The sequence below is a fragment of the Neodiprion lecontei genome, chromosome 5 (assembly GCF_021901455.1).
Source record: "Neodiprion lecontei isolate iyNeoLeco1 chromosome 5, iyNeoLeco1.1, whole genome shotgun sequence".
NCBI classification, from domain to species: Eukaryota; Metazoa; Arthropoda; class Insecta; order Hymenoptera; family Diprionidae; genus Neodiprion; species Neodiprion lecontei.
The window spans coordinates 8,121,331-8,246,018 of record NC_060264.1 but is presented as its reverse complement, the minus strand read 5'-3'; the positions used below and the strand labels follow the sequence as shown (position 1 = coordinate 8,246,018).

Below are 124,688 nucleotides of genomic sequence, written 5' to 3'. Positions count from 1 at the left end.
GAATAATTATAATCATCTATTTTCATGTAATCCGGTAATTAGAAGCTATGTTACTATTTGTGCATGGTGAGTAAAACAATTTTATAATATTTAATGTCAATTGTAATTATATTTTATCTGATATTTTTTAAACTTGTCGCGTTTGCAATAAATTATTTCAATTCATTTTTCTCGCAAGCCCAAATTCAGTAGCTATCAATGCGGTAATATAATTTCTATAATATTTTGTAATTTTATCATAATCTTCTCGGTAGAATGTGTCGATAAAAAAATTATATTGATCCTTGCATAATATTTTTGATGTGTTCTTACACTGAAAATGTTTATTACTATTTAAGGTATAACCCGAGGTGGTTAGCGGTGGTCGTTGGAGATGGTTGACGGTGGTTGGAGGTGGTCGGAGGTGGACGAGGAGGAGGTCGAGGAAGACGAGAACAAGGTGAACGAGGAGGACAAGGATTTGTGCTCGGTGAGTTTAACATTTTTGTAATATTTAATAGCAATTGTAATTATATTTTATCTCAAATTTATTGAGCTTGTCACGTTTACAATAAATTATTTCAATTCATTTTTCGCGCAAGCACAAATTCAGTAGCTATAATTGCGCTAAAAAAATTTATTCTATTATGGATTAATTAATTAATTATATTAATCCATACACAATATTTTTGAAGTGTTCTCATACTGAAAATGTGGATTAATATTCCAGGTATAACCGAAGGTGGTTAGCGGTGGTCGTTGGAGGTGTTCGGAGGTGGACGAAGAGGAGGACGAAGAAGACGAGGAGAACAAGGTGGACGAGGAGGACGAGGATTTGTTGTCGGTGAGTTAAACATATTTATTAATATTCAATGGCAATTGTAATTATATTTGATCCAAAATTTTTGACACTTGTCACGTTGACAATAAATTATTTCAATTCATTCTCCGCGCAAGTCCAAATTCAGGAGCTATGAATGCGCCAAACAAATTTGTTATATTATTAATTAATTAATTATTTATATTAATCCTTACAAAATATTTTTGATGTGTTCCTACACTGAAAATATTTGTTACTATTTAAGGTATAACTCGAGCTGGTTAGCGGTGGTCGTTGGAGGTGGTTGACGGTGGTTGGAGGTGGTCGGAGGTGGCTGGCGGTGATAGAAGGTGACTGAGAGAGGAGAAGGAAAAGGACTAGGCGGACGAATGTAAGGGAGGTGGTAGGCGGTAGTAGAAGGTGATAGGCGGGAGTAGAAATAGGACTAAGACTTTTAGCAGTAGTTAGGGGAGAAGTAGGAGTAGGAGTAGGAGTAGGAGTAGGAGTTGGAGTAGAAGTAGGAGAAGTAGGTGTGGGAGTAGGAGTATAGGAGTAGGAGTTACAGTAGAAGTAGGAGAAGTAGAAGTAAGAGTAGAAGTAGGATTGGAAGTAGGAGTAGGAGTAGGAGTGGGAGTAGAAGTGGGAGTAGGAGTAGGAGTAGAAGTAGGAGTAGGAGTAGTATCAGGTGTAGGATCAGGAATAGGATAAGAAGTAGGAGGGGTAGGATCAGGAGTAGGATCAGGATCAGGAGTAGGAGTAGGTGTAATAGTAGGAGTGTTAGGAGTCGCAGTAGGAGTTAGAGTGGGACTTGGAGTAGAATTAGGGTAGAATTAGGGTAGAATTAGGGTAGGGTAGGGTAGGGTAGGGTAGGGTAGGGTAGGGTAGGGTAGGGTAGGGTAGGGTAGGGTAGGGTATAGGGTAGAGTATAGGGTAGGGTAGGGCAGGGCAGGGCAGGGCAGGGCAGAGCAGGGTAGGGTCGAGACTAATTAAATTGTAAGAACACCAGAAATGAGTATCTCAAACGTCGCGGCAGTCATGTCGCGAAAATGGAGAAGAAACAATTAAAAAAAATTTCTTGTACATCACATGCTGTCAATCAATTTGTCCCTGTCTTTTATCGACCTCCTTGGCTCAGATACGCTCCTGATACCAGGAGTAATTTTTCGCTCAAATAGTTTCGATTTGCCTTACTCTAACTGGAGGTTTTGAGGGACCTCCTCGGTACAGATATTCTCCGGATACCAGGAGCAGTTACACGCTGAAATTCCTCCAATTCGCCTAATTCTGACTGAAAGTATAGGGATTCAATTGTTGATCAACGATACACCTCGTTCAGTACGGAGGTGTAAAGAAACTTATGGGTGATCATAACAACCATGCATAATATGTAATTCAAGTATTTTTATTGATACTCCAAAGCCTGATTCAAAAACTCCATGTCATAATGTATGTGGTTTATATATAATATATGAATTTATCCTAAACTATATTCAACTGTAATACGAATTTGTTTATAAACTATGCAGTAACACATACATATGTCATTGTTACAATTCTTATTATTGTTTTTACATTTTCTACATTCACGGATATCAAATGTGTACAGTATATCATAGTAAGAACTCGCAGTGAAATACTATTTATAAAAGTTGAATGAAATAAACAGGTGTTTGCCGACATAAATAAACCGACATTCCAATGACAACAGTCAGTATAACATTGATATTAGTAATATTATTAATACTGAAAATAATAACAATAATCATGTCACTGCAACCGCAATTAAATAAACGCAACTGACGTACGGTACAACGTAATTTTTGTATTTTTTTGCGATTTATTGGACTTGTAGGATCTCAGAACACACACGGGAAGGAGGAGAACCAACGCCAGAGAAGCAACGATGAGAATCTGTCGTTTTCAAGCTGTAACTTTTGGTCAGTTGCTCGCAGCGTATTGGGACTGCGCTCAACCGATTCCTCTCGCAAAATTACGTCGGAGTAGTGCATGAAAGAATTTCTTCCAGCACTTTTGACAATCGCGAAAAATTTCGCCAAAAATGCAAAGGGGTTAGCCTTACTTTTTCTTAATTTTTGGAGCCAATAGTTTTTGGTCTCAGATTCGATTTGAATGACCCTAACCTGACTAATTGGACCCTCAGTAACTCAGAAAACGAAGCGAAATGAGCGTAGAACCAACAGAAGAGAAATGGCGAGCAAAAAAACACCAGCTGAAAAACGTCGAAAACACAGGTTCTCGTTTTTTGGCTGTAACTTTTGATCCGTTGATCGCAGCCTATTGGGACTGCGCCCAAACGATTTCTGTCGCAAAATTACGTTGGACTAGTGCCAGAAAGAATTTATTCCAGCAGCTTTCAAAATCTCGAAAATTTTCGCCAAAAATACAAAGGGGTTAACCTTCCTTTTTTTTTGACCGAAAAATCTTCCGTCTCGGAATTGATTTGTATGACCCTGACCCGACCAATTGGACCCCCAGGAACTCAGAAAATGCAGCAAAAAGAGCGTGGGACCAACAGGAGAGAAATGGCGAGCGAAAAAGCACCAGCTGAAAAACGTCGAAAACTCAGGTTCTCGTTTTATGGCTGTAACTTTTGATCCGTTGATCGCAGCCTATTGGGACTGCGCCCGATCGATTTCTGTCGCAAAACTACGTCGGACCAGTGCCAGAAACAATTTATTCCAGCACCTTTCAAAATCGCGAAAATTTTCGCCAAAAATACAAAGGGGTTCCTTCCTTTTTTTTTGACCGAAAAATCTTCTGTCTCGGAATTGATTTGTATGACCCTTTCCCGACCAATTGGACCCCCAGGAACTCAGAAAATGCAGCAAAAAGAGCGTGGGACCAACAGGAGAGAAATGGCGAGCAAAAAAGCACCAGCTGAAAAACGTCGGAAACTCAGGTTCTCGTTTTTTGGCTGTAACTTTTGATCCGTTGATCGCAGCCTATTGGGACTGCACCCAAACGATTTCTCTCGCAAAATTACGTCGGACTAGTGCCAGAAAGAATTTATTCCAGCACTTTTCAAAATCGCGAAAATTGTCCCCAAAAATACAAAGGGGTTAACCTTCCTTTTTTTTTAACCGAAAAATCTTCCGTCTCGGAATTGATTTGTATGACCCTTACCCGACCAATTGGACCCCCAGGAACTCAGAAAATGCAGCGAAAAGAGCGTGGGACCAACAGGAGAGAAATAGCGAGCGAAAAAGCACCAGCTGAAAAACGTCGGAAACTCAGGTTCTCGTTTTATGGCTGTAACTTTTGATCCGTTGATCGCAGCCTATTGGGACTGCGCCCGATCGATTTCTGTCGCAAAACTACGTCGGACCAGTGCCAGAAACAATTTATTCCAGCACCTTTCAAAATCGCGAAAATTTTCGCCAAAAATACAAAGGGGTTCCTTCCTTTTTTTTTGACCGAAAAATCTTCCGTCTCGGAATTGATTTGTATGACCCTTTCCCGACCAATTGGACCCCCAGGAACTCAGAAAAAGCAGCGAAAAGAGCGTGGGACCAACAGGAGAGAAATGGCGAGCGAAAAAGCATCAGCTGAAAAACGTCGAAAACTCAGGTTCTCGTTTTTTGGCTGTAACTTTTGATCCGTTGATCGCAGTCTATTGGGACTGCGCCCAAACGATTTCTGTCGCAAAATTACGTCGGACTAGTGCCAGAAAGAATTTATTCCAGCACCTTTCAAAATCGCGAAAATTTTCGCCAAAAATACAAAGGGGTTAACCTTCCTTTTTTTTTGACCGAAAAATCTTCCGTCTCGGAATTGATTTGTATGACCCTTACCCGACCAATTAGACCCCCAGGAACTCAGAAAATGCAGCGAAAAGAGCGTGGGACCAACAGGAGAGAAATAGCGAGCGAAAAAGCACCAGCTGAAAAACGTCGGAAACTCAGGTTCTCGTTTTATGGCTGTAACTTTTGATCCGTTGATCGCAGCCTATTGGGACTGCGCCCGATCGATTTCTGTCGCAAAACTACGTCGGACCAGTGCCAGAAACAATTTATTCCAGCACCTTTCAAAATCGCGAAAATTTTCGCCAAAAATACAAAGGGGTTAACCTTCCTTTTTTTTTGACCGAAAAATCTTCCGTCTCGGAATTGATTTGTATGACCCTTACCCGACCAATTGGACCCCCAGGAACTCAGAAAATGCAGCAAAAAGAGCGTGGGACCAACAGGAGAGAAATGGCGAGCGAAAAAGCACCAGCTGAAAAACGTCGAAAACTCAGGTTCTCGTTTTTTGGCTGTAACTTTTGATCCGTTGATGGCAGTCTATTGGGGCTGCGCCCAAACGATTTCTGTCGCAAAATTACGTTGGACTAGTGCCAGAAAGAATTTATTCCAGCAGCTTTCAAAATCGCGAAAATTTTAGCCAAAAATACAAAGGGGTTAACCTTCCTTTTTTTTTGACCGAAAAATCTTCCGTCTCGGAATTGATTTGTATAACCCTTTCCCGACCAATTGGACCCCCAGGAACTCAGAAAATGCAGCGAAAAGAGCGTGGGACCAACAGAAGAGAAATGGCGAGTGAAAAAGCACCAGCTGAAAAACGTTGAAAACACAGGTTCCCGTTTTTTGGCTGTAACTTTTGATCCGTTGATCGCAGCCTATTGGGACTGCGCCCGATCGATTTCTGTCGCAAAACTACGTCGGACCAGTGCCAGAAACAATTTATTCCAGCACCTTTCAAAATCGCGAAAATTTTCGCCAAAAATACAAAGGGGTTAACCTTCCTTTTTTTTTGACCGAAAAATCTTTCGTCTTGGAATTGATTTGTATGACCCTTACCCGACCAATTGGACCCCCAGGAACTCAGAAAATGCAGCGAAAAGAGCGTGGGACCAACAGGAGAGAAATAGCGAGCGAAAAAGCACCAGCTGAAAAACGTCGGAAACTCAGGTTCTCGTTTTTTGGCTGTAACTTTTGATCCGTTGATCGCAGCCTATTGGGACTGCACCCAAACGATTTCTCTCGCAAAATTACGTCGGACTAGTGCCAGAAAGAATTTATTCCAGCACTTTTCAAAATCGCGAAAATTGTCCCCAAAAATACAAAGGGGTTAACCTTCCTTTTTTTTTAACCGAAAAATCTTCCGTCTCGGAATTGATTTGTATGACCCTTACCCGACCAATTGGACCCCCAGGAACTCAGAAAATGCAGCGAAAAGAGCGTGGGACCAACAGGAGAGAAATAGCGAGCGAAAAAGCACCAGCTGAAAAACGTCGGAAACTCAGGTTCTCGTTTTATGGCTGTAACTTTTGATCCGTTGATCGCAGCCTATTGGGACTGCGCCCGATCGATTTCTGTCGCAAAACTACGTCGGACCAGTGCCAGAAACAATTTATTCCAGCACCTTTCAAAATCGCGAAAATTTTCGCCAAAAATACAAAGGGGTTCCTTCCTTTTTTTTTGACCGAAAAATCTTCCGTCTCGGAATTGATTTGTATGACCCTTTCCCGACCAATTGGACCCCCAGGAACTCAGAAAAAGCAGCGAAAAGAGCGTGGGACCAACAGGAGAGAAATGGCGAGCGAAAAAGCATCAGCTGAAAAACGTCGAAAACTCAGGTTCTCGTTTTTTGGCTGTAACTTTTGATCCGTTGATCGCAGTCTATTGGGACTGCGCCCAAACGATTTCTGTCGCAAAATTACGTCGGACTAGTGCCAGAAAGAATTTATTCCAGCACCTTTCAAAATCGCGAAAATTTTCGCCAAAAATACAAAGGGGTTAACCTTCCTTTTTTTTTGACCGAAAAATCTTCCGTCTCGGAATTGATTTGTATGACCCTTACCCGACCAATTGGACCCCCAGGAACTCAGAAAATGCAGCGAAAAGAGCGTGGGACCAACAGGAGAGAAATAGCGAGCGAAAAAGCACCAGCTGAAAAACGTCGGAAACTCAGGTTCTCGTTTTATGGCTGTAACTTTTGATCCGTTGATCGCAGCCTATTGGGACTGCGCCCGATCGATTTCTGTCGCAAAACTACGTCGGACCAGTGCCAGAAACAATTTATTCCAGCACCTTTCAAAATCGCGAAAATTTTCGCCAAAAATACAAAGGGGTTAACCTTCCTTTTTTTTTGACCGAAAAATCTTCCGTCTCGGAATTGATTTGTATGACCCTTACCCGACCAATTGGACCCCCAGGAACTCAGAAAATGCAGCAAAAAGAGCGTGGGACCAACAGGAGAGAAATGGCGAGCGAAAAAGCACCAGCTGAAAAACGTCGAAAACTCAGGTTCTCGTTTTTTGGCTGTAACTTTTGATCCGTTGATGGCAGTCTATTGGGACTGCGCCCAAACGATTTCTGTCGCAAAATTACGTTGGACTAGTGCCAGAAAGAATTTATTCCAGCAGCTTTCAAAATCGCGAAAATTTTCGCCAAAAATACAAAGGGGTTAACCTTCCTTTTTTTTTGACCGAAAAATCTTCCGTCTCGGAATTGATTTGTATAACCCTTTCCCGACCAATTGGACCCCCAGGAACTCAGAAAATGCAGCGAAAAGAGCGTGGGACCAACAGAAGAGAAATGGCGAGTGAAAAAGCACCAGCTGAAAAACGTTGAAAACACAGGTTCCCGTTTTTTGGCTGTAACTTTTGATCCGTTGATCGCAGCCTATTGGGACTGCGCCCGATCGATTTCTGTCGCAAAACTACGTCGGACCAGTGCCAGAAACAATTTATTCCAGCACTTTTCAAAATCGCGAAAATTGTCCCCAAAAATACAAAGGGGTTAACCTTCCTTTTTTTTTGACCGAAAAATCTTCCGTCTCGGAATTGATTTGTATGACCCTTTCCCGACCAATTGGACCCCCAGGAACTCAGAAAATGCAGCGAAAAGAGCGTGGGACCAACAGGAGAGAAATAGCGAGCGAAAAAGCACCAGCTGAAAAACGTCGGAAACTCAGGTTCTCGTTTTATGGCTGTAACTTTTGATCCGTTGATCGCAGCCTATTGGGACTGCGCCCGATCGATTTCTGTCGCAAAACTACGTCGGACCAGTGCCAGAAACAATTTATTCCAGCACCTTTCAAAATCGCGAAAATTTTCGCCAAAAATACAAAGGGGTTAACCTTCCTTTTTTTTTGACCGAAAAATCTTCCGTCTCGGAATTGATTTGTATGACCCTTTCCCGACCAATTGGACCCCCAGGAACTCAGAAAATGCAGCGAAAAGAGCGTGGGACCAACAGGAGAGAAATGGCGAGCGAAAAAGCATCAGCTGAAAAACGTCGAAAACTCAGGTTCTCGTTTTTTGGCTGTAACTTTTGATCCGTTGATCGCAGTCTATTGGGACTGCGCCCAAACGATTTCTGTCGCAAAATTACGTCGGACTAGTGCCAGAAAGAATTTATTCCAGCACCTTTCAAAATCGCGAAAATTTTCGCCAAAAATACAAAGGGGTTAACCTTCCTTTTTTTTTGACCGAAAAATCTTCCGTCTCGGAATTGATTTGTATGACCCTTACCCGACCAATTGGATCCCCAGGAACTCAGAAAATGCAGCGAAAAGAGCGTGGGACCAACAGGAGAGAAATAGCGAGCGAAAAAGCACCAGCTGAAAAACGTCGGAAACTCAGGTTCTCGTTTTATGGCTGTAACTTTTGATCCGTTGATCGCAGCCTATTGGGACTGCGCCCGATCGATTTCTGTCGCAAAACTACGTCGGACCAGTGCCAGAAACAATTTATTCCAGCACCTTTCAAAATCGCGAAAATTTTCGCCAAAAATACAAAGGGGTTAACCTTCCTTTTTTTTTGACCGAAAAATCTTCCGTCTCGGAATTGATTTGTATGACCCTTTCCCGACCAATTGGACCCCCAGGAACTCAGAAAATGCAGCGAAAAGAGCGTGGGACCAACAGGAGAGAAATGGCGAGCGAAAAAGCATCAGCTGAAAAACGTCGAAAACTCAGGTTCTCGTTTTTTGGCTGTAACTTTTGATCCGTTGATCGCAGTCTATTGGGACTGCGCCCAAACGATTTCTGTCGCAAAATTACGTCGGACTAGTGCCAGAAAGAATTTATTCCAGCACCTTTCAAAATCGCGAAAATTTTCTCCAAAAATACAAAGGGGTTAACCTTCCTTTTTTTTTGACCGAAAAATCTTCCGTCTCGGAATTGATTTGTATGACCCTTACCCGACCAATTGGATCCCCAGGAACTCAGAAAATGCAGCGAAAAGAGCGTGGGACCAACAGGAGAGAAATAGCGAGCGAAAAAGCACCAGCTGAAAAACGTCGGAAACTCAGGTTCTCGTTTTATGGCTGTAACTTTTGATCCGTTGATCGCAGCCTATTGGGACTGCGCCCGATCGATTTCTGTCGCAAAACTACGTCGGACCAGTGCCAGAAACAATTTATTCCAGCACCTTTCAAAATCGCGAAAATTTTCGCCAAAAATACAAAGGGGTTAACCTTCCTTTTTTTTTGACCGAAAAATCTTCCGTCTCGGAATTGATTTGTATGACCCTTACCCGACCAATTGGACCCCCAGGAACTCGGATGATGCAGCGAAAAGAGCGTGGGACCAACAGGAGAGAAATAGCGAGCGAAAAAGCACCAGCTGAAAAACGTCGGAAACTCAGGTTCTCGTTTTATGGCTGTAACTTTTGATCCGTTGATCGCAGCCTATTGGGACTGCGCCCAAACGATTTCTGTCGCAAAATTACGTCCGACTAGTGCCAGAAGGAATTTATTCCAGCACTTTTCAAAATCGCGAAAATTTTCGCCAAAAATGCAAAGGGATTAACCTTCCTTTTTTTTTGACCGAAAAATCTTCCGTCTCGGAATTGATTTGTATGACCCTTACCCGACCAATTGGACCCCCAGGAACTCGGATGATGCAGCGAAAAGAGCGTGGGACCAACAGGAGAGAAACGGCGAGCGAAAAAGCACCAGCTGAAAAATGTCGAAACCACAGGTTCACGTTTTTCGGCTGTAACTCGTGATCCGTTAATCGCAGCTTATTGGGACTGCGCCCAATCGATTTCCCTTCCAAAATCACGTCGGACTAGCGCCAGAAACAATTTATTCCAGCACTTTTCAAAATCGCGAAAATTTTCGCCAAAAATACAAAGGGGTTAACCTTCCTTTTTTTTTGACCGAAAAATCTTCTGTCTCGGAATTGATTTGTATGACCCTTACCCGACCAATTGGACCATCAGGAACTCAGAAAGTGCAGTGAAAAGAGCGTGAGACCAACAGGAGAGAAATGGCGAGCGAAAAAGCACCAGCTGAAAAACGTCGAAAACTCAGGTTCTCGTTTGTAGGCTGTAACTCTTGATCCGTTAATCGCAGCTTATTGGGACTGCGCCCAAACGATTTCTGTCGCAAAATTACGTCGGACTAGTGCCAGAAAGAATTTATTCCAGCACCTTTCAAAATCGCGAAAATTTTCGCCAAAAATACAAAGGGGTTAACCTTCCTTTTTTTTTGACCGAAAAATCTTCCGTCTCGGAATTGATTTGTATGACCCTTACCCGACCAATTGGACCCCCAGGAACTCAGAAAACGCAGCGAAATCAGCGTGGGACCAACAGGAGAGAAATGGCGAGCGATATTTATGATTTATTTATGATCAATACATGATGCATACCATAAATTTTATAATTTTCTAGGAAACATACTAGATTATTTACAATAATCGGCTATAATATGACAATAAAAGAATTGTTCGTTTTGATATGGGATTTAATTTGACATGCAGTCTATATATTTCATAACATTAATATTCAGAATCAGGAATAGGAATAGGAGTGGGATCAGGAGTAGGAGTAGGAGTAGGATCAGAAGTAGGAGTAGGAGTAGGAGTTAGAGTAGGAGTAGCAGTAGATGAAGAAGTTGGAGTAGTGGGAGTTGGAGTAGGAGTTGGAGTTAACGTAGAAGTAGGAGCAGTAGAAGTAAGAGTAGTAGTAGTAGGAGTAGGGTAGGGTAGGGTAGGGTAGGGTAGGGTAGAGGGTAGGGGGTAGGGGGTAGGGTTGCCCCCATCACCACCCCACCACAGCTTTACCCCACCACCCCATCACTCCACTACCCCAACACCCCAACAACCCATGACCACACCACCCCAACACCTCATCACCATCGCACTACCTTCAATCACCTTTGACGACCTCCGTCCTTCTCGTCGCCCTCGATCAGCCTCAAACACTTCTTACCGCCTTCGACCACCTCCAGCGACCACCGCTGACCATCTCGGGTTATACCTTGAATAGTAATAAATGTTTTCAGTATAAGAACACGTCAAAAATATTGTGTGAGGATTTATATAATCATTTATCAAATTAATAAAATAATAAATTTTATCAGCGCATTCATAGCTACTGAATTTGTGCTTGAACGAAGAAAAATTTAAATGATTTATTGTAAACATGACAAGTTTAAAAAATTTCAGATAAAATATAATCAACCTTGCTACCAAATATTATAAAAATGTTATAAAAATAAAAAACTCACCATGCATAAATCCTCGTCCTTCTCCTCCTTGTCTTCCTCCTCGTCCCGCACGATCACCCGTAACCACCTCTAACCACCTCCGACCACCTCCAACTACCGCCAACCACCTCCAACGACCACCACTGACCACCTCGGGTTATACATCGAACACTAATTAATATTTTAACTATTAGAACACATCAAAAATATTGTGTAAGGATTATTATAACTTTTGTATTGACACATTTCACCAAGAAGATTATGAGAAAATTATAAAAACTTATAGGAATTTTACTATCGCAATGATAGCCACTGAAGTTGGACTCGCGCGAAAAATGAATTGAAATAATCTATTGTAAACGTGACAAGTTTAATAAATTTTAGATAAAATATAATTACAATTGCAATTAAATATTATAAACATGCTAAACTCAGCGAGCACAAATTCTTGTCCTTTTCGTCCACCTCTGACCACCTCCAACCACCGCCAACCACTTTGCATTATACCTTGAATAGTAATAAATATTTTCAGTATAAGAACACATAAAAACTTTGAATTGACGTATATTTTCATCACCGATGAACTAAATAACTCATAAAACAACTTTAAATCACATTCATTTTCGTTCAGAAATTTCTTGGTAAAAATCGTTACCTTTCACGTTTGAGCTCGACAAATAATAGGATATCACGGTTTTTTGGGTCATTTTGGTACATCGATAATATATAGAATGATACGCGAATTAAAAATAACTAGTTTTAAAACACTCGCTCTGTAAAGCTCGCTCGGGTTCGGATGCCTAGTGTAGCTGGTTTTGTGCTCGTGCGCTCGCTGACTCGTTGTCAGTGTTTTACCAAATGACATAATTGTAGGGGAGACTGGGGCACGATGATTTCCTAAAAATTCTGGTATTCGCTTCACAGTATACAGAATGAACACTGCCTTTGTACATGTGACGCAAGCCGCATCTGCCATTAAGATTTTTTCTATATGATGCTACAAATCACGTTTACACATGCATGTAAGTTTAACGTATTGTGATTTTATGACAATTAATTTCGTCAAAAAATACCACAGAACAATCAGCTAAGTGCTGACAGATTTGAAACACTAGGCACAGCAATTCTATCTCCAATTGAACGAAGTTATTGTCATGTATTCCTGTATGTATACAGTGCCAACCACTCACCAATTGCAATTTGTTGATCCTGGTCGTTCGTTTCTTTTTCCGATTCAAAATGTTATCTGAAGCATGCATATTGGGTTGCTAGCACAGAACACGACGTTTTCAATAATCAAACTTGTAAACTTGAAAATTAGTCCGGAGGGTCAAAATTTAAGTCACCGGATCAAGGACCTGGAAAACCAGAACTACGGAACGCTTGTTCTGGAAGTCGAGTTTCACCAGGTAGCGGACCTGGAGCATAGAAACTACAGAGCGCTTGTCCTGGAAGTCGAGTTTCACCAGGTAGTGGACGTCGAGCGCAGGAACCACGAAGCGCTTGTCCTGGAAGTCGAGCTCCACCAGGTAGTGGACCTTGAGCGCAGGAACCATGGAGTGGTCCGAAAAACTGGAGAACTACGGAGTGCTTGTCCTGGAAGTCGAGTTTCTCCCAGTAGTGGACCAGGAGCGCAGAAATCACGGAGCGTTTGTCCTGGAAGTCAAGTTTCACCAGGTAGCGAACCTGGAGCGCAGAAACTACGGAGCGCTTGTCCCTGACGTCGAGTTTCACCAGGTCGTGGACCTGGAGCACAGAAACTACGGATCGCCTGTTCTGGAACTCGAGTTTCTCCAGGTAGCGGACCTTGAGCGCAGGAACCACGGAGCGCTACGAAAAACTGGAGAACTACGGATAATTAGTCCTGAATGTCAAAAGTCACCAGGTCAAGGACCTGGACAGGCAGAACTACGGAGCGCTTGTCCTGGAAGTCGAGTATCACCAGGTAGCAGACCTGGAGCGCAGGAACCACGGAGCGCTTGTCCTGGAAGTCGAGTTTTACCAAGTAGCAGACCTAGAGCGCAGGAACCACGGAGTGTTTGTCCCGGAAGTCGAGTTTCACCAGGTAGCGGACCTGGAACATAGAAACTACGCAGCGTTTGTCCTGGAAGTCGAGTTTCACCAGGTAGTGGACCTGGAGCGCAGAAACCACGGAGCGTTTGTTCTGGAAGTCGAGTTTCACCAGGTAGCGGACCTGGAGCGCAGAAACTACGGAGCGTTCGTCCTGGAACTCGAGTTGCACCAGGAAGCCGACGCGGAGTGCAGGATCCAGGAGGTAGAGAACCCGGTACTCGAAATCTGCGGAGCGCGATTTTCATCCGTCCGCTCAACTGTGCGGTTATTTCCAAACTGAGGAATTCGGCTAGCTGATTACTGTAGATAGATAACGTCAAGAGAAAAAAAATCTTGAGTGACGTCACTTTCTGAACATCCCGCGAACATCCGAACATCCAAACTTTGGTTTCGATACTATGTATGGTGTATGATGATGTACGATGTATGATGTATGATGTTCGATGATGTACGTATTTTATCGGCATAGTAATATGCCTCACGAAATCGGACTTTAGTGGTGTTGCAGGGTATGAACTTCGTTGTGGTGTTGGATTTTCCGATAAATAATTGCTCCCTATCTCAGGTATCTGTTCCTCAGTTGTAGGAAAACTTGCACGTGTCCGTTTCCGAATGAGACTCACTGCAGATGAGATGTATGCTCTCCCGCAAAAAAAAATTATTTCTCCAATAACCGATCCAATTTACACCACACACGCTCTGATTAACGTGCAATCAGCATCTAGTTGCCTTTCGTCCATAGTTGTTCACCACGGTGCTGTTTAGATATAATTAATTATGCATCAATTCAGGTTATATACGAATCACATTGTAGTTTTTGCACTCGCGAGGAAATGACGACGAAGAACTATTGAATCGCCCGCATGTAAGAAGTCGAAGTATACGTGTGCTCTGGGTCTTTGAAACAGTCGCATTTTTAAAGTTTTCTAGGCTTTCAAAAAATCGAATAAAATTCAGGGTTACTTCTTAGGTGTCCACTACATGGCCTAAAAGTTGAAAGTCACACAAAATGAGTATTTATTGTAGGAAATACACAAATTATTAAATAATAATAATAATTAAGGACAATGACAAAATTTATGGTGCGCAGTTATGGCAAAAAATTACTGCCACCACCTAGAAAAGGTGCGAGACGCTAGAATAATATGTAAAAATTACCGAATTATACGCCAAAAATACAGGCAGCTTGAGGTCAAAAATTCTCCGTAGTTTTGCTGCCTCCACTGGTAAAATCGATACAGAAACATTTATTATAGCCATGAAGAATAAAAAATTGTGAAATTACAAAAAAAAAACTGCATTCACTTACCCTTGAAAACACCAATATAGTCTGTACATTCACCCCTAAGGAACGAACGGGACTTCCACCGACTGGCGTTTGTCGGTTGAATCCTAGGGTCGACTGCCGGACCCGAATGCCCCTTGGGCCTTTAGCCCCCCCCCCCCGGGCTGCCCGGATTGTTTTAGGGGTGGTAGCCAAACCCCACGGTCCTGAAATCTTAGAGCGAATAAGTAAAGCGGTAAATCTGTCCAATTTTCGGATTCAATCATTTTTTCCATCTTGTTAAGGGGAATGTTAAGGATACCTACAATACTTAGCGAAATCCACTTATATAATACAGACCGTAAAGTTCGTCACAGTTATGCTCAGAGTAACAGAATAAAATTATGAGAAAATATAATATATATTTACGAAATAATATTTTACAATATATATGTATAAAGGTAACTTATTGACTTCTAATTATTTTTAGCCTTCTCGAACTGAATGGACTCTTCTCACTTCGTTATGCACGAGATACTTGAACTCCAGTTATTGACATCGTTACCTTCACCTGTACTGTGTAAAAACCACAGATGTGAATATCATTTGCTAATCCTCCTACTTCTGCCTGTCATCGTTTTGAACAGGCTATACTTATGTACGAATATCGAATATTTGAAAGATTGCTATTAGACTGATTCCTGTATCGTTGCATCACTACAGATTGAATAATTTATTATACATTCTATTTCCAGTTTTTTTACAGTCCTTCAATGAAGTGCGGAACTTTCAAATTATTTCAGTACTGAACTCCAGCAATTCTGTCAAGCAGATTGCTCACTAGCAATTTTGTGACGCCAGTTTTGTTTTGCCACAAGAAAAAGTTGTACCACCTTTCTTACTCTCATAATAAGATTCATTCGTACAGATAAAAGTAATGAATTGTTATTAATAATATCATACATCATAAGTGATAAAAAATCAGAATAAATCTTACATTATAGATCTGCTACTATCTTTGACAAGCAGATCGAAATTACCACTCGCAAAGCAAGACTATTTTCACTGGGAGCGTACAAATTGTCAATAAAAATAGCATTATTTCGCAAGAATAGCAAATCTGTTTCTCACCACGCAATCCACAAAGTTAAGAGGGTCTAATATTAACGAGTATTATCCTATTAGTATAATAACATTTCGACTCTAAATTACCAATTGAAAAGTAAGAGAGTCAAACAATACGATAGAAGAATACGACTGAACATATCTCCGTATTTCTTCTCTCATTCCACGCTAGATATCAGTGAAGATTAATTGCACATTTTAACTTGCTTTCGTTGCCTAACACAGACTGATTCCGTTGAGCTTTGGCAAAGAAGTGATAACTTGATAATTTCAAATTGAAATATCATTGAGCTGTCAAGTAGTTCATATACTTGAGTAATTTGCTATTGCTATCGTGCTGCTTGGAAAGAATATTCAAACCCTCACCAATTACAAAAATGTTATCTAGTCGAAAAATGCTTCTACTAACGAGTAATTATCAACGATCATTAAGTGCACAATAGATACATAAAAGTGCGATTTTTGATTATGGGGGAATAGTACTGATGCACGTACATCATTACGGACGTTTCAAATACAGTCAACAGTGTTACCATTTCGTGACTGATCAGTCAACTTTTATCTTCTATCAGACATATTTTATCTACGGGTTTGTGTATAACGTAAATCATCTACATTTCTGAATACATCGCACACAAGCATATCCATTCTCAACTGATTCCCATTGTCTAACCTGTAATCTAACAATAAAACGGTAACAAACAGGTTGTAATCGGATGGGGAATCGTTTTAACAATTAATTTCACGTGTAACACTACACATATAGAAAATTATGTTTCACACACTAAGAGATGATGCACCCTGATTGAATATTATTGCTTTCCACTACATTAACGTTGTTAAGGCTTCCACGCAAATCAGCTTCCATAGTTAATGAGGAATCGTGGGATGTCTCCTCTTCTAGCGGTGCAGTTGTTGATGTATGACTAATTGAGGAATGTCTCGATCGTGAAATTGTTCCGCGGGGATTACTACCTGACGAAGGGGCAGGGCTTGGAGATGGACTTTCTGGAATTTGCTCCTGTTCCGGTTGCTGCTTTGTTGATATCAAGCGATTCAACATAGTCAGGTGTACTTGAATGCCAAGCATGAATGGTTTGTATCCCAAGCTAAAAAGACAATTATTGCATACGTCACGATTTTTTAGTTTGTTTAAATTGTTCAGACACTCTAATTTGCTTCAAATATTTTTTTTAAATGACCTAACCTAACCTGAGTAGACAAAAGTTTCTCATGTAACTAATTAATTTATATCAGCTCACCATTCAGTATTTGACCACCTTGTTAGTGCTATCAGCCCGTCACGTAAATTTATGACTGAATCTAAAGTCTGCGATGGAGCATTTGCAGCTCTAACAATTCTCGCCATAGCTGGTGAATCTCTGAGAACGGTAGCCAATACAGTAGCCCAGCCCAAACAGCCGCCTTCCAAAAAGAGCTGCAGAAGGTATCTCAACTGTACCTCTCCACGACTCGTAGAACCACAGGATGCAGAGACATGTATGTCAGTTGGTTCGACTGGCTCTGCCTCCCAGCAAACTGGACCAATACCATTTCCTACAATTGATTCAACGTCCTCCCTCCAAACTGTACTGGAATCGCTTAAAACACTGCTTTCATCTAAAAATGAGAAAGTAAATTCACCTGTTGATACTAGAAAAGTGATAAGCATCATCCGATGTTAACAAACTCTCATGTAAAAACCAATTAGTTACCTTGCAACATGTGCGGTGCAAGTTTGGCTTCGACGGCTGGAAACTGTGATTCCAAACTAGCAACAGGAGATATTAAACTTGTATATGGAGGCCTGCCTCCTGGTAAACTAGTGTATCCACTGTCAGGTAAATCAACAGCAAAGTTCGGTTTTAATTCATTTTCATCGGGATGTTCTATACTAATAGATCTCATCGATCTCAAAGAAGTGATACTAGCACGCCTGATTTTCTGTAACATTGGTAACGACAGCACAGGATAAGGGAATCCAAAATCTTCATGAACTGTCTTCAGGGCACTAATATAGTCATCAATTTTGGCAGCTCGGTCACGTTCGCGTGCAAACCAGGTAACTAGATGAAAATCAAGTCGTGCAGCAAATCTTCCTAGATCTGCAAGTCGTCTGGCAGTTAATAATCGCCTTGCATGTCGCTGCAGAATAACGTCAATAAAAAATTCTTCTGCTGATCCCTCTCTGTTAATTGAACAAAAGAACACAAGGATAATAATGCTCATAGATTTCACAAATATATGTTTACATCTCAATAGTTTTGTAGTTATAAGTAACTGTTACAGACTACTTACTTATTTTCAGTTTTCTCAGACTTGGCAGTTGGGACAGACTTCTTTCGCCTCATTACTACATTTCTGGTCTTCTCCAAAACGGAAGATGGGGCTACATCCTTAGTCGTTGTTTCAATCTGAACTTTAGGAGTTGTAGTAGTGCTGTAACTTCTACTCCTCGATACTTGCATAGTACCCAAGACAAATGACAGATCTTCTTCATGAGGAGATACAGAAGGAGTTTGCGGTGGTCCGCCAAGTTTGCCTGTCCCGCCCCATGATGTACGGGGCGATTCCACGTCGTTCGGATCTGGTTTTAATTTTACTCGTTAATTAAAGATAACAATTGCTATTACTTAATATCAAAGATTAATTAGATTACAGTGAATCTTGTCTTAAACTAAATTTACAGCTCATCACTCACCAATCGCTCTGAGGAATCGTACTAAATCTTTGGAGAGTTCCCACCTTCCCTGTTCTAAAGCAGCATCAAGTAAAAGAGTTGCATGTTGCCTGCTCACTGAGGAGGGTTCCAAATTTTGTAGAATTATCAAATAACTAGCAGCAGTATCAAGCTGTTGTCTTTGGAGACAGTCTTGAAGTAATTTCTTAGGTGGTCCAGCCACGGAGAACAGATACGGCCAAAGTGCTATTTCCGTTTTTCTGGCACATTGAACAACTGCACGAGCCCAGACACCAGGAAATTCACGTATAAATTCAACAATGGAGGGTAATTGAGCATCAGGAATTGGTTCCTTGCTGGTGGCTTCTTCTTCTAAAACCTCGTGTAACAGAAGTTCTAAAGAATGAGGAAAATATGGTAGAGCCGAACACGACCGCGCAATCTCCCATGCATGGTACCCCAAATTCCGACAAATTAATTGACGTAGTATCTGATGTAAGTAGACTTGACTCTAGAAAAAGACAGCACAGTTTAGAGATCAAAATTATAACAAGATAATGTTTCATGCGTATGGTAAATTAACTATAAAATCAACAATTACCGTTAACTCCAATACACTGAAAGGCAGAGAGAACGGTGAGTTTGTATCCGATGTGTATAAAACAGTATCATTTTCAGCCCCAAGTAAAATTGCATCTTCAAAAAGTATAGCCATTGGATATATTCTCAAATGAAAAAGCAACATTATTCTTTTACTCATAAATGTGTGTGCCTTCTCTTGGTGATTCCTTGGAAATAGAGGAAGCCAAACTCTCATACCATGAGCTCCACAGAACAGCCACAATGCTTCGGTCAAATGAGGTTTATCTCGTCGTGATCTCCAAGGAACCCAAACATTTTCAACACATGAAGCAAGTACTGTTGGCGCACTACAAGCATACAGCTGAAAATAAACTGAGTGAAATATTGAAACTAGACTCGATGACTGAACTTATTAGTGATTAAACAGCAAAATTAAATCTTAAACAGCAAATTTAAACCAGAACCACGAGGTAATATCCTAGTATTATAATAAGTTACTTTAGTCTTACCACTTCAGAATTATCATTGCAGTGATCGCGCTGAACCATCAGTAATCGTCCAGAGACATTTAGTAATAGACTTTCAGGATGCGGATGACTACCAGCTGTTTCCGCTCGAATCGTAGTTAACGTAGCGCTCACAACGCACGCTGGATGAACACATAGACCGCTAATATCTACAGTCTGTATTCTTGTAAGCTCTATACCACTTATACCTGTGAATAGAAATAAGTCAGTATTGTAAGTTTCATTCTCTTGATAAAATGAGTGGAGTTGCAGACTTGATAACTCACCTTCATCACCTTCTAGCACCATATCGTAAATACTGACTTGTCCATTGGCACAAAACGTGAGTAATCTTTCTTTTAATGTGTTCAGCAATAAAACCTGAGCAGGCATTTTGATATTTTTTGCATAACTATTATCTAATCGCGTGTCTCTGGGATAGATTCTGATCTCATCTTTATCCTCCAGCAATGAGTAACTTCCGGCAATTAGATGACCTCGATACCATAACAAGCCTCCAGTGACAATGAAATCACGCTCCTGTGTTTCGTTACCAAAAAGTTTCCACTTTCTGGGTGGTAAAGAATAATGTGCCAAGCCCGCACGACCGGCTACTGCTATACTAAGCCCTTTTTCATCTATGGCAGTATACTGGAAATCGTGAGACAGGAAGTAAACATTATGCCAAAACTTTGTAGAATTATTGAGGAGTTTCTGTTAAGATACACACCCGAATCGGCCAGTTCGAGCCACTGTACGCACTTGGTATGGGAACAACTAGCCACTGTTTACATCCGGCAAGTGCCTGATTTGAAATATCTAACGGTGATTCGTTTGAGGGATACAGTACACTGCTACTCGTCGATACCCCTCCGCCACCTAAATTTAAATACAAACGATCCTCACCTTGCAGATATAAATGCCCATGGTGACTCTGAAACACAACTGACACTGAATATTTTCTAAAATATTCCATGGAAAATAAATAAGGACGAGAAATATGAGAGCCATTTGCAGAAAACGAAAATTTATGGAATTACAAGTTAATCACTGAAATTTACTTTCATGGGTGAAGTTTTGGGTCATTCTACTTACCATGCATGGATTTACGGTTAAAGGACTCTTTACAAAATCCAACTGAACAAGGAACCGTTTTCGACTAAAATTTTGGTCACCAGTTTCCTCAGACAATGTTGGCTCAGGTGACTCTTGAAGCATCCATAATTGGTAACCTTCTGCCGACCATTCCTGAATATCAGTAATAAAGATTGATCACTTTTAAATAAAGAAGGCATGTGTACGAATAAATGCTATAAAACCGCAACTGAATTTGTTTGAGAAAAATGAAAATGAGTTTGTGTAACATCGTTACCACTGCATGGATGTGTAGTGGATTGTCTCTCATTAAGTCTACTCTCAATCCGTAATCCCATTTCAAAGTGCAAAGTAACAGCGCGCCGAATGTACTCCATATTGCTAATCCACCTCCTTCCCAAGCTAAAGCAATTGCACAACCATCTGGAGTCCATTTTAAACACTTGACAGATCCTGGTGTGCCGGGATAATCTTTAGACAAAAGGCTTAGAGTGTGGGAAACCTCCAAGCCACCAGTAGTTTCATCGACGTAGTACACCACACCTTGAGAACTACAAGTAAAAGATTAATTTAATAAAAATAGGTACTTGGGAGGAAGTTCATAAAATAAACTGGTAACTGCAGTCTTTCATTGAGAATAGGATATACTAACTTTTGTCTACCAACAGCAATAAGCCGATATTTATGATTAACAGCAGCACAAGTCGCGTCATCCAAATCTCTGGCCCATATGCCCTGTACTTGCTGGAATATTAACTTTATGTTATACATAAAAAGAAAGGAAGTTGTATCTTCTAAAAGGTTTACAGGGGGTTTCTAAGTGTGAAACGACTGCAAAGAATTATAACCAATCTTAGGAATATTTACAAAAATGCTGACTTACGTTGGGATCAAATTTCAACGACTGAGCAGTGAGAAATGCCGCTTTTCCATTGCTTAGTGTGACGGCGAAACCTCCGACTAAAGGCGAATATTCAATATCCGAAACATAAACATTATTTTCAGTAATGGGCACAGCTAACGTGGACACTTGTTGGTCGACACTAAATGGAATTCTACGCAAATCGAGAGAATAATCACGATTCACACTTCCATCCCACTTGTAGCGAATTACGTGACTCGTCTGTGTTGCTAACATTAATTCATCCCTGATGCAGACTAATGAACTGATTCCACCATCAACCCATACCGACTTTTCCTACAACACAATATATGTTTTGGATAGACAGTAAATTTTTGTACTTATTCAACAATCCAACAGTTGGCAGCAAGAAGATACGGAAATATGTGAGAAGATGATAATCAAATTAGACACAAAGTTTTGTTGCCAACATTAAAAAATATGACAAAGCAAAGGCTTTTTGCCCAAAGTTTCAAGTTGTTTTCCTTGCAATATATTCCTCACAGTTATGGTTTTTCATTTTAGATTGTACCTACCAGAGTCAAAACAATTGGTGGGATCACCTCCTTGATGAATAATTCGGCACTGTCGCGTCTTAAACTACTAACAGGTGAGTCTTTCTGCTCATAAAGTCCTCTTCCCTCGACTCTGTACTCTGTCAACCGATAAAATAAAAGGTAGCTGTCCGATGTCTGCAAAAAATAATGGTAGTAAATAAGTATCACAACTCTAAATCCAGATTATATTCTCATGTGGAATATTAACACACATCCTTCAACTCAAAAATACCGACAAAGTTTATCAAATAATTAACAATTTTTCCTACTACAGGTAAATAACTCACCCCGATGACCAGCATACTTGAATCTGGACGCCATTGGACTAATACATTCTCCCCGTATTTGATTATAGAATCTTGTGGACGCCTTACAAACACAATTGGCACACATGGCTGAAATGTTACAAACAAGGATTGCAATTTGCATATATTTTTATGATGGATCACAAAATGTTGTCAGACAACATTTGATCATATCGATATAACAATAATTAAGTACAACAATCAAATAATTTTTCGCGAGGCAAGTAGAAAGAGCATTGATGAATTGAGCAAATGTTTCAAGGCGCAAGCACTAGCATTGTCAATGATGATTTCCAACCACGGGAATTGACAACAACATTCGAAAATAAATGTCACAGATTAGAGTAAAGAGAATAGGGGTTGATAACAGAAGGTTATAACACTTGAAAATAGAATAACACGACAGTTGGTTCAACTGTTACAGCTAAGAGTTCGGATAAATTTTCAACAGGTAGATTTTGTTTCTAAATATGAAATTACATACCTTACAATACCAGATGGCAACCACGTCATCCGTTAGAATTGCGAACAATATTTTATCCCTGTTGCAAACGACAGCGCGTATTTTCTCGGTTTCAGGTATGTTCAATACCCTTGGCCATCCTATCGGAAAAAACATGATTTTCCGACTACCACCAACTTGCGTGCAGACCTCACATTTCACTCAACGTCAATCTAAACACTAGCATTTCACAGTGGAGCCGATATGTAAACACCATTTAACCTAAATATTAAAATTTCTTCGGTATAGTACGCCGCTGTCCGAAGTTGGCTTCCAATGCCGATCCACGTAGCTCGCGAACATAGCAGCTATCCCCATCTCGCTGTGAATATCGATTGGTAAACGCTACTGGCGCAAACCGATTTGACATGCTTCACAAACCCGACGCAGTCTGTCGCTATTAACTGATACAACCTATTTCTCAACTAGTAATTTGTTCCTTGCACATTTATTCATACATATGAATTATACATACGTTTAACCACCGTTCTTGTAATGCATTTGTCCAATATGTAATGTCAGCACCATTGCGCGTCGAGAAGAATTCGAAGCAAAAAATACTGATTATGCAGTGTTTGTACGTCAGGTTGCCTATTCTAGGGCGTTTTGTACTGCCACGTATTGTTGTTTCTTTTGGTATCCTACTTGCTCTACACATTTTATTTTTCATTCATAGCACGCAAGTCTATGAGATTTATTTGCATTATGAATTTATTTTCTGAAAATAATGCAAATGCAAGGAACAATTTATAACTACAACGTTTTCAGGTTCATCTGTGTGAAGTTGCTGCCGATGTATTCAACTGTAATAATTAACGGAAGGTCGACACTGTTAACTCGATTAGCTATGCTTCGACATCATAGTAAAGATTACCTCCAAGTATGGACACGAATTGGGTTATACCATTTCTTTGAAGTGTTCTTTGACAGTTACTAACTGCACGTAGACACTATAACTTGATTATCTGCCTAAGTTCAGATGAAAATCCACGATTCCAAAAGCCTTAGAGTTTCCAGCCAATCTAAAGAATAGCTAGCTACTGCAATTGGTAAACCAAATGAACAAATCAAGTTCCGACCAAAATGCAGGGAAAATATTATACGCAAAATGAAATGAGGGGACTATACCTATACATTGCGTAACTGCGCTTTTTACTAATCGGATTACTGAATGTAAGATACACGTAATATTTTCCCTGCATTGTGAACTACACGATAATAATCTGATTAACAAGAATATTAGTTCTGGAAGGGTATTGCATCGTTCCGAATTTGAAAGTACCAGGTGTATTTCTTCCTAATAATAGTTAGACGCAGGCAGTCGTAACCTACCCGAAATATGTACTAAAGTCACGGAGGCGGGCGATATGATATATATTGTACATTAAGACGTGACTCACCAGTGAAATAATTAAATACCGTATTAGAATAGCGGAATATTATTCAAACATCATTTTATTACCCATTTCCTTTTCACTAAAGAAACTATACGGGTATACAAATACACATGCAAATGCCACGCGTATATACTATGTACATAAACAGATCCTTACACAATTCGCTGAACCAAATATTACATTATTGCGCGAGAATAACATCACGAAAACAGCGTATCTGACTTATAGTACGATTATAATTAATTAATATCTAATATACATATTAAGTAACAAAAGAATAAATAAAAATAAATAAAAAATAAAAAAAAACGCAACAAAAAAAAGAAAATTTTGCTGAAATAATAAGAGCAAAATAAATTACACGATGCCGGTGTTAAACGTAGGTACTTACACGATAATACTAAACAGTAAATATGCGGTGAAAATCTACTGACTTCTTAAATTCTATTCTGACAATCGGGGTTCCACGTGATAAATTCTCTTTCAATTGTTGGGAACAACCTCTGCTATATGCGCAACAACAATATAAAATAACATGGATCGTGTAACGGGAATTAATGAAAAAAATTTAACACGGCCCGATGGGGGCTGCCATTAGGGGGGTCATGGGATTCATCATCATATTCATCCGCGGCGGTCTGCCAAAGCCTCGAGTGCCGTCGGGGCCGGAAGGCATTCTGGTAATATTATCGGGAAGATGGTTTACTCCGGCACCGCCACTATTGCTTCTGGATCTGCCGAAAGAGGCATCGGATCCGGAAGAGCAGGCTGACAGTCTTCGCGCTCCATTGTCAAAGCCAGAATCTCGGCTGCAGGCGGATAGCCTTCGCAAAAATGGCCCACAGTCGGAGGAACCTCTCCTGGAAGGGTTGAATCCGGTCGCACAGTCTGATCCCGAACCGGAACAGCAGGAGAAACGTCGATTTTGAGGAAAGTAACCGGCTGTCGCAGGCGCGTAAATCTGATGATGGTAGCCGGCTTCCGAACTGGATGAACAGCTCGAGTATCTTCGTCCAAAACTACTGCTGTCCGATCCTGAACCCGAACAGGAAGAGAGACGACGCAGGATGTAGCCGGTGTCTGAACCGGACATCGAACAAGCGGATAATCTTCTTGACAACCAAGACTCTGGCGAAGGAGGACCTGAAAAGCGATGAAGACAATTTTTATTCGTTCTTTAATATCACACGTTTCGACAATGTAACATCGGTAGTCAATTAATTTTTACACAACGTCAACAGTCGACAGTTCTGAGATCAACCCTTTAAAACTGTTATACCTATAACGTGCTTCTTTAATTCATCAAGTTTATAGCAATGATAAATAATCTAGTTACAGCTTCAGCTATTAAATATTAAAATTGTGTAAGTTTATTCCATTGTACAAAAGTCTAATTGTAATCAAAATTAAATAGTATTAGTTGAGATCATGTGCTTTTTATACAATTACAATAATATAATATGTGATCGCAGGAAACGGGGAATATTTGATTTTGTCTATAGGTCAGCTCTACTTTCTAGAATTGAAAACCGTGAAATGACATTTAATCCTCAGTAAACAAACGGTACCTTGGTACGGTTGCCCAGGATAAACAGCCATGGGATAAATTGGATGTCCATGAACCGGTCGTCTGTGTCTCGACCTGCCGTCTTCGGCCTCAGAGCCGCTCGCACAGCTTGAAGAATTGTAAATCTCTTCCCTAGAGATTCTCGTGACAGCGTTTTTCTTGCCAGGCTGTTGTTTCCGCTTCTTTTCCGCCGACTGCTGAAGTTCGTAAACTCTCATATCCCCGAGACTCATTTGCTGAGCAGTTCTGGCCGATGCCGAGTCCGTGAATTCGACCAACGCGCATTCCTCGCTCGTTGCCAACTCTTGCCTTTTGGAAATGGCCTGCCTGACTTCCGCGGGTGCCGGATGTCCCGGTCTGAGCACTCTGATCAACGCTATTTCCCCGCAGGAACCAAATATCTCAGCTACGCTTTCCACCGACAGTTTATCGACCGGTAATCTGGCCGCCAATATCGTCCTGGACGGTGTCGTCTGGTCGTAGACTGGCAGAGGGTCCAGCCTTCTCAGCTTGGTCCCAAGTTCATTGACCTCTAATTTTTTTGACCTGGCCAAAGCCGCGCCAACGACTCTCCAGTCTCTGCTAAGGTGTTTCACCCGCTTGAAGCTGGAGATGAGTTTCAGGGAAACGAATCCCTCCTTGTTTCGTTTAACGTGCTTCAGCAGGAAGGCGTCCTTCACTATATTCTCATCCGAGAAGTAAAACTCTACCTGAGCGCATATTTTGTCAGCCAAATCGTCGCTAGGTGGTGAGAAATCTTCTTCGGTATCTTTTGGACTGGGTTTAGACTTCGCGACTACCGGAACGTCCAACTCGCTGGGCACGACGTCTTCCAAACAATCTGCTCCTGAGTCCTGGTCACTGGTTTTTTGCTTCTTACTGCTCGTTGAAGTCTTCCGGTCGCAGTCGGAGCTTCCGCTGTCCGAAAAATCCGCCTCCTCTCCTTTCGATCCTCTCCGATCGAACGACAAACTGACGTCGCTGTCGATCGAGGAAATGCTGTCCTTGGTATCGGACTTCTTCATCGGTGGTGGAGAAAACGTCAAGCTGCCAACTTGGTCGTTTTTTTCAACTTGCACTTCGATTACTTCCTCCATTATAATAAATATTTTTATACCTCGAAATACTCAACGATGGTAACAAAACTCTTTCCGTTCGCCAATATTTACCTTTCGAATATATATTTGAGCTTTCTGTGCGTCAGTTAGCACCGCGTTCCGCACGACTTATCGTCTACAATAAGAACTAGAAAATTATTCCCATTTGTCTTGAGAAATGAATTTTCAAAATTTTCAAAGATTATAGATTCATCAGTCTCGGTTAAGCCCGCATCTATTGTTATCCTTATTGCGATAAAAAAATATTCATTTCTCACCGTTTGTAATATATTGGCGGTGAGATTAAATTTAATACTGGCAAGAAATTTCCTCTCCAATAAAAAAAAAAAAATATATATAATAAACGAAAGAAGAGCAAAACCAACCAACAACAAAAAAAAACAACGATTTTCTTAGTTAACGGCTAAGGTATATGGCACTTTTATGCACAGCCCAGACAGACGTGAAATGTGCGGCACTAAGTTCCACTGAAACTGAACAACTCGTGTAAATTCAATTGTTCGGTAATTGCTGCGGGGAGAGGATGATTTCCTAAAGAGCTTTTTAAGAGCCGATCTTGAAGCTCTCTGGATGCTCTTTCAGGCACCAGAGCGGACCACACTGAGCTTATGCCTGTTCACAAACTAGTAGCCTTCTGCAAGGCTCGCTCCCTCCTTTAAATACTTTCGCTTCTGTCGGACATGCAGCGTTGCTCGGTTTATGCGCCTGCGCGTGAGCGACATTCGTCAGCTATGAGTGATCGGCCTGCCGGCGAACCTTTAAAGACCTCGATGAGGTCGTGACCTTCTCGTATACCGGTCAAGTATTACCCCTTCCCGTGGTTGGCGATTTTTGCGGAAGCTATACACTCACACAGAAAGGAAATAAACGAAAGGACGTCCGGTTTATCCGGCGACCGATCTGCGGCACAATGCTTTAACTTGGCTCAACACTCTTCGGTCGCAGTCGCCGTTTTTATGGCTTAAGGCTTATCGTTTGAAAGGTACATACATAAACACCACAACCTCGTCTGCCGGTATTAAGAGTTATAACACATCCGGACGCTGAACGAATAATAAGATATGGGTCAAGTGCGGCCGGTACCAAGATCGGAGAAGGGGTTCTCTCGAGCATTCTCTGATCACGATCCAATAAAAATATTCCCACCGTTAGGCAGCGGCTGACTTTAATACTATGATAATTTTTAAGTTTTTCTAATACTTTCCCAAATATATTTCATTGTCGTGCAAACGACGTTTGAGAGCTGACAATGAGTTTATTTCAGTTCTGCAGGTTGTCCGGCTCACCGTCGAGAATTATCTGAACATTTGTTTCAGTTTGAGAATTATTTCACCATCGTCGTCGTATTATCACCTTCTGCGACAATTTAGTGGAAAATTTAATCACAGATAAATTATACGGGTCGTCCATGATCGTCCATAAATTATAAAAATTCAACCTAATTAGTGTGAGCGAAATTTTCCTTCTGTACTTTAGCCACGACTGATTAGAACTGCAGTTTGGAAAATGCCCGAGGCACGCGACATCATTAAGAGATCAGTGTTATCGCCTAATCCATTTCGAACTTTAGTGTGTCCCTCTCTGACGTGGAACTTGCATCTTTTTCACGCCACCCACACCCTGCAAGCCTCGATCACCTTACATTTTACTGCTGGAGGAAAACGAGCCGCCCTGCTGACAAATTGGTTTAACTTTTACGTAAACGTATTGAAGCACGAGGTGCGTGCGTTGCCTCGTTTTTATCTATGAGGGGCTTCGGTGTCAATTATGCAACGGGAACATGTCATCACAGTCTAGTTCGTAAATATTGGATATTGCGTCATCCCATTTACAGGTACACTGACCTACAATCGAAGTACAAAGTAATAGTTTTAAGGTATCTACCTTTTGTCAATAATCAAGTCTCACGCAACTTGTATTATTTAGAAATTGGTAACGACAAAACCTTTCGTGTTATCTTTTTTCTACAATTAAATATAAGCTAAATACGGAGAGACCCGCGTGTCTTGCAAAAGAGGCCAAAACCTCATCCCAGTCAAGGCGGCGATTATCAAGAAGTAATGTACTATAATAAACTTTGCATGAGAATCTCTATTAATTTATGAGTAGTTGTATACGAAGCCTATACACATACATGTATACGCCTATAGGACTTCCTGAGAAAAGATCTGACAATGAACGAGGTTAAAAAGATGTGTGTTTATAAAATCCATAACGGCGTATGCATATTTTTGGGTGTCTTTTCAATCAGGTTATTGTATAGATTAATGCACAATTTAGTACATAACAATGAAGTCTCGACGAGCTCTTCGTGAAAGTCTGACTTCTTGAGAAACCGCGTTACTGAAGAACAGTGCGAACGATATTTAATGAGAAGAAATCACGAAGACGAAGATTACCATTTGCACGTAACTCCGCGGGGTCTATTGAACAAGTAGATTGTGTAACCGTAAAATTAGGAGGCTCAACCTTGGAGGCTGCAATAGCTACAGAGGTAAATGTATCTTTGAGCGGAACACTGACATGTTCTCTGATGGCCCGATATCACAACACTACGATATACGCTGTAAATGAAATCACTGTTCCAAGAAAGTTGTTTTATGCACGAACAAACCACCTGCCGATGCTCGTATGCCCGTGCGATTCCGATGTGTTAACAATTTCTATAAAGGTAAACAATTACTCATGTCAGACTGTTCACTGTAACGATCCGCTCGTACGTTCTTGATCCGATTCGGAAGGGAAGAGTTGGCTTGTAGATACATTACAGGCATATACCACGCAATTAGTCACGAAAGGCACGCAAGCACGCACAAAATGTTCAAATAATACGCGTTTACACCGTAATTATCAAACCTTAATTAAACAGCTCCAGCTGCTTATGAAATTTATACCATATTTAGTATTCATACCAAACACGTAGATGAAGAATTATAATGTAAAAATCGTACTATTATTTACAAACTGGTGTCGAAAGAAAACGTGTCAGCGATCTTAAGAAGCGAACTATTATATCAGAAGTACAGCTGATGTGCAAGTAATAGACATAATTAATTACAAGCTGTTGCGTACCACCTTGGGGATTGATAATTGCAGCTTTCAATTTACAAACCAATGCTTTTTACTTAACGCAACGCAACAAGTATAATATAAAATAATCAACGTATACGTAATATGTTGATCTATAAATTAATGCTGTACCTCTATGGACAAACGTTACGGGTATAAACATCAACGAATACGGTATGCATGCAACTATATATCATTCTGGAGCAGTATATATTCTCGAAGGAAATAAATGCAAAATATTATCGTGGCCTAGGTATATTAGTAGGTACGTAATCAATTCGACATTGGTTAGGAATACCTAACAAGTAACTACAAACTATGGAACTGTTTTTGTTTTTTTGATTTTTTTTTTTAAATAAGACAACGTTTTGTTCTTTCGTTCCTTCGATATGTTACACGAGGTTCTATATTTTTTTTTTTCTTACCCCTATTAACGTAAACACTTGAAACAAGACATTTGATTCTGTTTACCGGGATTTTAGACAGCTGATGAAGTCAGAAGTTGTCGAGATCGAGATAGTTCCAAGGAATGTCAACGCTACCTGACCTCGCACTTAACCATCACGCATCGTTGGTTACAACTTCTGCAATACAGGCGGAAACACGCGAGCATACATTCGTATACGTGCCTATGATTGAGTGTAATTAGCGTAACATTACAACAAGGGAGCATTATTGTGGGATAACAAGCTGCAGATATCATCAATAAATTGTGCATAAGGTGTAATAACTCCACAGGTGGGTAGACTTTCGCTAGAACGCCATGCATCAGTTTCATAATAACGTGATCGTTGCACCGCAATTTTGCACCGCAATTGAGCGGGTCAGTGACGACGCTTAGCAGTCTTTATGAATACAATAATTATTACAAAATGGCTTGTGGATACACAATCACCGGCGAGATTTCTATCGGTTAATAATCGAAGAAGTCAAGGCTCAATGTGCTTATAAGCTAATAAATACAGGCAATTCCAACCGTTCTGCATTTTATTGTCCTTACCGTCGTTATTCCGCATATATGTTAACGTTAACACGGCTCTTGATATTGCGAGAAAAATATTTTTCTTTGTCCAAAACAATAAACTTATGGATATAGGAATAAAGATTTATAATATTGTTTTATAGCGAGGGATCTAATATCAAATAAAAATGTTTCCAATAATATATAATTCAATCGTGGAACATAAATGCAGAATGGTTTACTGTTTTGAGCATTCTTAAGTCGTTGTTTGCGATAACAAATTTATTTTATAGTTATATATTTAACCAATTTGTCAAACTTGTCTCTCCCACCGTTCTGTCTCCTTCATCGTTCAACAAACATCCTTCGAACGGGCCCAAAGCACCGGGTGTTATCAAAATTATAATCGGTGACGGGATTAGTTGAGAACAGTTCAATAAGCCAATGACACAGGTATATATACAACCTTCGCAAATTCGTCGTAAGGCTGGCTGGCCGCAGACTCTCATTCTTATTACTTATGTGTACTCAATGCGCACACTATACGCGTGTAGGAAGAACTTCTCAAGTTCTGACGCCTACGGTTGCAGCGTTCACAAAATGACTTTCAAGGCTCTCCGTCTACCGTGTAGCTCCAAACCATTTCTGACAGCGAGATGGACATTCACACGAACGAAACGAAGCCGAAATTAATATTGAAATTAAATCACGTCAAAGGTATAGATTGAAGGGTTGTTATCTGATCTCCAGCCCCGGGCTGAGTTCTACGCACACCAAAAATCTACGTACGTTATCGAAAACAAAAATGTCATTTGTCTACGCAAACACGTGCGTGTATGCTTGCCTTCTCGTATTGTGTAAAATGTGATAATTAAACGAGCATGCGATATGAGATATGATCTAAAGACTGGATTTCCATATGTCAGACTCTTGGAAATGACGGAAACATTCAATTGCTTTACGTGTGTCAATGACAACACCTCGATACATTAAATTGTTGCGCTTATTGCGAAAATTGAGAAATAACTGTATCGGTTGATATATTTTATGCGCGTTGCAAATTAATTTCTAGAAAATATTACGTGTTATGATTAGCGCGCCGATGCAGCGATATCCGGTTGGCGGTCAGCGATTTTTAGTCCCCATTTATAACGTTGAGGAGAAGGACATGCATACAGAGATACATGAAATATATGAAATAACTAGCTTTTACCAGTCCCAGTGTACCACTCTCAACAGTAGAAATTCTACCCTTGTCGAGAATAAAACAAAAAAATATTCATATGCAATATTAAGATTTATTCGACATAACCATTGGACCCTGAGGATCGAAACGATTGTAAAGAGTCCGATCGGACACGGATAAATCTCTGCGTCCAATACTACTTCCATTTTTTTTTTTTGGCATCCAATAATGTTGGTGTCCTACCGAATGATGTCCAAGCGGCCTTTCCATGATTTATTGAGCGCGCAAAAAGCGCCTGCATTGACGCAACCGAACATTCACGATAAACTTGCGCGCAGTGAAAATAGACCGGAAATTTGAACAAATTATTATCGAATGTGATAGAAAATTTTTATAGCATATACGGGGATTGGTTAATTCGTAATTAGACACTTTTTTCCGAACACATTCAAACCTTCGTCAGTAAAAATCTTAATATATTATTCACGTCGAACGCATAAGACATGTACGTTATACTACCGGTAATCCCCGAGGCAATTTCCAGCTTGCGAGCCGCAAGAGACAGGAACGAATCTGGGTCATGGCTCAGGGTAACTCGCCAAACGATCAATTCAATTTTATTTTCAACTTATCACTCGATTTTTACTTTTATTTTTGTCTTGTTGGTATGGGGGTTTTTTTTTTTTTACTCATTTATTTATGTTTGCATTTTACTTTTTACTTCTTGCTTTTTTAATATCCTCGTACCGTCTTGACCTTGTTCAGTATCATGCGACGGTCAATTTTTTTAAAAACTTTGTCACCTTACCCGACAACCTTAACTTCAATTTCCTGTTTTCGCATCGCTATCCATCTTAGTTTGCGCTATCCATGAGATGAGAGAAAAGGGTACTCGTAAGCTAATAGTTCCGATATCAATTAGTTAGATACGGAGTTGGTGATGAAGATTGACTGGACTTTTTGATACAACAGATTATGAGGGTAGAAAATCGCCCTCGAGTAAAAAAAAGTCGGATCTTAACGCGGTGTTTAAGCGTTTTTCACTGATTGCACTCAATGCATACTGAGTACAATTTCCCCAGTTTCGAACCAATAACAAAAGCGAAATCGAGCTGAAAATAAATTGAACTATTCAGCCTAGAATATTTCGGATGCCGAAAATCACCCTCTAGTTTTAAGAAATTCGTTTCTCAATGAGTTTTTACCGGGTTTCGAAAATTGAGCGACACTGCTTTCGTTGAGTCAGTTCTTAAGGCCCGAAGTAAGGCCCTGGGGTGATCCGCCGCGATGACCATGACCATATTACAGGCCAGAGGCCCAATACTCGGTATAACAATACCAATACCAGTCATCGCACCTTTTACGTCAAGCACCGCGCACACAACAACGAAAGTACATGTATGCCTATCTCCTTAAAGTAGATAATGATTCGATTCTATGTCCTAAGGATAGATCCACGACTTTAGACTGTGATGTATGTGACGTATACAGAACAGCTGCTTATCGGTAGAATCCGCGATCGAGGTTAACTTGTAATACCGATATAATCTTTAAAATGTTATAAGATCAACTGTTTAATTATTACAGCATAACGTATGCAAATTTATCATATAAACACAAACACACACACCTTGATAAATACACAAAGTTTACGTATATAATCTGAATACATATAAATATAAGCTAAAGTTAGTAACATCTATGCATCCAGTCATTTGAGATTAATTATTAGGAAACGTGTAAGATACATGTATGACGAAATTCAGCATCGATTCTACATGTGATTATTTAAATTTCACATTATTTAAATGCCAGGAAGACGTAGCCATGCATGTAAAAATCTGGTAAAAACCTCGAGCAGGATCGATGCCCCTCGGTAAACTGTTTCCCCACAGAATGTGACAAAATTTATATGCGAATTGGCTGTTTTTAATATTTACCAACTGCCGCCCGATACCGAGTCGATTCGGTACTTTCTTTTCGCGACCTTGGTGCATCTGATTATAATTTTTATCTTCCGGTTATGACTCGTTATTAATTTATGGTTACGATAAGGAATGGAAAAAGAAGGAAAATAGTGTAAAACTTGAGTTTCCCTCTAGAGAAAACTGATGCTAATAGCGACTTGGCGAGCTTTCCCGATCATCAAATACCCACAATCGTTCCAACCCGCAAAGTAAAGAGCTTTTATTAAATACGGGAACAATCTAAGGCGGTTTGCACAGCGCAAAACTTGGACATAATTACGCTTGGCTCTTATTGTTAGTAAAAACTGTAAATTCAAACTCTGTACTTCGATCACGAATCAGAGAAACCTAAATCCGTGTAAAAACCGCCAATAGATTATCGGTATCAAAGTCGGAAGCCAATTACCATTTGCGTAATTAATTTTCTGAACGGTTTTTAAAACTCTTTGACAAACGAGTGCGATTTCACGGTGAGATGAGGGTGTTGTTTGAGGCTTGATGCTCAGAAAATAAATTCACACAAAACTTAATGCAGCCTGTGAATCTTCTACTTCGCAACTATGCAGCTAATATTAAGAAAAAAATACGCCAAAGAGCGAGCTTTACCATCAAATACGAAATTGTACTCTTCAGTAATCCACGTAGTCCAAGATCATCTGAAAATTAATGACGCCTAAAAGTCCACGAACGTCGCATTGATATTCTTGACTGCTTATACGTATATTTTTTCTCATTAAATTTCCGCACTTTTTAGACGTCATTAAGTCAGTTCCAGATGATTTTGTGCTACTTGGAAAGTTATTCTCTGCCTCTGGATGGCGTTTTGCGATGTGCCGGGTTCCCGTGATTAAAAATATACTCGTGTACGTACCATTACGGGTAAAATGGGTTTTGCCAAAAGAATGGTTTATGCAGACGAATGCTATTCTCACCGGACTTTGTAGACGGTTCAAGAGTGGAAGGGATGTAACAGTGCCAGATCCGTTTCGATATGAATTGGAAGGGGCGGTCGGCGGCATAATAATATAATAATATACTGGGTCAGGGATCTTAGCTTTGCTCGAGGGACATCGCCGCGGGGCATCCCCCATCCCTCCTTGGAGCCAACTTTACCAGAGATCCTTAACCGCGGTATAAAATCTTGGGAGTAATGCAATTGTAAGATCAGAAATTTTTTCAGGAAAAACCACGAGCGTTTCTACCTACAAATGAAATCACAAGGGGGTTCGATGAATTACTATAAAACTACGCGGATCACTTTTCATTTCGAGCGAGGCTTATATTAAAAAGTAAAACTTGACGGAGGACCGCTACGTGCAAAGTGTATTCGGCGGTATTCCAGACAAATCCCGCAAGTTTGAAAGTTAATGTACGCACACACACACACACACGTTGTATTCACTTTGTAAAGTATATGTATAGGAATACACACATAGATCGTTCATTGCCAAAATAATGACGTAATTTTAGTTATGTATATTAAAAAAAAACTTGAGCGCAAGGACCTGAAACAGACTGAAACTTCGGCCCACTTATGACGCGCAGAAACAACAATCCGCTATTTGAAATTATAATATGAACTAATCGCCGCGCTCGGCATATGTAGGTCGCATATACCAGTCGACGTAGTTACGCACATACATACATACACGCGAGTTTATCAAGAGCGAGTTATACAATTTACTCCCTATTATTAAGTTGTTCGACCAAAAAACGTTGATGATAATTTAGTTTTGTCATCCCACTTTTTCTTTCACCCAGAACGATAGATTAGGATATGACACAAATCCTTCTAGATCTACGTTGGTTTATTTTGTATTTTATATAAGTGGGTTTTTTTATTTTTCTACCTTATCATATATTTTCAATTATCATGTATTATTGCTATACGTTCATTTCAAGCTACACTTGATTTATGTAAATACGAATGAATAATCAGCTAGAGGTAACACGAAATGGTGTATTTTTTTCTCTTCTCTTGTCTCTCATTTTTTTCTTTCTTTTTTTTTTTTTTTTTGTTGTTCGTTAATTTATGTATAATAACTAGTTCAACTCATTAGCTGAATAATTATTACTGTAACAAGTAATTTGTAACATTATCTATGTCTAATCCATATAATGACGTTCCTATTCAAATGTCGATTAAAATTTTTATGATATATACATAAAATATAAAGTATAATCGAAATCAGTACATTAAAAAGAATTTCATTGAGCAGTCGGCTGGACGGATGGATAATGTATATGTATATGTATAATATAACGATACGCGTTTAATGAAAACCCAACCGATTTCAGGTATATGGTAGTTTTAATACATTTATTCTTAGATATCCATATTTATACACAGTAGTAGCTATTATTAATAATTATAGTATGTAGTTAGCAGTAGTGGCGCAATGCATTTTGCATTTTCGATCATCATATCCAGTTTAACGTTTGACAAAAATACAAAAATTATCAAGGTATAATAATTATTATGAGAACGAATGCTTTTTACTCTTGCCTCTTCTTGTCATATCATTTGTTTTCCCGTTACTCTGTCGTTTATTTTATTTTTATTTTATTTTATTTTTTTTGAAATTTTAATTTCTCATTAATTTCTTTTCTTTCTTTTCTCGTACGTTTATACTTAATATACTTCGTCCTAAGATCATCGTCATCACCATATTTATATACGACGAATGAAAATAAACTTAAATATCCTAAAATCAAAATATAAGGTGTGTCTGTCATCTTCTCGGGTACTTTTTAGTACACGGTCTGTATTGGATCCCCAGCGATTTCTGCAACTGCTTGCTTCTCTCTACCTCTACCTACCGCACGCTATTAATTTGCCACTCTCACTTTCTACCTATCGTTCTTTCACGCTCTGCGTGTGTATTTTATATGTATAGGTACAGGTATCCAAGTCATGTTCATTTTCTTATCTGCCGTACTTGCGGTCTGCGTAGTATATATTTATGTATGTATACATGAATACGAAAAATTACTTACAATGATTTTTATTTACTTTGTATCAATGATGTTTCGTTACTTTGAATCATTAGATATACATATATACATATGTATATATATGTATGTGTGTATGTGTATATATATATATATATATGTATATGTGTATATATATATTTTGTAAACGTTGAACATCATTTGAAGAGAATTTTCGGGCAGGGATTTGCGATTTAACGTGGGACAGAAAAAAAACAAAGAATTGGAAAAAAAAACACCCAATCGACATTACGCGAGTACGTCCGAATTTTGTAGCACCCATGATAGATTTTCAGTCTATGTATATTTATATATGTGTAATGTTAAAATTATTTCTTGTATTCCTGTCTCTGCAAGAAATGACATTTCCTTTGATCGATTTTAGATGCAAATTAACATTTATGACTCTATAAACAAAAGGAAAAAAATAGAAACAGAAAAAAAGAAAAGAAAAGTAATGTTTTTAGAATTTTAGAAACCACAGTATGTATTGCAATAGTACAAGATGATTTTTATTCAACTATAGTACAACGACGCTAAGATTAAATAAAACGTTTACTCGTCCGTTTCAAAGCTAGTTATATACGTTTCATGATGAAAAAAAGAGAAAAGTTAATGGTTCAATAAACGGAAAAATATCCGGTGACTTGACCGAGAATCGTTAAAGAATTTAAGAGCGTATGAAAAAAAGAATAGTAACACTTTTTTAATTTGACAAACAAACGTGGTTCACGTTTTTCAATGAGAGGACATCGCTTAAACTATGGATCATACTCAATTACATACATATACAGTGGCATTCGTATAGCAATAAGAATCCGATGTCGTAATGTATGTATGCATGTATGTATGTACACACCAAATCATTATCCCCAACAGATCTACAAGATATGTCCCTTATTTGTGCATAAATTTGATGTTTAATTTTATTGTTGTTTTTTTGTTGCTAGGGTAAGTCTAAATGTTTGGTCAAGTGACTCGTGATAAAGGGACCGATAATGAATACAATAGACCAGCTGTGTTGTAGATTCAATAGAACGTAAACGTAAGAACAGAAAAAAATCGAATAAAATACATAACAAGAAATATGATTGTTTGTTTAAATTAAATATGTGCATGTAAAGTAATTATGTAGAAATTTGCTGCTTGGGCAAAATAAATGTTCACCATCCTCTACCGTTTTGTATCTTCAATTTTTTCTCATGATTAAATACACACAATCATAATCTACAGTAACAATACCTTATTAGCAATTTTACTCAGACCATATTTGGTTATTGCGTTTTAAAAACACTTTAATCAGGCGTCTTAATAGCCAACTAGAATTATCAAGATAAATTGAGAAATTCTAAGAATCGGATAACTTTAGAGTATATCTACTTTTGCTTGCAGCATAATGCTGGTAAAAATGAAAAATAGTTCTGAAGAACGTTGCACTGAGAATGACGCAAATAATAATTTTATATAATATTCGACAAGTATACTTCGAATACTGATGATTAAATGAGGAATTAACGGGAAAAGAAAACTGACGTTAGTGGTGATGAAATTGTGAAATCCTAGGCGAAATGATATTTGTAAACATTTGTTTCGTTTCATTGGGTGCATCAAATTATAGAATTCAGCCTTGATTGCTTAAGAATGCGAGTTAACGGTTAAGACAGTAAAGTGCGTAGGTCAGTTTTATTGATTTTATATTATCACCTTTGGCTCTGAACGCAAAAAAATTGCCAATTGCACTAGTTTATGAAGTCAGATATTTTTATTAAATTAGTATTTTAAAAATGTTTTTCTCATTTTGTCAAAAGCGATTTGAAAACCCACTGAACCAAATTCATGTTGTAAATTACATAAGATCTATAACTTTATAAGTAAGACCTTCACAACCGCGTACAAGGATGTTGGGTTGAACTTATCGGGAATTCTAACAAATCATAAGGGGCAGTGACCATGTCATTGCCATTTAGTGACTTGTTGAAAAATCGTGAGGTGTCGTAACGCCGAATGGAAGAACTAAACAATTGTCCTGATATATATATATACTATACTATACATACATGCATATATATATATATGTATGTATGTATGTATGTATATATATATATATCATACTAATATTGTGAGTTATCGTTATGTTTGTTTATCGATCTTTAGTATCATTCGTAACACGTTTTACAGACGGTAATCTCTAATAATATTTATACAGCTTATGTCTTATAAAATCTTTATATATATTCAAGTTCACTCCAAGAAAAGAGAAGTATATTATTTTATTCGCCTACTATCTCCCTGTTTTTCTCTTCGGTAGCGTTTATAATATTAAGTGAAAAATTGTGTATTCGTGTTAAAATTTGTATGCATACATATATAAACATTTCCTAATTATCGATATGAAAAAATCATGGGGATTTGTAGAAAACAAGCTGTGATTTTTAGGAGTTTTATAATTTTCTTTCAATTTTCCTTTTACTTAAATTGATTATTTACTTAGTTATAAATGCAGTTTGTTTTTATAATATTTAAGTGAATACAACGTGTGTGTACGTATGTTTACATATATATATATATATATATATTTTTTCAACAGATGTACGAATTTTTGATCTTCACTAAGTTTATATGATAATATATCTCAGCGTACCTGAAATGTTCAAACACAGGTTCTTGATTTTAGGACGTTTCATAGCCTACAGCACTTGATATATATTTATACATCTTACTTTGTAATTATGTATAAAAAAATTCGTCTATAAATTAACTCTCACTAATGAGACAAAACGAATTGTCTAATTCTTCCATTCCTTGGAAAGTTTTTATATTTTTATTTTATTATGTTTGTTTTTTTATCCCCCAATTCATATAATTCGTTCGAGTTTTTATTTTCCAAGTCTTATTACAATCCAGTTATTTAATCGTCTATATCCTGTATATATAAAATCTGGTCTAGACCTGGTTTTTTTTCCTTTCATGTAGATCGTTAAAGCTTATCTAAATCTGTGACGACGTGAATTGAACAATCTTTCCTTTTTTATGCTAACTGTATTACGTCTGATTAAGGTTAGTTACCACCAGCCCAGTAGCTTGGACTGTAACCTCCTGGCTTAGCTTGAGCCTTGTTCTGGGAACTTGCATTAGAACGCTGTCCCGTGGTACTGCCACTATCTTGATGTAAGGGCTGATGCAGCTGATGTGGCATTGTGGGAATAAACAAATGCGGAGCTCCGTAACCACCTGGTAAAGCGGCACTCTGACTTCCAGCTAACCCAAATGGGGGGGGAGTGGCCGAATGGAACGTCTGCTTATCATATGACTGAAAAAACAAACAACTTATTCTCCTAACGCCTTGAAACAAGGTGCGGTTCGTGAATTATCATCTTTCCACGTAGACTTACGTTAACCTTGTTCAGTGCAACATGACTCTTTCCATACATCGTTGCACTGATTTCAGTTGCGGAAGATCCTCCGGAGTTGGTATTTCCAGTGGACGTCCCAGTCTTGCCAGTCTGTGTACCTGTATAACCGCTGCTGGCACCTTTATACTCGCCAGCTGGTCCAGCGCTTGCCAAAGCATCATAACTAGCGCCACCACCGTAACCAGACCCATAGCTACCTGGTTTTGCACTATATGCGCCGCTATTTGTGCCTGCATTTCCAGCTGCAGCAATCTGCTACAATCGAGGAAAATCGTATGTTAAAAATGCACAAAACGCTATTCTATCAGAGGTATTTAGATAATTATATCGCAAGAATGATAAAAACCCATACAAAACGAGTTCACAACACTCACTGGGTAAATGGCGGGCGTTCCATATTGAAAACTTCCAGGCATCATGCCACCACCGTATGCAAAATATGCGTATCCAGGTGGTAACGTTGGGTTCATCATCGGTTGCTGATGCTGCGTAGCAGTCTTGAAATGTAAATATTCAAGTTCAGTACCAGAAGAGTGAAGAAGTGATAACTGAATACATAATTCGGTTAGAGTATGAGGAAAACTTACCTGCTGAGACATAGTTGAGGGAACTGGCGACGCGTTGCTATCATTTCTGGCAAACCTGGCGTCACTAATACTGGTATAGGCCCCTTGTACGCCCTGAACACCCTGAACACCTTGGACGCCAGTCAAGGCGTCCCCGCGCCCTCCTCCAAGACTCGTTGCTGGACCAGTCGTCTGATAGCCCAGAGCCGCGTCATAGTAACCAGTAGTGGGCTGCACGTTAGTCAGGGAGGCCAAACACAAAACTACATGCATACACTGTGTACTCCAGATACAAGGAGACTAACTAAAACTAGGGTTTATGCCAACTAAATTAGGACCAATGATGATGTCTAGCCATCGTTCTACTAATAGTTTGGGCTCTACTGGATGGATAAGTACTATTTGACAGTTGAGCCATGCCATGGTTCTGCCAAAGAATAGGGTCGATAAATTGGCATTGCATCGAAGAATTAAAATTCAAAGTAATTAATCATAGGCTTAAAAATTGAACACTGGATTTAAGTAAAAAATTAATGAATCAATCGCCAGGCAGTGGTTTGAAATGAAATGAAATGAAATGAAATGAAATGAAACACATTGGTTTGAAGTTAATGTGGAAAAAGATTGCTTCTTAAACTGTACAAAACTGTAAAATTTAAGATTAAAAAATATTGCCATCGATTTATTTCGAAATTGATGGTTCACCTAGATATACAAAGATCAGATTACTTGAAAAAATATTCACAATTTAAGCATAGCGGTACTACAAAATGACAATACTGATCAAATTAATGGGCAATGGAATATAACAAAAATTCAATCTACCATCGATTAATTATTTTTTTCACCTCGCCCAGTGCATATCAATCATACGGTGTCATTTGTTGGTTGCTGGATACATTATCCTTGAACAAGTGAGACCTTCTTTCTGCATTTATGTTCAGCAACCAATAAATCACCCTGTATATTGATGATACAGTTTTTCAATTCACTCTTTATAATACCGCAGGTTCGAGATTAAATATTTGATTATCATTACTTAAGTCAGCCCCCAGAAACTAGAATAATAAACTTCGTGATGCCACACTAAGATATATACCAAATAATTTTTACCAAATAAAAATACGAGCGAGCAACTACCAAGCACCAAGTTAATAGTAATTATTGTCATTCTTCAATAATTTTAATAAGTATAATCATTATCCGTAATTTATCTAGTATTGAATAAACCCTCAGTTCTCAATAGAAAGCAGTAGGTACAAAAATTATAACATTCAGCAATTGCAACATTAAAAGCAATGGTTTTTGTCCTTCTGGCACATCTCTAAAGTAAAAATAGTCGCAATTTCTAATAGAACAATCATTCGTATTAAGGGGTTTTGAGCACAATACCTGTTATACTGTTTTTTATTCTACACGCATTGACATAGATTCAATAAATACTAGAAGTATCTATGCGAAGCTGTGAATTCAGCACTTTGAATGAAATTCCAACATTGCAAGCATGCTGTAAATCCTTGTATTATAAACTGTCTAGCATTATTCCAAAACAAATAAGTATCACGGGGCAACTTAATTCCTTTTCCAAATGATCGTACGATACCAAACCTTCCGATATTCGACGAGAGACCAGTGATATTTGAATGACAGAAACTTTTATTCCGCACAAATTATATACTTCCTAGCGTTTCTATGTAGTTTTACATGTGAAATGCTCAAACTTGTAATTTAATATGCACGATGAGTGGAGTATTTTTAATATATTGGCATGTAAATCATGAGATTCTGTATTATATTTATGTAAGTCACTAATTTACCAAACATTCATGATAGGTATTATTCTCTGATTTCGTAATGTTGACACTGTACTCAAAACCCCGTAAAGTATTTAGGTGAATTACTATAAGAAATAATCGGATCAAGCAAATCTGAATTACGAAATTTCAACTTTTGAAGATCGAAGTCAAGGATCACAGTCTTGCATAGACACCGCGAATATTAATAGTAAGATAATAGACATATAATCGATTGTAGGTTTAGATAAATTATTTGAAGTATGTAAAAACCATTAACGAGAGTGTCAAAATGGTATGGATATAGAAATGACAATATCGGGACAGGTTGACAACTAAGAAAAATAGAGAAAAAGTACAATTTGCCTGTATACTAAAAAGAAGGTAGAAATTTGCATTCAACACTGACCATATGTGGTATTCTCTGCTGCATGAGCTGCAAATCTTCGTAGCTGTACATTGGCTGCTGGAACGCTGCATACGGAACACCTTGGCCCATGATATACTGATGACTGAGAATTGGTGCCATGCTTCCAGCAGCACTACCACCCGTCATGCTGCCAGCCCCACTGCCACTGCCAGTCACGACTCCACTTGACGTGCTCTTTGGTACAGCTGTCACAAAATTCCATTCGATTTCGCATTATTGGAAAACTAAATCTTACTCGAGGTCTGAACCAATTTGCGTAAATCAGGTGTGGCAAAGTTACCATTTGAACTAGTTGCTTTTGCTTGCGAACTATTTGCTGTAGTCGGAAGACCCAGAGCTGGTGCACTTGTCGTGGCGAGTGAATTACTGGACGTTGTCGCACTGCCATCGTATTGCGAATCCTTATTTGTACCACTGTTGAGCTTATGATTGTGAGCCCCGGTCTGTGGTTGGGTACCATAACTACTATACGCACTGGCGTAAACCTATTAACAGCAAGGACAGAAATAAAAGTAAACTTGCACAACGGCATGTCAAAATCTTTTCAAATTTTGGATGATTTTTCAACTGGAACAATAACTAAATCGTCATTTATGAGCATTAGTTCTCACGAATTAATTGCAATGAAAGAAAAGGATATGAATTATGCTTGCAATTGCATAAAGTAATATTTTAGATGTTTTAGCGACAATTACCGATTGTGTTGCACTTTGATAGCCGCTAGATGCTTGAGTCATTGGTGACGTAAAGTTAGCTCCAGAATTTTGATAAGCCTGTGGGGTAGATTGGAATGAAGAGGAGCCTTGATAGCCGGTTGCTTGGTAACCTGAGTTACTGTTAGCCGCAGTATTAGTGGCTACAGATTGCGACTGATACTGAGACGTTGTTGCAGGTACGTAACCACTTGCTGGCTGAAATACCTAAAGTAAAAAAAAAAAAAACAGAAAACATCGTTACATTACTAGGCACACCTGGAAAAATATTACGACAGATGAATGCAGGAATGTGAATTAAAATAGAAAAAGAAATTCAACAAATTCCAAATTCACAGCAATGAAACCACTCTAGATCTACCCGAGTATTAATATAGTTACCTGATTAGTTGTATTTTGGCTATAGGTCGATGCCGCAGATGCGACAGCAGCTGGGGAAGTTTGATTGAAAGTGGAGGCATTATTTTGGGAATAAGAGGATGACGTGTTGTAACCAGAGACCTGGGTGACTGCTGCTGTAGCTGAGTAACTGCTACTGTTACTAGCAGATTGTGCAGGGAATGATGATTGGGTCGATTGCGTACTAGTTGAGTATGCATTGTAGCTGTTTGGTGTCGCATTGGAAGGCTGATAAGCTGTCTTCTGAGACTGATAGGCAGCAGTTGTTCCATATCCAGGTGTGTTCCCTGGAGATACCTGGGAGGAGAAGTCCTGCTTGGTAATATCCAGAGAAGGAGCACTATTGCCACTACGAGCGACAAAACCGCTTTGCGAACTTAGAGAGTGGTCACTAGACACTGGCAAGCTATCATTGCTTGACAACTGAAATCAGGGACAGGGAAACAAGGTTACAACAGGTCACAGGGAAGTTATCAAAGCAGCAAATTAGCTCTCTCTCTCTCTTTTGCTGAGGATGCATGCGCAATACATGTAAATCTGACATGGTTAATTTGGAAAAACATACATTAAACTGTTTGTTACATGTATACACTCACCATTTGCGATGTAGCGTTATACTGATTAGTATTTGTCTGGCTGGTCTCGATATCCAGAGTATTTGGAGCATTTGAAGGGTTGGTGACATTTGTCAATGGAGTTACGTCTATCCCAGGCGTGGCTGAATTCGCAGCATTGTATTTCTCGTTCGCAGAGCCGTCCAAAGATCCGGCATCGGTTCCAAAGTCCAATGCTCCAAACTGCACGTCGAGAAATCCAATACCACTGTTCACAGCATCGCCAGGCATCTCAACTGCGGTGGCCGGGATCTTTGAAGGAGGAGGTACTCGGGGTCGCTGCTTTGGTTGCCTCTGGGGCTGGAAAACACAAACAAATTGATCAAGAATTGATAAATATGCGCAAATAAATTTTTCGATTGTTCATTAAAACGCAATGTTGTCAATTACTGAATAGATCATAAATTTTACCTGACTGTTCATCGTTGATGAGAACGCGCCTTGATTGGCTGCCTTCAAGTTTTCACTTGTTTGTTGAGTCAGCTGTGTAAAATATTGACTCTGGGCAGCTGTAAGAACTCCTCCAGTCGAGACGTGAGGTTGTTGAGGTAGTTGCATAGTTGGCATATTCAACATCGACTGCGTCTGCTGCTGTTGCTGAGAGACCATGGATTGTTGCTGTTGCTGAGAGACCATGGATTGTTGCTGCTGCTGTAACTGCTGCTGATGTTGCTGGATAGGAGTATCTGACAACTTGGGCATTTCCTGATAAAAAATTCCCCATTAATAAGGGAAACCTACAGCAGCGGATTCCATATTAAAAGATAGTTTCCTAAAGTTTGTGTCTCTTACATCTTGTTGCAATGGGGACAGTTTAACAGATTGAGTTGACTGTAGAGGTTGAACTTCTTGGTGCTTAGGATCTTCTGCGCCAGGCGTAGCTTCAGCCAAACCACCACTTGGAGTAAAAACTTTTGTATCTGCTAGAGAGCCGGTATATTCTTCGTTATCCCAATCTTCAGTGGGTTCGAGATTATTCCAGGCATCTATGTGCATGAAAACTTATTCTTACTACGCAGTCTTCAGTTAAAGTGACGTGAAAAATTCCAAATATTTCTCAACGCTAAGGGCATAGTTTTCGAAAACACGTTTTTTGATAATCACTTATAGTAGATGGAAGTTGAGAAAGTTTCAATTAAATGATACTGATACTTTATTTTGTTTCAATGAATAAGAATCGTTCCAAAAAATTTAAGGAATTGTCAAGAAAAATGTAAAATTCCAGTATATTTCTGAAAGATTTTTCAGCGAAGTAATAAATTCAAGAATATAACCAGATTTTCACGGAATGTTGGACACTTACAGGGCTAAAATTTTCTTATGGTTGATTAAGGCTTCATTGATTCATATTGAAATTGCTAAATATATGATATTTTAAATAAAATCTTACCCATCTTGGGCTCCTGAACTGTTTGTTGCTGTTCTTCACTGCCAGTCCAAGTGTCAATTGGTCGACTAAAGCTGTGCCCTGTTGCACCTGAGCCATTATCACCTCGATTGGCAAAAGTACGGGGTCCAAGACCCCTGCCACCTCCTCGACCACCTCGCCCTGACCGACCAGGTGCACCTCTGCCACGTCTGTTTCCGCTATACCCACCCTCACGGCTACCATCTTCCATGTTTCGTTCATTCTCTTTATTTTCTCGTCCACGCCCTGTGACGCGCAAGAAAATCATTAATGATTAAACAATTTAATGGTATTCTCATTTGTCAATTTGAAATAATGGGTAATTCTTACAGCCACGATTGTCATGGTTTGCTCCGCGTCCTCGCAAACGTGGAGGCCCACCGCCCCGTTGGTTACGTCTCTCTTCCCAATCCCCACCATCGTCCTGACCACCTGATTGATCAGCATTCTGCTTTGAGCCTCCCGGTTGGCGGGTCTTCTTCTTTTTTACTTCCCATTCCTGCGTGACACCCTCAAGCAGATTATTCACGGCACTATCTAAGTCGCCGTCACAATCATGCAAAGCTAGCACCACTTCGTCCTCAGAACGGCGCGTCATGTCCATGACTTGCTTTATGCGCTCTTTTAGAGTCGGATCCTCCCCACCAGCCATCCGAGTGTCAATGATTTGTGCGTGTCGCATCTGGTCCGTATTAGGCTGCAACAAGAAAATTTAAATAAAACGCCATTTGAAAACTGGGTTTAGACAATTTTCAAAATCATTGTGCAAACTCAATACATAAAAGAGTAGTTGAAGCTGTTAGCGATTTGAGCAATTCATCCTGTGCAACGAGTAATAAACTTTACAGGAGATAAGGACTGCAGTTAACGGTGAAATATTTTTTTTCAGAAGAACATATTCACCAAGTTATATTATAATTATAACTCATCTATAGACGTGTGCATATTGCGCATCGATCTATGATTATGTACCTGAAATTCCGATCAATAATTTGGATTGAAAACTCAAGTTGCTGCTAACACTACGATTCAGCAACTATCTGCTGAATAGTAAATGTTACCTAGGTAGCTATTTAACATTAGGAAATAGTGAAAATATGATTGAAAGTTATTACTGAAACTCATGTTTCACTAATGTTTCATAAGAATATATATGATATTTATTCCATGTACCTGTGCTTTGTCGTGTTTAGCTGTGTCTGTGGACTTAGAGTAATGATGGTCAGACTTGCTGTGTTGTTGTGATGACTTGTTCTTATTGGCACCTCTCCCGCCGGAGGGCACCGACGATTTGTTGCTTGCACTCATTGCCAACTAAAACCTCGTTCACCTATGTCACTCACCTATCACACTATGTACAGTCACTATTTACAATCTGAAACCACAAGAACATAATTTATATTAATGAAAGGCGATGTAATACATATCTAATGTTTCCTTAACATTAATCAAAATTTAATTACACAAATCAATTTCATTATTGCAAATAAATTGAAACTTGTAGTTCAATGTCGTCCTGGAATTTAAAAAAAAATGCTGATTCAAAATACTGGACATCCGATGGCTGGAAAATTTAGAATTTTGGGTTATTTAGATAAAAAATTTCCTTATTACAAAAGTAAAAACTTGTATCGTAATTCATTTATTCTCCCTTTTGATCAATTTCATCCACACTTAGCACCACATTTCAATTATGAACTAACGACAATATATTTGAACAGATATTTAGATATTCAAATTCTGAGCTAGAAATCCAAATATTGTTTCCAACTAACTATGGTGAAGAAAATTAGTTAAAGGAAATTGGAGAGCACAAGAAATATGTATCGCTAAAAAATTTCAGGCTCAAATTTTGTTAGACTGAAATGATATGGTGCAGATTTATTATATGTCATGATAGTATTGAGGCATTGATACGTGTACTATTTCACTAAAAATTATTAGTCTGTACCAAAATTCTACAAGCAGTGTTTACAGATGTGTGTGGTTTAATTTTGTTTGAAAATTCAAACTTTTCTGATACGGTTTTATGGAAATCTCAAGAGCTCCCTGCGAAATCGAAACCTCTGAGATTTCCACGTTCCTCAGGTTGTCAAGACACCTTGCAAATGAACGACTGGTTACGTTAATGATGCTTTGTTATCTCGTTCCGCTAATTATAATGTTATGATTCAGAGGTATTTCCTGCGTAAAAAGAACCCTACAACACGTCTGACGAGCAGTAATGTCTGGTGTTTAAAATTTATCGATAATATCATAACGCCTATGTAAAGGCGTTGAAAGATAGCAAACATGCTCACATTACTGCAAGTGTGACGTGCCATGTTTACATTGCTAATAATTCAGCTATTGAGAGACGATATTCTAAATCTTAAGACCCACCGACACACTGGTTGATCTGTATACATGTCAAGTTCAGACTTGACGATTTATCTAGAAACAAAATATGAAACGGTATAGTTATAGCAAATTCGATTGGTTGTTTTACCTCAATGAATGAAGTATATCTAAAAAGATGGAAGTTGAGAGTGTATAGATTACTGTGTCCAGATAGAGGCGGTTGACTCTACGGCTACAACGAAGCTGAGTATCCTGGGAGGTTTAAAAGTACGAAACGCACGATGAACTGAAGTGCGTTTATCAAGTGTCTTGAAATGTGAAATTCAAGTCTATAGGTGTTAATAATTTTCATGGAAAATGGTGAAGTGAAAAACGAGATTTTTTGACGTGTGGCAACGCTGGGGCGATCCCCGGATGCACACAAAAGAAACTTGCACGATTTACTGTTGTTGGTACGGGGGTTGGAAAAAAATGTTTAAAAAAATCGATACCATCGTGTAGAAAGGGCCCTCGGAAGGATCCGTTACGATATACGTGCCGAATTGATAGAAATAAGTGGCAATTTTATCCAACCATGTGGACGAGAGACGCCATTTCCCAGACAAGGCTTGTCAACCCATCATCTTGCTCGACCATCAATACCCGAAGACCTGATGAAAAAACCGTCGAAAAAAGGGGAGAAATACACCCGTGAAATGCACAACTTTCACGTTTCTACGTTCCCTACCTTTATACTATCACAAATTGTCTTAATTCTCGTAGGCGGCGGGCGAATATCACGAAAAAACAACGATTTTTACCGTACCTGGTTAGTGCGCTCAAAACGCAGCTCGGTCACGTGACCCCAGGCTCCCCCCTTCAAAGCTCATTAACCCCCCGGCGACGCGACCGTCGAAACATCGATGCGCGCGCCGCGTGGCGGCGTCAACGGCAACACAGGCAACAATTTGCAAATACGAAATTCAATATTTTCGAACCGTTTCAAAATCTGCGATTGCTAGGCAATATATCCAAATCGTCGTAACTGCCGTTATATTTTCTATTAATCGTGGGCATGCCTGAATCGCGGTGACAAATATCGACGGACACCGGTATGCATATATTTTTTAAAACGATGGAATTTCAACAATTCTTTGGTAATTAGCAGTAATGCTACAACGAAACATAGGAATTCCACTGCACTGAAAAGTCGACGGAAATCGTAAAATTCCATGGACAAAAAAAAAATCGGAAAACGCTCGAAAAAGCATAGACGTATCGATGCCCGAACTTTTGTTCGCGGCTACGGAGGAAGTTTTTTATACAATACAAGCTTTAAATTCTTACGACGAAATTCTTACGGCATTTGAAATTACGTAATTGCGGATATTGCCGGCGTTTAGATTCGATACACGTTACGCAACGTTTGTTTGGCTTGAACTAGGTATCTTAAGTTTGAACTTAACCTCTTTGCGGATCAAACATCACCTCGCGCGAAGTTAGAGAGGATACGTCAGGTTACGTTGGATAGTTGATAGAGTTTTTACAAACCTGCAAATAACAGCATCAAAATGCCGAAGATGCCATGGCACCCCGCTTCCGGAACTGGAATAGTAACTGCTGAGAATGCAAAAAAAGTTATCAGACTCGCACGATACGGCTGTACAAACAGACCTTTCTTCCACATCGTTGTTATGGAGGTGAGAACGATGTTTGATAGGTTAACCTGATTATTAAGGAGTTTATAAATCTTTGCACAATATCCATCGCTTCGTCATACCAAAAGATCAAGGCTCGTTTCATCGGCGGGCTGATGAATTTTGGTGAAAAAACTTTGTACTTTTCATTCGACAAATTCTTAATCTTCACCTGTCTCTTGTCTCGCACCCAATAATTTTAACATTACTATTTACAGTCCTTCAAAGAGGTCCGTGCGCCGCCGATCGAGCAAGTGGGAACTTTCGACGAGGTTGTAAATGAAAGGAATGAAAAATTGGTCTCCCTCAACTTTGAAAGGATACAATACTGGATTGCTAACGGCGCCCAAATGTCAAAACCTGTGGCAGAATTACTTGGCCTTAGCGGATTCTTCCCGATTCACCCGAGATCCTATATGTTGGCTTGGAGAAACAGGCAAGCTGCAGATGCCGAGGCCGCAGCTGCTGCTGCTGCTGCTGCTACTGCTGAATCTGCGAAGCAAGAAACAGAGGCAAAAGATTCTTAATAGATTAATTTTAACATTACATTATAGGTACTTTATATTCTGTAGATGATAAAAATTGTGCTAATAAACATGTACATGAATGAAATATTTGTCTATAGAATCCTAGATATTCTTACCATAATCCTGATTTAGTTTTAACATTAATCGTGTACCTTTAATTGTTTCTTCGGATTTTTATCAAAGAAAGGAGATGCGATTGCTACATCCATTTTACTGGCCTCACAGTGCATTATCTTTGTTATTATCTTTGCTATTATCACCCCTCATTATTCATTATTGTACTGAAAAATCCTGCCGACTGAAACATAAAATCAAATTATACAAAGATCTCAATTGTTAATTAACCAAAGATTAGCAAATAATTCAATTCGCTCAAGAATATCACTTCGTTGGCGTAAATGAGAGGGTAAGGTGTAACAAAAAAAAAAAAAATGAAATTAAACAAAAATAATTCCCCAGGTGAGGCTCGAACTCACAACCCCGGCATTGCTCACGAACACTGTCTTATAAGTACCGTGCGCTAACCAATTGCGCCACTGGGGATTGTGCGTGTTAACTATTTACCAAATGAGTTAACTCAATGACAGTGATTTGATGATAAAGACGAATGTACTTTAGGTATAAACTGAACTCATACACGCAAACTCATTTCGAACGATCCGAAATATATCGCGGCACGTGAGTCGGTAATATAACTGCGGTATATAACATGCCATGAATATCTATATATGTATCAGTCTATTCACATGAGAGGTGTGTACATAGTTATAGTAAATGTGTTCTAAAGTCTGAAATGTAAAATATGTATTAAAACTATAATACACGTGAAAAAAGTGAATAAATTCAAATAATATTCGCGCGAGTCGCGGACGTTCGATTATCGATTTGAATGTTCTTTCATAAATGATGACTAAACGGTTATTGAACCACGTATCACAATTTAAAGTATTATGAATACAGAAAGAATTTTCGGTTACAAATCATTGCACCACATTGTTTTACACCTGAGGACTTGTACTGATAATAATTGTTCACCGGTTGTTTTCATTTTTTATTTTAACTAATAATAACTGCTGGATAATATTTGGTTTATTTAATGGTAATAAATTAAATTAAATAAATGGTTTCATTTAAAATTTAAACGGCATATTGCTTTTAACATTTTAAATACTCTAAATGTAACCATCTACATTTACCCATTTAAATTATGTTTTAGAATGCATTTTTCGTTTTTTCATTTTAAACGGATCTATCGAAACATTTTTTACCCAGCAGTGGTAATAACGTTTTCGAAAAGAAATAATCAACTTGACCGAGTTACGATTACGACTATGTACCATGATTTTAATGCTAAAAAGACATGTCAACGTGTCCTATATATTGTGAATGAATCAACCATTAATAATTTCGTAATCTTCTGCGCCCTCGATGAAAGTTCAACATTGGATTGAAACGGCATCGCTGTTACCAGTATAAAGCGGAAGATCGCCCTTGTGTAAAATAAGCGATATGATATAATATTTATAACAGGACGCAGTTCTTTCATGTGTGTAAAATATATACTGGAATAAAGCAGAGAGAGAGAGAGAGAGAAAGGAAAGTGTATACCTATGTTCGAAACTCCAAACAAGGGCATAACGGCACTATATAAACTTATATTCTCGTAGCTATAATGCAGTGTCTATATGACGAAAGATTATTATAAAAATTTCGTCCGATTCCAGACTTTAAGCGACAGTCTCACCCTCCTAATCGCGCCGTTATTCGTACCTATTTAAGTGAATGAAACCGTATATTATATGCTGAAATTCAATATAGTGATAAATATCTGCACGTACTGTCAGTTACATATTCGGTGATTCAAATTTCCCATCTCGTACGTCTGGATTTTGACGATCGGAACCATCAACGAATGATAACGGTTCTCGTTCTCTCGAAGAAGGGGAAGAATTTACGACCGATGTACAGTGAAGATTGATGACCCTCGCGGCTTCGATGAAACGGCATACTAATTAATATAGTTTTGTAATACCTATAAGTAACGTTTAATCATTCGTTGTACAAAACTATTCGAACGTCACCATGCGTATCAGACGGAAAGGAATAGAATTTGGAGGTCAGTAGCATTTTTGATCGAATTTATACTTATCTGTGAACTGTATTCGTTCCTCATTGTAAAAACGCGAGATATACCAATTCCCGCAAAATTGGTCCCCTTCCTATAAACTGATTACACAGCTACAGGCATTGACAGAATAATTCCTTATAATTGTATATTATATTATATTATAATTACGCCTAGTGACGACTGTACGCGCTAGTGACATTTACAAACCTGTGGATCGTGTGGAGTACACTTTTTTACTTCTGGCCAAAAATTTGGTATGCAGAGTTCAAAGTAACGGTACATCGGATACGAACTACTTGAGTCTAAAAACGGAATGAACTTGATATTATATTACCACGGAATTGTTACAAAATAATTATTATAGGATGTTGAAAATAGAAGAGCAAAGTTAGGCTCGACCTTTTTTTTCCTCGTACAATTATCTAGTGGCAGTACTTCTCTTTTATAAACGATGCTCAGTCTAACTTTTTTTCTAATATTAAATTATGTAGTACTTGGAAATAGCCTTGAATCATCAGCAGAATTTTACATACTACAGAACAATGCAGGGTTGATTAAAACCGGATGACTCATTTTTGTATTAATTAGTAATAAACCCTCACATGTTACATTTATTATTGTTGTTATAGATTAATGATATTTTCTGATGAATTATTTTTTCGTATCAGGCGGTTTTGAGTTACCGGGGTAGCAGAATTTCACTTTGTAAATTTTTTTTTTTTTCAAACCAATGCCAAAGCATACGCAGTTTCCGCTGAAACAGAACTTTTAGAGTGCAGTGTTTTTTTTTTTTAAACTACATACAGGTCGTTCATTTACAAGACGGTGGTAAGGAATTTAACATAATTCAAATAGTTTCGTGAAAGTGAAGTTACTTCGAGGACAGAGAACTTTTCAAAAGAATATATATATATAAATATTCTTTATTATCTAACTTTGTACATCGGCATCAAAAGCAAAGTAAAATTAGTGCCAAAAAAATTATATCGAATAAGAAACAAAAACGACAGTTTGCTAAAGTTTATTTTTACAAAATAGAGAAGTCCAGAAGGTCGTGCTGAAATTAACAATTACATACATACGCGCTGCTATCAACGTTTCTCGTAAAAATATAACTGCAGGTATCTTATAGGCCCGTATTCATAGTCAGGTCTCAAGGCGGTGCTTAAGACCGTCTTGGTGAAGATCGTCTTATTCGTTCAAGACCGTCTTGAGATGCTATGTATTCATAGTCGGAAAACAAGACGGTCTTCGTCAAGAATTTGGTCTCAAGCGCTAGCTTATTTCATTCAAGACCGTCTTGACGAAGACTGAGCTTGAGACGGTCTTATTCGACGTTCGGTTATGTTCGGAATATTTCCGATGTATCCCCCAATAAGATGCTCGGATTTTATTTCTCAGCCTGTGCAAGATATTCGTATAGGCATGCAGCTCTTGAGTATTTTTATAGTTTATGAACACAACAACGTTAGCGCCACGTAGAGGAACTAAAAAACGGGAACAAATCGCGTGCAATTTTTTGTAGTGGGTGTATAGCTATAAAACGAAGAAGAAGAAAAAGAATTTTATAGTGTATGTTTATGTGTATATAATTTTTATATACACATATTTTAACCTATATCATTATGTAAATCTCTATACCGGTTATTGATAAATAAATTGTATTGATATGTTAAAAGGAATCCCGGTGCAGACTTGCAAAAAAATGCGCGTGAAAGGGACAACCTTTGATCTTCAAAGTTCAAAAGAGCAACTTTAGTTCTATTTACTGGCTGTATTTATAATGTATTGAATATTTTTACGTAGACAAATTTTCATAAGTATTATCGTAACTATAAGACTGACGCTTAGTACAATTACGTACATATCAGTATTTTCATGAGTAAGTGAGGGGTTTAAAAATAAAATGAGAACCAATGATAAGTTATGAGTAAAATATGTATTCTAATGTTAACTGTTTGTACAGATTAAATTCAATTTTATTAAATATTTGGAGTATATTCATTCTAAAATCAATTAGTCTTTACAATTAAATTAACTTGATATACATATATTTTGATTAAATGAATAACCGTTCGATTAGAGCTTCGCGTATTGCAAAACCCTCTCCAGGCTGCCAATGCGGTGCTTGAGGTGGCAATTCATCCGCTTCTTCTTCCTCGATGCGATTATCTTCCGGAAGAGCATTATCCAATGTTAGTGATAAATTGTGTAGTACGGCACAAGCTACAACAATTGTGGTAGAGCACAACAATTTGGTTCCCAAACCTCGGGATAGGCAAGGAAAACGTCGCTTCCAAACTCCAAATGTTCTTTCAACAATTTGCCTTGTTCTGCTTTGTACGTTGTTATACCTATCAAGATACCGACTTGGTTAATTCACACATGTATACTTTGTCAATTTTATGACTACTTATCGAAATCTAAAGTAATGCGATAATCTTTATCTTACCTTTGTTGAGCATCTGTAATTGGATTTGCCAGTGGAGTCAGCAGAAATGGCAAGCACGGATAGCCGGCATCTCCAACCAGGGTTCCAGTAAGTTGTCTCTCATGATACCGCATGTAAATTCGTGAATTTTGGAATATTTGACTGTCATGGTTACTTCCAGGCCATTCCGGAACCACATCCAAGAATTCCATATTGGGTCCGATAACTGCCTGTGGTATCATTTAAATTAAAAGTACCGATTTTCATAGAATAGTATTGTTTATTTGTATCCTAGATAAAATTAATTGCAACTTATGGTATTTGTAAACGGTTATCACCAACGCGACATACCTGTACATTGAGGGAAAAATATCCCTTACGATTCCTATAAACCTCCTGCAGGTCTGCAAATTTCGTATGACATAATCGAATGTGAGTGCAGTCGATAGCGCCATCAACGCCAGGTAAACCGATACCCTCCCTGCGTGCACCAAGTTGTCTGAATAGATCTCTGTTTGCGATCATAGCAGCTTCCGTACTAGGAAATTTGATAATTGCGTGAATCAATGATGCAATTTGAGCCGATACTCTGTGTATTATCCTCGATACTGTAGACTGCGATATAGTCATCAGATCTCCGTTGACGAGCTGTACAGTACAAAATGTATTAGCAATCATTTATTCCATGATCACAGGAAGCAATGAAATCACTTTATATTTTCAGTAGAATGTCAGGAATTATAATCACAATGATCCTTACTTGAAAGCTAGCGGTAGCGTAAAATCGTAGACATATTAATAATTGCATGACAGGTGGAATTGGTAGACCACGATTATTGGCACTGACTAAGGCAGCTTCAATTCTAGGTAGTATTCCGTACATAATACCATCCTTTGAAAATCGGAATCGCCGTTTGAACTCCTGCTCGGAATAAAACTCGAACGGGTTTTGACCATCTCTGATGTATCTCTTCGGAGCTCGCTGTACTTCACCCTCGTCTTCGTCATTCGGCCCAACGTTGACCATTGAACAATCATATTATTCATTTCTTCGATCTGATCGTAGAAATTAAACATATCTTGCATATTCGCCATGTCAGTAGAATTTCACTATTCACTTCACTTCACAAATTTTTCAAAGCGAATGCTCTCATAACCTCTACTTCAATTGCAAGTTTCCGTTGCTACCCTTTTACAGTAAATAATCCCGTCCCAGCTGCACTTTCCCAAACATTCCTTCACAATCTATTCCTGTTAATTTATATTGTTCGAATATAATATTTTCCAAACAATTCGTAATTATCAATTTCGTACGCATCAGAACAATTGAGTAATATTTAGGCAACAAGCATTTGCTTAAGTGCAGTCCGAACTCGACTTGATCAAGATACGTAAATAAGACTGCGTTAATTGACTATGAAACGTTGCGTGCTCAAGACCATGCTTATTTCAAATAAGACTGGACTATGCAACCTTGTAAGCACGCTTCGAATAAGACCGACTTGATGAAGACCGTCTTATTTGCCGCGTCTCAAGACCGTCTTGTTTGACGTCTATGGAACCAAACGCCATCTTAAGGCCTCGTATAAGACCGTCTTATTCGAGTCCGGTCTTAAGCACTGACTATGAATACCGGCCATAGTAATCGCGTTGAAGGACAGATTACGCGGTTGGACTTTTAGAACATTTTTAATTGCCCACTCGCATTTGCCTCGCGCTCAATTTTTGTTGCAGCGTGTGAATCCGGAGCGTGAGCAGCAGCTCATGCATGATCTCTGTTGAAAATACCACGCTTTACCGTTAGAAATGTCACTTTCGTTAGGATACTAATGAAAAGAGAGCGTTTTGTCGTATCATGTAAGGCGGCATTGAAATCCCCAAAGTTGGGTAGTGTCCTTGCCATAGATTCAAAAACGCGCGCGTCGATTTAATTTCAAAGTGCTAATAGTGCATGTGCAAAGTACATGCATCAAGTAGAAAGAATCTTTCTGCATAGTTTATACGAATAACTAACTACATAAGAATATTTTAAATATATTAGATGTATAATGTACCTGTATACATGTAGAGTGATTCATCAAAACAAAATGAACCATTTTTTTTTCAGTGTGGCTAACTCATAAAACTGTTATTTGTGACGAAAAAAGAAAATTCCCTACAAATTTGAACTTGATCGGATAAGATTTAGAGATAGCACTTTCAATTTTTCGTTTTTAAATTCAAATAACACGTCAAAAAATTCTTACCTTGACTCACCCTCGATTTCGCGTGAAAATATAAACGAAAATGATAAATATCAAGAGACCTGTTTTGTTGGCAGCAACGTTTAGTACAAAAAAGGTCTCTAGATATTTTATTCAGATTTACACATTTTGATAATTATTGTGACATGAGACTGAAGAAATATAAAAATCTTATTTTTCATCTAAGTCAATATATTTTCACGCAAAATCGACAGTGAACTAAGGTGAGCATTTTTTTACGTATTATTACAATGTAAAAACGAAAACCCGAAAACGGGACCGCTTAATCTTATCCGATCGAGCTCAAATTTACAGGGTATTTTTTCGTCGTCATAAAAGAAGAAACAGTCTTATGCGGAACCCGCATTGTAAAAAAAAAATTATTTTTTTTCGGCGAACCACTCTAATACACATATTAGGTATAAATGACCGTGACGTTGTGAGAATGTTGAATTTTCGTTTATTTACTTTCTGAGCGTTAATTGCAATATGATAATTTATTTTGCCCGTATTCAAATTACGTGCCAACTGTATATAATACCGCGATCGAAAGGACAAAGTATCAAACGAATCAAAAATAATGTCTGTCTTTAAACTGAATATCATTTGCCATCATTACATATTTATATTATGATGCGAAGAAATAAAAATAAAAATAAATGGAAAAACAAATAACGGATTGACGTAAAGATAAAAAAAAAAGTAACGTAATCTATCAGCTTGACATTTTATTTTCTCTTTCTTTCCTCATGACGGAAATCATTAAAAATACATAATATCAAAATATCTGCACACGATGTATTTGAATTATCGAAGGTTGCCTTCTTCGCAGCACGTGTGTACATTGATAATTATGCTCAATCATTGAGAGAGGTAAGTATTATATGATAAAAAAGAAAAAAACTAATCAAAAATCTGCATTAGATCATACCCATGAGTGAATTAATGATAATAATTATCAGACTTATTCATAAGACTTTTTTTTTTATTTTTTTTTTTTACCACAGGTATCAGAAGATCAATCGTCGCATAGGTAAAGAATATTACTTCCTAGATAAACAGAGTGAGAGAAAATGGTTGCACCAATTGACCTTAGAGCTAGGCAGAAGGAAGCGGAAGATCTGTATTTCAACTGTTGGACTTGAGATGGAATGAAGTTCCCGAGCTTATTCCGTTTGTTGTTAGTCCTTAAGAGTCGTCGCAGCCGAGCGGAGGTTCAGCCGTCTCCTGATGACCGCAACCGCTGTAACACGTGGTTTCGGAATTGCCTATCGTCAGGCTAAGCCGCGAAAGACCGTTTGAATTATATTTTCACCTTGAAACAGCAATGATAATATTTTCTCACGCTGATAGTTAGAATTTTCTTTCAACTATAATATAAAACTTAATGCACCGCGAGTAATAACGAACGAATGTATAAATTCCGTGCTAAAGTTCAAACGGTCAACTGAACAATTCGTATCGCGATATTTATGAATTATTTATTTACTAAACAATGAACGCATTGTTTTACAACCGGTGCGAAACTTAACCCTGCATCTTACACATTATTTATAAATCATTTGTCGTGAAAAGATTGTTTATCAAGTGACCTTTTCATTTGTCAAAAGTTTTCACGTGGTTAGTTTGAAAACGATTGTTAGCGATATTGTCTACGAGAAAAGCTGCGAAATTTAATACTGACGGCAAACACTAATTGACACTACTCACCGAGCGGTTAACCGGTTCGTACAGTGTGCGCAAATAAAATATTGTCAAATTATAAACAGTCAAAACCATACCGAGCATGTATCATTCTAAAACAACATAGTTGCGTTGAAAATTCATGTGTTTAAATCGAAGACGATCTATCTATAAGAGAAAAAAGACACATAACTAGATTGAAGAAAAAAAAATTTCAACAATTGCGCGGGAAACGAGACTGTCGAAAATTCCTGGTAAAATTTAATTAACGAAATAATAGTGACAAGCAAGTTTTGAAAAATGTTTGAAAGTGGGAAGTTATTTTTCTTAGCCTCTTTATTTATGCTCAATCACGGTGACACAATCGGGTCTAATCAATATGTACCTGAAATACCGCAATACGCGGAAAATTTAGTACCAGACGCTGGCGTGCCAAATTTCCCTGTCATTCGTTTGAATTTGGGATATGTAAGAGGTCAATGGTTGACCTCTGCACGCGGTAAAAGATTCGCGGCGTACAAAGGAATACCTTACGCGCAATCGCCGCTGGGAAACCTCCGTTTCGAAGTAATTGTTGTTTTCATTCCCGGCACGATATCACTTCTGTTGATAATTATAACGTAAATGAAACGTGAAAATTCTCAATTTCAGCCACCGCAAGATAAGAAGCCTTGGCAAGGTATTCGGAACGCTTTTAACCACGGACCTCAATGCCCTCAACTACTATATCTGGTGAACAAAATTGTTGGCAACGAGGACTGTCTCTATATGAATCTTTACGTACCTCAGGTGAGTTGTAAAGACTGCATCGTGATTTCATTTCACTCGATTAACTGATATTTTTCATCTTATCACGTTTACATTTGTGTCCGGTTATGTTGGTACGCGGATAGTATATATGTGTCTATAAACTGGTGCGCGTCTATGGCTAAGAGTAAAAAGGTAAAAACCTGCTGTTATTTTCAATTTGTGGGATTTTTTCGATGATTGCGGCTTTTTTTGAAATCTGAAGAACATGTGGTTTACGCCCTTTTAGTTCTTAGCTCACGATACAATTCCCGTTATTGCACTGACAATTATACCGTTCGTCGATTATATGGATGTCTGATTCGATAATATAATCATCAATAATTGATACCGATAAGGAATCCAATTGTTTAAACTGAATGATAATATCGAGGAATAAAAATATAATAAACTCGATAATCCAAGATTAATGATCAACGTTTTATAAGGTGGATAATGACATTGACCTGTAAGTCCAGAATCAATGTTGAGCGTAAAAGAAAAGTGACATTTTACCTTGAAAGCGTTCAGTTCAAGTTGAAAATCTTTCGAGGAATCGATTTATATATACGACGACTTAACGGGTCGTTAACTTGTGTCGATAATTTTTTCAATAATTGATTATAAAATATTATGATCTATGTTATTTCAGTTGAGGCGTCCAAATGTGTTTATACCAGTGCTGTGCCGTGAATACGTGTAAAGTTTGAACGATTAGCTTTCCAATGAGATTTGATTATGGAAATTATTGTATATGTTAATAAGTGTTGCGTCAGTTTTCCCATGTTTAAAGAGTGTACAGCATCGCGTCGCCTTGATAGTATCAGTAATTTGAAAAGTAAATATAAAAATTATTGTAAACAAAAGTATTCTGTCAGGAAAGGATCAATTTTTTTACCTCTCTCTCTCTCTCACACTCTTAAACATTTCAAACGTTGTTCACTCAAAATCGATTACGAATTAATTTATAATTACGACGAGTGCGGTAATACAACGTTGGGCTCAAAGTACCAAATCATTTCAATGATTTATACACTGCGGAAACTCTGCAGTTACACATGCGTGTAATCAATTACAATATTACAGTGACGGTTGTCTTCAACAAAATATTAACTTATCAGATTTCTCTTGGCGTATAGCTTATAGTATATTTATATTGAAAAGCATGGAAAAACTTATGTGTTATGGCACACTCCTCATCGCCCACTCAGAACATAAAAATATTTGTCAAAACTTGAAACTTAAACACAACGGTCAACTTATATGCCTTTGTAATTTGTTTGCTTTCGTCGTTCATACGCGCTCACGCATATTCAATGTCAACTGACCGTAGAGGCTTGACTAACAGTATATTTCATCTAACCGTAGGTATGCGGGGATAATCAATCACGTTCTCTTCAAACACTATTCTGCAATTTCTATTAAGAAATTCAGTACATAACAAGACCTGAGAGTCTGCTTAAGATTTCTTCAAACCATCTCGTTATACGTACATATAGTTGCATTTACAAAAGATGCCACTCCTCGATACGCGTACTATTTATCTCAGTATAAAGTACATGCAATTTATGTATATAATACACCCGAAACGAATAACAATGAGATTGAGTATAACCGTGCAATGTCAGGATTGTCTCATCTTTTTAAAAATTAAAAAAAAAAAAAAATATCCTACCGTCTTCCAGGCGAACGGAAGCCGCGAGCCAAGAAGCTCCAACGACGAACTCCTGCCGGTGATATTCTTCATCCATGGTGGGGCTTGGGTTATCGGTGCCGGGGACATGGACGACTACCTCTATGGTCCGGACAGAATAATGGATGAGGACGTAATCGTTGTGACGATAAATTACCGACTCGGAGCCTTGGGATTTCTGTACCTTCAGGACATGATTCCGGGGAACATGGGAATGAAGGACCAGTCGATGGCGCTCAAACTGATACAAAAAAACGCAAGGTCCTTTGGCGGGGATCCGAACCGGATCGTTATCATGGGAGAAAGCGCTGGTGGTGCTTCCGCCGAATTTCATACACTGAATCCAGAATCGAGGAAAATCATGTTCGGCGCAATTGCTCAGAGTGGTTCGGCCCTCGCTCCTTGGGCCTGGACGAGACCCGATGTCCTGAATATCAGGACCCGCCGTTTGGCCAGACTTTTGAGATGTCCAACCAAAGGGCAGCCCGGCGATCTTCTTGAATGTCTCAAGAGAGCCCATCCCGCAGAAATCGTTCGCTATCAGATTTTCACCGATTGGGTGAGTCCCGCACCTTTCTATAATTATAATTGGATTAATAGCCTTAACATCACATCATCAAGAACAGGTTGCTCTCAAGTGCTGGTAATGTGCAGTGAAAAATTATGCGTAAACCGGTTTCTCAATCTTGACCGTGAAGAGTTCGCTGGCTCGTCTCTGGCCGGCGAGATGAAGTTGTTCACATTTCAATCATTATTTATATACGATCTTAGTATGTTCCATTCCAATCAATGACTTTGTACAGTTTGCATTATGCATTACGGGCTTATTTCAACATCAACCACCACCGATTATTTCAGTCAATTCTACAAATTCCCATCGGAATCTCTTTCACGCCAACCGCTGAACCGAGGGAAACGCCAAATAAATTTCTCGATGACTGTCCGAGGAACCTTTTGATTCGACTTCAAGACTCCCGTCCGAAGATACCCTATTTGACAGGTTACAACACTGTAGAGGGTCAATTTTTCACAAAAATAGGTGGTACGGAACTTGATATCGTACAAAGATGGTTCTTGCGATATTTTACATCTCCCGGAGTTTATTAAAACAGGTTTCAAATTTTACAGTTGGCCTCATCGATTCTGTCCTACAATCAACTGTCAGAAGACTTGCGGGACTTCCTAGAGAACCGACGACCGTCGCGTATTTAAAAACAAAACCTATCCTCAAACAGCCGACGCCGAAAATTGTCGACAGCGTTATAGGTGAATGGCAGTTCAAAAGTCCGATCATAGACTCGGCTCGACATCATTATTCGGGTGGATCCAACGTCTTCCTTTACCATTTCTCGTATACCGGGAGGAATAACTTCGTAAGACTCTTCTGGGACAACAGCCAACGTGAGAAATTGGTCATTTACATCATACGGTTTACTTCAATAGCTATTTTCGTATCAAGGGCGTAAAGTGTTATGCCCGTGATGCGAACAATATTTTTCGTCCTACGTAGGCGTAAAACGGGATTTATCCGTTTTATTGTGACTAATTGTGACGAAAAAGTCTTTTTCACAAGTCAAACGGAAAAGTAGGCGATTTTGGCCACCTGCTGAAAATGAACAAAACACGCTATTTTTCAATGAATTACGCGTGCGTTGGGAAATATGTAGCAAACCATTTTTCCACTAATAGGCGAAAACTGTTTTTTTTCCACCTGTGGAAAAATATTTCGTCACTAGCGGAGAAATGGTTCGCTATTTGTTAATTTTCAGCAGGTGGCCAAAATTGCCTAATTTTACATTTCTATCGTGAAACGTATCGCGTGCAACTCATAGGCAACGACGATTTTGATTTCATATGATATACGCACTCGTCGTCCCCTGGAAAATATTCCGTTACACGAAGATAGATACCTACGGAAACTGTGCCAAAAACAGTATTGAAATCAGAGACAGAATCAGTATTCTCTCAGTTTCTTTACGATTTTTGGCACACTTTCTGTACGTTTCTATCCGCGACTAACGAAACTTTTAGTAGAATCGGCTCGCGCGGCTAACTTCATACTCACTGAGGAATCGTCACTTTTGCCCGCTTGTCGCACAATAGGTATATTATTTCCCCGTGCTTACGTCTGTTTGTTTTATTTGGATTTTATTCTCTTCTCACACCACAAGATTATCTCCAATGACTGAAACCACGGCGGATTAATATGTATGCTAATTAAACGTTTTGGCAAACCCTTATTGCCGCCCATAATTTATGACATTAATACCGTAAGCACGAGCTATTTCACTCGTAAGATTATCAACTTTAAGCAGTGAACGTGACGTTTAGACCCACAAAATTCAGCTAATGAGCTAAATTTCTCATACTGCAGAAACAAGTTAAGAAGATAAATGAGCTGGCTTTAATATAAAGTATTTGACTAAACTGTTCACATTCATTCGTCAAATATAACCACATTCGACCAAGTTCTTGAAATGAATTAAGATGGAACGTTCACTTTACCGACTGAGTTTTGATATTGACCCAAAAAATTACCGTTTTCCCAAAATAATAACTCAGGACTACCAATATCGGTTCCCTTGAACTAAATATTACACAAGCGTTAACTTGAGGCCATATACCTCTATAATCCGTATATTCACGACTGATTCTAACACGGTTCTTACAACACGTTTTCAGCGCCAACGCACATGGACGAACTGACTTATTTGTTCAAGGGACGTGGATTGTTCGGGAAACTCCCGATACTGGAGAACGCGTCACCGGAAGCGGCGGTTTCCCAGCGTTTGTTACGAATGTGGACTAACTTTGCTAAAACTGGGTAATTGTCAAGGTCGTTCTGCGGTGTGACACAGATCTTAACATTCATTCGGCGAGTCGACGATCGCAGAATAAATGATTCAATCATTTTCACAGTAACCCAACACCGAGGAACAGCTCCGGAGTCGATATTTACTGGCCTTCGAGGCCGTCTCAGCTGCTTCTTATCGGGACAGAATTGAAGGTACGCGATTCTCCGCTTCAAACTAGTTGGAGCAGTTTTATCGACCAGCAATGCTTTCTGTAGGTCTCAAACTTGTCAGTGAATAATATTTATTACAAAAAACTGTGAATTATACGCTTTGATAAATAATATTTAATAAATAAGCTACGGTTACGCGACACGGATGTCGTCGGTAATTACAATTATACGTGTGCGTGTGTGTGTGTGTGTGCGTAGTGAATTATTTACGATATCCTCTAAATAAGGTTGTCAAGATCTTGCCCAATGTAAATACTTAGCCAGGTGTACCTAAATCCTCAAGTACTCTTATATCAATAAGTTATTTAAAATTATTAGGTAAATAATTCCGGAAAAAAACGGTTACGAATCCGACTGTGTTAAATGATCCTAAATACTACGATATAATTTATTTAAAATTTTATAATGCAAATATATATACCTTATAGATATACTAAATTTACAATATTTATATTCGTTGTCAAGATAATACAATACGATTGTCATAATAACCAATACAGTTATGAACTACGATGCGATGCCAAATTTAATTTAAAAATATTCAACGACTTACGTACGCGTTATGTTTCACTGTCATGTGTATATACATACTTGAACGTATGTGTTACCCCTAAGAGTGTAAACGAAAATACATTGCAAATAAATAACATAACATCTTAATTATTTCGCCTGACCATTTAGTGGTACGTATACGATGACCAGTCGGTTTGTATCAATGCCTGAATTGCAACCTTGATCGCTTCGCATTATTTATTGCTGTCACGCACGTATAATATACACAATATAGCAATGAGCAAGGCCTTTACGTATTGCACAGCAGCTTATTAATTTACTGGACGTTTGACCACCTGCAAGGGCTAACGACCGAACTGATACCAACCTTGAAATTCATACAGAATGATGCAGAACTGTTCAACTCCTTGCAATTTAGTCGGCAATCACTGAATCGTACGATCGCCAACTGACCTCATCGATGTTCCTGCAAGGTCGCGACGCGTTGTTTCTACTTCAGATACGTTGAATTTGAGACAGCGGCGAATAGCAGATTGCCAAAATGAACCCATTCGCGTTTTTTTTTACACTACAGTTTACACAATTTTGATTTTATTTTTTTACAAGAGATGTAATGCATAATAAATAATTGTCAGGTACGCGAAGTAGGGGTCAAATTATCTGACTTATCTGAAAAATTCAAATTAAAAAAAAAAAAGGCTAAAGACTCAATTTCTGAAACATGTCCAAACCATGTCAATATCGTCCAAAAAGTATTTTTTTTTTTTTTACTGAAATAAAGGCATTTTGAGTTAATATTTTCATTTTTAACTGAACGGGTTAAAGTAACATTGATCAAGGTGATCCGGTTAATCCGATATGATTGTACTGTGGAGTTATAAATATTATGTGTAATATCTACAGGCAAAAGGATAGGCGATTCAATTTCTTCTATCCCGTTTTTTCATCTCCCGTTCTCCGACGTGAGCAGGCCGAAGGAATGCATAAATTTCTGCAATCTATCTGATTAGCATATAACACAATATGTGTGTTTTTTATACTCACAAAACCATGAAGGGTGTGAATTAAGAGGATTTTGCATTATGAAAACCTTGATTTATGCATCTACACACTCTTACAATTCATCGCTACCTGGCGTATCTCGTTTCGCTGGATATATCAGCGTCAATTTATTCGAATAGGTTTATCGATTACGGTATGAAAAATTGTCAGAATACTTAACAAGCCCAAAGGGCATTGCGAAGGAAGCTTTAAGACCAGAAGTCTGTTCAAAACATTTTTATAATATTTTTCAAAATTGCTATCTTAGAGTTATTTTACAGTGCATAAAAAAAAAAAAAAAAAAAACGGATAAAAAGAACAAAGAAAATTCCCTGACACCCTTTTGAAAACGAAGCGAGTGGCCAACTTGAAGGGATATAATTTTCCTGCAGCGTATGAGCGTAACTGATCAGTGAGTTCGTAAACTCGATGTGGAATTTTCACGCGTGCACACATAAATAGATATTTTTTTTCACTTTTTCAAAAGAAAATGAAGAAAAAAATTATTACAATATGATTTGTTTCCAATTAATTCGTCGACCGCAAGCGAGGAAATCGAATTATGAATTTGCTAAAGGGTGTGAAGGTCACCATGCCAAACCACTTGTCTGCAAATTGCGTTGGCACTTGAAACATTCACCGCCGAAATCCATTAGGTGTATGATTAAGTTTGCTTCCGGTTACGTGTAAATATACATAGATATTTATAAACGCGAGGTGTACGTTACAAGTTTTTACAGCCCATGCAACCGGAGGTGCGAAATTTGTGTTAATTATACCAACTGGTTAATCTTCTCCTTGATTAATTGATGAGCAAGATGTCTTACAATATTTAAGAAGCGGCCTCCGCAGGCTATCAATTATAAGACGTAATAATTTGGACGCTGATCGTAGTTACTTTCGATGCATACAACAACTATTTCGGGGTCACAGGTATTCGCTGTTTTCTTTTCGAAAAATTATTCGAGCCTCGCAAGAAATCGGGGACAAGGAAAATGCGTCAATTGAGGGTCAGAGGGAGCGTCAAGTGATGTTTGGATTACGTCAATTCATAAATTACACGGAACATTTGTAATGTGCTGTTTGAACACGGTGTAAAAAAAATAAATACGAACCGTTGCCTTATACCTTTGGAGTACCCGCATAAGGTACGATATACCTATAATAATAAGGAATTTTAATAATACGAATACGCACCAATGCACCACGTGTAAGTGAAAAGTTCGAACGTTTTTTTTTATCGGTACCTAAGACCGTCTTACGAGTGAATTGATGAGTAATTTTTTCGCATTAATCAAGTTGAGTACAAAATTCACGTTTTTATCATATGTTTCTGTAATAAACCGATTGTCTATTATTATTGTTACTATTACCATCACACGCGAAACGGTGATTTTTAATCTTATCAAGAACTCTGAAATTGTGCAGTTCCACTCTGAAAATAACGGAGATGAAACACGCTGTAACGACTCTGCCATATGGTGATAAATATTCAATCTTCTATCGATCGTAAAGAACCGTATGATTGCAATTTTAGCATTTCGATCATCAAGGCTGTCGAGTGATTGCTGTTTAATTCAATGTCCGTCTTATCTGCGAAATCATTGACGTACTTGAAATGTAATCAACTTGACCGTGCATAGACAATGTGAAATGTATTCGGTCAAGACCGACACACCTTCGAAACAAGTTATTATGACTAGACTTCTCTATTTTCCTAATTTCGATCAAGTTCTATCAATAATCAATGGATGTAGAACCATGGTTCAGTTCTGCAATATTTAACTTTTAAGATTTTTATGCTATATTGATAGTGCATAATTGTGATGCAACTCCCATTTAAATGTCGGAGCTGATCAATTTCTTTCAATTCTAGGTTTACGACATTCCTCTTCGAGAATCACAAATAAAAAATTCAACGAGTAAACGATATTTGAATGTCTGTGATTTTGTGTTTTTATTGTACTATTCCATCACTATATTCCGTTATTTTGATAAATTACGAAGCTTTTAAAGCAGATTAAAATCTCAAAAGATAACTGCTTTAAAAAAAAGTCCGGTAAAGTCAATATAATCATGGATTACGGTACACTGCGTGCATAATTTTTCTACAAGAACAAGAAATATCGAAATCGGAACGAGAGTAATCATCTCCTGACATCGAATAATTCGAATAAACACGCGATTTGAATAAAACGTACATAACGAATTGTTTACATCACGATATATTCTATACATACATACATACATATATGTATATATAGAACACACACATAGTGTACAATATCTATTTACATGTTATCTGCATTGCTAAGTCCCGAATTTGAATACCCCGAGATTATTATATATTGATCCGTTATATTATACTGAAGAATCCAAACTGTGTACATATGTTTAACACCCGACAGACGTGATCAAGAGGACATTTTTTTCATACAAATGAAAGATGATTTAAAACTGCTTGTGTTTATTTCTTTACTATACTAATCTTCTTTGGTTAAATCACTCTATCTCTCCTCTCGCTTCATTTGGAGAGAGACTTTGTTGAAGATTGACTGATTGCAAAGAGGTCAAGTCGTATCCCATGAACAGCATTTGTGTACTTCTAATAACGTATGGATGTTGCAACACGTTTTGGCTACGATGGTCTGCAAGAATAACGTCCTCGGAAATTGGATAACTGACTTGATCGTTCGGTATCTGTAAGTGTTTTTGTCGATAAAGAATATTCAAAAAATATGGAAGCGAAATAAAGGCCACATATAAACGAAAAATTGCTTGAATTATTCAAGAGAACTATTATTTATTGCGTACGATGACTGATACAAGATTTAGTAAGTATTTAATGTACCTGTGGATTGTCAAGGCATAAAAGTGCTCGGGACAATGTAACGGAGGATTCTCCTACAGCAAAATTTACGGAAAAACGATCAGTCTGAGATTGACGGTTCTCCTCGTTACTAAAGCAACAGCAGAGTGTAGATAATAGAGATGAAGATTCAGTGTCCAACTGATTTGGGGTATTAAAGCGACAAGGAGCGTAAGCCCAAAGAGTTTTTGAGTTTGCTTCGGTCTCCTCGTTATCTTCGACTGCACTCCCTCGCATGATTCCATGCGAGGTTGTTAATTGGAAAGTACGATTTTGATTTCGTATTCCATAAAATATTGTTACAAATATTTTGACACATAAACTCAAAACTCACAAATTTACAACGTGCAAAGTGTATGACAGACTGAATCTGGCAACTTACAACCATTTTTAAACTGTGAAGTTGCAAAATTATAACCAATATCTTCGCTTGTCTTTAAAAATGTGAGAAGTGTTTTCAAGATGTGAATGAAACAAAAGACTATGAAAATAATTATTGCAAGAATTAATCAGTCGCCAACCGAGCGATTGCAAAGATTATTCACAGTTGAAGATCAGAATAACTAATACAACTATATTGGTATTTCCGACGAGCCTGTTTCACTTGGTGTTTCATCTTGTTCTACTACATTGCATAATTTGTTCCATAGATCCTCAAGTTCAGTCTGATTTATTTTATTCTTGCAAAAGTTCTTGAGAAGTTGGGAGTGGGTTGTTAAAAAATCATCCCCTAAGAAATGTATGAAAATTTTTCGTGTTTCAGCTGAACTTTGAACAAAGTTAATTTTATAATTAAGTATTACTGAGTACAAGAATAATATTAGATTCTTACCAGCAGAGATCTGTGAGATTATAAAAAAGTTGTCAATACACCACATACTTTCAAGGAATCTCAGTATCCACCTTACTTCCAGGTAGATTAAATCGGTGTTGTTCTTTGAGTGTAACAAAATCATTATGCCGCCATCATCGTCTATAAATTCTTCCACAGAGACAACATCACGATTTTTTAATTGGTTCAGAATTTTTGCGCGTACTATATTTTGTTCGGTATAATCTGATACAGCTGAAAGTTGTAATAATTTTCGAAATTTATTTTGATAGCATAAAGCACAGAGATAGAAAAATAAATAGAAGCTACCACTATTAGCAAATGAAGATTGTATCATAATGTTTATAAAATGATATTGGATAATAACTGGAAAAAAATCTACCACATAATTTTAATCAATTTTTAGGCATTTGGGAATTTTTAATATGATAAATAAAGGAATGACTAATTTATAACTGAGAAGTGTCATTTTACCACCAAATAAATTTGACGTATCTTTAGCTTCAGTGAACCGCTGAATCCAAGGCGCTATTTCAAGAAGATAGCATTTTTTCACAGTTTCGAAGCGGCACTCGACCTCCAAAATTTCAAGATTTTTATCTGAGTCCTGTAAAAAGGAGTTCAATAATCGGTAGATGATCGCATGTAAACATTCGCATTCTTTGTAGTGATTGGGGAAAAAAAAGGAGCGAGCCAATCATTTCAGGCATAAGAAAACATGCTCCGGTGACATTATTACCTGTGAATTCACAGTGATCTCCATAAAAAATTCCAACACCTTTGACTTGACTTTGGCAGTGTACAAGTACTTATGATCCGATATCCATTTCTTATCTACATCGTTGAATTTGAAACCCAACACAAAGCTGGATACAGTAACACATTTTTTGTTCAGATGATTCCCAGGATCATGCTTATTAAACAAATCTTCAAATTGATTTTCTTCGGGTAGGAAATCTCTGTGTGTCAGATAAAAAAGTATAAATAAAATTTTGTTCAGCAGTGACAATACACAAGTTCAATAATCAAAACACACTGAATTTTCAATAACAAGATCACCTTGCAGAAAATGATGAAGGAAGTTAAAAATGCTTTCAAAAGTAACACCTAGCCAAGATTTGCAAAAATGTATTCTATATTACTTTGTGTATGGGGATGAATATCTGATACTTTTCTGTTTTGTTATGAGTTTTGCCTCCTGCCTTTTCCCAGGCGTCCAATTCGTTCCTTAAGTCAATTGTCCTCTCAATGAGTTTTTCCTTAACTTTCCTCAATTCAACTAGTTCCTCGTCAACCTTTGAAAGATGATTAAGGAATTAAGGAACTTGTAAACTTTAGCAGAACATATAATATAATTTGAAACCAGAATTTTGAAATGTGAGCTTACCTCCTCGTCAGTCATGTTGATCAAATTTTTCTTCCAGCAATTATGATCTTCCGATTGCTGATCTAACCAGCCTTATTTAAAGCACCTTTACAAGTTGAAAAAGTTCAATAATGAATACTAACAAATTTTATCTGAACATCATTACTCCTAAAAACAAAGATAGTTTAAAAACTCTGTACGATAGCAGGTAAAAAATTTCGATTTATTAATTAAATGAGATTAACAACCAATTATAAATGCATAACACAAGCGCAACCCAAGGGACTATAGATTTGCATTATTTTGGGTATACAGAGTTGTACTTGAGTGATGCTTGCTCAAGTCGCAAAATGTAATCAAAATATAATGGTTACTGATGGTTACTCCCCTTACTTCCACTGAAATATAACTATACATTTCGGTGCTTACTCCTAGGTATATTTTCGCGACCACTACTCCGCAGGTATGTGCGATAGCTTTTTATCGACGGGAACCGTTCAACACGCGATCTTACAAAACACACAAAACCATTTGAATAACCGTCTTTAACAGTGTTTTGTTAATGGAGTTGAGAATGAAAGATTGGGGCTAAAATGAAATCAGAATTAATATCTACCTCCAAACGCGTATTCCAGTTTTTACGAACCAAACGAACGACTCTCAGGAAGATACAAACTTGTTTGTTATATTGATAGACCTCGAGTCGAATTCAGGTGAATATTTCTGCGAGAAGGTGAACGAATTAAGCGGTGCCGACATTCGAGGTTTAAAAATAATATTTAAGAGAGCTTGGCTGACGTGGATTTTGGCGGGAAAGAAAATTGATCATCACGGCGCAGGTGGTGCCATAAAAGATGGCCGAGCTAATACCGCGTAGCAACAAAATTGCAAAATAATTTGATTAGCTTCTATATTTTTTAGCATAAATATTACCTTGTACTATTTTTTTGTCACACATTAAAATCAGTGGGCCGTTATTTTTTCCGATCTAAAGTGTACCATTATTAATTTTTATTGTTAAATTACTAATCATCAATTTTTGTAGGTTAAACATTTCGACATTCTTATTGTGTAACTGTTATAATCTTTCTAAATAGTCGAAAGTTATGCGTGTGGTGTATTATTACTATTATTTGAAGTTGTTTAAACTTACTTCAAAGTTTACTTATTATTCGAATGTAACATTATACCGCGTTCATAATCGAGGATAGTGTTTATATCCTGTACATTATAGTTTTGGATTATCTTCCTTTTGCGTTTCTTTCAATTACTTACCAAAGAAATATTATGTCGATAAATAAAATGTCCGATAGAAATCATCAAGAATTTACTAGTTTATTATCGGCGTATTCTAACCAGGTGGGATTTTCCGCGATTCATTATATTTATTTTCGATAATCACTCGAATCAGGCTCACTTGCAAATCACTCAATTCCTGAATATCCAATAATAATATTCATATAACTCCGCCATTTTTATACATATATACTCAATAACTTCATTCTCGTACATTTCATTTCAACCTCATTCTCGCATATAAGTATTTTTAATTTGCAATCTTGTTGTTAGACTATCTCTCAACAAAATCTGATCTGTGATTTACATTACAACCAACTTTGTTGCACGTTCAATTGTTCTAGGATGACTCAATGCTCGAATCAATAGATGGAATATCCTTGGAAAATGTCCACACAGTATCGCTTGATTATTTGAACGAATGCATGAGCGATCTGGAAAGTAAGGATTCGGGAATACGTTTGTCTCCCGGTTCTCCTGGAATGTTCCCATCGGATCATCGCATGGACAAATTTACTGAGCATGATTTGGCAAATCTTGATATCGCCCTGGTTAAAGAAGGGGATTTATATTTGAAATCTGAATCCAAATTTGAAAAAAATAATGTTATTATTCCTAGATTAGGACATGAAATATATAAAACCAAGAACAATCTCGATTATACCCAAAATTCTGAATCTATTCTAGCAATTTCAATAGAGAATTTACAACGTAATTGTAAAACATGTGTTGAAGTATGCGGTGAACGTGAAGATGCATTTATGAAGCTCGATCAGATTCAAAAGAATACTTTGATCCATGATTCAGAGTTGGATAAACACAACGAACTTTGTTCTGGTGAATTCATCATCAAAGCGCAAAAAAATAATGAAACTGAATGTCACAAAGGACCATCAAAGAGCGAGTATAGCACTGACAGGGATTCAGAAATTGAGAAAAGCTCAGACACAGAGGAACCGGCTCATGACTGTAAGATTGACGATGAAGACAAGTCGTGCGACAATAAAATTAAAGTCGAACTACTGCCTCAAGCTTGTGAACAATGCCCAATGACATTTAAGTACAAAAGACACTTGGACCGACATTTGGAAGGTCATCAGAAAAATAACTGCCCGTATTGCGACGCTAAATTTGCCAGAAAAAAACATCTGGACGTTCATTTGTTTCGGCTACATGGAGAGCGGATAACTAAATACCCTCATACATGCGACATCTGTTTAAAAGGTTTTCCAAAGCGACTGTTACTAAATCGGCACAAAGCTAATCATCATAACGAAAAGGCTCAAACGTGTGCAGACTGCGGTGATATATTGGACAACAGTTTAGAGGCTCTAAAACATAGTGAAAAACATAGTCAGGAGAGAAGATTTCATTGTGATAAATGTCCTCAGGCTTTTAGTATGGAACAGAAGTATCTAATACATGTAAAAAATCATGATACATATAAATGTCCGAGATGTGAGTCTGGTTTTGCCTCTAAGAAAAGAGCCAATGAACATTACCGGTTAAAACATTCAGCAAAAGTACCCAAAGAACCTGAAACTTCTATAACTGGTAAGCTATAAATTACATACGACCTTTTATTTTAATTAGAATTGAAATCTGTGTGAGTTTTTATTGAAATTATTTGACTTCCAGGGATGTTTTACTGTAACGATTGCCGGCATAACTTCATGACCAAAGATAGCTATCTCCGCCATTTGAAAACAGCATCGCACCTCAGTAAAATGCATGCCGAAATACCTCTAAAAGCTTTATTCACTTGTACAATTTGTACAAAACAGTTAACATCGCGTAAAGCATTAGATCAGCACATCAGAAGAGTGCACAGAGATGAAAAGAAATATTCATGTGATACTCAGGGATGCGAGTTTCATTCGACTAATAAAAGCGACTTGGAAAGGCATAGGCAATTGCACATAGAAGAGAGAAATATAGTTTGCGAACATTGTGGAAAGACGTTCACTACGATCAGCATCCTTAAAGATCACGTACTGTATGTGCATAACATGGAAAGACAATTTGTGTGCGAAGAATGTGGAAAAGCATTCAAAAGGAACAGCCTGCTCAACAGACATAAGATGTCTCACCAACAAATCAGACCCTTTACCTGCGAACAGTGCGGAGCTGCATTCAAAAGATCTCATCATTTAACAAGGCACATGGAATCATGTCACAGGATTACGTTAGAAAAGAAAAAGCGGGTAATGTATATAAAATAGATTGGGTATATTTGTCAAGCTTGTAAGTGAACCAAAAATCACTTGTTATCGAACTTACCTTATGATTTGATTTATTTACCAGGTGGTCAAGTTAATGAAAACTGAAGATGGTCGATTGGTACCAATTCCTGAGGAACCTAAAAAACCGAAAACTAAAAGAGTTAAATCTAAGAAGGATAGTCAACTGATTAGCTACGATGAATCTAGTGCGAGTGTAACGAATCGTCTCCTTATAAGTAAAGACATGGCCGAACTGTCTACGGAATTGTCGCACGTTACTCCCATGTCTACAATTATGAGCTCAGAATCGACTGACATGTCCCTAGGACTGGCAAATACAATTTCTGAGGTTGATTCTGTGCCTCAAATATTGTCTCTGGTCGATGTTAACTCTGGTCAAGTAGTTACTGTCGAAGTAACGAATCCGGATACACTGCCATTAACGGATTTGGTTGACCAATTTGAGGCTAATTGTAACGAGATCCTTGGGCTATCTAGCTACCCTGATCTAGAATTTCAAAATGGTATTTTAAATACAGAACAAAATTATTATGATCAAGTTAGTTATGCCGAATTACCCTTAGAGAATGTTGGTGAATCTTCGCTCTTGTTAGACCCAAATTCGAGTAAAATGGATAGCCTACCAGCTATTGAAAATTATTTAACACAACCCTTTTCTCCATTTCTAAACCTCTGAAATCTTAGATTTCTTGACAAGTAATCGCACGTTATACCTAGAGAATGTAGACGTCTTACCTAGAGCTCCTAACATTGACCCTGCAATAAAAATCTATATTTTGATGATAACACATTGCGCAAAAAAAGAATTTTTAGCTAGATATCACGACTATATTTTTTCAGGTCGTGTAAGAGAAATTTCTAGTTTGAATAATGTTACCTAATAATGTAGGTACTAGAGGCAAAAATTTAGTTTTAGAAAGTGACAAAACTTCAGTATTAATATTGTAATATATAAAAATGAATGCATATAAATTTTATTGATAAATTATTTAAAATCGTGTATTACATTGGTGGAATGTTGAATATGAAATAAAAATAATATATACATAATTGCACAATGATTTTCCTACATTTTTGCATTTCCGAGCATTGATCTATAAAAACTTATTGCTTTGAAACGGTACAAAGAATAAGTAACGGCACCAACAGTGGGACACTACTTGGTAGTGGGACGCTTTGCTATTTCATTGTAATAATGAGTGGAAATTTTAATTGTTTCAATTTTTGTTCATTGAAACAATTGAAATTTCCACTTATTATTGCGTTGAAATAGCCAAGTGTCTCAGTACCGGGTAGGGTCCCACTACTGGTGCTGTTATATGTGAAGATTTTCATTGAACTTAGACAAATACTCATTACCTTCAATATTCCAGAAACTTCTCTGTTAAAATAATGTAACAAGTACAATACTCAGAGATTAAATTTAATCAATGATTTATTTGGTTAATTAATATTCACACTTGATTTAATTCTAAGATGCCTATTATTTAACAAGTATTGTATTAGTTTTATCACTCAATAGTCAGTCTATAACATTGAATTTAACGACAGTTTAGTTGTCCAGTATAACTCCACTTTAAACGAAAACTTCTCGAGCAACACAGAGTACTCAGTTTCATATGCGCAATTGCACAAGACTCTTCTTGCCAAGCAGTGATATCTCCAAAAAATCCAATCGCACTAATGTTGTCAATTCATTTAGTCAACTGCAGCTAATTTTCCTTTATTAATGATGATTCAATTATTTTAAGCATCACATAACACGATAGATAACAAATTTGTCAAGGGCAAATGTGCACAGATAATGCACGCCATTGTTTTCAATGTAGAAGAAAATAATGATTTTAGTTTACTATACAATGCGTACAGTGTTTAGTTCGCTTGTATGTATAATTCTCGTATCAAAAGTTTTTTTTCACTTTGTTTTATTCAGATTGCATGCAGAGTAAGGTTAATTACAATTCGTTTATAATAATTGTTGTTAATCTATGATGTTTCAAGGAATGTTCGGTTTTGCTACTAATTTGATTTGTTACAAAATTATGTCTTTTTTAGAGAGTTAACCCTGAATCCCTTTACATGTAAAGTATTTGTCTTTAAATATTGAAAAAGAAATGCTACGTTTTTGGTACGCAATATGATTCTCGATATCAATCATAAATCTCTTTCTGATAAATGCAAGTAAACCACAATCATAAGAAAACCGAGAATATATTAAGGTAACATCAATACCTCTTATAGAATAAACACCAAAATATATATCGTATTATAGACAAAGTGAACAAAAATTCAATAAGTTAGAATATCAGATTTGTTGTCACAAGGACACTGTCGGCTCTTATAAAGCATCAAAAATGACTTTTTTCTCAAAATAAGTAATTCAATAAAAGTCAAATAATCATGTTGTACAGAGTAACACACACAAGGCCAACATAAACATTTTTTCTAATTTTCATTCATGATATCCATCGGCTTCCATCTTTGTAGCAAGTAAAATATTGTGAGATGTACGTTATGTATTGAGAGTATGATGTATTAAGTTTAGAAAATGTTATACCTGTACACAATAACTCCTGCTATAGCAGCAACAGCCCCTCCAATCAAACTCCATGCTATAGTGGAAGGTGTAGTCTTTGGGTTTTGATTATTGGTGTTTTTGTTTGGCGAACCATTTTGCTTGTCTGTTCCGAGCATCTTTTTGTACAAATTTTTTTCATGTTTGGCATCTTTGGCTGTTTTTTCTTTCAAAATAGCCAATTCTTGCTGGATTGCTTTCGAGTCGGGATCCAGTTTTGCAGCTTGTAGCAAAATTGCATAGGCAGCAGCACGTTCCCCTTTATGTTGTAAAATTTTACCTTTCCTAAACAACGCCTTGACATTTTTTGGCTGACATCTCAGGACATTTTCCACACTTTTCAATGCTGCGTCATATGCCTCTGTTTTCATTTGCGCTGCTGCTAGGTTATTACAAACTTTCATACGATCTTCTAGCAAAGCTTGGAGGTCTGCGTTACTTATAGACTCTTCCTGATCACCCTGGGGATAATTTATCCCACCTTTAGTTTCATCCAAATAATCCAAAGCTCTTCTATAGCATTGAACTGCAAGCGATGCTTCATCTCGAGAATACCACCAATTTCCTCGCTCCCGTTTTTTATTCCTATGCAACGTGGAATATTTTATGAAATAATAATAGTATATTCGATTACATGAATTGCCATTCCGTTTATACAAGTGACAGAATAATCTTATGGTAAGAGTGCGTATTATTTGATTTTTTCTTCCAAGTTGGAAAGCGACGGGAATGAATTTAGAGAAAAAATGGAATGAGAAAGATTGCAAAAATCCTAATCAAGCCATGTCAATTAGCTTCCAAGTCTACAAACTCATTTGATTACCCAATATTTTTCCTTTGAGCAATGCCCAAGGTTTCAATTTCTGGTTCCATTTCAACAGACAACAACTCGATAGTATAAAAAAGTTTAGCACCACCAGGTATGTCTGGTTCCCTTCCTAGGTCGCCATAACCAAACCGAGCTTCAACTTCAACTTCAGCAACTTCTTCAACATCCATTAATGCAATAACCAGATCTAGTCCCTGTTTTATGCATATATAAATTATTTGGCATAAAAGAAAAATTATTGAATTATTCCAGTACGCCATAAAAACACTTTTGTATGACTGTTAACAGTTTCTATATATCTTTAATTCAATAATTGCCAATGTATCATACCTGTATCACTTCGACATCTCCCAATTGAATGGTGAATTTTTCATACTTTTCAACGACAGTTCCATCTTCCAATTTTCCAGTCAGATTAATGCTACAAATATCTGACCGATTTGGCCTTGTTCCTTTCTGTCCAGCTTTGACTACCTTCTTTTTCAATTGACCAACTCCTAGTACATCCATCCATTCATCTTCTTCGTGATCTTCAAGCGTAGCTTTTGTTAAAGGATCTTTCAGGTCAACATCAAAGTTGAGCTCATTCTGAATGAAATCAGCTTGACTGCCAGCGTTATCAACAGTTTCGTTATCCATTTCGACAGTGCTCTAATGACAAGAGAAAAGTCGGATGCAATTGTAAAGAGCAATTGTATATACACGTAAATCATCGTGTCAAGTAATAACATTCCATACTTCTATTTTTTCGTAGATTATGATAATCCGGCTAACAGTTACCGGCAAATTGTTATTACGAGGTAAAAATTTGACGACTGATTTTGGTTATGTTATGATTCGTCACGGTCGTTTTCATAAACAAAGCAAGAATTTTTCAAAAGCGAGTAAAACAAAGAATGCCGAACTGAACTTATTATTTCACCGAAGTAGGAGCACAGAATATTAGACGAATTGTGCAAAATCATCATTCAACATCACGCACGATATTGAGTTTCTATGAATATAACCAGACAGACACAGGGATAAAAAAATTATACGCGAGTATGGAATTTGTCTATACGTACCTTTACTGGTTCGGAATATTCACACGAACGGCTCGTTGGGTTATGTAGAAGATTAATATCACAGGTTTTTTCGATAATTATTCGTCAACACCGCGGTCAAACGCACGACCGCGCAGTACACGAGAAATCAACTCGTCTGACAATGAATCATGTATCCGCCTATGGTATCCGCTAGCGCCCGAACCGATCGCTACTGCTAGCAGACGATTTAAACGCCGAACTTTCAAAAGGTACATAAAGTCATCACGAAGAATTCTGTATTGCTCGGCTTATCGTAAAACAAAATAATTGCTGATCAATTAAATGTGTTTGTTCCTTTTCATTTCTATAACCGAAATTTTTCCTTATCTTCAACTAAGATGTTTGAGGAAATCGTATAGTGTGTACGAAGGAGGCAAACTCGGTCTTTCCGAGCCGAGCGTCAGCTTGCAATATAAGTCGTAGGTAAAGCCGAAGATAAATATTGCAAGTACGCGACGTGATAAAACCGTTGCCTCCTTTTTGCACTAAATTCTTCATATAACAAAAGTATGTTATGCGTTTTTTCGCGAAGCACAAAATTGAGGTTAGGGTCGCGTAATGTCAGATTTGATCGTGACAGCGCATGCGTCCAGTAGAGAAAAGACCACTTTTAACTCTGAGGACTTAGAAGTGGTCTTTTCAGTACTCTGCGCATGTGCATTCGCAGATTCATTCGACCATCATAGAAACGGGTACTTTGTCTACGGAAAACACGCATGGAAAAACGCGTAAATCAGGATAGGGTTACATAAAAAGAGTTTCTTTTCTTTGCCATTATCTTTACCTCTCGTCCTCGAACTTGATCTTTGAAAAATGGACATCGGAATTTATTAATTCATTATCGGATTAAATTTACTAAAGATATGTGTCAAACAACAGAAGACATACTGGAACCATACTACGAACGTTTTTTGCTCCAAATAGTCAAGTCTTTACGAAAATATAGGGATAAAAATAACTCATTTGTGTACCGAGAATACATGAAGGTAATTCATATATGAAGGTTTTTGGAATTTAAGATGACTTGACTACACAGTGCGTTGACTATCAAAAATATTTATAAGTTGGTTGAGCTGCTAGACTATGAAGCGTCGTATATAGTCGATAGTTCAGACGTAATATAGAAATTGATCATTTTGTACATTTTTTTTTCTTCAATAGAAACGGTAAACCATGTTTTTTGTTCTCTTCGATACCTTCGCCTGAGATTTAAACTGTTAAATGACGCATAATATTTATTCATTCTCATCGTAAAACAGTGATCAGTTGCCGTGTGTATGTATTTACGTACGTATGCACGTACATACATACGTATATCGATGAAAATACGGCAGCACGACTAAAAAATATTTCTCCAGAGTAGAGAAGCCTTCGTTTCAAAGCGGCACCTCTCTCCTGTAATATACGTGGCAAATGCTCAGCCAATCAGAGCAGACCACCTATTGCTTTTGTCGGATCTGCGTCAAGATCCGTTGTCAGTTTAGGTCGGTATCCCTCGTCCTCGGTTCTCCCGGTTCTCCGCCGCTCCGTCCTGACATTCCTTCACATCTCGATTCGTTATTCTCATTAATAAATAATGAAACTCCTACTAATCTTCGGCCTCGTATGGCTGATTTCATGTTCTGGGAGTACCGCCGACACCCCGAAAGGACCCAAAGTTACAGATAAGGTAAGGGATACCAGTTTGTTGAAATATGTCGGCACGGGGAGACAAAGAAAAAAGTTCAACAACTATGCATTACCAAATAACAATGATGATACGATCCTTCGAAATAAATAGATTCGAATAGATTGCTTCACTTTTTTTTTCAACTCTCAATATTTTTCTTTATAATCGTCACATGCCCGCACAGAAAAATAATGACAAAGACAAAACGAGAGAGACGCCCAATGATTGTTTGCTCTTAATCTTCTTTCTTTTTTTAATTCATCAAGTTTCGGAATAATATCCTTCGGGCGTCAACTTTGATGGAAGCAGTGAAAAAATATTTCCTTGCGGAAACGCACATAATTGTTTATTATTCTATTTTTACTTGAGGTTTATGTGATTGCTAATTAAGAATATCTATTGTTTTAGGTATGGTTTGACATAGAAATTGGCGGTGAACCAGCTGGAAGAATCGAGATTGGTTTGTTTGGTAAAACTGTTCCAAAGACCGTAGCAAACTTCGCCGAGCTTGCAAAAAAACCTGAAGGAGAAGGTTACAAGGGAAGCAAATTCCACAGGGTAATCCGTGACTTCATGATCCAAGGTGGTGACTTCACAAAAGGAGACGGAACCGGCGGTTCGTAATAAATTCTTCAAAGCTTCGAATTATAGCCAACCTTCTTTTCAAAATTTACCCTTTTCATTTGTTACATGATGCTGAAATAGGACGCAGTATTTACGGAGAACGTTTTGCTGATGAAAACTTCAAGCTCAAGCATTACGGTGCTGGATGGTTGTCCATGGCCAATGCCGGCAAAGACACAAATGGCTCACAATTCTTCATCACCGTCAAGCAAACCCCTTGGCTCGATGGAAGACATGTCGTTTTTGGAAAAGTAATTAAGGGAATGGTTAGTTCATATTATTCTGTTTTATAGAATACTTAGCTTAATCACTTTATTTATAAATTTTTATACAATAGATTCCTTCAGACTTGCCACTTGGAGAAATATTATGAACTGTAGATGGCCAAGGCTTCTTAGCAAAATGATCAACTTTTCATCATTACAATTGATAGAATTAAGAACAAGTGTGGTCAGTCTGTTTTAATGAGCGAGACATTCCATAAACTCGTTTGAAACAGTCAATCAAATCTAATAATCAATCTAGCAAGACTATATACTTTCAAGTTCTTAGATCAACTTGTTCAGAAGACTACTCATATTCAATGCACATTATTTACTCACACAACGCTTTATGAAATACCATGTGAAAAATCAAATGAAAGTTGTAGGAACTTTTTGTGTATTGTTATTACATTTTCGAAATACTTCAGAACTATCAATGTAACAGAAATTTCGAATATCGTATGCGGTTACAGAAAAAATTTGTGAATATCGTTTGATTCAACTTTTTGCTGTCCAGGATGTCGTGAGGAAAATCGAGAACTTGAGTACGGACAGTCGTGACAAGCCATCTAAGGAAGTGAAGATAGCTGATTCTGGTGCTGAAACTATCGAAGAGCCGTTTGCAGTTGCTAAAGAGGATGCAACTGATTAAACCTTGAGCTACTAACTGGTGTAATAAATGTCCCAAGCTCAACACGTCTACTGAGGCCTGATGCATAAATCATTTATGATTAGAAATGCCATTGTAGCGTCGTTGAAATGACCAAGTTTTATTACCTGTGTGCTACAATTGGTCACCGAACAATGAAATAGGCTAACAATTTTCTCAATCTATAACTACATTTTTACGTCATGTCGATGAATAAATTTGTTAAAATTTTGTAAAATTTGTTGCCACCATTATTTGTAAATACCCTCGTCTTATTGTCTACATTCTAAAATTCTTTCTTCGCTTGCAATCGCGCATATTTTTTTCAACGCTTCTGTAAGCTCTCCATTTGAAGGTAAAGGCATATAAACAGCTGAAGATTACAGTGTTAAGCGTGCATTGTTGTATGTAGAAAAAATACGGTATCTTCAAGCAATCGCGTGAAAGGTCAGCATGTTAAAAAACTTTTTAGAAAAGATATGCAATAAATAATCGCAGCCGTTACTACGGAAATAACACTCATCCAAAATAAACTGTTCGAAGTAATTTTCGACTCCATACGCATGTAGGTACCCGATCCGTATTTAGCATCACGAAAACAGTGGACAATTCAGAGTATATTGATAATAGTAAATTGCTATTGCAGTGGTTTTTTGGAATTCTAAAAAACATCTTCATACCGCGTCACCCTGTTTTTTGATTTACCAATAAATATTCTACCCGATTTATAATATGGAAAATAAATTTTAATAAAAATCGATTGTTAATGGTTAACTAGTATTTTTTAGTAAATTTCTAACATCCGCAACAATTAATACAATCTGTGTCAAATGAGGATCTAAGCACATGGAGTTACTGAACATTAATCTATTGTATGAAGAGATATAAAAAATGCATGTACTTGTCAAATAATGTGGGCCCCGATTTAACAATTTCGGAAAACGAACACCATTATTTATCAATGCACTGGCAGAGAGAATAAATAATAAAACATATGTGTTCTCGGGCTGGACACTTTCTTCCTTTCAGTGTAGTGAAAAAACTAACTTCAACAACCTGTAAGAAAAAAATTATTAGCTGAAATAGGTAAAAGAGAAATTAAATTTTCTGAAAAAGACAAAAATGTACTGATTAGGTGAAGTAGACAAAGGCACGAATAGCAAAATAAAAAATGAAAAACATACACTGAAAACATAAGGTGTTGAACCCTAACATCATAAAGCTTCAATGGTCTTCGGAAAGATTGTTTCAATCAATAACAATTATCTACTGAGAATTGTATTCAAGTCAATATTCCGTTAGCATAAATTATCTTATCCTCTTCATTGTATGTACTAGAAAAAAAACTAGTGCGTTAATCTGAAAAGGAAATTAATATGATCAATACAATAAAATTAATATTTTAGTACACGTTCGATTTTTTCAGAACTGAAAGGTATCACATTATCGCGTCAATGGCGCAGTGAAACTTGAAAACTTCATTATATGTTACAATATTAATTGAAGGCTCAGTTAGTGTCCAATCGGGCTGTGTCCGATAAATCTCGTGTCCAATACAGCTTCCGATTTTTTTGTTGCCCAATAATGCTGGTGTCCTATCGGGTGACGTTCAAACGGACCTTTTCCATCATAACGCCTTCAAATTTAAGAATTTCTAACGGAAATACTTTCGACATTGAAGTTTCGCAAAGCAACTGGTTTTTGTAATAAAATTCGACATTAAAAGTACTTTCATTCGAAATTCCCAAATTCGAAAGCGTTATGATTCGTATCAACGGTCAAAAGCGCACATCAACGACACTGCTGACAGATGCCGGCTTTGTATTCAATTACCTATATGTCCACGTGTAGCGCAACTTTTTAACCGGTCGTGTTCATGGAGCTTATATTCCTGGAGTAATCCAGATATTTTTTCTGGCGAGATCGTGGTTCGATCAGAAAGAGCGGGAAAATATAAAGGGAGCAAAGGGTCAATATATCTAATGCTTTTGATCACGGGTGCGCTGTTGTACTCCAGACTATTATTGTCTGTAACGTTGCCCACAAAGAGGATGATTGAAGATTGCCCAAGATAGCCGGTTGAATACCTACGTGTACATCGACCTACGAGAAGTTGGCCTACGACCCTACAATTTATTGAAAATTTTTACACCTAATAATTGTTTTGAAATTGTTCTTAATTGCTCTCCAGCTTTTATTATTCACATGGTTCTCGAGAAAATCTAAACAAACAGAAACGCATTTCGGAAGCCGCTAGATGTTTCGCGAATTTCCAAAAATCGCCGAATTTGTGGAGAATTTAAGTATGTATGTACGTACATATACATATACATACCGTACAACGTACCGTATAATTGTTTCTTAAGGGAAATTTTTGGCGAGCCGCTCATTAGTGAGTCGGTAAGTATAGGCCGCTGCCGTTGCCCCCCCCCCCCCCCCCTTGGGTGCTCCAATGAGAATTTCTATCTTCATCAGCCGACGAATTTGACACTCTGACCCGTGACTCTGACGCACGATCTTATATACGGGTCTTGAAACTCGCTGAAAATTTCAGTGGTGGGGGTGTCCTCTTATTGAAGCACCGGCCGTTTCGCCTAGTGACCACGAGTGTCGCTGCTATCGAGGGATTCAGGCTGTGCGAAAGAGACGGAAAGGAATTTCAAAACCACAGACGGTCAACAACCTATTTCCATCTCTCTCGCACAGCCTACCCCCAGTCCCACCGCCAGAGTTCCCCGACCTGTGTGTAAGACCAGCCCCCTGACGCACGCTGCTACAAGTGGTTCGCAAAATGTCCCTCGATTCTGCCGCCAATCTCCACCACTAGTGGCGCTAGTAGCAGTCTGACAAGCTTACGCGGGGTCAGCGAGGGCAGCGAGCGTGTCAGAAGTCTACTAGCGCCACGTAGAGGAACTAAATAACGGAGACAAAACGCGTACAATTTTTTAGGGCGTGTTCGGAAATCGACTGACCGTACTGTCAGTACTGAAAATCTACAGTATACGTAATTTGGACTATACCATTTTCAGTACTGACAGTACTTTCGGTCAATTTACGAACACGCCCCTTGTATACGAGCAATGGTGAGTGGTGGTGAGTGTCAGGGGGCTGTGTAAGGCCGTGTTCTAACGTATGGATTATTGCGGACTTGTGGTTATGTCTTGATATAAAATCAAGTTTCAAAAACAGATCAGTCTTTAAACAAGAATGATGGAACCGGAATAAAATATCTCGTTGAACAGAACTGCAAAAATTCTCATTGAAGACTACCGCATGTATGTAAATTCGAATATTCTTGTAAATAAGCGCGGGTATGTACCACAATAAATTAAAGATATCCGATCACATAAATATAAACACTACTGCAATTGCTTCTACAAGATATTATCCGTTCTTTTACCTTTCCTTGTTTGAAGTTGTCTAAGAAAATTTGTGAGAAATTCACAAATCTTTCAATTAATCAAGTTCATAATGATTATTTAGTCAAGCTCAGAATCTCACCAATTTTTTCAGACATCAATATGTCGAAAGTTATGAAATTGGGATTGAAAGAGGCTCGGGAATTGATCAAGCAAAAAGAATTCAAGGAAGCTATAAAAAGATGTAAAACCATCCTTAAGGAGGATAAACAGAATTACGTAGCACTAGTCCTGCTTGGGGCCGCTATGCAGGAAGTAGAAGAACTGAGATCTCAAGCTCCGTTAGCTCTCAAAAAGGCATCAGAACTTCAGCCCAATAACATTTTGGCCTGGCAAGGTTTAGTTGCATTTTACGAGCGAGAACCAAGTAACCATTCTGCGCTGCTGGAACTGATCACAGCTCACAGCAAACTGTTGCAGGTCGATAGGTAATTTTTATTAACAATTTTTCAAATCTGAGCAAAATTCAGAACTACCTTAATTTTGTGTTTAATAAGAGTTAATTGCACAAAACTTATTTACTCAATTATTTTTAGTGATTCTGCAAAGTTTTCTTACACAATCGACAAAATTGTGGATCTTGTATTACAAATACAAGATGATACAGCCTTGGGACAAGTTATATCAACTTTTAACCAGCTTAAAGAAAGAGAAATGTTGAGCGAAGATAAAGTAAGAATAATCAGTTCTAGCTTGGCGAAGATTTTAACTCAGTATCCAAAAGATTTAAAGGAATATTCTACTCTGTTAGAAGATACACTTGCAAAGGTGTGCAAAGATGTCAATGTAACTAATAGGCAAGAATATTACAGAAAATATTTGAAAATTCTGTATAATATTGGAAAATTAGATGCTTTACTTACAGAAGCTGCTAGGATGCACAAAGAGTTTTCTGATGACACATATCCGTTGGGTAGGTGCATAGAGAACTGTTCGTATTGATAAACTTTATTTACAACTTTTCACCTCTGCTGTAATTTTCTTTACTTTAATTGCACTCTTTATTCTCAGAATGGATTTGTCGAGTGTATTCAGAAAAAAGTATTTTAAATGGTTCATGCAATGGTATAGAAATAACACCATTTTATGAAACACTGCAAGTTCTGAACGCCGATTCAAGTATGGCAGCGATGGCTAAAGCAGTAAATTTATACCAAAGTGCTAATTTCATTGAGGCAAGGGACACTTTAAATCACGTCGTTTTTCTTAAACCAAACTGGTTGCACCCGTGGGTGGCTTTAGCGGAAGTTAATTTAAAACTCTATTGTTTTGAGGAAGCTAAAAGGGCAGCTGCCCGCGCTAACCAATTAATAAAACCTGACACTCCAAGCAAGATAGAGCTGAAGATACAACTTGCTATGTTCGAGGCAATAAGTCGAACTGCAAATTCAAAAGACTCGACTATTTCTATGGAAATGATTGAAGATGTGAGTTTTGACTTAGTCAAATTTTAACAATGTCAGCTTTTTGTATTCGGCAAATCAGGGATTAATTGAAAATTTGTAAATATTCACTTGCCAGAGAATCAGCAGAGATTCGTCTTCGCACAAATTTAAATTAATATTGGCACGTGTGCGTGTTCAACTTGAGGATCCAAAGGCAAATGACTTGTTGAAGGAACTTGAAAATTACTCGGAAACAAAAGTCGAAGCTACCGTCCTTAAGGCGATTGCCTTAAAAAACCAAAAAAAATTAGATGAAGCTGCAGATGTTCTTGGCTCGGCTTTAGAGAACTCTGAAGCGTGGTTGGTGCTGGGAAAAATTCATTGGGAAATGGGTGACTACAATCACAGCCAAATGGCATTTCTGAAAGGCATTCATGCCGATCCTTACAACTGGGAGTGCTTGGTTTATTTGGGTCACTACTATCAACGATATGGCAAAGACTTGGAACGGTGTCGAAAATGTTATCAAAAAGCCTTGCAAATCAATCCAGCCTCTGAAGAAGCAGGAATCGGTCTTAGTACAGCTTTCAGGCTCTTGAAAAACAATGTAAGTATATTCCTATGAACAACACATCACCAAAGCAAGCTGAACTTTCTTCTGAAATCGTATCAGGTATTGAGATGCATGTATAACAGAATGTTTTTATATGTTCTATAGGAAGCAAACATGCAGTTGCTGCAGCGTGTAACAATGTACGGAGGGGGACCTAAGTGGGCTTGGCTTCAATTGGGCTTGCATTATTTAGACCAGGGAGAACCTGAGCAGGCAATAAACTCATTGCGTAATGTTATAAGAAGCAATCCGAATGACAAGTAAGTTAGAAACATTGTGATCACGGATATGAGTATCTGGTTCATTTTATTTTTCTACAGCCATTGCTGGGAGATTTTGGCTGATGCATACTTAGAAAGAGGAGCTCATACATCAGCACTCAAATCATACCACCGTGCCTTGGAACTGATTCCTGGATCTTTATATCCCATGATACAAATAGCTAACATTAAACTGGTAGTTATCACGAGTTAATTCTTCGAGCTATACGATTTTTGCACCAGTTTCAACCAATATACTCTTTTAGATACTGAGTCAATTTATAGAAGCCAAAAAAGATTTCGAGCAAGTCTTACTGTCTGAACAGAGCTATATCCCAGCATTAAAAGGACTAGCAGAAACATTACTTGGCTTGTCTAAAGAATATGCTTGTAAACAACTGCTGGGTCGATCAAGAGAAAATGCAGAACTAGCTGCTGACTACTTGACTACAGCTATCACAGAAAATAGTGGGATTTCTTGCATTTGGAAACTATTGGGTGATGCTTGTTACCAAATAGCAACTTTACCAAAGAAGTATTGCTTCATGAAAATTACTGCTGGCCTAGTCAAATCTCAAACTCAAGAACAGCATGTAACAATTGAAAGAGCTGATATATTCTCATTGTCCATAAAGTAATAATCAATTTTCTAATTTTAAGTAAAGAGACTTGGAATTTCCGTGAGATAAATAGTCTTCATAATATAATCTCTGCCTTTACCACCGTTTTCATGGCATCTATGTGACATATTTTTATAATACAGAGAGCTATTTGAAGTCTTAAACTATGAAAGGATTTTGTAAATATTTACAATATCACCTTGTTTCTAGGTCATACTGCCGTGCATTAAGTTTATCACCAGTTTCTGCATTACTTTGGCATGATTTGGCATCCTGTTATTTATCACAGTTGAAAATGAATTCAGTCTCCGATCGCCATGACGTGGCTAATAAAGCTGCAGCAGCTGCTAAGCAAGCTATAAAAATAGCACCATCTTCTTGGATGCATTGGAATCTATTGGGTGTGATCTGCATGACACATGAAATTAAGAATTACGCCCTTTCACAGCATTGTTACGTGATGGCGATTGACATGGAATCGCAAAACCCTGTAGCTTGGAGTAACTTGGGAACTCTGTATCTACATTTGGGTATATATTTTTCGTGTTTGACACCAGTTAACCAAAAAATATTTCAATTTTAAAAACTCGCTATTTCTATTCCCTTATCTCCAAGGTGATCCTTATAGGGCAAACGAAGCATTTTCACGAGCTCAACGAGTTGATCCTGGGTATAACAATAGTTGGATAGGTCAGGCTCTAATTGCTGAGAAAATGACTAGAAAAGAAGCTATGGATCTGTTCAGGCACACTACGCAGTTAGGGTATCACAATCAGGCTGCATTGGGTTACACTCATTGGGTTTTAACAACTCTTTTAAACTCCGAAGCAAAAAAAGATCCTCTCTATATATACACAATTGAAAATATGCATGCGGTATCTGTGGCAATGGATGGGATAAATTGGTACCTCGGTAAGTCAATTACTATTATTGACTAGCTATTCTAAGGAATTTATGTAATTATGGAATAAGATTATAAATTAAATTTTTACAGAACATGTTCCTGATGATCCCTGTGCCTTGAATGCTCATGGTTTATTACTAGAGCGCCAAAAATTGTATAACCCTGCAGTCAGGGCATTTACATTGGCTTTAAAATTAGCCACCAAAGATAATGAGAAAGACTCCTTGCGTGTTAACTTATCGCGCAGTTTAGTACAGCTCAATAAATTTGATGAAGCTGTTCAACTTTGTCAGGGTATAAAAAATGCTGATTTCAATTCCCACTGTCAGCTTGCTCTTTCGTTATTCAAAGGTATGCATCATTCAATCTATACGATCACAGGAAAAGTTTGTCTGTTCTTTCTGCAGTTTTCTCAATTCTCGAATATACTATTTCGAGCTTGTAATTAAAGTAGGCAATCTCATGGCATGTGACCATTTCTATTGAAGTATTTACAATTTTTGGTTGTAACTTACTTGAAATGAAAAACTAGTATTGTTTCCTGTTACCTGTTGAATAGGTCACCATTACAAAAAAATTATCCCCATTTCACCTCCTCTTAAGTGCTGCTAAAACAATTTTCTTGTTGTAAGTAGCCGAGAGATACGAAGAATCTTATGGTGCTTACGAAGCAGCCTTGCATTGGCTAGCAGGTGATGGCTCAGATAAGGCGCATGTACTTTGCGCGATGGCAGCTATGGCCTACATGTTTCAAGGCGTTGATGATGCAAAGACTCTACTTTTCCAATGCATTCGAATTCAACCGCCAACCGTTTCCGGACTCCTTGCCGCAGCTGCACTCGGATTACTTCATCAAGACATTAACTTGACTGCCTTGGTTCTGAAGGAGTTGAAGCCATATCAGGATCATCCAGAACACAGAAATCATATTACTTTGCTCTCCGCTTACGCGCATGTTGTTCAAGATGACCGTAAAACTGCTATTAGAGTATTGAGTAAAGCTGCACACAGACATCCTGGTAAGTAAATACCTAGCGATCGAATTTTAACAATTTTTGAACGATTGTTAGTTGGATGTTTGTTTCAATGCTAGGTGATGTCGAATCATGGGTATCATTGGTGCGTTTGTTGCCTGAGTCAGAGCCAAAAATCATTGGTAACAGTGCAGAGAAGGCTCTATATTTGGGCCGAAAAAATTGTACAGATACCGTGGCAAAAGTGAGCTGTACCTCATCGATTAGTCATCTTGTTTCAGGCCTGGGTGATAAAGGATTGAAATCTAGTGAAAAGACAATACACTCATTTCCCTATATGGCGGAAAGTTGGGCTACATTGGTTGCAGCACTTCTTCCACGGTAATTATTATTTTTTCTTTAAAAGTGAAAAGATGTCGTATCACATGGTAAAAAATCACATGCTTCTAGCATCGGTGACAGCTGCATGTGAAATAAATGAAAAGTTGGCCTCGATGTTTCCTATTCTTCTGCAATTGTTTCACTGATGCCATGGAATCTGCAAATCAACTTTTCTTTACTTGAATATTTTGGAAGTTAAACAATGTTGAAGTTTAGCATAAAAATTCAAAAATCGAAAAAACACTCTTTAAAATATTTATATCTTCAATTATTTTAAAACAGTGATTGACTTAAAAGTGCTGCGGCATGGTATGACACAGATCATACGCAGCTGAGGCCTTTCAAGCCAAATATACCCACTTGAAATTTTGATTCATAACCGCTTTTTGTTCAACTTATCCCGTGCAATTTCCAAAATATTAACTTGGAAGAAAAAATTTGAAATTGCTTAAACAATTCACGTTTCGTAGAATGATTAAATAAAAAAATTTATGGAAAATTCTAAGTCCCGTGTCATAAAAGTCTCCCGCTTAACATAGAACAAATCGTATATAACTTCTTCAGTATTTCATGATTATTGAATCAGTTTTTTATAAAAATATTTTACGCTTTACCACGACTTTAATTTTTCTCATTTGATTTCTGAATTTAAAAAGGTTGGTTTATTACATTATTGTTAGATAGGGTGGTGACAATTTTGCTCAAATAAAATTCCCTGATTTTTGCCGTCAAATAATTCAGGATTTCCTGACATTTTCCCACAAAACTTAGGTAATGTTGGGGAAATCTTACAACCAAAAGGTCCAGAAGTTGTGCACCTTGAATATATAAATTTGGATTCCTTCGTTTCACACAAATAATTAGAAATTGAATGATACCATTTCCGAAAGTTAGCTTAACTGAATTTACTAAGCATAACTGAAGTTTGAAAACGATTTATAAAAAAAGTGTCTTTTTCCCTATGGTCCATCATAATTCCCTAACTTTTCCCGATAGACAAAATTCACTGACTATTCCCGGTTTTACCGGTTTGTTACCACCCTGTTAGATCCTTAAAGTATAAATTATTCTCAATAAAGGTAACTGTAGATGGCCTGGGGTGACACTATTTGTGCAACTATTTTTCGTAATTGATGATACTAATGCCACTATTTTGCTTTACTCCGGGCGTTGGAAGTCCTGATATACCTAATATTTGCTACACATAACAAACCTTATATGTAGAAATTTTCCCTCCATTTCAGATCGAATTTCAAAGATTCTAGTCCAAGCGCTCATTGGATGACGGTGTTAATTTCCATCATACGACGGCGTTTTGCAATGACCAGACCCATGGCTCAATGGTTATCAAACAACGAAAGAAAGGCTAGTCTTATGGCTGACCGAATCGTAATATCAGGATAAGTTGTGTATTGGTAAAACTATTCGATGAATTTAATTTTTCTGTATGCAATCAACTAAAGGAAATATCCTGAAGTAAAGGAAGATTTCACCAGTTTTGGTACGTTGGATATCCTATAAATCTGTATTAACGGTCTAAACAGAGAAACTATGAGTTACTAACGACTTGTATTGCATAAGGTTTACATTCGATTGTGATTTTTATATTATGTCGTCACTAATTACACGAATTGTAATGTTTTATGCTCCAAGTTCCGTTCCACTTCTAAACTAGGTCTTTCAAACCAGTCCGTTGATATTCGTTGTATGGTCTACGTGTTCTTTCACTTGGGTTATATGCTCTAGTTCTGAAATTTGCAGGAGTTTTGTACTGCCCTTGATCCTTAATGCGACCAATTATTGTCATACAAAGAACGTCATCCAATGTCTGCAATTAAATGTGAAAAATAATATTTAGCTATAAATTCGTAATCATAATTAACAGATTAGAGTATCTGACGACTTGAACAGCACGATTTACATACAACATATTATTAAACACAATTTGTCGTCCAAATTGGAATTTTTTTTATCAAAAACATAATGAATATTAATCAGATAGGTTTAATCTAGAGTTAAAGTCTACTCACTTTTGGTTCGATGTGATCGTTTGACTTTAATTGCCTGACTACAGTCACCATGGGATCATTCTTGTCTAACTGTGCTCTCTCTATGGCTTTCTCAACTTTATCCAACTAAATAAATAAATACAACGATGAGTCAAGTATCTAGTAGATCAGAAATACAATAATCACGTACCACTTCTATCGGGTAAAGATGCTTGATCTGAGATATGCGGTCATTACTCAGGGAATTTCTCAGTATTGGCAATACATCGTCGAGCCTGTCAAGATCCGACAGAGCTGCAACCTTGAGGAGTCTGACCGAGACATAATTGAATTGTTTTTCATTAAACATAACCTCTGCTGTGATTTCGGGTCTTCCTTGTTTCAAGGCAAGTCCTGCAAAGAATGTGGCAGCTCTACGGACTAAGTGGTTACCCCTCATTTTTAATTTTTGATAACAGTTCAAAGCATACTCGAAACTCTCGGTAGAGTTCTGAAACAAAATTAAAGTACACCTGTTAATGATACATGCAGAGCATCGATACTGCGATTGTAGAACTAGTGAAGGATAAATTTTCTGAAAAGACAAAGTTCTTCTGTGACAAAAATATACTATCGAACACAGCAAGTGACTCATCTATGAAAGTTGCCTACCTCTTTGTAACACGCTGCAAAAACTAAGACGATAACATCTTTTGGGAAACTAGTACCCAGGATGTTCTTGGACTCAATAGTATCAAATACTTGTCTGATTTCAGCATATCTTCCATGATTGTACAACAAATCCATTAGGATCTGACAGCTGACTACTTGATTGAAAAATCCTTCCAATTCAGGATTATTGAAGGCAGCCAACGCTTCATCGGTTTTGTCTAAGTAATAATAAGTACGCATAACGACGGGTCCAAATACAAATGAGCCAAATCTCAATTCCTTATTCTGTTTGTTAAATTTGATTAACATTTTCGAAAGCAGTTCCAAGTCAGTCGGATTATCGTTTGCTAAATGTAACATATTCTTCAGATCTTCTGTGAATACCATGTTCTTCGACTCCCCATCAACAAAGGATACCATTTTCTCACGGAATTTATCGCTCATGCTAAGAAATTGCTGCTCAACATTCTCACGTTGTTTTTGATAACTGTCCAATCCTAACACTGTAGCTGCGTACAGTGTTCTTGTACCTTAAATCCAAATTCATAAAATTACCAATGCGTTTTCTAATTTAAACGTAAGTATACAGAAAAAATACAAGTAAGAAAAATTTCCCAACGAAAACCCGGCATTCGACCGGCGGAAGTTAGGTCTAGATCGTTAAATAGATAACAACAACGAAATTTAAGCTTGATGTGGGGTTTGAGTGCATATATAAAAATATTTTATATTCCTCAGCGAATATAAAATTTATTATTGAACCTTTTTTTCAATCGTCGGTTTTCATCGGAAAATTAACAGCGTTATTGTAAGTTAAGGTTGTAGTGAAAATAGTGCTTACCACTGACACAAATATTTTGTGTAATACTCTTGTTGAACACATTTAAAGTAGTTCTCAATAAACTTTGAAAATTACGAGCCATGATTAAATGGTGAAAATTATCAATTTCTCAATTAATTCACAAATAAATTCGTTAGCTGCTTCCATACAGCTCCGCAGTTAGATCACGGTTAGAATATGGACGACGGAAAGACTGCTGCTATCTCGAGTGTTGACAACGACTTACGACATTCGATGTCACAGTCTTCGATTGTATGCACGCTCAGTCCGGGCGTTAACTTCCGGTCTTTCAAATTATGTGCAAGTAAAATGTTCGTCTATTCTTCTCTCCTTTGCCTCCTCTCCCTTGGATTCCCCCATTTAACCGCTATTTGTAGTAGATCCATTCGGTTACGTAGTGACTCTTTTTAGACAGTTGATGATAGAATTAACGTAGAATGGTTTGTTGAACATAGTTGGAGCATCGTATTTCGCGATGTGAAGTTAGCGCCAAGCTGGCCTAACAATAAGCCGAATGGGCGAACTGAAATATTTGATATTTCATTATTTTCTCTATATTTTAGGCACACAATCGCGGAGAAGAACAAACAACGTTTTAATTATAATACTTCAGACTCTTATTCGAATGTGATAATTCTGGAATATGTAAGCGGGGCATTCCGACTGAACTCGACCTACGCTTGAACTCGGTTGTTCAGATACAATTCTGAACTTTTTTCGGAATTCTGTTGGCCCACAAGAATACTTTACATTTTTTTCAGTTTTTTAAATCAAAGGGTTTAGAGTTATGGTTGTTCTTTGAAATTCAGTTTTTTTTTTTTTTTAATGATATCTTTGAAGAAGACGTAGCGCAAAAACGAGAGGTCTGACAATAAAATTTCATTAAAATGAAGTACTCAGTTCGGTTCGAAGTTTGACAAATAAATGCTGTAAAAATCTAGAACCTTCCAACGGATGATTTTTTTTCTCCTAAAATAAAAGAATTAATTTTTCAAGAATGTCTTGATTGATTTAACCCGATTTTTTTTCATGTCATGCATTCATTACGACCATTTCAAGTCAAAAATCAAAATACGAAGTACTCTTTTGGGCTAATAGAATTCCGAAAAAAATTGTGAACTGAATCTGAATAGATGAGGTAGGGTAGGTCGAGTTCAGCTGGAATGCTTGAAATATCTTTCACAGTTAAGATATTCTGTTCAAACTGTACTAAAAATATTTTTAACAAAATATTTTGCAAACATTTTAAATGAAATGCCGAGCTGGATGGATTCTCAATTTATCACTATCAATATTTCATTGTCTTATCAAACACATACATTTTCAATTTCTGAGAAACGACTAGATGGATTCGGAATTTTTTTAATTTGCATATTTCACGTGTAATACCTTGATGACTTTTATATACTTACATGACACTACTTTAATGTCATTAAATTGTGAACATTTCATGTGTTAAATGACATTGAATAAAGCATATTAAATAGAATACAGCATAGGTAATTTGAAGGTCGTAAACAATATTTCAAAGAAATTAGGAACTTTATTTTTCATATTTTATACATCGTAATATGGATGATATACTTGACATCAAAATTCTCCACGAATCTTGGGTTTCATATTAATATTAGCATAAATTATTGTTATGAGTTTCAGTAATATTATAAATCGGTAACTCACAGCTTCATCTGAATTGTTTAAAATTCGAATGAATATATATTGTTATTGTTAAAAATCAAATACCAAACTCGAGACAAATAGCATAAAAATATTCCTTTTCGTTTTGTCCGTGCAAGAAATTATTGCTTGAAGATATATATTATTTATTACAATAATCACAACTTTCACTTGATTTACAATCGTGTCTTTTTCTGTGCGCTGAAGCAGAACCATCAATAAAATAAAAAGTCACATTTTTATAAGACTTGCTTCATCAACAATAATTACATAGTTTGTACTTGGCAAATAAATTAACTTGCATTGTTTCATCTCACGCTTTTTTTCCTGACTATATTAGCTTCACTATGATGGAGCGCAAAAACGAGAGGTCTGACAATAAAATTTCATTAAAATGAAGTACTCAGTTCGGTTCGAAGTTTGACAAATAAATGCTGTAAAAATCTAGAACCTTCCAACGGATGATTTTTTTTCTCCTAAAATAAAAGAATTAATTTTTCAAGAACGTCTTGATTGATTTAACCCGATTTTTTTTCATGTCATGCATTCATTACGACCATTTCAAGTCAAAAATCAAAATACGAAGTACTCTTTTGGGCTAAAAGAATTCCGAAAAAAATTGTGAACTGAATCTGAATAGATGAGGTAGGTCGAGTTCAGCTGGAATGCTTGAAATATCTTTCACAATTAAGATGTTCTGTTCAAACTGTAGTAAAAATATTTTTAACAAAATATTTTGCAAACATTTTAAATGAAATGCCGAGCTGGATGGGTTCTCAATTTATCACTATCAATATTTCATTGTCTTATCAAACACATACATTTTCAATTTCTGAGAAACGACTAGATGGATTCGGAATTTTTTTAATTTGCATATTTCACGTGTAACACCTTGATGACTTTTATATACTTACATGACACCACTTTAATGTCATTAAATTGTGAATATTTCATGTGTTAAATGACATTAAATAAAATATATTATAGAGTCTTGGTGATCGGTCAATTAAGAAAACGTATTTTTAGTTAACGTTTCGACCCGGATATGGGCCCTCCTCAGAACGATTTCTTTTTTCAAACTGTCAAAAATAACAAAAAGATTTTTGTAAAATAAATAATAGTACTAGAAGTAATCAGACTTAAATATTGTAGATGTAATACTCTTAAGAGCTATTATATATTGTTGATAGTAAGAACCTTATGATTAATTGAAATAAGGATGTTTTTGAGTGTTATTTACCTTTTGAATTAAGTAAGTGGACTAAGATGTAGTCGAATTCACAATTACAATTGGTGGAAACAGTGTTCTTTTGAGTGACGGTAGACAATGTCAATCTTCAAGTTATTTTATATGTGGGAGTTAATAGTTGGTAGTCATTAATTAAAAAGATTAAAGAACTATGTTTCTTCACAGTCAGTATGTCATTGTGTTAAAAGGTTATTGAAGAAGGTCTTTTTAGCAATGAAATTAATTCACAGGTGTCAATGAAGTGGAGGTAGGCTCTTCATAATTAAGTTCTACATGTCTAACGAAATATTGTTGGTTGAACCAATTGAGTCAAGAGGTGAATAACGACTGATGGGAGAAAACAATGTAATCCAGAGTGAAGGTGAACCTATTATAAACAATTATACAGAAAAACAATAAATATTTTGTAAGAAAAGTTATGTAGAAAGGACTGTAAATGGGGACAAAAAAAAAAAAAAATTTTTTGTATGTAGTTAAGGTTAAACAATATTTGTTGTGTGGGCGGAGATTAGAGGTTTGTAAATATTACTTAAATGTTCAACATCTTGTCTAAGATTAACAGAATTGGTATGACCTACAATGTTGCACATTTCTAATAACAGTCTTCTATAATAATTGTGTTCTTCACAAAGGATGTTTGTGTTGTCGTAATTAAAAGTGTGTTGTTTATCGATACTATGTTTCGTTAGAGCTGTGTGACGTTCTTCAATCTCATGTATGTTGCGTTGGTGTTCCCTAATTCTAGTGTTGAGATGTCGACCAGTTTGACCTATGTAGACTTGATTGCAGTCATTGCATGGTATTTTATACACGACATTAGATCGTTTGCCTATGGGGATCTTGTCTTTGCCTGTATCAAAAACTAGTTGTAAATCTTTTGAATTTTTTCCAACAAACTTGACATTATATTTGGCGAATAAGCGGTTAAGTGACTCAAAGAGGCCGGATACATATGGGATGGGGATATATGTAGTAGCGGGTCTATTGCTATCTTCAGCGGGAGCAGAGTCAATATTATTGTCAGGTATGTTGTTGATGTAGGTGCGTCTCTTATTAATTTGTTTGTGTAATAGGCCATGAGGGTAATCATTCCATCTTAGTACATTGTATATGAGCGACAGGTTTTTTTCCTGGAACTCTGTACTAGCTAGTTTGATAGCTCTGTCAACTAGGTTAAAGATGGTGCCTATTTTGAAGGACAAAGGATGGTGAGAGTTAAAATTCAGGTATCTTTGTGACCAAGGTTTTTTTGTGAAACCAATCTGTCTTGATATTATTATTGTTGTGTATCAACAATACGTCTAAGAAACTGATGGCGTTATTTTCTTCTGTTTCGATAGTAAATTGTAATCTAGGATGGTACCCGTTAAAAATATTAAGAGTGTGATGTATTTTTTCATCTGGAACGGCAGTAAGAATATCATCCACGTATCGAAAATAGAACGGTAAATCAAAACCAAGATCGTTAATGCAAGACGTTTCCAAGTCTTCCATGACGAGGTCTGACAGGATTGGGGAGAGAGGAGATCCCATAGGCAAACCAAACTGTTGTGCATAAGTATCGTTATTAAATTTACGGATTTAAAAATTGCGGAGTCAAAACATATTTTTAAGGCTTTTTCAAGTTCACTAAGGGGAATTGGGATCTTATTTTCCAAAGAAGCCCACCGGTTGTTTATTGCACGCAATGCGAGATCTGTAGGAACGTTGGTAAAGAGTGAAATTACATCTAAAGATATTAACGTGTAATTGTCCGGGATAATCAATGTTTTAATTTTATCAACTAAGAAAAAGCTATCCTTAACTCTCGAGATGGGAGGTGTGATATTGGTGGTGAGCCATGAATTGATAGTTTTGGCTAAGGTATAGGTCGGGCTATTGACAAATGAGACTGTTATTCTTAAAGGGACATCCTCTTTGTGAATTTTTGGAAGCCCATATGCGCGTGGAGGGACACTATTGTACGTAGAAATGCTTCTATGTAGATTTTTGGTTATAAGTTTAGAGGTAAACCAATTAAAAGTGAGCTTATTCACCCTAGTTTGTAGGGAGTTACACAAATCATATCTAGTAATTCTATAAGTACTGGTGTCAGAAAGCTGCTGTCTCATTTTTTTATTATACGTGTCTCTATACATAGCAACCGACGTATTACCTAATCAAAAAAAAAGCTGACAAAGGTCCCTACAAACTAGGGTGAATAAGCTCACTTTTAATTCGTTTACCTCTAAACTTATAACCAAAAATCTACATAGAAGCATTTCTACGTACAATAGTGTCCCTCCACGCGCATATGGGCTTCCAAAAATTCACAAAGAGGATGTCCCTTTAAGAATAACAATCTCATTTGTCAATAGCCCGACCTATACCTTAGCCAAAACTATCAATTCATGGCTCACCACCAATATCACACCTCCCATCTCGAGAGTTAAGGATAGCTTTTTCTTAGTTGATAAAATTAAAACATTGATTATCCCGGACAATTACACGTTAATATCTTTAGATGTAATTTCACTCTTTACCAACGTTCCTACAGATCTCGCATTGCGTGCAATAAACAACCGGTGGGCTTCTTTGGAAAATAAGATCCCAATTCCCCTTAGTGAACTTGGAAAAGCCTTAAAAATATGTTTTGACTCCGCAATTTTTAAATCCGTAAATTTAATAACGATACTTATGCATAACAGTTTGGTTTGCCTATGGGATCTCCTCTCTCCCCAATCCTGTCAGACCTCGTCATGGAAGACTTGGAAACGTCTTGCATTAACGATCTTGGTTTTGATTTACCGTTCTATTTTCGATACGTGGATGATATTCTTACTGCCGTTCCAGATGAAAAAATACATCACACTCTTAATATTTTTAACGGGTACCATCCTAGATGACAATTTACTATCGAAACAGAAGAAAATAACGCCATCAGTTTCTTAGACGTATTGTTGATACACAACAATAATAATATCAAGACAGATTGGTTTCACAAAAAAACCTTGGTCACAAAGATACCTGAATTTTAACTCTCACCATCCTTTGTCCTTCAAAATAGGCACCATCTTTAACCTAGTTGACAGAGCTATCAAACTAGCTAGTACAGAGTTCCAGGAAAAAAACCTGTCGCTCATATACAATGTACTAAGATGGAATGATTACCCTCATGGCCTATTACACCAACAAATTAATAAGAGACGTACCTACATGAACAACATACCTGACAATAATATTGACTCTGCTCCCGCTGAAGATAGCAATAGACCCGCTACTACATATATCCCCATCCCATATGTATCCGGCCTCTTTGAGTCACTTAACCGCTTATTCGCCAAATATAATGTCAAGTTTGTTGGAAAAAATTCAAAAGATTTACAACTAGTTTTTGATACAGGCAAAGACAAGATCCCCATAGGCAAACGATCTAATGTCGTGTATAAAATACCATGCAATGACTGCAATCAAGTCTACATAGGTCAAACTGGTCGACATCTCAACACTAGAATTAGGGAACACCAACGCAACATACATGAGATTGAAGAACGTCACACAGCTCTAACGAAACATAGTATCGATAAACAACACACTTTTAATTACGACAACACAAACATCCTTTGTGAAGAACACAATTATTATAGAAGACTGTTATTAGAAATGTGCAACATTGTAGGTCATACCAATTCTGTTAATCTTAGACAAGATGTTGAACATTTAAGTAATATTTACAAACCTCTAATCTCCGCCCACACAACAAATATTGTTTAACCTTAACTACATACAAAAAATTTTTTTTTTTTTTTGTCCCCATTTACAGTCCTTTCTACATAACTTTTCTTACAAAATATTTATTGTTTTTCTGTATAATTGTTTATAATAGGTTCACCTTCACTCTGGATTACATTGTTTTCTCCCATCAGTCGTTATTCACCTCTTGACTCAATTGGTTCAACCAACAATATTTCGTTAGACATGTAGAACTTAATTATGAAGAGCCTACCTCCACTTCATTGACACCTGTGAATTAATTTCATTGCTAAAAAGACCTTCTTCAATAACCTTTTAACACAATGACATACTGACTGTGAAGAAACATAGTTCTTTAATCTTTTTAATTAATGACTACCAACTATTAACTCCCACATATAAAATAACTTGAAGATTGACATTGTCTACCGTCACTCAAAAGAACACTGTTTCCACCAATTGTAATTGTGAATTCGACTACATCTTAGTCCACTTACTTAATTCAAAAGGTAAATAACACTCAAAAACATCCTTATTTCAATTAATCATAAGGTTCTTACTATCAACAATATATAATAGCTCTTAAGAGTATTACATCTACAATATTTAAGTCTGATTACTTCTAGTACTATTATTTATTTTACAAAAATCTTTTTGTTATTTTTGACAGTTTGAAAAAAGAAATCGTTCTGAGGAGGGTCCATATCCGGGTCGAAACGTTAACTAAAAATACGTTTTCTTAATTGACCGATCACCAAGACTCTATAATATATCACATACGAGATCGAGAATTCTTATTCATCAGACATTAAATAGAATACAGCATAGGTAATTTGAAGGTCGTAAACAATATTTCAAAGAAATTAGGAACTTTATTTTTCATATTTTATACATCGTAATATGGATGATATACTTGACATCAAAATTCTCCACGAATCTTAGGTTTCATATTAATATTAGCATAAATTATTGTTATAAGTTTCAGTAATATTATAAATCGGTAACTCACAGCTTCATCTGAATTGTTTAAAATTCGAATGAATATATATTGTTATTGTTAAAAATCAAATACCAAACTCGAGACAAATAGCATAAAAATATTCCTTTTCGTTTTGTCCGTGCAAGAAATATTGCTTGAAGATATATATTATTTATTAGAATAATCACAACTTTCACTTGATTTAGAATCGTGTCTTTTTCTGTGCGCTAAAGCAGAACCATCAATAAAATAAAAATTCACATTTTTATAAGACTTGCTTCATCAACAATAATTATATAGTTTGTACTTGGCAAATAAATTAACTTGCATTGTTTCATCTCACGCTTTTTTCCCTGACTAGATTAGCTTCACTATGATGGAGCGAAAAATTAAGAAACATTTATATTGTTTATATAATATATGCAGAATACACTATAGCGTTATATACCATTTCATCATATCTAAATTTTCAATTACAATCTATTTTTCTACACCGCATTTAAATTAGTCTTATACAATGATTTTACCTATTCTCATTGTTGTACACTTGTGTTCAGTTGGTATATTGATCTAATACTGTAGGAATATCTTGACATACAGCATTTGCGAATCGTTGTAGAATGATGAAGTGGCAAGTGTAAAACCTTTCATAATCTCCATTCGTGCCCATCAACAAAAATTACATTCCTTCATCCATGTATTGATCCATTAAAAATATTAAATTGATATTTCGAAAAGGAAAACAAACACGCAAAAATACCAATTATTATTATACAAATACAAATCAAGAAATAACTGACTTTTACAACTTAAGCTTATTCAAACTGCGATACACGTGGTCTTAAATTACATTTTTCGTTCATTCCCAACAAACATTAGTTCAGTTTTAATGGCCTATCTGTATAGTTTAATGTCTATTGCACATGTTGCTTTGTCAAGTAAAGTAAATAGAACAGAGTGAAAGATAAAATTGGCAAAAATCTATTACACCATTTTTAATTTTATAAATTATTTGTACATGGTAATTATAAATGTCAATAAAATTTTATACGTTAGCATTGAGAAGTCTGTTCTAAAGAAGGAAAAACTATAACGATTGCCGTACCAAAGCAATGTTTGACTCGAGTTTGAATTGGTTACAATAGCTGTATAAAATTGTTGGAAGTAATGGAACAAAAATTAATAGTTCGAATTTATAATTTTTATTCCAATAAATATTATTATCTCGTGTTATGAAATTTTTCTTAACTCTGAATCGAACGTAAATTAAGATATACTTATGACTTCTACACAGACACACATATCACTACATATTTCAATAGTCATGTCATTAATTGAAACACGCATATATTCGTATTTTACGGTAAAAATTCAAACAAAATCTTATACTTTTAGCATAGATAAATACAGATTGATAAACATTAAGTACTACTTCATTAATACTCGTTTAGAGAATAAATTTGTATTATTTTGAAAGTAGACTGAGGTATTGCTTTTTTGTACTAAATTCTGGGTACTTCCTAATTGAGTATGATTTGTGCCGAATGATCCTATTTTTACACCAAAATCCAAAACCGAATTCCAATTACAAGGATACCGAGTTCTATAGTTCCTGTTAGTCAATTTAACTTCCTTTTCAGCATTTCGGAAGCAACCGTTGTTTCCTTGTATTTATAAGAAACGTAATCAAATCAACAATTTTCGTCCCAACTTTATCCTGCAATTACGAAATTTTGAAAGAACCATTATAGTTCGCTTATACAGCACATCCTGTATTATATATTATCAAACTTTCACCTAAAACTTAACATACTTAATCATCTCATAGTTGATTTAGGTTACGTATAATCGTTTAAATAATTTAAAATGCTATTCTCTACCCTCTGAGACTACATTAAATTCTCTAAAACTTTTTTCCCATAGCTTGGAAATATTGTTAATGTTTCAAAATGTAAATATCTTTAACACAAGTTTACAGCTATAAAATTATTAAGCAATCGGTGGTATTGTTAGTATTCAAAGTTTGAGAAAAAGATAGCACAAACTCATTTCAGAACATACTTTTAACCCTTTTAACATATATTTTTAATTACCACTTTTCACTCTGCAGTCATACTTTGACTGTACACATATTTATGTGTGTGTATTATAATATATACACAGACATAGTTTTTGGAGTCAAACTAGATTAGTTACATTCAACCAAATGAAATTACCCCTAAAGCAGATCAAAAAGATTAGCCTAGAGAAATTCTCTAGGGCAGTAGACTATCAATATCGTTATATATTTTCGATTCTCTTTTTGGACAACATCAACATAATTCTTTGCATCAGTCTTCAATCAGTCTTACTGGTGTGTGCAATCAATATTTATTACAACTTAGTTCATTCTTTTCAAATACCTAAACTACAAAACGATCAATTACTGATAGAATCCGTTATTTCCACCCGAGCCATTACTTTCTATTCCACGAAAACTAATAATATCCCTTTCCCTGTATGCGAGAAAATAAATAGTCTACCTAACAAAAAGAAAATTATTAAAAATTTCTGAAGTTCATGTCCGATTAATTCTTAAGTATACATATATAGTGGCACCATACTCGAAGAGGGAGAAACAAAACAATAAAATTTACACAGTCATTAAACAGATTAAAAAACAACCCGTTTAGGTGCACAAAATGTATGCTACGTAAAAATTTTAACCTTATTTATTTTCTTTCGACCTTTTTTATAGTCCAAGGTAATAAGGGGAAAAAAAGGATAAATAAGCTACTGTCCAGGGCTCTTCTTAAGCCAAGCAAGGCTGTTTGTACATATTCATATTGTTTGTACGTATTGTAAATATTCTATAAAATAAAATTAGTTTTAACATTAGCAGGTACGTTCGGAAATAAACTGTAAGTTAAAGCAATACAAAAGTTTATAACATTAGCTAAATAAATATGGACTGTTTCAATCAACATTTGACTCAAATTTAATTACACCATCTCGTTCCCCTCTTTTCGTTCATACGTGGCCTCGCAGGACGATGCATTAATTCTTGCCATGATTGAAGTAAAAACAACAGTTAATTTTGCAAAGTTTAGTATTAATCATGTATCAACATTAAGATCCTAGATTTCTTGCTATTGTAATTTCAATATTCGTGCCTTGCTGAGTCTCTGCGCCGAGATAAAAATTTTCTGCCGAACGCACTTTTAGGTGCATACAGTAGTCGAGGAAATAAAGCACTAAAAACGGCCCAACTGTCGATTTTTTGAGCAGTAAGACGGATTTTAATGCGGTTTTTTGCATTCGATTCGTAAGAGCGCCTACAAACTTTGTGAACTAAATTGATTAATTAATTTTTTGAAAATGCATTATGGCATGTAACGTGGCGTTTCAGAGTGGCCCGTCACAAGGGCACACAACCGCTATTATTTTTAGTTTACGCGTCCTCAGCAGGGTACTCCAACCGAACTCGATACAAAATAGGCAATAACTACTTTTAACTAATTCTTTTTTGTAAATTCTTTATTTCGCGCTTCGGCGCAAGCTAATAAGGTACTTGGACGACAACTAGCTACTGCCTGTACAAAAGCCGGTGGAGGTGAACAATGAGGCGTCACTCTCCACCCGGTAACTTTGGCCGAGAGGCACCCTGTGTATGCCTCTGCCAAAGAAGTCCCCGATGATAGGCAGCCTGGACCGTAAACCGAAGCAGCTACAAAATCGTACGAGTTGGTGTCAACGACGAAATCGCGAGCAGCACATTACGCCACATCTAGCGGTAATTTTGGAAAACGTATGACCACGCAGTAACCAATATTCGCCACAGGGGGATGGTCTATTTGCGGTGGGGGTCAACCCACCAATCAAAGAAGAAGAATCACCTCACGACACCGCGAGATCGGCGAGACGAACTACGACCTGCTATTCTACGCTTGACCTGCTGAGAGACAGCTTGCTTTCCGCATCATTCTCCCGATTTAAGCTACCGATACCTTTCCTTCTACCGCTACCGTTCTATTGTTCATTCTACCGATTAATTTATCCTATGAACTCTTTTCATTCCTTTTCCCTTCCTTCTCAGTTTTGCTAATATAACGTATAATTTAAATTAGAGTCAGTTTTGTGTGCCTGAAGTCAACCGCCAAGGTAAGGCTTCTGCCTTTGAATAGTACCGTTACGAAGTTGCTCATAATTTCTATTCTTTCTTATGGTATTTATCGACTTTGTGTGAATCATGGTCCACGGTTAAAGTTGCAGTAAGCCGCCGTGTGGCTGCATGATTTCGGTCATTAATATTATATTTATTGTTTCTTGGTTGCATCGTGTGATGCCAGTTTTGTGTGAATCATGGTCCACGACTCAAAGTTGCAGTAAGCCGCCGTGTGACTGCATGATTTCAGTAATTGGGTATTTGCATGATTTTTATATTTCTTAACTTTTGATGTTTTTCGATTCTATAAATTTTTTTAGAATTTTTGAAAAAAAAATATTTTGTTTTTGTTTATAAGTATTTAAATAATTTAATAAATAAAAAAAGGCAATATTTAAATGAATAAGTAGCTCCATCTCGCGTATGTGACGTCACAATGCTGAATTTTTTTGAAATTTTTAGCGCTAAGTTCTCCTGTAAGCACGCCGTACGTGTAATGAGCTGTTGCTCTGTGTTGTGATTGATGAAAAGAACGTCTGATAGTACTGTTTATTATAAACTAAAGTTATTAAATTATTTAATATGTCATTAAAAAACGATTTTTGTTGGTGTATAGTACCAACTTGTGAAAATACTCAAACTAATGCTTGCTTAACATTCTTAGTATAATAACATTGACGTGATCATAACCTCCACACAATTATCCGTGTGAGTTAAAAAAAAAAAAAACACCACACGAAAATTGATTTCTATTTTAATTATTTTCACCGAAGTCTGACATTAATTATACAATGTATCAAACTTAAAGTCTAAAAAACTTACTTAAAATTTTTTTAGCGCTAGAAAATATTGTACATTACTCTTTGTGGATTCAAATAAACGCGCCAGTAGCAGCACAATGACGTCAAACCAATCACATTCCGTTTTATGTCACGTGACTTTTATGTGATTTAGGACCACTTTTATTTATTAAATTATTTAAATATTTATAAACAAAAACAAAATATTTTTTTTCAAAAATTCTAAAAAAATTTATAGAATCGAAAAACATTAAAAGTTAAGAAATATAAAAATCATGCAAATACCCAATTTATTATTTTCGTATCTGAGCGACCTCGTAACTGCCAAATAATTATTTCTCTGTATTTATGATTTTTCTGATTATTTGTGAATCTCTATTAGCCTGCTTCTGCACTTTCTACCGTATTTTGAGCCCTATTGGCTTCATATTTTATTCCATACTCTTTTTGTAATAGTAGTGTGCTTTATATTTTATTTCTGTCATTGCTTATTATATTTTTATTTATTTTTGTGCCTATTACATCATATATCGAGTTCCTTGGAGTACAAGGGAGCGTAGAATCAACCCTAGATATTACCGTACTTTTTCTTTATTGCTATTGGCAATTTCATATTATTTTTGCCTGTTATTTATTTCTCTTTATTTTGTTAAATTAAGTTCTGTGAATCATTCTTTTGTATTGCGGTGTATTTTAGTATATTTTTCTATTTTGTAAACTCTCCGAAATTCTCACTCTCTCATAATTTTGTATTTTGGTATTCTCTCAAAAGTTATGTTTAGGCATTCACTATTTAATTCCTCAAGTATGTAATGATTATAAATTATCGAATCTACCGTTCATGAATAATTCTACCGAAGGCTATCTAGTCGACCGTTTGCCGACTTGGTAAATTGTACTGAATGTCAATCTCTCACACTCGTTATAATTTATGGTAAATTTGTCGTATCATCTACCGAACTATCGTTACGTTGTTTTCTACCGATCGCAGTAAAGTCCTCTCGTTCTAATTGACAGAATAATAATTTTCGTAGCGTCATTTGCAACTTGGGTAAGATCACGTCGCCCAGTGACGTGTAGTTTTAAGTCAACTCTTGCATTATATCGCATCTCTCGACCTACGTGCATTTTTCTCTGTTAACTACCGTCTCTCGTTCTAAAGCTACCGTTTACTGCTATTCTACCGAACTTTTTGTGAACAACGATTATTTATTTTATTAACTACCGCTGTCGATACCACCTTATTTGCCTGTCTCACTCATGTAACCTTCTCCACAATATATGACCGATTGACCTGTTCATTTTTCCTTTTGACTGGAGTTTATTCTTTATTTTGTTATTTTCTTTAATTCTGAAATTACTGTTAGCTGCCTTGAATTCCGCCACTCTACCGGGATGTACGCGATCGTACCTGTGCCTAGCCAGCCATACAACGGGTTCTCTATTTATCTCTTTTGTGCGGTTTTGTGTTAATTTTATTGATTTGCATTATTGCTTGAAAATCGACGCTAACGCGTCTGGCGCCCAACGTAATTATTTTGTTATAGTTTGATATTGCGGATAAGTAGAGAATTGCGCCAAAGTGTCAACGGTAAGTCCTCATCCGAGGGTAACAGAATTTAGCGTTACAGGCATTAATAACATGCATTTTGCAAGTGCACTTCCAAGAGACACTAAATAAAAAATTTGCTACTCGGGGGTTTTTGGGGTCGCTGAACACGAATATCGCCACGGCAACCGTCTCCGAGGTACCTGGTGCCCAGGGTGGACAGTATCAACGTCTTCTCCTAGAGTTTTGGCGAAAATTTTGATCGAATTTGTCGAAACTCGTTGCTTGGGGGTTTTTGGGGTCACTGAATACGAATATCGATACGGCAACCGTCTCCGAGGTACCTGGTGTCCAGGGTGGACAGTATCAACGTCTTCTCCTAGAGTTTTGGTGAAAATTGTGATCGAATTTGTGATTGAATTAAGAACAATATACTTTAATTGAGGTAAAAATGATAATACTCAAGATAATTGCAGAAAAAGACGTTGAAACGTTCACCCTGGGCACCACGTACCTCGGAGACGGTTGCCGTATCTATATTCGTATTCAGTGACCCCAAAAACCCCCAAGCTACGAGTTTCGACAAATTCGATCACAATTTTCGCCAAAACTCTAGGAGAAGACGTTGATACTGTCCACCCTGGGCACCAGGTACCTCGGAGACGGTTGCCGTATCGATATTCGTATTCAGTGACCCCAAAAACCCCCAAGCTACGAGTTTCGACAAATTCGATCAAAATTTTCGCCAAAACTCTAGGAGAAGACGTTGATACTGTCCACCCTGGGCACCAGGTACCTCGGAGACGGTTGCCGTGGCGATATTCGTGTTCAGCGACCCCAAAAACCCCCGAGTAGCAAATTTTTTATTTAGTGTCTCTTGGAAGTGCACTTGCAAAATGCATATTATTAATGCCATAATGCATTTTCAAAAAATTAACTAATCAATTTAGTTCACAAAGTTTGTAGGCGCTCTTACGAAGCGAATGCAAAAAACCGCATTAAAATCCGTCTTACTGTTCAAAAAATCGACAGTCCATCTCTTTATTTCCTCGACTACAGGGACTTTAGAGTCAGCCAGTTCTCATTTTAATTTATAAACACTTTTTTTTCTTCACTTTACTTGTTTTTGTCATTACTTTTCAAATTTGAACATATAATCACATTCATTAAGCATACACTTTTTTTTTTTACTTTTACGCATTTTGCCAACGTTGGATAGATTATTTGATTCTAATTTTGCAATCGTGACATTAACACGCTAACGTTAAAAGTAATTTGAACTAAAACAGTTTCACAAATATGATATTAGCACACTCATAATATTAAGTCAATCTTGTGTCACTCAACTGACTGTAACTTGATTAAATTTAAAGATATTAATTACCATTGCTATTATTACTGTTATTATTATAAAGTATCCTACCAATTCTATATTTTTGGAAAATAAGACATTACGCGTAATCATCAAGTCTTGTTAAACAGCAATAAAAATTTCTGGCAATTGTTATCACACATATAAATAACTTGGAAAAATCATCAAATGTCTGAATTATATGGTACTTTTTTATATTGAGGTAGACACGGTCTAATTTCTATTTGACTTCGTTCTTGTAGTTCTTTCGTCAGGTTAAATTTATAAGGAATACACAGTAACAGTAAAGCCTACCATAAGATTTAAAAATCTTCATACGCAGTTTTATCAATACTGCTTTTGATCAGCACATCATTTAAAATGATATTATAACAAGTTGTAATTGCATCACATGCTTTCAAAGGCTGGTAAAAAAAAAAAAAAAAAACCATGCATAACCCCCCAATATCTAAAGTAATCATTGAAAATCATCCATCAGATCTGTTATCTGTTATCTGAATACTATATTCACTCAATTAATATATATTTTCAATACTATTTGCAAATAAAATACTTCAAATGTATTGCAATATACCTTGTTGAAATTGAGTTCAGGGTTCAACTATATAACCTAATCCTGATTTCACTCTATTTAGTATAAGATGAAAGTGAACTCATTTTAAAGCTGCCATTAAACTGCAGCTTCTTAGTTGTAGCATGACTACTGTTGAAAACACTCGCAAATTTATTCTAGCTCCAAGTTTATTTCCACCATTTGCCCATTGTAAGGCGCTATTCCAATTCAAATAAGATGATGGCAAAATTAGATTGAGTATGTTTTTACCTTTCATTACGTATATTAGATATCGCAAATTCAGTTCTTAAGCTTTACCCCATGTATACATACCGGGTGTCCCATTTTAATCTTACATCTAAATTATCTCGAAAAATATTGCTCTGATCAAATTTTGTTTGAAACAAAAGTTTTAGAGTTCAAAGGGGGACGTTAAAAAAAAAATTTTGTTGAAGGTCCCAAATTTACAATAGCGACGCTACGATGGCTGACATGGTTTTTTTTTAAGGGAAACCTAACTTTTTTTTATGACAAAACAATGCATTGCATTGAAACTAACAACTTTTGTAAGAAACATTTTTCGATTCAGATTGTGGTTTTCATGTTGGGACTCCATTTTTGACTATTTAGCGCTGTCCGGAAGGTACCATACAAAACCCAAACAAACCTAAACAAAAGTGTGCATGCATCTGTGTGTGCGTGTCTGAGGTTGCATGATTGTGGGCAGGTTTGTTTGGGTTTTGTATGGTACCTTCCGGACAGCGCTAAATAGTCAAAAATGGAGTTCCAACATGAAAACCACAATCTGAATCGAAAAATGTTTCTTACAAAAGTTGTTAGTTTCAATGCAATGCATTGTTTTGTCATAAAAAAAAGTTAAGTTTCCCTTAAAAAAAACCATGTCAGCCATCGTAGCGTCGCTATTGTAAATTTGGGACCTTCAACAAAATTTTTTTTTTAACGTCCCCCTTTGAACTCTAAAACTTTTGTTTCAAACAAAATTTGATCAGAGCAATATTTTTCGAGATAATTTAGATGTAAGATTAAAATGGGACACCCGGTATATATGCCTAAGCTCGACTCGAAAAAAAGATTCTATAAACACATAACACGCTACATACTTCTTGCTAAAAATGTATCAAGTGATTGACCTCAGTTTCTGAGTTATACAGTTTTGCAACGTTATTGGTTTTTGCTTCTTAAAATCTAGAATATTTGAATTCTGTTGTTACCGAAGTCAACGACAACTATTGCTCCATTGGGTGTTAATGTTATGCCCGCGGGTCTATCGAGTTCGCCAGGTGCTTTACCCAAACTTCCTATCCTCCACATTAACTCTCCTGACGGCTCAAATATCTGTATCCTGTGATTTCTAGAATCTGCAACTATGATGTGCCCTTCGTCGTCTACCACAACACCCTGTGGTCTCAAGAATTGCTTTGAACCAGTACCTTCCCCACCTAAGAACCTTGCGGTTCCCAAGTTCGGCGGAATAACGACTAGCCGGTGATTGTTGAAGTCGGTTACAATTATGTTGCCCTCTGGAGAGAAAGCAACACCTCGAGGCGAATCAAAGTGCTTTGAAGGACCAGTGGTATTTTCGAAGCCAAACTTTCCTAAATATACACCTTGGTGTGTGAATAGTTGAATACGATGATTTCGTGTGTCAGAGACAACTATTTGGCCTTCAGAATTAACAGCCACATCCCAAGGGTAATTGAATTGGCCTGGCCTAGAGCCCTTTTCACCAAAGGTATGTAGAAATAGTCCTTCGAAGGTAAGAATTTGAATTCTATGATTATCTTTGTCAGCAACCACAATGTGGCTTTGCGAGTCTGTAGCTACACCGGCGGGTCGATCAAATTGACCCGGACCAGAGCCCTGGGTACCAAATTTTCTTACAAAAGTACCATTTTCTTTAAAAATTTGAATACGATTATTCGATCTGTCTGCTACGATGATATATCCATTCTTGTCGCAGCAAACACCCCAGGGTCTGCATAACTCTCCATCTTTGTTCCCTTCTGAACCCCAAATAGCAACTGTTTTTAGTCCCATACAATTTAAACTGCGATTGATTTTCAAAGATACGATAAGATCGCATCCTAGCACAGGTCTCCCACGAGGTATGACATGCCGTGGGAAGTTGGATACTATCCCACTACTGCCCATGGGAGTTTCTATTGCCGCTGTCCGACCTCTAACAGATCGATGATCTCCTATGGGACCTGGATTTCCAAAAGTGACTGGTCCCACGGAGGCGAATGAATTTACCAAATTGAAATCTGAATCTAGGAATGACATCCAGTCGTCGTCCCTCGGTACTACAGAATTCTGATATTGACGAATCTGAAGCACCTGAGCACAGATATAAGTAGATTTTAGTCATTTATTATCTGACCTAATGGTCAAAGATATTGGAAAGAGCAATATACACCTTTTATATATACAAATTTTCACTGCCTTTAATTGATCGCCTGTGATTGGCAAGTGGTTAAAATATTACATTTTCTCATAATAACGATGTACATATTGCTAAATAAAAAGAAAAAAGAACTAACCTCTTTGGCACCCGTTTCCTTGATACACAAAAGTTCGTTCGGATTATTTGTCGTGTGTTGATCGATTGCTTCCCTGAGTCTGTTAAAAATATCCCATAGTCGAAGGAGTATTTTCGTAAGAGCTGCTGCTCTAACCTCTAGTCTTTCGTCTCTCATTAGCTTTATTCTCTGAATTGCAGTCAGCAATTTCTCTTGCTCTTCACAAAGTATAGGAAACCCTTCAGAGATCCTTATCCTCAAAAAAGGGTCTGTCTGAATCACCCATCTCTCCATATTTTCGTGAGTATGCTGAATAAAAAAAAAAGAAGACATATCAGAATTGTGTATTTTTTTATGATACAGAACTGTGGTATCAAATTACTCGGCTGATCCACTTTATTAATATATATGCTGGGATTGAACAAGAAAAGTCATTACCTCGACTAGTTCAATCCCTCGTAGAATGTTTGAGATTGCACTGCAAATTTCATTCAATATATGGAGCGGAGTAAATTCACCACCTCTAGTAGCCCCCCACAATTGGTACACAAAATGACCCCTGTGATCCTTGTTTACGCATACTTCACATAATACCACTTTACAAGGCTCGCAGTAAAATTTTATAATTTCCCGATGAACATCGCAATAGAAGGTAATTGGGGGAAGGAAGGAAGTTGGTGGGGGTGAGTAAGAGGTAACAGCTGAAGATGGACTTGGTGTATTGCTTCTTGTGTCTAGTTTAATTCTGTGATTTCTTGTCAGACGACCCTTTAGACAGAAAAGAGGTTTTCATTAATACATTTATTCTCCCTTTAGTCGGACAGTGTGTTTTAGCATCAACTAAAATATGTTAAAAGCATAGAGATGATAGTGTTAATCAGTTTGTACCCTTTGATGAGCCATCAGACATGGTTCGCAAAGAAGGTAGTTGCAATCTAGACACTTTGCCACCACTTGGGGAACATTCCTGGAACTCGATTGATTGCAGTTGCCACAGACCTCCCTGGTGACCCACCCAGGACTATTACGAGAAGGAAATGTCCACGTGGGACTCAAACTATTTCGTGAGGACATTTTATGCCTCACGTCCTGTTCAACGAATTTATCAGCTACTTCTTCAACTCCCAATTGAATCTGGAAGAAAAACAACAAAATTGCTAGATGTTTTCTAACAAATCCAACAACAAAGTTCTTATTTCTAAAATTTCTGTTAAATTCATTGCTGAAGAAAATATCCCTATTTTGCAAGTTTAGAATTATGTTGAAGGAATTAAACTTGGAAATAATGTTTATGTTCTGCTGTACAATAGTATACTAATCGTGAATTTCAAATAATTCCCAAGTTATAGGAAATAACGATTTTCTTGAAAATGCATCGTCACATTAAAATAAAGAGCTTCAATCTCATATTTGATTGCAAATTGAATGATACGTGAAAACTGGAACGTTGCTTGAGTTTACATGCCAGGGCTGCCAGCGATCGAAGTCTGAAAAAGTAGTTGTGTCAGTGGCATCTGCCATGAAAAAATATTTACTAAAATAGTGGCATCTCAAACCCTTAGAATCTATTTTTTTATGATTAATAAATATGGGGGTCACAAAAAAGTAGTGTAGGCCTGTTCTATCTAAAATCACCGATCAAGGTCGGGGCGAAAAATTCAAGCAACTTATAAAAAATATCCATGATGATGACAAATTAGAGGAGACTCATATTTAGTCATTTGGTCTAAAAAAAACGTCGTCTCTCTGTACAGCTATTCCCATTTTTTGTGAAAAACCCATTTTTACACATTCCGTAAATTTATAAAATGCCACAACTTTTGGATGAATAAACGGAGTCCAGTAATTTTTTTTTTTTCCAAAATGTATTGTTTGCTTCATTCAGAGGATCTCGAAGTAAGGAAGGTCGATTGAAAACTGCCGGAGTTATTTAACGTGATACATATTGTCAAAAAATTCACTTACGATTTTCTAGAATTTTATTTTTTTTCTCGCATATTCCTTTAAAAGTATACTAACTTTTCACACAAGTTTATTTAGCGGGTAAGGTCTTCTATGAGAAGTTATGAGTCTTTTAATATCACGCATTTTCGACATATTCAGATGTATGTTTTTTACTAAAAATTATTTTTTTCATGTAGCTACGTTGTTTCCTTCTGTATAATGCTTGTATTACGAAGAAATAAGTGGATATGACAAGTACGAAAAATCCAATGGAAAATAAGACTGTATCAGCTTCAAAATATTGGAATATTACAACAATAAACATGAGTAAGCTATGTATATCAAGCTGGAACCGCCACATTCGAGAATCGATAAACCTCCTGTGGAATAATTAAGGACTAATTAATGGCTCATTAGGTGCCCTATCTTCGAATTAATTGCTCCACGTTTTTAAAAAAAACCTGTGGCGGTGCCACCTCGAAATAATCCTAGAACCGTTACGCCGAAAACTATGGGATCGAAGAGAAATTTCGAAAAACTATTCACGCCAGAATTAAAGGCTCATTAAAAGCTCCAGGAATTCATGTTTAAAACATTTTTTGAAAGCCACCCCTAGGCGACAACACTCCCCGAACTCGAAACATCACTGTAAATCTTTGACGGAATAAGTTACAGCGTTCCTAGAGGCGTCAAAATCACTATATGAAAATATCAATATTTTTTTACGAAAAGTTTTACAGACACTCTTCAAGATGTACCTAAAAACATATGCATTAAATTCATAATATTACATTCGTAGCGTTTCAGAAATAAATTTCCAAAAATTAGTTTCTTTACATGCTGGTAACAGGAGGATAATCACTCAAAGATATAATTCATTAATAAAGAATTACAGAAATCGACTTTCAGCGAGTACTTCGATTTTATTCAATCGGAATATTACAAATCATTCTTCAACAAATATTCTTGCCATTTTTCATTTGTTTTTCTCATTCGAACCTTTGCCACCTGAGCATTTACCGTAGCATCCAAGCTGCATAAAGAATATTTCTCAGAATATTTTATCTACGATATCTTGTTGCATATACCATATAATAAAAATAAATACCACATGAGATTTTAAAATAATTAATCAAGTTCCAATATTTCATATCAGTTCTACGACAAGTCATCAACCTTTTTGTTTTCTCGAATATATTGTAACTCTCGTTGGAATTATGAAATAAAATGTGGGTACTTGAGCTTGTGTGGCAAATAAGTAGCGAAAAATGAAATAGTTGTGAAAACTATGTTTATTGCTAAATGCGGTGTTATTCGTTTAAAGTCTGAAACAAGACTGTTTATGCAAGAATGCTGGTTGACGCAGAAAATCATATTCATTTTAAGCCATAAGACGTTTACAAACTTCTTTTATCTATGATGACTACTAGATGATTAGAAAGGTGGGTAAGACGGATAATTTCACCCTTTGTAACAATAACATTATGTGATTTATTTGCGCAATAAATCATTTGTTTCATTCTTTGACTTCTCTTTGTCATTGCTTTTCTGAAATACCTGAATGTATTTCCAGTTCTTAAGAAATAAAACTGAGTTGACAATTAGATTAAGTTAGTGGTAGAGGGCGGCAGTCTTAGGTCTTGCTCCCTATTGACAACATCGTAGATCTGGTGCTGGGGTGGACCATTTAATACGCAAGGACAGTGTATCAAGAGCCTTTAATTTTAGAGTAATTTTGATGCCTTTAGGAACCCTGTAACTTGTTCCGTCAAAGAAATTTTTCGAGTTCGGGGGGTGTTCTCACCTAGATTGGTCAACAAAATAATTTTTAAACATGGATTCCTGGAGCCTTTAACGAGCCTTTAATTCTGGCAGGAACAGTTTTTCAAAATTTCTTGTCGATCTCGTGGTTTCTGAGGTGGCACCAGCACAGGTTTAAAAAAAAACGTGGAGCATTTAATTTCCGAATAAAGCATTTATTTAGCCTTTGATTAGCCCTTAACTATTCCGCGGGAGATTTACCGATTTTCGAATGCGGCTGTTCCAGCTTGTTATAGCTATATGAATACCCTAACGTTGATTTGTTCTTGCAGTGAAAGTACGGTTCGTTACTACTTCCTTTTTTTCGGACGTAAATCTTTCGTATTCCTTTCATTGCTTCAACATCGTCTAGTGTTCTGTTTCACCCTTGCGAATTTTTTTTTGTAGCAGAATGACAGAATATGCGTCTCTTGAAATTTACCGACGAATCAGGTTTTCTTTTTTCTTTTTTTACAAGTCTTGAAATTATTGTGTTGACCCTGATGGGCGATTTAAAATGAAACCAGTCATCCACACAATCATATTGAAGTTATTCACGTTATCGTAAGGATTCATGCTGGGGTAAAACCGTTATTTCGCCATTTTCGGACTGTTTGAAATTTAGTAAATCGTAACAAAACAAAACACACTCATATTTCGGAATCTTAGTTTCTTCGAAATGATTGTAAAACTAAGAAAACAATTATTTTTTCCCAATGTTTCGTTGCGATAACATTACTAAAATCAACCTCGTCCTACAGTGGCATCCAGACATTTTGGGCGACGCGTTCACGCGAAGAGCAAAATTTTCATTTTCTTGTTATCAGAGACATGTAAATAGAGGTAAATAGTAGCGAGTGTGAAAACAGTAGCAACATAGTGTTATTAGTTGCACACTGAAAGCCCTAAAATGCGTATACTACGGGTATGGCAACTGGATGGTATATTTATGGGTACGAAGATAATTCCGAATGTAAATTAATGCAAGGTGAAATTAGAAATTCGGGGTCCCGGAACGAAAAACTCGTTCTCCCTGCTTTACAGTCTGGAATAGGCCAGGGTCCCAGGTTCGTGACAAGTTGGAGGGCTAAGGAAACAATTGAAACTCGGTTTACGGTATGGGACAGGCCCAAACCCTGGGTCTCGCAGGGTTCGGAGAAGCTAAAGAGATCTTTTAAAAATCAATAACCGTATTTTGAAGTAAGAAATGCATTTTCTTCCATACGGAAAAAGGTAGAACGTTCTAAGCGATACTGTACAAGAAAAATCGCTTCGCAACGAGTTAATATTCCCTTTATCTACCCAATACGACGCGACGCGTGTTAACCCTTTGAGGGGCACATTTAAAAAAAAACCAATCATCAAAGTCAAAGTGATACAAGAGTTTTTTGGGGTCGCTGATTACGAATCTGAGGATAAATTTGCAACGTTTAAGATCGTGGATGCAAGATAGCGATTATTATTTTCAAAATCCTAGATAAAAAATGAAATATGGCGCTTATTCTCCCTCTCGGCGTGACACAAAACTAACGACGTGGACGTGGGTAGAAACTAGTTACTTATTTGTTTTTGCTTTCTCATTTTTCCACTCAAATCGAAAAAACGCAAAGAACAGACAAAGTACTGTGCGACAATAGCTCTAGTTACAAGTATTCAAGTGTTCAATTTTTATTGCAGGTTCGTATTCGCCATTTGCCTCATGTAAAATTATATTACTTACGTAATCAGCACACCGTAAAACATGGGTATTTCAATTTTGATTATTGGGTTATTGGGTTTTGGGGTTATTCAAAATTCCATAATTATTTTTTTGAAAAAACCGGCTGGTCAAAAAATTTACACAAGATATATATGATAGGAAACATAGAAAAGATTCATCAAAATTTTCAGAGCTCTAGCTCTATTCGTTTAGCAATAGCCGATTTTTTTCGGAAGAAATTGATTTTTTTAAATTGTTTATAAGAGTAAAAAAAAAAAAAAATAATTCAGTTGGCCTAATTTTTCATAATGGTTATATTATTTAGGAACCTAAGAGTCTGAAAATGCCTTAGTACAGGTTACAGCCACGAAACATCGAAGAGGTAAAAAAAGAAAGAACGAAAATAACATAGGTGGGAAGTATATCTACTTCCCACTGCCCCTCAAAGGGTTAAGCAATATTAATGTGCGCGGTCAGAAGTCACATGACTACTTTTTTTTCTCTCAGCCAACCTATCACAATAATTGTCTAATAATTAATAGAAGGTTCGGCAATGCGTAGAATTTACCATCGAACTCGTATCAGTGTAGCTTACTTTGCGATGAATCGAAAGTTCAGAAGTAAAAATCATCGTAGAACAACAAACGTGATAACGCGTAATGAATTGTAGACAGTAGACTTGCAAACAGCATGAAATAATGATAAACGATATCGTGCGATATTGTATTCAGTCTTTCGACAATAATAATATGTCATTTGTTATTTTTCCCCCTTTTATCTGGTCATCATTAATGAAATGTAGGGCAGATATAGACAGAATAGACCTCAATGAAAAATATCAACAGTTAGTCAACCCTCTACATTGAAAACTATAGATTTGAGAGCCTTTCAAAAACTAGGTAAAATTTCGCTAAAACAGTGACTCAGTTGGAAGTTCTCCGCCCACCCAAATTTCAGTTTGAACTGAAAATACATTTTTTTCTTCAAAATAGAAAGTAAACAGAGAAGAATGCCGTTTCGAACGAGTCTCTAAGTTAATTAGAAACTAAGATACAAATTTTTCAATATGACTAAAAAATCGACTTTTTTTTTAATTTAAAAAAAATTCTCCAGCGGCCAAATTTGATCGTATCGCGCTGAAATTTTCAGGCTCTTCTCCTTTCCTACCCTACTTTAGAAAAAAAAAACAGCATCAAAATCACTGACCCAAGTGCGTACACTTTCGTCGAAAAATAATGGGTGTGTGTGTGTGTGTGTGTGTGTGTGCGCGTGCGTGCGTGCGTGCGCGTGCGTGCGTGCGTGCGTGTGCGTGCGTGCGTGCGCGCGCGCGTGTGTGTGTGTGTCGAGGATGGCGAAAGAACGTAGTTATTTCTTATAATATAGTTATAACGCTTTTTTCTAGTATTTTGAAGAACTGCTTCAGAAACGAGAATCTATCAACCAGAGAATCTTCGAGCAGATTGACGTATGTTTCTCAAATTGAATGTTGAATTTCTTTTGAATAATTTTTTTTTTTTTTTTAAGTGAAAAACCGCTAAATGACCGGTGAGTTTGGGAGATGATAATACAGCCGAAATGAATCGCAAGCGTGCGATCAGCGGCCGTGCCGATTTTTAGCTGCACTATTTTTAATTCAAGCGAAACATTCGAACGGGAGGAATAATCATTATATTGTTCATATATATATATATATATACGGTGTGTGTACATCTATAAACTAAATTTTGGAGATGAGATGAGTGCCAATGATGTATAAATTACTTGTAGTGTATACGCATTAATATATGAAACTGGTTTGGTTTTTCTGAAGCGAAAATAGATGATACGGACCATCCGCGGAGTTCCCGAAGCACATATGTATACAGCATATAATGTACGGGCTAAGAAAGCTTCGGAAGTTATTTTTGTAACCGGAATACAATTCACCCTGGTGCAGCGAGAGCTCACGATAAGTGCTGTTGCTACGGTAGGGAAAGACGACGAGGGGAGATGAGAATATATAAGGGGACGCCCCCGAATTTCTGAAACCGAAACACCAATCGATAAGTTTATCCCGCACAAGAGGGTGGATATGTGCAATACACATAAATTATATGGCTATACCGAATGGCCAAGTACAACAAACCGTCTTTGATAAATTTTATAAAGAATGGCAGTTTGTTGTAATAATATCATAACGGCAATCAGCACTAATTACAGGTAAGATTGCGCATACCAAGCGTGTATGCATTAATACCGTGTATCGAAAATTGACGACAAGTATTACAATATCATTGCGGAAATTGATATCGCGGTTGAAAAAAATCGTCGATTCTTTGAAACGCGTGATTTTACGACGCCGGACGCTATCGAAGAAACGGAGGCTAGGCTCTACCAAACAAACATTATATATATTTACTGAAGTATGCGGGTGAATCATCATTTTTATGTCATATATATGTTTGTATACGTATGAGTTATTGTAACAGAATTTGTTAGGTATCTAAATTATACACTTTTGGTATAATACGCGGATGCGATAAGAGAAACATAATAACATTAATTACGAATAGAGATGCGATTAAACGGCGATACCTTGTAAACATTAGTCATTTTCTCTATTATTATATAACATACACAAGTGTAATCGAGGAGTATCCGAATGCATAATAAGATGAGTTTCAAAATTTCTTCACCCATTCACATCAATAAATAATCGAGTTACCTAGTTCAATACGGTCTACGAGTAGAACGGAATAAAAATATGACGTACACCTATATGTATAATATACAGATCGAGATGTAAATAATCGAGACTTTGTGTATACATATGCCTATATTACATGTATATATGTATTCATGTACCTCATAAGGGCGTAAATGCCGACATAAGCCGCGGGATTCGATAAATAACTGTGTGAAAAAAAACAAAAAAATTCGTACGCCATCATATCCTCAAATCATATACCACATCGGCGTGTGTGCCTTTACGCATTTCAGGCGTAGGGCAGGTCGCGTATATCGGCGTCATAACAAAACAAGAGAGGAGACGCTCTCAACGCAGCACGCGCGTTCTGCACACTGGGATCCTGATGGGATTTGCGGGGGGGGGGGGGGGGGGGGGGGGGGGGGGGGGGTAGAGCGCAGCGAAAGCAGCGTCGTAGGATATTTTTGATCTTTTGACGGTGAGTGTTAAAAATCGCGTTTCTTCGAGAAGTAAATTAATCGGTGATTGATGTTTACAAACAGAAGTGTACTACGTACAATTTTTGACACTGTGGAGTCTGTTTTTGTGTGTGTGAGCGTTTCGCATGTGTTCGAAATTGCACGAATCTATATAACGCTGCAGTTCTCTCTCTCTCTCTCTCTCTTTCTGTGTACGCGTCATAATAAAATAGATCGATAAATATAATGATACTGTTGGCAAAATTTTACGGGGTATTTATTTATTACGCTGCGACGTATATTATGTTTATTACTCATATACTAATCGTAAGTCAGCCAAGAAACGCGTGAGGTAAAACTGTGGCGTATTTCGATATTTGACGGTGTTTGATAGGGGTTGATAGGGGTTGATAGAAATAACGCGAAATAACCGTCGTTGTATTTGTATCGAATGAATTTTCGACGGTCCTCGAACAGCGATAAATTATATACGTTGTAAGTATATCATATATCGCAACGTGTTTTTAAGGTATGAACAATTACAGAACATGCCGAGAAATAGACGCGTGTTGTTGTCGGTACATTTTTTTCAAGAGAACACAGATTGTCGTTTATAAAAACAATCATAACGACAACGACAACAACAAGTATAAAAATTGAAATATATCATGCACAGGTATGTGTAACAAATGCTTTTTAATACTTACCAAATCTCAGAACACTCCTGACACGAATTTCTTGTATGAGTATTGCTGCTCAGTCGTATTCGATTTTAATTCACGTTGTCACTCTCGATTATATTTAGTGTTAAGATTTTGAATATTATATAGGTGTAATTGTACGTATATGAAGCAATAATAATAACAAAGAAAACTTATACCGACGTAAAATCAGATCAAACAATATGCAATACAAAAAGTTAAGAGTAAATATGAACCCAATAATAATAACAAAGAAAACTTATACCGACGTAAAATCAGATCAAACAATATGCAATACAAAAAGTTAAGAGTAAATATGAACCCAATAATAATAACAAAGAAAACTTATACCGACGTGAAATCAGATCAAACAATATGCAATACAAAAAGTTAAGAGTAAATATGAACCCAATAATAATAACAAAGAAAACTTATACCGACGTAAAATCAGATCAAACAATATGCAATACAAAAAGTTAAGAGTAAATATGAACCCAATAATAATAACAAAGAAAACTTATACCGACGTAAAATCAGATCAAACAATATGCAATACAAAAAGTTAAGAGTAAATATGAACCCAATAATAATAACAAAGAAAACTTATACCGACGTAAAATCAGATCAAACAATATGCAATACAAAAAGTTAAGAGTAAATATGAACCCAATAATAATAACAAAGAAAACTTATACCGACGTAAAATCAGATCAAACAATATGCAATACAAAAAGTTAAGAGTAAATATGAACCCAATAATAATAACAAAGAAAACTTATACCGACGTGAAATCAGATCAAACAATATGCAATACAAAAAGTTAAGAGTAAATATGAATCCAATAATAATAACAAAGAAAACTTATAACGACGTGAAATCAGATCAAACAATATGCAATACAAAAAGTTAAGAGTAAATATGAATCCAATAATAATAACAAAGAAAACTTATAACGACGTGAAATCAGATCAAACAATATGTAATACAAAAAGTTACAAGAAAATAAAAAACCGAAGAAAGCTTTGGCACGATTCTACTGCTGTTTAAACGTTTGATTTCTAACGAATAACAGCTCGTTGTACGTACTGAATGTAATTATACGTATACAGAGATAATTTTCAAGACGAATGGTAAAAAGATATTTACTCTGTCGCGTTGAAATATAAGTCTTTTCTTTCTTCTTTTTTTTTCCCCCAAAAACGGTTATTACGCTTAAAAGTTGCGCCTCAACTTAAACTCTTCAATATTAATACGATGTGCGTAATAACTGCAAATGTACGAATAGCAAAGGAAAGCAAACGATGTTTAAGCACGAAAATTTTACAATTATAAGTAAAAATCGAGAAATTTGGAAGTATTAGACTCAAAGTTTAAAGATTGTTAGCTCTATTAGTACGTTAAAAGTTTTCCAAGCGACGACACCATCCATCGAGTGCTTCGACTGGACTGAAGTTGAGTCGGGCTACTTAACGCACCCAGCCTTCTACTCCGAGTCAATCCCCCCACCACTCCCCACTACCACGCTAGGCGCCGCGCGTCGCCCACCCCCCCATTTCCAAGGCATCACCGCTCGCGATTCGTTCGTCCCTTGTATTGGCGTCCCGTTGCAAGCGAGACTTTCACCGCCATCCACCCTCTCTTGCGAACCCTGTTGGCCTTAAACCCCCCCCACCACAGCTGCCGCCCCCGCCGCACCCTTTTGCTGCAACCCCGAAGAGGATCTACTGCGTAGTTTTACTTTTACTTGCGGTGCTGCTCTCCGCGCCCACCGAACCTACAACGGAGGCACCCTCTTCTCGGTTTCCAACCCCCCCCATCGACCCCTACACGCGTACAAGCAAACACGGCACAACCCGTCGATGTGTATGTGGGCCTATCTACCGAGAGCAATGTGCGTACATAATATACCTATGTATGTATA

At 37.1% G+C, this 124,688-nt stretch overlaps 13 protein-coding genes, 5 long non-coding RNA genes and 1 other non-coding gene across 36 annotated transcripts; 8 read left to right on the top strand and 11 right to left on the bottom strand.

The window, feature by feature from the left end:
• Nucleotides 1-14,998: 14,998 nt before the first annotated feature.
• Nucleotides 14,999-23,137, bottom strand: LOC107225124 (guanine nucleotide exchange factor subunit Rich). Its single transcript, XM_015665468.2, has 16 exons — nt 22,832-23,137; nt 22,330-22,437; nt 22,022-22,177; nt 21,468-21,782; nt 21,237-21,328; nt 20,862-21,135; nt 20,585-20,737; nt 20,220-20,423; nt 19,777-20,140; nt 19,493-19,698; nt 19,003-19,344; nt 18,423-18,912; nt 18,020-18,308; nt 17,437-17,909; nt 16,984-17,341; nt 14,999-16,830 (listed from the first exon to the last, which is right to left on the bottom strand). The coding sequence occupies exons 1-16, from the start codon at nt 22,964-22,966 to the stop codon at nt 16,506-16,508; spliced, it is 4,284 nt and encodes a 1,427-aa protein (XP_015520954.1). The 5' UTR covers nt 22,967-23,137; the 3' UTR covers nt 14,999-16,505.
• A 1,149-nt stretch (nt 23,138-24,286) lies between these two features.
• On the bottom strand, nt 24,287-28,054 carry LOC107225117 (la-related protein 6). The gene is made up of 2 exons (XM_015665458.2): nt 25,815-28,054; nt 24,287-25,389 (listed from the first exon to the last, which is right to left on the bottom strand). The coding sequence occupies exons 1-2, from the start codon at nt 26,908-26,910 to the stop codon at nt 24,815-24,817; spliced, it is 1,671 nt and encodes a 556-aa protein (XP_015520944.1). The 5' UTR covers nt 26,911-28,054; the 3' UTR covers nt 24,287-24,814.
• Nucleotides 28,055-36,629: 8,575 nt separating this feature from the next.
• On the bottom strand, nt 36,630-49,664 carry LOC107225123 (protein lingerer). Of its 7 annotated transcripts, XM_046739469.1 has the most exons (16): nt 49,509-49,594; nt 49,273-49,431; nt 47,615-47,816; nt 46,772-47,138; nt 46,424-46,687; nt 45,826-46,019; nt 45,445-45,738; nt 45,016-45,333; nt 44,402-44,842; nt 44,003-44,227; nt 43,588-43,792; nt 43,287-43,492; nt 41,106-41,315; nt 40,893-41,015; nt 40,498-40,773; nt 36,630-40,415 (listed from the first exon to the last, which is right to left on the bottom strand). In XM_046739469.1, the coding sequence occupies exons 3-16, from the start codon at nt 47,747-47,749 to the stop codon at nt 40,164-40,166; spliced, it is 3,510 nt and encodes a 1,169-aa protein (XP_046595425.1). In that variant the 5' UTR covers nt 47,750-47,816; nt 49,273-49,431; nt 49,509-49,594; the 3' UTR covers nt 36,630-40,163. The 7 variants fall into 7 exon arrangements, with proteins under 7 accessions (XP_046595425.1, XP_015520951.1, XP_015520952.1 ...); XM_015665465.2 differs by lacking the exon at nt 49,273-49,431 and having other exon boundaries at nt 49,587-49,664; XM_015665466.2 differs by lacking the exon at nt 49,273-49,431 and having other exon boundaries at nt 49,509-49,638.
• LOC107225119 (probable 28S ribosomal protein S16, mitochondrial) lies at nt 49,613-51,069 on the top strand. The gene is made up of 2 exons (XM_015665460.2): nt 49,613-50,460; nt 50,676-51,069. The coding sequence occupies exons 1-2, from the start codon at nt 50,332-50,334 to the stop codon at nt 50,982-50,984; spliced, it is 438 nt and encodes a 145-aa protein (XP_015520946.1). The 5' UTR covers nt 49,613-50,331; the 3' UTR covers nt 50,985-51,069.
• Nucleotides 51,070-51,435: 366 nt separating this feature from the next.
• On the bottom strand, nt 51,436-51,527 carry Trnai-uau. Its single transcript is given in 2 exon segments — nt 51,436-51,471; nt 51,490-51,527. It is a non-coding gene; the product is annotated as a tRNA-Ile (tRNA).
• A 2,720-nt stretch (nt 51,528-54,247) lies between these two features.
• LOC124294561 lies at nt 54,248-55,035 on the top strand. The gene is made up of 2 exons (XR_006904449.1): nt 54,248-54,684; nt 54,792-55,035. It is a non-coding gene; the product is annotated as an uncharacterized LOC124294561 (long non-coding RNA).
• A 1-nt stretch (nt 55,036) lies between these two features.
• On the bottom strand, nt 55,037-57,167 carry LOC124294560 (putative nuclease HARBI1). The gene is made up of 4 exons (XM_046740318.1): nt 56,304-57,167; nt 55,895-56,191; nt 55,565-55,773; nt 55,037-55,466 (listed from the first exon to the last, which is right to left on the bottom strand). The coding sequence occupies exons 1-4, from the start codon at nt 56,568-56,570 to the stop codon at nt 55,172-55,174; spliced, it is 1,068 nt and encodes a 355-aa protein (XP_046596274.1). The 5' UTR covers nt 56,571-57,167; the 3' UTR covers nt 55,037-55,171.
• Nucleotides 57,168-58,937: 1,770 nt separating this feature from the next.
• Nucleotides 58,938-65,621, top strand: LOC107225118 (juvenile hormone esterase). Its single transcript, XM_015665459.2, has 7 exons — nt 58,938-60,036; nt 60,121-60,258; nt 61,941-62,507; nt 62,807-62,990; nt 63,077-63,349; nt 64,631-64,772; nt 64,868-65,621. The coding sequence occupies exons 1-7, from the start codon at nt 59,770-59,772 to the stop codon at nt 65,016-65,018; spliced, it is 1,722 nt and encodes a 573-aa protein (XP_015520945.2). The 5' UTR covers nt 58,938-59,769; the 3' UTR covers nt 65,019-65,621.
• Nucleotides 65,622-69,093: 3,472 nt separating this feature from the next.
• Nucleotides 69,094-73,006, bottom strand: LOC107225116. 5 transcript variants are annotated; one of them, XR_006904657.1, is made up of 7 exons: nt 71,616-71,981; nt 71,399-71,523; nt 70,968-71,187; nt 70,703-70,835; nt 70,229-70,462; nt 69,379-70,126; nt 69,094-69,227 (listed from the first exon to the last, which is right to left on the bottom strand). XR_006904657.1 is itself a non-coding variant. In XM_046741437.1 (7 exons), the coding sequence occupies exons 2-7, from the start codon at nt 71,628-71,630 to the stop codon at nt 69,969-69,971; spliced, it is 885 nt and encodes a 294-aa protein (XP_046597393.1). In that variant the 5' UTR covers nt 71,631-71,700; nt 72,870-73,006; the 3' UTR covers nt 69,311-69,968. The 5 variants fall into 5 exon arrangements, 4 of the variants coding, with proteins under 4 accessions (XP_046597393.1, XP_046597394.1, XP_046597395.1 ...); XM_046741437.1 differs by lacking the exon at nt 69,094-69,227 and adding an exon at nt 72,870-73,006 and having other exon boundaries at nt 69,311-70,126; nt 71,616-71,700; XM_046741438.1 differs by lacking the exon at nt 69,094-69,227 and adding an exon at nt 72,211-72,311 and having other exon boundaries at nt 69,311-70,126; nt 71,616-71,700.
• Nucleotides 69,151-76,484, top strand: LOC107225125 (zinc finger protein 93). 3 transcript variants are annotated; one of them, XM_046741434.1, is made up of 4 exons: nt 69,151-69,229; nt 73,235-74,444; nt 74,529-75,094; nt 75,195-76,484. In XM_046741434.1, exons 2-4 carry the CDS (start codon nt 73,244-73,246, stop codon nt 75,807-75,809), a joined length of 2,382 nt encoding a protein of 793 aa, XP_046597390.1. In that variant the 5' UTR covers nt 69,151-69,229; nt 73,235-73,243; the 3' UTR covers nt 75,810-76,484. The 3 variants fall into 3 exon arrangements, with proteins under 3 accessions (XP_046597390.1, XP_046597391.1, XP_015520955.1); XM_046741435.1 differs by lacking the exon at nt 69,151-69,229 and adding an exon at nt 72,237-72,307; XM_015665469.2 differs by lacking the exon at nt 69,151-69,229 and adding an exon at nt 72,821-72,953.
• Nucleotides 76,485-76,550: 66 nt separating this feature from the next.
• Nucleotides 76,551-79,774, bottom strand: LOC107225126 (peptidyl-prolyl cis-trans isomerase FKBP8). 2 transcript variants are annotated; one of them, XM_015665470.2, is made up of 5 exons: nt 79,602-79,774; nt 78,868-79,188; nt 78,532-78,731; nt 77,691-78,293; nt 76,551-76,854 (listed from the first exon to the last, which is right to left on the bottom strand). In XM_015665470.2, the coding sequence occupies exons 2-5, from the start codon at nt 79,174-79,176 to the stop codon at nt 76,836-76,838; spliced, it is 1,131 nt and encodes a 376-aa protein (XP_015520956.1). In that variant the 5' UTR covers nt 79,177-79,188; nt 79,602-79,774; the 3' UTR covers nt 76,551-76,835. The 2 variants fall into 2 exon arrangements, with proteins under 2 accessions (XP_015520956.1, XP_015520957.1); XM_015665471.2 differs by lacking the exon at nt 79,602-79,774 and adding an exon at nt 79,276-79,564.
• A 1,303-nt stretch (nt 79,775-81,077) lies between these two features.
• On the top strand, nt 81,078-83,065 carry LOC107225127 (peptidyl-prolyl cis-trans isomerase 5). Its single transcript, XM_015665472.2, has 4 exons — nt 81,078-81,291; nt 81,700-81,907; nt 81,997-82,181; nt 82,696-83,065. The coding sequence occupies exons 1-4, from the start codon at nt 81,199-81,201 to the stop codon at nt 82,828-82,830; spliced, it is 621 nt and encodes a 206-aa protein (XP_015520958.1). The 5' UTR covers nt 81,078-81,198; the 3' UTR covers nt 82,831-83,065.
• LOC124294729 lies at nt 82,697-85,630 on the bottom strand. Of its 2 annotated transcripts, none has more exons than XR_006904661.1 (4): nt 85,163-85,630; nt 84,661-84,953; nt 84,012-84,161; nt 82,697-83,883 (listed from the first exon to the last, which is right to left on the bottom strand). It is a non-coding gene; the product is annotated as an uncharacterized LOC124294729 (long non-coding RNA). The 2 variants fall into 2 exon arrangements; XR_006904660.1 differs by having other exon boundaries at nt 85,175-85,630.
• A 297-nt stretch (nt 85,631-85,927) lies between these two features.
• LOC107225121 (tetratricopeptide repeat protein 37) lies at nt 85,928-94,195 on the top strand. Of its 4 annotated transcripts, none has more exons than XM_015665461.2 (14): nt 85,928-86,102; nt 86,341-86,674; nt 86,783-87,159; nt 87,258-87,673; nt 87,768-88,238; nt 88,350-88,504; nt 88,565-88,700; nt 88,771-89,138; nt 89,335-89,654; nt 89,740-90,036; nt 90,119-90,379; nt 90,664-91,047; nt 91,122-91,383; nt 92,628-94,195. In XM_015665461.2, exons 2-14 carry the CDS (start codon nt 86,349-86,351, stop codon nt 92,785-92,787), a joined length of 3,933 nt encoding a protein of 1,310 aa, XP_015520947.1. In that variant the 5' UTR covers nt 85,928-86,102; nt 86,341-86,348; the 3' UTR covers nt 92,788-94,195. The 4 variants fall into 4 exon arrangements, with proteins under 4 accessions (XP_015520947.1, XP_015520948.1, XP_046597387.1 ...); XM_015665462.2 differs by having other exon boundaries at nt 85,928-86,138; XM_046741432.1 differs by lacking the exons at nt 85,928-86,102; nt 86,341-86,674 and having other exon boundaries at nt 86,888-87,014; nt 87,097-87,159.
• On the bottom strand, nt 92,934-95,093 carry LOC107225122 (pentatricopeptide repeat-containing protein 2, mitochondrial). Its single transcript, XM_015665463.2, has 5 exons — nt 94,885-95,093; nt 94,044-94,573; nt 93,583-93,882; nt 93,414-93,518; nt 92,934-93,211 (listed from the first exon to the last, which is right to left on the bottom strand). Exons 1-5 carry the CDS (start codon nt 94,964-94,966, stop codon nt 93,050-93,052), a joined length of 1,179 nt encoding a protein of 392 aa, XP_015520949.1. The 5' UTR covers nt 94,967-95,093; the 3' UTR covers nt 92,934-93,049.
• Nucleotides 95,094-96,765: 1,672 nt separating this feature from the next.
• Nucleotides 96,766-97,818, bottom strand: LOC124294730. Its single transcript, XR_006904662.1, has 3 exons — nt 97,802-97,818; nt 97,476-97,640; nt 96,766-97,037 (listed from the first exon to the last, which is right to left on the bottom strand). It is a non-coding gene; the product is annotated as an uncharacterized LOC124294730 (long non-coding RNA).
• A 4,198-nt stretch (nt 97,819-102,016) lies between these two features.
• On the top strand, nt 102,017-105,165 carry LOC124294727. The gene is made up of 2 exons (XR_006904658.1): nt 102,017-102,051; nt 102,213-105,165. It is a non-coding gene; the product is annotated as an uncharacterized LOC124294727 (long non-coding RNA).
• A 1,240-nt stretch (nt 105,166-106,405) lies between these two features.
• On the top strand, nt 106,406-113,499 carry LOC124294728. Its single transcript, XR_006904659.1, has 3 exons — nt 106,406-106,661; nt 112,316-112,692; nt 113,054-113,499. It is a non-coding gene; the product is annotated as an uncharacterized LOC124294728 (long non-coding RNA).
• LOC107222086 (E3 ubiquitin-protein ligase TRIM71) lies at nt 111,875-124,205 on the bottom strand. Its single transcript, XM_015661301.2, has 5 exons — nt 122,774-124,205; nt 114,368-114,613; nt 113,918-114,247; nt 113,501-113,788; nt 111,875-113,297 (listed from the first exon to the last, which is right to left on the bottom strand). The coding sequence occupies exons 2-5, from the start codon at nt 114,551-114,553 to the stop codon at nt 112,146-112,148; spliced, it is 1,956 nt and encodes a 651-aa protein (XP_015516787.2). The 5' UTR covers nt 114,554-114,613; nt 122,774-124,205; the 3' UTR covers nt 111,875-112,145.
• Nucleotides 124,206-124,688: the final 483 nt, after the last annotated feature.

Coding starts and splice junctions, on each gene's coding strand:
- LOC107225124 (XM_015665468.2), bottom strand. CDS start 22,966: ATGTTTTTTCCGATAGGATGGCCAAGGGTATTGAACATACCTGAAACC. Junction 20,424..20,584: donor TAACCGTAAATCCATGCATG/GTAAGTAGAATG, acceptor GTTGTGTTTCAG/AGTCACCATGGGCATTTATA. Junction 18,913..19,002: donor TCAGTGTATTGGAGTTAACG/GTAATTGTTGAT, acceptor GTCTTTTTCTAG/AGTCAAGTCTACTTACATCA.
- LOC107225117 (XM_015665458.2), bottom strand. CDS start 26,910: ATGGAGGAAGTAATCGAAGTGCAAGTTGAAAAAAACGACCAAGTTGGC. Junction 25,390..25,814: donor TCCTGGGCAACCGTACCAAG/GTACCGTTTGTT, acceptor ATCGCTTTTCAG/GTCCTCCTTCGCCAGAGTCT.
- LOC107225123 (XM_015665465.2), bottom strand. CDS start 47,749: ATGAGTGCAAGCAACAAATCGTCGGTGCCCTCCGGCGGGAGAGGTGCC. Junction 43,793..44,002: donor ATCAAAGTGCAACACAATCG/GTAATTGTCGCT, acceptor TGCTGTTAATAG/GTTTACGCCAGTGCGTATAG. Junction 40,416..40,497: donor TTGCACTGAACAAGGTTAAC/GTAAGTCTACGT, acceptor TTGTTTTTTCAG/TCATATGATAAGCAGACGTT.
- LOC107225119 (XM_015665460.2), top strand. CDS start 50,332: ATGCCGAAGATGCCATGGCACCCCGCTTCCGGAACTGGAATAGTAACT. Junction 50,461..50,675: donor TCCACATCGTTGTTATGGAG/GTGAGAACGATG, acceptor TACTATTTACAG/TCCTTCAAAGAGGTCCGTGC.
- LOC124294560 (XM_046740318.1), bottom strand. CDS start 56,570: ATGGTCAACGTTGGGCCGAATGACGAAGACGAGGGTGAAGTACAGCGA. Junction 56,192..56,303: donor ACGCTACCGCTAGCTTTCAA/GTAAGGATCATT, acceptor TGTACTGTACAG/CTCGTCAACGGAGATCTGAT. Junction 55,467..55,564: donor ATTACAGATGCTCAACAAAG/GTAAGATAAAGA, acceptor GTATCTTGATAG/GTATAACAACGTACAAAGCA.
- LOC107225118 (XM_015665459.2), top strand. CDS start 59,770: ATGTTTGAAAGTGGGAAGTTATTTTTCTTAGCCTCTTTATTTATGCTC. Junction 62,508..62,806: donor ATCAGATTTTCACCGATTGG/GTGAGTCCCGCA, acceptor CGATTATTTCAG/TCAATTCTACAAATTCCCAT. Junction 62,991..63,076: donor ATTTTTCACAAAAATAGGTG/GTACGGAACTTG, acceptor CAAATTTTACAG/TTGGCCTCATCGATTCTGTC.
- LOC107225116 (XM_046741437.1), bottom strand. Junction 70,836..70,967: donor AGATCACTGTGAATTCACAG/GTAATAATGTCA, acceptor TCCTTTTTACAG/GACTCAGATAAAAATCTTGA. Junction 70,463..70,702: donor TACGTCAAATTTATTTGGTG/GTAAAATGACAC, acceptor TACAACTTTCAG/CTGTATCAGATTATACCGAA.
- LOC107225125 (XM_015665469.2), top strand. CDS start 72,882: ATGTCGATAAATAAAATGTCCGATAGAAATCATCAAGAATTTACTAGT. Junction 72,954..73,234: donor TATCGGCGTATTCTAACCAG/GTGGGATTTTCC, acceptor CAATTGTTCTAG/GATGACTCAATGCTCGAATC. Junction 74,445..74,528: donor ACCTGAAACTTCTATAACTG/GTAAGCTATAAA, acceptor TTTGACTTCCAG/GGATGTTTTACTGTAACGAT.
- LOC107225126 (XM_015665470.2), bottom strand. CDS start 79,176: ATGGATAACGAAACTGTTGATAACGCTGGCAGTCAAGCTGATTTCATT. Junction 78,732..78,867: donor GAGATGTCGAAGTGATACAG/GTATGATACATT, acceptor TGCATAAAACAG/GGACTAGATCTGGTTATTGC. Junction 78,294..78,531: donor GCTCAAAGGAAAAATATTGG/GTAATCAAATGA, acceptor CACGTTGCATAG/GAATAAAAAACGGGAGCGAG.
- LOC107225127 (XM_015665472.2), top strand. CDS start 81,199: ATGAAACTCCTACTAATCTTCGGCCTCGTATGGCTGATTTCATGTTCT. Junction 81,908..81,996: donor AAAAGGAGACGGAACCGGCG/GTTCGTAATAAA, acceptor ATGCTGAAATAG/GACGCAGTATTTACGGAGAA. Junction 82,182..82,695: donor GAAAAGTAATTAAGGGAATG/GTTAGTTCATAT, acceptor TTTGCTGTCCAG/GATGTCGTGAGGAAAATCGA.
- LOC107225121 (XM_015665461.2), top strand. CDS start 86,349: ATGTCGAAAGTTATGAAATTGGGATTGAAAGAGGCTCGGGAATTGATC. Junction 87,674..87,767: donor CTATGGAAATGATTGAAGAT/GTGAGTTTTGAC, acceptor TTCACTTGCCAG/AGAATCAGCAGAGATTCGTC. Junction 88,701..88,770: donor AAATAGCTAACATTAAACTG/GTAGTTATCACG, acceptor ATACTCTTTTAG/ATACTGAGTCAATTTATAGA.
- LOC107225122 (XM_015665463.2), bottom strand. CDS start 94,966: ATGGCTCGTAATTTTCAAAGTTTATTGAGAACTACTTTAAATGTGTTC. Junction 94,574..94,884: donor ACAAAATATTTGTGTCAGTG/GTAAGCACTATT, acceptor TTTGGATTTAAG/GTACAAGAACACTGTACGCA. Junction 93,883..94,043: donor TTGCAGCGTGTTACAAAGAG/GTAGGCAACTTT, acceptor ATTTTGTTTCAG/AACTCTACCGAGAGTTTCGA.
- LOC107222086 (XM_015661301.2), bottom strand. CDS start 114,553: ATGTCCTCACGAAATAGTTTGAGTCCCACGTGGACATTTCCTTCTCGT. Junction 114,248..114,367: donor GTCTGATGGCTCATCAAAGG/GTACAAACTGAT, acceptor TTCTGTCTAAAG/GGTCGTCTGACAAGAAATCA. Junction 113,789..113,917: donor GAGGGATTGAACTAGTCGAG/GTAATGACTTTT, acceptor TTTTTTATTCAG/CATACTCACGAAAATATGGA.